Source organism: Pagrus major, chromosome 12, assembly GCF_040436345.1.
Source record: "Pagrus major chromosome 12, Pma_NU_1.0".
Classification (NCBI taxonomy): Eukaryota; Metazoa; Chordata; class Actinopteri; order Spariformes; family Sparidae; genus Pagrus; species Pagrus major.
In genome coordinates, this window is record NC_133226.1 from 24480110 (window position 1) to 24624288 (window position 144179).

At 41.6% G+C, this 144179-nt stretch overlaps 1 protein-coding gene across 3 annotated transcripts; it reads right to left on the reverse strand.

Annotated features, from left to right (window-relative positions):
- Positions 1 to 5911: 5911 nt before the first annotated feature.
- fibcd1b (fibrinogen C domain containing 1b) lies at positions 5912 to 120457 on the reverse strand. 3 transcript variants are annotated; one of them, XM_073477374.1, is made up of 8 exons: positions 119374 to 120457; positions 89593 to 89676; positions 83764 to 84243; positions 72248 to 72407; positions 64163 to 64299; positions 43600 to 43696; positions 10734 to 10913; positions 5912 to 7672 (listed from the first exon to the last, which is right to left on the reverse strand). In XM_073477374.1, exons 1-8 carry the CDS (start codon positions 119443 to 119445, stop codon positions 7407 to 7409), a joined length of 1476 nt encoding a protein of 491 aa, XP_073333475.1. In that variant the 5' UTR covers positions 119446 to 120457; the 3' UTR covers positions 5912 to 7406. The 3 variants fall into 3 exon arrangements, with proteins under 3 accessions (XP_073333475.1, XP_073333477.1, XP_073333476.1); XM_073477376.1 differs by lacking the exon at positions 89593 to 89676 and having other exon boundaries at positions 119838 to 120457; XM_073477375.1 differs by lacking the exon at positions 89593 to 89676.
- Positions 120458 to 144179: the final 23722 nt, after the last annotated feature.

Genomic DNA, 144179 nt, shown 5'->3' on the forward strand with positions numbered 1-144179 from the left:
ACCTATCATGACTCACACTCCTTCAAGGCAATTAGTAGATGCGCCATATTGGCCCGGCTTTTTGGCCATACACAGACACTCAGAATTTGATCAGTGACAGGTTGCATTGTGTTGCAGGATATCAAAACAGCACCAGGGGATCTCATGAAGGATGTCCAGCCTTTGGAATTATATGAGTTAAAGGAAAGGTTCACCAAATAATGAAAATTCTGTCATTATACTCACCCGTATGTAGATGGGAAGTCGGGTCAAGTAGTCCATAAAGAATTTTCTGGAGCTGCGAGGTAAAACAGCATTGCAGCATTCTCTTAAACAAATGAAGTAGATAGGGACTTGTTTTTAAAATGTGAGAAACAAAAGAAAAAAAGAAAAAACAAAACAGAAAATGGCTCCCAACACCTCGTCAAGCGTAATCCAATTCCTACGACGTTATTTACACCCTTTTTAAAGCCGAATCTTTCACTGCTGCTGCTAAGCTAAAAGTGTTAGCGCACACCCCATCTTACGTGGGTGCACATGGTAGGCTACATGTTGAGGGTGTAAATAATGCCTTTTCAAGTGAATGTGGGATCTCTGGGCTTCCAGGGACTTTGATCACGCCAGATGAGCTATGGAGCCATTTTATATTTTATTTTCTGTTGTTTTTTAATATTTTAAAACACGTTGCCGTCTACTTTAGTTCTTTAGGAAAGTGCTTCAACGCTGTTTTGCTGTGAATCTTCGGAAAACAACATTTCATCTGCCTCTCCATCAGCATGAAACTGAGTAGATGATGAAATGATTTTTCATTCTTGGGTGAACTGTCCCTTTAAACTGTTGCGGGATGTTAGATCTAACATGTTTAGAAATAAGGCTAAAGGGTACAGAAAGCACACAACCAAAATATAATGGAGCAATGGAGATAGTAAACAGAAAAGGCAATAAAATCAGTTGAGCAAGGCTAAAGATGAAACAGCTGTGAGATTATAGCATTTCATACATACCAGAACATTTCAGCTCTCCAGATGGGTGTGGGAAATAAATGGCATGTTTACATAACAAACTAATGGGAAACATATCAGTGCTGTGTCTACATTGTGACAGTTAAAAGTAATATTGTAGCACCATTGCAGAAAATGTAATGAAAATAAGCAGAAGTGTCTGTGAGAAACACAACTTAGCGAGAACTAATTATCAACATTTGAATATTTGCTCTAATCTCTTCTTGTCTCCATGGCCCAGTAGGTGTACTAATTATTTATACAATAATGTGACATCTAGTGAGTCTATTTACAAGTCCACATCACGCTCCCTATAGGGCTGCAGTGGTGGGGTATGAATGCGGCAAGTTTCATTGAGCCAAATGCTGCTGGGAATCCTGAAAGAATTGTTAGTTCAATTGATATCCAGCAGTTCATTGTATCCTTTATTTCGCTGGGTACCTGCTATTTGTCAGGAGCCCTGTTTTGAGCCAGAATTAGCAGGGGAGGGGAATAAATTGTTTATTACCTCAGAGGTGTGTTAGTGAAATCGTGGGAATAAAAAGAGCTCCTATTGTTCTTGAAAACACTGAAGTCCCAACAGGCTTTCTTGTTGATGTATTAGTGAAATTATGGAATAAAGACGCCTTATTTTGTTATTTCCATTGTAGATCATTGTTCGTAAAAGCTGTGGTCACTAATACTACATTTTTATACGAACATTATTGCATACATGTGTCTTTTTAAATGAATGAACCTGCTAATAACAGGCGAGCCAATTTTTTTCTCTGGTGTATCTAGACGTTGCAAATCTGCAGGCAACAGTAGAAAGCAGCGTGGAGGACAGTAGAAATGTTGTGGTGATTCCTTTTTTTTTATATCTTTGACTGTAGTCCCTCATTTAAACTCAGTGTTGACTGAACGATGTACAAGTGCTGCTTGGGCAGAGTTAGATCGAAACTACAATGCCCTGACTTTAACACGCTTCACAGCACGGCACCGGGAAAAAGGGGCTAAAATATGCGTCTGCACCCTGGTGTCATGTTTCCATCAATGCTGACTCACGTCTGAGCTGAAGAATACCTGTGACGCGTTAATGAATGCCGATTGTACCCTCTCCCATTGAAGACAAAAGCCAGATGTTAATAGGTGTTGCTGGGTTTTCGTCCAGTGTTGAAGGGGTATACAACACAGGTAGCACAATAGCCCTGACACAGGTTTAATGACCATTTTAAATTACAGCTCCAGTAATAAAGCTTCAGTAATCCCATATTTTAATTACTACGTGTAATGTTGGGGGGGCGGTCAGTTGTAATGAGGAACCCAAAGAGATTTGTCATGGGAATGCAGTTCTACTCAGCTCTGTATATGCAGCATGTCATAGGCTGCTGATAGTCTTGCTTGTGCCCAGGACGAGATCATCTCCAAAAGCCCCTCCAGCAAATTATTTTTAGGGTTGACACCAGAGCTGGTGTTCCCCCTCTGTCGGCAGCCCTGCAGCCTGTTCTCACTCCCAATGCATCAAATCCAGCAGGCTGGTCAGTGACACTGTAGTCACCTCTCTAGCATCACTTCTTGAAGCAGCCCTCTAGTAGAGTAGTTTATAGGGCAAGAAGAGTCTAAGGTGGGGTTGGTTGGGGTGGTTAGATGGGTCATACACCGGACTTTCCCTCCGGAGAGAAGGAGTTCACATCCCATTTATGACCAAAACAGACGCCAGATAAGAGGGGTATGTAAAGTTTCATAGTTTGAAGTTTAAGGCCGCTGACCAAGATGCCATATTCGACAGGTTGGGATGGAGAATTTGTTGAAATATGGCAGAACTATAGCATCTTGAGCTCAGTGTTTTGCTATTTGGCCCCACAACTTTAATATTTTTGTTTGTTTAGTCTCACTTCTCTCAGCAACCTTGTTTCCTGCAGCAGGGAGTATCAGCTTTCGGAAAAACAGCTCAGATAAACCCCTTTCGTCCGAATTAGTATGCCACCTGCCCATCAGACAAAGTTGGCAACAAGCTGGGAGCCAAAGAGCCATAGATGTTCCCAAAAGACTTTATGAAGACCAAAGCAGGATGAATAATTGAATAACACGACTACAAATGAATGCTATGTTACTTTACCAGAACACCATCAATGTATACGTTGTGTTTTAAGGTATGTCACCTTTCATCTTACTCCCATCTTTTAAGTGTATCTCCTGAGATTTGCTTTTATGCACACACTGATTATGGGAAAATCTTTGCATATTATACATACATAACATAAACATCACTTAGCAGATTGTCTTGTGGCACCTTGGACCGCCCTTGGAGGACCAAATACAGTCCACCCACGTCGCAGCACATAAGTAGGGCCAGGACACCTTATCTAGGGAAATTAAGATAGTACATGATTTTCAGAGAAAGCTAATTAAAAGCTAATTAATTTCCTCTGATATCTCAACTTACCTAATTATTATTATTATTATTTTTTTCAAATATATCAGCACTTTAGGTATGCAATGGCGCTTTATAATCTTGGTCTTGGGCGATAACCGCTTCACACGGTAGCACAGCTACGCAAAAATGGGCTATGACTCAGTTTTCAAGGAAAGACACATTGCTGCTGGGTTTATTTCTTTCAAAATGGCATTGTTGAAAAATTGGTCTGCGCCAGCAATATTTAGTTTGCCTCTCTTGTGTTGGGCATTGGCAGCATAAAACTTTGAGATGTTATCTCAAAACTTAAATAAAGCCAAAAATCCGGCCCTGATGCTTTTTTTCCACTCTGGGTCTGCTGAGGCTACGTTTCACACCCAGCTGCTAATTGTGGTTGATGTTCCAAGTCATTAAAATTGTTTTCTTTTGACGGATTCTACTAAATGTTAATTGCCTCTGTTTATTCAGTTTGATTAAACCAGAATTTCCAGATAAAAAAACCCACAAATGCCAACCACGCTGAACAAACCCCCACGCACTTCAGGGTGTTCCCCATTTATAAAATGTGAATGTTTATTAAATGTTGACAAGAACATTAAAACACAGTATCAAGATTCAGCAAAACAATCTATAGTACTTCACCAAAAATAAAAGAAATAAAGGAAAAACAGAGTTAGTTCTGCGCTGGGACTGAAAGGAATGGGAGGACTGGGGGCTGGGGGAGGGACAGGAGAGAGGCGGAAAGCAGAGCAATAAAGAGGCAGGGAGTCGGGAGCTGGAAGGAGAAGGAGAGGAGGATTTAGGAGCTGTGGAGTGAGGGGGAATTGGCAGCAGAGGCTAAGGCAATTAAGGAGGTACACAGTAAGAAAGATAGAAGGTTTGGGGACCTGGGGGATCGATCGGGAGGGTGCTGATGCACTGTAATGAGCGGGATAACTGGGAATGATTAGAGCCTCTGATTTCACTCTTTTATCATCTCTTTCCGACTGAGACTTAGCAAAGCTGCAGCAGAGAGAGTGACTACAAAGGCATTCACTCAACAAAAACACAAGAGGGGCATGGCAAATAATAGTCGCCTTTACATTTAAATAACAAGGGGGCAACATAGCATCAACATATACAGTGAGCACAACGTCGTGTCGAGGTGAATAAAGATTTTTGGGAGTGGGTTCTCGGAGGGGGTTTCAGGGTACGAGCGCAGTTCAACACAGTACCAGAAGGTGGTGTCCACTCTTATGGGTTCACAATCACAATAAGTAATAGTTCATTATAATTATGTAAATCTCTCTGTTATCAACACAAATAGCAGGAGGGGGGGAGGGGGAGGCGAGTTGTACATAAGCATCACATTACTTCAAAATTTTCCACAGAGAGACGCACTCAGCCTCCTGCTCTGTCGTCTGGCTCATGCACATGGGCATGTACAAACCGAAGCATGTGCATATATGTGTACACACAGAGACACTGTAGACGCACACATGTGCACACGCACTCATACACACACACACACACACACACACACACACACACACACACACATACATATGCATACGTTGTCACACGTAGTCCGACTCCTTCTCCGTCTTCGTTTCCAGCGTATTTCAAATGAGCTAAATCCTCCGCCGCTATCAGACCTTGAACTCTGTGCCACAATAACATCAGCAAAGTATTTGTAACGTGTGTCTGTGCTTTTGATGTCGAAGAGAGGTGGCAGCGGTCCACCAAGATTTGACGTCGTAGAGCTTTATGTACACAGCCGAGGCGCCGCAGAAACGCACACGCGGCGATAGGAGATCCCTTCAAAGCACCGGTGATGACAGAAAAACTCACAGCTGCTCCAGTGTCAGAGGTATTCAGCGCAACGTCGCTCGGTGCTACACGTTAAACTCACTGTCAGCCGGGGCGACACCTTTTCAGCAAACATTCATGACTGTCTCCCAGTGCCACGGGACTTTCCAAAATGTCAGAAAAATCACATATGTCCAGCATGGCAGCTAATGTGCCAAGAGGTTTTGAAGTCTCTCTCATATTGTGCCTCCGTAGAAAGATTTATATTTGTGCTGCAGATCTGAACGGACGTGTGCTTGAGGGGTAGTCACATTCCTCCTCCACCTGTGGGGGGGCCAGTCCGTCAGGTAGAGGAAGGGGAAAAAAGTTCTGTAAATACATCTCTTCTTTATTTTTTTAAACCAGTGGAGTTTGTAAGTCCATGTGCTTGAGTACTCTTTGTGTTTTAGCATAGTAAGAAAACGGCTTCACATGCTCTAAAAGTCATACACACTGTACAATAAAATCTACAGATATCTTTTAAAGCTCTTAGTACATCCAAAGAAACTCGATGAAACTGAAAAATAGTTGATTCACCGACTTAAAAAATAAAAGGAGAGACAGGAAAATCAGAATTGCACTATTTTCTGCCCACATGTTTCCTTTGTGTTTTTTCTTCATAACATTTTTTTTTTTTTGTATTTTTATGTCATTCTTTTTTTTTTGGTTGCTTTAGGCAATTTTGTTTTTGCCATAACACATTGCAGAACTCCTACTCAGAAGAAAAATACTGTGTTTGAGAGCGTCAAATCTTATTATACAGCGACTTTCTCTCTGTTTGCATGACAAGAGAAACTGTCACACAAACAAATCCCATAATTATCACCTGGAAAAGGAGAGAAAAATGACAAACCAGAGAGGTGGGAACTGGCATTGTTGACCAAAGATGTGAAATTTCCTCAACAGGTCCAAGAGAATAAGATCAACGAGACGGGTATTCCTTGATCAATCCGTGATCCCATTGGTCCCAAATACAGGCTTTGTAATTTTCATGTTAACTAGTTAGATGAAGAGAGTGAAGGTTTGCCAGCCATGCATCATGTTTAGTCTGTCTCTGCTAAACATTGTAGTCAGTTGAGATGCTCCACTGAACTCATGACAGGAAATTGATAGTGTTACAGAACTGTGTCTGTCTCTCTCTGTCGTACACACACACACACACACACACGCACATACGCACGTACACACACACACAAAGTGCTGGGTTACCATCTGTGAGTGCTGCATCAGTTGGCCAGTACTCAGCTGGCAGGCAGATCAGACAAAGTGCCCAATATGCTCCCTAATGGCCCAAGTCAGATGAATGAGATCCTCCGTTGTCTCTTCCTTTTTTCTCATTTCTCTTTCTTCATCTTTTTTGTTTTTTTTTGCACCTCCTCTTCTTCCACTTCCTCTCGCCGGTCTCGATTTCACTCTGCTCTCCCCTCGCTCTGACTAATTCAACTCTTGTCAAATTGTTTCCTCTTTCTCTCCGTCTCTGTCTCCAACTCATTATCTTAGGGCCCCGCACTTCCTTGCCACCACCCCGCTGGGTCTCATTCACACAGATCAGGGATGTAAATGTGACATAGTGTACCACTGCGCTGTCCCTTCTCACTGGGGATGCTCTGAACTGCCCTTGCAGAGGGGGACAGGGAGGATTTTGTATCTCCTGTTCATGGTTTGTTTTTCTCTGTCTATTATATTTGGAGCAACCCACTCCGTCCACAGATTATGCAGCAATGGGCAGCGAGACTGAACCACGATCTAAGTGCCATGTCAGCACAGATGGGAGGTCAGAGTTACATGTCAGGAGGAAATCACTGGTGTGTGATTCTGCAGGGGATGGTTGGACCACCATGTCAGACTGAGTAAAGCTAGCGCAGTGGGCTGTGAGGTTCGGAGCTCTGGTATGCTGTTTTTGTGAGCTGAATGATCAAAAATAAAGGGATGATGGTTCCACTATTTTTTTTTTTTTTTTAGAAAGAGACCGAGGGGAGGATAATGGAAGCCAGCATGATACTAGTAGCTGAGGGATGGAGGAAGAGGAGCAAAAAAAGGGGGGGGGACACCAGGAGGCAAACAGCAGTCAAGTAAACTCAAAGAGGTATGTTTTAGTGAATAAACAATATCAAGACAAGTAACTCCGCCTAGCTGTCAGAAGTTGTGGTTTTGTAATGTTTCAAAAAAATTCTTCTTTTTTTCTTCTCTCTCTTTTGTCCGTCTCATTTTTTCTCCGTGTCGCGGGTCGGTCGTATCTTCATCTCGGAAAACTTCAGGGAGTACTGCCAGCCAGTCCAGGAGGACCACTCGATGCCGTCGGCGTAGGAGGTGTGCTGACCGCGCAGGTACTGGCCATTAAGGTTGGAGGTGTGGCAGTTGCGGTACCACCAGGCACCGTGGTAGAAGGAGGCGCAGTTGTTCTCCGAGTGGTCGTTATCCCTGTCTTTGGTGGTGAACTTCATCCCGTTGTGCTTCAGCAGAGAATCACCTAATGAGGAAACAGTTAAATGTGTTAGTGCGTGTATGAAAAGTAAGATACAGATGTATGTTTTTTTTTTTAACTGGTATATTTGGCATTGGACGAATGCAAGAAGCTCTTATAAATAAGAGCAGCTGGGAGATTGAAGAAAAAAAGAGCTTTTTAAGCAGCAGCTACTTTCTGAGCAACAGATTATTGCATCTCTCCGTCTTTAACGGACATATTTTCGGATCTGACACCAGAAACCAGTAATTAGACATATCCACAAGTGATTGACTTCAAAATAGCATACGACTCTTCAATTAATCACTCTATAAACCGAGGAAGATGACAGAATAAAAATAAAGCTCCACAGTCCTCCAGAGTTTTGCTTCTCGTTATCGAAAGCAGGAGGTCAGACGGATTTTAAGCCAATTTATCAAAGGTTCTGTGTTGACCTTTTTATCTTCCTATTTTTAATAACACACCCCCAATTACCAGGAGGCCTGTCAGTTAATGGACAGAAATGTTGTTGGAGGAGATGTACTTAATGAACTTTCTCCAAATGTTGATTTTATTCCTTTTCGTAGCATCAGTGTTCAACTTTCAGGTATTTTAGTAACTGGTACTGCTTTCTTACAAGACCCGTCCTACTCTGCTTGTTCGTTTTCGCATGATGGAAGCCGTGACAGCTTTGTCATCCTGGTACAACATCCTGTTTTGCGATGGCTAAGTTTAACTGATAGGCGCCTTCTTCCAGTTGGAGAAATAAAAAAAATCTGGCCCTGGTAGTCATCCTGACAACAAGATGAAGGGAAATTGGTGGAGCCTGTGACCACAGCTGAGGGCTTGTTCTCTGATATCTTCTTGTGTCCACACCTGGTAGTCTGCTGGACAACCAGAGGGAGGGACAGAGGTCCACGATGAAATCACTTTTATTAGCTAGGTAATGTGCTATTTCCTAACTGTATGGGATATTTCGTTGATGGGTTGTGTCTTTGTTTTTCTTGCAGTTGGCAGATGCAACAGATTTTGAGATGTATTTTCTGCGGTAAACATACCAACCTCTTCGGAGATTAAGTATCTCTGGGCTAGGTAGGCAGAGTGGACAGGCCAGGTGTCCACTCTGCCTACCTTCCCCAGAGACACTGGCAACAAAGAGCAGCTCCATAGGATGAGTGAACTCACGAGGTGCAGCAAAAGACCTGGAAGGAGGCCAGAGAGGTTGGGTTGTTCACCTAGAAGACTACACAGTCTTAACCAGGGCTACACTATGAGTTAACACTTTGAGTCAAGCGGAGAGAATGTGACCAGTGAAGGCAAGCAATCAGTGGTGAATAGGCCTTCATAATAAAGCTTCCCTGCAACCTGTGATTATGAATATGACAATGCTATGAGACCACTGAAGGGATGCAGTGCAGGCAGGTTGCATCACCTAACTGCCCTTAGCCTATTCCCACCATTCAATTGCAGAGCTAAGTATCCACTCTCTACATAGAGATTTCTCTCAGGCATATGCTCTACATTGATAACTGCTTTGCAAGCCACTCCCAAAGAGACTTCGTCCTCTGAGATACTGTGGCAGACCTAACGTTTCAGCAAATGGATGTTCAAAGAGCTAATAATGTTCAATAAACTCCCTATACTTCCCGTCCTTTCCTTTCTTTTCGAAAGCTGGCTGCACACTGTGACCAGAAGTGGATACAAGGAAAAAAAAGCTGAGAGGGGAATGAAAGACCGCTCACCAGCCATCAGGTGATGGCTAACAGCTCGTCAGGGCATCAAACAGCCCTTAATTGCCCAGGATGTGGCCACCAAGCTCCTTACCCTCTCACTTTGTCCTACTCTGCTCTCCATTTTACATTACCATGGTAACCAGTCGGCGGAAAGATTATCTGACTGGCACGTCTGATAGTCACGTCATGTGCTGCTCGACATTGGGAGAAAAGAGAGAGTGGGGGGAAAAAAAGTGGTAAAAGAAACGGCTCAAAGGTGTGGACAATGGGATGATGTCCAGCAGCGGAGGTAGAAAAGAGGAAAAACACGAAACAAAACAGAAGCACTTAAAGGCTCATTTGCAAGGCGCTGGATGTCACCTTGGTGGCTGCGTGGCCGACAGCCTCCTCTGATGCCCATTAGGATCCAGCTGCTCCCAGCCCAAATGAGCACCTGTCAGCTGATCAGAAAGCAGCCACAGCAAGAGCATAATACTACCACTGGTACTAATAACAGTAGCACTGCCTAGATGGAAGCCGAGGTGAGACCACGAGCATCCTGAGAGAGTTTGAGTACCCTTAATTTGACCGACTCTGCAACAGGCAGATGGGTCTAAGGTCAGGCCATGCTGAGGACAAGCCAGGATGCATTACACGACTTTTTAGCAGACATCATATCAGGGGAAAAAGCTGCTACAACACAACACATTTTACCTTCCCATCTTTTTTTTTTTTTTTTTTTCCACTCCTCTGCTCCTCTGCCTCCTCTGTCCCTTGGACACCTCTACACTCATTTTTACTTACCTCTTCCTCACTTCTGTTACCCTTCTCTTGCACCTGTCCCCTTCATTTCCTCCCTCCACCCCAGTTTTCTTCAATCCCTTCCTCCTTACTTATCTCCCCTTGCTCCATCTCTCATATCTGTCCCCATTCTCTCCGTGTTCTCGGCGCAGCGCTCCCCAAAGGTTCTCTAAATTGCTTCTTCATTTCAACGGCAGGGTTTTTGTTTACGCTGCAGGTCAAGCAGTGCAATTAATTGGCAGTAATTTAATCAAGGTGACAGGTAGCTGGCTTGGATCTGATGGTTGGGGAGCAGAGGCACAGACACTTGCAGTCCCTTTCTCTCTCTCTGTGCAGCTGTCTGCATGGTTTAACAGTGCAGTGGACACACCCACTGCACTGTAAAAATAACATACTATTACTTTCACTAGAAGGCAGCACTGGAAGTTCGCTGGAGCTTTCACCCACTGCTGTAGCTTCTGTGCTCACAATTAGGTTAAACAACAAAAAAAAGAACATCCAGAAATAGTTGTATACTTATCACTGTACAAGCACAGGAAGTCGTGCAGAAAAAGTAGTTCACTCAGCATTTATACCTGCATTGCCAGAATAGTCTCCCACGGTCAAAGGGTATCCATCATCGTCAGGGTCGACTGAGAAGAGTCCTACTCCAAAGGTACCATACTGGGCGTATGCGGTGCTATTTTCAAAGTCCTCCAGGTCGATACGCAGCTCATAGTTCCCCTGGATGGACAGCGCATGGATCTGCTTCAGCCCTGCAGGGGAAAAGAGCGAGACAAAGACCAAAACAATCCATTACAGAGTGCTGCCGTTGTTCTCAGAACACTTTAAAGCTATTTCAGCAGTCTTTCAATGCCTTACATTTTCTGGAAATGAGATGTAATACATTTTTTTCCTTCCAAAACAAGATTAGAGTTTCTTTTCAGAAGTGCAACTGCTGCTCACAGAAAAGTTTCCCATGAAGACGGAGAGACAAACTGAATCTATTGAAAAATTGGCCCAATCCCAATACACCCCCTGCTCCTACCACCTAACCCTACAACACTGTTTTGCACGATCACGCCTAGGGGTAGGGTGTCCCAGTTCTTGTTGGGATAGCGGGGTATGGCAAAGTGTTTGGGCTATAATGCCCTCCAAACATCAGTTTTTCAGAGGCATGCACTCAAAACGGAGGGTTATGAGAACCAACTGGCATTTGGATGTATTATGATCCTTTTCTTTATAACGAGCATTAAACAGTCGCTACTAGTATGATGATGTCTTGGCAAAAAACGTGACAAGACAGAAACAGACAGAGCGGGAGACTCGAATGGTGATAGGCGTGTACTGACAAAGGCTTTGGTTCAGTTGGCTTTGCACAGAAATGACCGAGTAGAAATGTCCTTCAGAGGCATACTTTTGACTTGATACTTTGCCCCCTCTGTCTGCATGCAACATGAGGGTGTCAACAATGTCTAGCAGGTCCTAACGGTGCATTATTTGCTAAATCTCACAGGAATGATCTTATTCGGAAAAACTCTCATATATTGGCCCTGACTGTTAAAGATTATCAGTTTACCTGTAATTGCTTTTAAACTGTCTCTGACACGTTTGAGTACCCTATCAAAAGAAGGTTATATGTTTTGTTATTTGGTGTAAATTAAAAAAATGAATTCCTCAAGTAAAAATTGTGGATTATATCAGGGTCTAGCAGGGCTACACACTCTTATCACCGACTGTGAATGACTTTTTCCACTGACTGATTGCTTCTTTCAGACGAGACTGTATTTATACTCCGTTAAAGTCTCATCTAGACAGTGTTCCAACACTTACAACGATACTTGACTTGATTGAAAAGTTATCAAAGAATAAAATGTTACATTTACCACCAAAGTCATCCACATCTGTGACCTCCAGATACGGTATTTTGAAGTCAAGTGTGGTCTGTATTCAGATTAGTTATCCGTGTTCTGAATTGACTTAAGCTTCATTCAGAGCGCACGGATAGAAGATGAGTGTTTGAGCTCTCACCACAGTATTATTGTGATCGCTTGCTTCAGGTCAAGTCTACGCGGAGAGAAAAACAAAACTGCTCTCACTGGGTGTATTCACTAAAACAGGGAGACAAAGGCTCGATTGGCTAATTTGATATACTGCTGGGGGAGGCATTACGAGATTTAACATGAGTCATCATGAGTGCAACCACTCTTTCACAGGAATGGGTCGATTCGTGTGGTTGTACTAAAATTGTATAGGAAAAAAATGTGTTTAGTTTCCCATGTATAAATCCTTATTAACTTTTGATTTGGTGCACATGATTAAGTGCCAGGGCCCGGCTGATTAATGCCCACAAAATGGAAGAAGAACCCTTGAAGATACATGTTATTTTACAGTCACTGTATCTGAGATAGCATTAGTTGCTTAAGGAAATAACTCATTTTACGACGCATCCTCAGTGTAAAGATAAGATCATTTTCCTGTCAAAGTTTGTTTTATACATCCTCAATTGTGGGCTTGAAGTCATTACTAGAGATAAAACTCCCTCTGTAGACCACTTTATAAATGAGAGAAACATTTGCTGTTCCCATCAAACTGTCTCAGCTTTTTCAGATTCATCGGATGCCCCGAACTGATCTTTTAATTGTTCCTCAATCCTTTAGAGAGACTGTGTAAGACAGAAAGCGCCAGAAGGGAAAAAGGGTTTCTATCCCTTCTTCCTTGCCCCCTCCTGCGTTGGAGTGATGGTGCTACCCAGGGCAACTTTATCTCTCCTGGGTTGATCAAAGGTACGAGCATAATAGTGTGTCAGGCGGAGGGGAGCAGGAGGAACTCAACCTCAACTCCTTGAACGCAAAATTGAGGGCAGGAAGACAAACAAAAGTGAACTCAGCCTCAAGAATCTGTTATCAGCTTTCCCTCCACGCTTACAAATGCACTCCATACAGTTGCAGTGTTTATTCGACAACAAAATAAGCAGCGTTTGAAAAGCGTGCACTGATGGAGCAGCTTCAAGGGCTTTATGTTAAAGGAAGAGGGTTTGGATTTCGAGCATGTAGAGAAAGCTGGAGGCTGAAGTTGTCGATTTAAGGTTCGTTTCCGTGTCTCTACTGTAACTTGACTCAGAGCGAGCTTTGAAGCAGATGAACTGCAGGAAGGAAGGTGTTTTTTCATGAACTTGAACGCTGCCACTTTACCTCCTATGGCAATCATCACCTCTGCAAATGAAACCCATTCTCCGTTTTTAAAGCTTACAAACCTCAAACTGACTTTTGTCTAATTTGAATTCCGCCGCTGTCGAGAACTGCACTCTGAGAGCGCCTCGTCTGAAGTAGAGGGCTAATTTGATGACAAACACAGCTGAAAGAACCCATTATTATTCAGAGACAGAAGCTTGCAGTCTGGGCTGAGGCACTTAGTTTGGATTTAATCTAGCCCAATGGGAGGTTGATCCCGCTCTTTTCATTTTCACAGCGGATCAGCAAATTGGAGGTGGAGAATCAGTTATTAATACATTCATAGACAGGTAACTTCATGCCTGCCAGCTTCCTGTTAATTAAATACTTAAGTATATTTACAGGAAACCAACACAAACGGAGACGCACACAAAAACGCAACACATTTTTCGAATGCAGAAATAGTTTCCTTGTCACAGCCCCTTGGAGAAAAAGTATCAATCCACACAAACACCTAAGGGAGAGCTACCCCGGAGCGATCTGACAAACTTCAAAAGAAAAGACTTAGGATGTTTTCTCTTTCAGAAGAAAAAAAAAAATAATGAAAATAAAATACGCAGATGCAACACAACTCTATTTAAAGACTCTGCGGCTCGCAACTGTATTTACATAACTTTAATTCAGTCCCTAATTAAAGCCCCAGAGAATCTCAGCAAGACTTTAATTCAGAATAATTAAAGAGGAAGACAAGTGAAATAACAACAGAGACTTCTTTGGTTAAAATCTAAATGCTCAGGTGTAACTCCCTGTTAATTAAATGCTATTGTTAGGTTATTTCAAATGGGTTCTAATACAAGGGAGAATTTTGAGGTGTTTTGCTTCAGTATTAACATGCTGATTGCTCCGTTGGGGGGAGACTCTCCTCTCTTCTCACCGATTTTACCGTTTAAGGGGAAGCTTAGCAATGAGTCAAAAAACTTCTGTCCTCCTACGCCTTTTAGATGGGAATTAGGGTGTGCTTTCTTTATTCAGACCGCTTTTATTTCTGGGCCATGAGGCACATTGTGTTTCATCGCTGTTTGTTTTGTTTGTGCAGTCTACCTTGTTTTTAACTCTGCAGGACTGTAATAGGAACCAGGCGAAGCAGGCAACTGCCTGAGGAAGCCAGACCCTCGGGGGCCCCGAAAGCATCTTTGTGAAAGTCTTTGTGACAATAGCAGAAACAGTAAGGGCCAAGGAGGTGTCCTGTATTTGATTTTCTCCATTATTGAGGTCTTGTAGAGGGGCCCCGTGTCAAATACGTAATGCCATGATCTTTCAGTATTATTATTTCAAACACGGTACAACGACGCTGCAGATGAAAACATCATTTTTTCATATTTGTATGTGTCATAGGCCAGTACTGTACTGACATTTAAAAAAAAAAGTTTATTACCAGACTTTCCAGTGGTGAGGAGATTGAGGGTTTCAACATTTGTAAGTGTGACACCACTGGATATTTTTAAGAAGACCTCGGGACAATTTCCAGCCGTGTTTGTGGCAACGAAAACAATTATTTTAAGCCACAAAGGAAATATTTGCCTTAACCTAACCAGCCATTAGCTTTTCACAACATTATACAACATTATCCCAAATGTTTCCTACAATGTTTAAACCCAGAGAAAAGCATGACTTTAACTCAAGGTAACAGTGCGTTTCATAGAGTCAGAGAGAGAGGAAGGAAGACGACAAGTGAGACTAAACATAACGTGAACAAAACTTACAACATTATGTTGGTCATCACATCAGATAGATTTTTTTTTTGCGATAGTGGTTGTTTTACAATGAAGACAACAACTCCCATGATCCTATGCTCCTTATCTATTTGGGTTGGACTCAGAAGAGGCCCACGGCTCATCGCTGTCAGGCCCCCCTAGCATAAAGTGACTGCACATTTCTCAGTGCTATCCAACGCTTCAAATGACAAATCATGAATGGGTAGCTTCTATGAAACTTCTGTCTCTAGATAAATCCATATTACACAGGCAGCCCCCATACAAGCATAATTACTCAGTGTCATCTAAAAAGAAGATAAATAATAGTGGAAAAATCAGCATCTCATTTTGAACAATCAATGTGTTTACTGATAGGGAATCTCATTTGGAGTTTGCCTGATTAACAAACGCGTCGATGGGACAAAAAAATCTTTAAGCATTCTTCGGCATTAAATCATCCATGTCATTACAGTCCACTTTACAATGTCTGCCACGGTGACGACAGAGCTCAGGGCTGGGAGGCTAAAAACCTGCAGGGTTAAAGATAGCGCGTCCACTGAAAGCCAAATATTTAAAGCTAAAAATGGTCTTCATCGTGTTCATCGTATGAATATTAACACTTCAGGTGGCAGGAAGTCAAAGAGCGTGCTCTCTCCTGCACGTGAAAAGCAGGCCGATCTTAAATTTAGAGCACATTAATACACGCGGGAGCCGACTATTGGTCCTTTCAGCTTGTAAATCTGTGAAAAACCGAGGATAAAAGTGATATATATCTGCAATTACCTCATTAAACTAGGTCACGGTAATCCATAACTCATTTTCACAGCTCTGAGGTTTGTAGGAAAGAGGACAAATTTAGCTTGTTTAGAACATGAAGACGGTAATTTGTCATTTTTTATCTTTTATTCATTCTGAGGGCATGTTGCGTTTCTCTACAACTAAAGGGAAACAAAGCTCGAGCCTCTTGACATTGATTAAACTATCACCACCAGAGATTCCTGCTTCCTTAAATGTGATTTTACAGCTAATGAGACTGACATCAATGACTTGATTAAAAATGTAGAAGACCTCTTTGAGACGTCTCTGTGATGCTGCTAAAAGGCCCCAAATATTAATGATTTATTTGCTTTTATTTGAAAAGTATGTAGCGAGGAATGTATCGGATGCTTTTAGGGGATGGGTTATGGCCCATAGTGCTCACAATCTCAGCGTAGTGCAGCACCACGGGGCATGACGGAAAAGAATAAAAAACAGATCTCCAAACCCAACAGAGAAATGATTACACTTCTCTCTGCCGCTTGTGACATTTCTCGAAGTTAATTATTCATCATGCTTTTCTCCCTCTGTTGCTGGGGGGCAGCTCCTGAGACTGTTTCAGCCGAAAAAAAGGAGAAAAAGAGCAGCGCTTCTTCGTCTCCTCCTCCTCGCTTCCTTCCACCATAACTCAAGCCCTCCCTCGTTTTGTCTCTCTTTTCTCCCTCTTGCTTAATCTTCCTGTCAAACTGTTTTACTCTACGGAGATGGAGCGCGGGGAGGAGTTAGAAGCGGGGCGGTGGGGTATTTCCATACAGCTACCAGGACACCTTGATGTGCCCTTTGCCATCAGGAGCGACTGTAGACCGGTCTGCGGGCACGCGTCTGCAGAAAAGACTTGCTTGTCGTCCGCTCATAGGGGATAGGGAAAGGCTCGCTATCGTCAACTCTCCCCTTGTCATCAAAAGATAGGAGTGCGGCGAGAAAAACAGAGACAGGTGTGCGCTGAACTCTCTGGCTTGCCGCTCCCCCTGAGACAACGGTGACATTTGGTGGGACAGAAAACGAAAGAATTTTTAAGATTAACTGTCACACCTCTGACAGGTCCGCGCCTGTTTGCAAGTTTTGCAAATTCCCATTCAAGACATTCCATCTTGCCAAGAAACTGTGTGTTATTTATCCGAAAGAGGATGGTTCGATATGTAAGATATTTTTAAAAACCCTTTAGTGGGACTTTTGATGTCGGCTAACGAGAAGGGAAAGTTTCCATACATGTTTTTTCTTTGAAGTATAAGCCCCTCGATCCCCCTCATACAAACATAAAGAACTTGGAAAGCGCCAAATCCTTTAACCCCACCCACCCACTAGTCACTTTGAATGGGTTGAACGTTCACTATAGCTGCAGATAAAATGAGATATGGCCCGTTAAGGCTGCTAACATGTTTCCAAATTCTTTCATGCCTGTGGAGGATGAGAAAAAAAGATTGTGGGGGCTGCACTTTTCATTTGCTGGCTCGGTTGCACTCGAGCACACACGTGTACCCTACATTTGACTGAACAAATGCACAAAAGGCTGATTCCACTATATTCAAAAGCATTCAAGGCTGAATATCCTTTAGCTGAATGAACATTTCAGCGGTACTATTTGTTCAGCAGCAAACACACGGGGCCGTTCCCCAGGCTGAGTCTAACTTGGGAATAATGATCTCGGGAATGTTTGTTCACTTTGCCCACAGCGCCCTCATTACTGTTCTCAGGAGTCGCTTGCTTCATCTTTTGAAGATAGATACATTTTGCGATATATTATTAATACATATTGTTTCCTTTGAATCCTTACGGGTTTCTGTACAGACAAAAAGCTCCGCCGAACCGCGTATTTCAGACCCGCAGCATTCTCACTGAATTAAAACCAGCGACTTTAATGGGAGTCGTCTCGCAGTGCCGCAGATGGAGGTGGTTCAGCATGACTGCAGGTGTGAAAATGCGCCTCTGTAGATCTGATGAATGGCGTGTAGGATGACAGCATGAAGTGGGAATTATACGACTAATCTGTGACTCTTTCATTTTGCAACCCCACCAAACACAGAGGTGTTAATACTATAATCATGAAAAGCAGAGTGACATATCTGATTCAACTTCCAAGGCTCGGGCTTCTGTTCATTATTATTTCACGGTCAAGGGTCTTATTTTAAGTGGACAGTGTGTACAGAAAAAAGCTATATGGGATCACAAAGGCAGACGGCAACTGAAAGCAAAGCTGTTTTTTTGTGGCAGTCCAGTGGAGCTGTTAAGTGACAGAGAGAGAGAGAGAGAGAGACAGTCTGAGAGGGAAAGTTATTATGGTGGAGCTCTAATGTAAGGTATAATTAAATGTTAATCCACCACGAAACACGTGTCCTCTGTGCTTTAAAAGTCTCTTTCTCCATCAGGGACAGCTCTGACTGCAGTAAAATTGCGTGGCAGAAAGTATTCAGTTGTTTTTTTATCAGCTTGATGCAACAAAATACAATTTTTTAGCATTAAGTGAGGATAAAATGAATCAGAAGGGGTTTCTCAAGTGCTAGTGATCAGAACAAGGTGCTCCCTATTGTCTCAATGCTTTATAAGATTTAAGTCTGGTAAAATATGGTCAGAATACACTTCCAAACGACTCTGAACCCCCTGAACTAGGCTCAAGATAATTCAAAAACATATATACAAAAATTCACTCATTTTAAAAAAAATGTTTTACTTGGTAGCAAACAGTTGAATTATAGCCAATAAAAATAATGATAACTTATATGTTGACATAAAAATAATGATAACTTATATGTTGACATAAAAATAGCATATTACATGTGAAAATGTGGAATTCACATGTGAACGGGTAATTTTCAGGTGATTGTTTGTGCCGGGTTTTGCCATGTTGAAAAATGCCAATTATATATATTAATAAATATAATTAAGATGTAAAAAAATGACATCACATTTTCAGATTTCAAATTTTTTATGTCAAATTTGCACGTGAAAATATTCAGTTCGCATGTGAAATTGGGATTTCTGAAATTCCCATGTGACATCTTCATAAGGGAACAGGAATTACTTTTAACCATTCTCTCATTATACAGACATATTTCTTGAATGTATATAATCTATGTGTATATATTCAACTATACTACTGGAGAACGCACCATACAAAAACATTTTTATATTTCATGCTTTGAAATGTTTTTCTACAACAATACCTAAAAACATGTTTGAATCAAAAATGCCATTGACAAAGCCTTCAGTGTAGCATAGCAGAGGTGGAGGAAGCTAGTGGAGCCAACCCTTCAGATTCAAGCAGATTTTCCAAGGTTATTTTTACTGTAGGCAAGCTTTAATTAACTACAGCCTAATTATGTATCAGAGATTCATTTTTATTGCATATTGAGTATATAGTGCTATATATATATAGTGCTTTTTTAGCACTAACTATCATGAGTTTAATGTCAGCCCACCTGTCTTTTTCTTCAGTGGAGACTTTATGTGACATTGTTATAAAACACACACAGAATACAGGTGATTTAGTGTAGTAAAAGTAGGTAGTGTAACAGTAATTTGTGACATTGCACAACGCAGATTGCATTTGCAATCTGCTTGTTAAGACGCTTTAATGAGGAGACGCAGAAAAACAATATAGCGTAACATCACAGGGGTTAAGAGGTCTGCAGAGGAAACTTTCCAGGAGGAGACGCAGGTAAAAAAAAAAAAAAAGATGACGGTCACGTAAGAGTCGTTTTAATGAGAATTTGAGAAAAACCAACAATGGTTAGTTTATGAGGAGACTGTATGTTTTCAACACGCATGGAAGCCAATAAGTGAACTATTATTGTAATTATTGAGGATAAAAAACGTAAAAGATCATGAATGAACAGAGACGTTATGTCTGTCTTCTGCCCAGGGACTGCAGACAACTGTGCCCCTGTTGTCATGGCTCTGTCATTTTGGGTTCATTGTATGTGTGTTTTCTATATTTGTTTTCCGGTCTCGTGTTGTCTTTTGCAGTTTTTTCCAGTGTTCTGTTTTCCCTCTGGTTTTCTTCTGGTCCTCACCAGTCTGCTTTCTCTCCACACCTGCTCTGCATCTCCCCCTTTAGCCCTTCCAGTGTTTTTCCTGTTCATTTCCCTCACCTGTGTTTCTCCACCTCACTCCACCCGCACCCCATCCCCTCCTTAGTTTTATCAGTTCGTCCTGTGTTCGTCCCGTTTTCTTCTCCAGTGTGTGTCACCTATGTTGTTCGCCTGAGCTTTCTTCCAGTTGTCCTCAGGTGTCTCCCTGTGGTGTGGGTTTGGTTTTTTGCTCCTCGTGGTTTTCCTGGTTTTGTACTTTGCTTTTGGTTGACCTTTTTGTGTTGCTACTTGGTTGTTTTTTTTGATAACTGGTATTTTCTCATTTTCAGCTTATCATTAAAAGCTTGTTTTTTGTTCTCTATCCTGCCTCCGCTTGGTGTTTTTTGCATTTGGGTCCTCCACTATATTTCTGTAAAAAGTTTGGGAATCAGTGCTTTAAAGCAAAGGCATACATTACTATTTCTGTGGCTTTATGTCTGAACTCATCAGCTATGCAACTTTCAGTATAAAATTCAAGTCCTGAGAGATGTTGAGATTATTCTCAGTCAGTTGAAGGTCAGAGTTGATCATGTGGGCTGTGGCTAACCATGCACTTAGAGCAGCAGTGACTCTGTGGGTGTGTATCATCCAGAAGCTGCTGTCGCACCGGTCACAGCAGACCACTCCGTGTAATATTAAGGAACTACACAAACCAAAGTCGGTTACAGTACTGCCTAATTATTCAGAATCTATAAATGTGTTAATGTTACTTCCTTTGCTCTTTGCAACCCCACAAGGTGTCTACAACTGTTACACATCTCTGCTCTTTTAAACCTGAACTGCGCTCGACTTCCTCCTGTCGCCGAATCCCTGAAATCTCTCCACCAGCTGTCACTCTGCTCTCTGTTGCACCACGTCTCCCAGCGCTCATTTGAAATGAATGAAGTACCGGTGCTTTGTCTCCTGTTGCCGCTGCCAGTATGAGCTCACAGCGAGACACGCAGGAGGCGACAAGTTTGCTCATGTTGCTCATAATGTAGCTCGAACAATTTCATCCCGTGCTTGTATGGTTTAACTACTGCTAGTGAGCTCGATTTGGAGCTACTTCCACCTCATCCTCTTCATCCTCCCCTCTTGCATTTTTATATCATGACTGTTATTAATGAGCGTGCATATTATTTTAATAGATGGGGGACAGGCAGAGGTTGGTTTAACGAGCAAAAGGCAAAGCTAATTGGCAGGTCACGATGATGTATAGCAGCGGTGAGTCTTGATTAAAAATAATGTGAATGAATTTACCAAGTTGCGTTACTGCCGCAGTCCAACCAAACATGGCAATCAGGAACACACACATCCTCAAACATTGTCTGTCTTATACAAACCTGAAGAGATATATTTTTAATTAGAGATGTGTAATAATTATGTCACTTCATCATCAGCGCCATGTTTATTTCCTTCTCATCATCTCAGTGTTTCACCGGTAGGACCCACGTGGAATTTCCTCGTGTATTCAGGTCCTGTTATGATATATTATGCATAAAATATCGTCTTTGCTGTAAGAATAATTCATGCAGACATAATTGAGCACAGAGAAGGAAGTCAAAATGTCTGCTGTGACTATGCAGTTGACAGTGATTGCTGACGGTAATAATATAGCTTATGCAGTTTGGACTCACATGCTGACAAATGCTTGAAAATCAAGAGTGAGTGCCTTTGAAGGCGCAAATGCACAATCATAGGCCAGTCATGGATAAAAAAGACACTTTGTGTGTTTTCCAGTTGGAAATATGTAGTTGGTTGTTTCTAATGATAGTATTCAAAGCGACTGATTCTGAGAAGAGAAGATAAGTTGCTTAAGCAAACTGCTTGTTTTGTGATTGTGTTTGTATCTTAGAGTCTCTTTAAATGTGTTATATTAGCTTTGATTTCTCTGAGAGCTTCACTAGTGCACCTCATCATTAGTGTCATTTTTTGAGAGCATTTCGATGAAAAGCGTGTGCGGGGTAAGTGGGCTGGATGTCATCTTATTGGTCCACTCCAGATTCTCTACAAAAGCAGCCACACGCCAAAGTCAGAAATCCTCAAATACTGCTGCTATAGTCCCAGCCAAGCCATCTGGCTTGTTTATCCCACTCTAACCGGATTCCTTTGTTAGCGGTGAGAAAGGCGGGTAAAGCACAGGTGACACAACAAATTTAAATCTCTGAAGTCAAGCTGATTTCAATGTTGGCTAACCTTTCGTGAGATGAATCTCTCTGATGCTGGATAGCTCACAATGATGTCAGTATTAGATTTCAGGTTTGCTTTCAACCACATGCCTTTGTGAATCTAAATGCTTCCAAATGCCATCCACCGGTCAAAATAAAGGAGGGGATTTTGCTCAAGTGGCAGGATTAGAGTCATAAAATCATGAGAGAGACGAATGAGAGCCAACAACCCATCACATCGGATATCATCAGAAATTAACCTTCGGGGTGGAAAGACTGAGCCAAGTGTAGTGAAGGCAGATACAGAAGGGAGAGTGGAGGAGTGAAAGAGAGGAAGGTAGACAAATGCTGAGTGAGTTGGCAGGCCTGTAAGGCTGTAATTCAGAGAGAGGAATGCATTAATATTTAGAGGTGCTCTCAGGTAAAACAAAATGAGCAGAGCAGCCCCAGCCTGACGGGAAAGACTGGCAACAGGCAGGGCATTAGGTCCACTGGGTATGCAGGAGTCACACAGACTCAAAGCTTCAAGGGTTTAGAAGAAGAAACAGTAGAAGTAGGTGATATTTGCATCAGGAAATGTCAATTTAACAAACAACCGGCCACAGCGCAGACACATAGTTAAGGATCCACACACAAGAGGTCTTCAGTTGGCCAGAATTTGATCTGAAACAGACCCCCTGGAAACATAACCTGAACCCCGTGTGCATACTTATAGTAAAGGAAAACAGGAAGGGGGGAAAAAAAATCTGAAAGCAACCCAAGAACAGCCAGAACAAATCTGAAATAATTGGAGATATTCCAAAATATGGTAGATCAAAACAGCCCAAATTGAGAGAGAAATCCAACACTGGTAACAGCATGATGGGCCATTAATTAACAAGCTGATAAAAGTAGCAATACATGTCACCACTTCAAGCTATGCAGCGAACAGCTTGGCTCTACGGATGATAAATCGGTCCTCCACTTTGGACCAGACAAAAAAATATCCCTGAATGTTTTGCCATGAAATTTTGTACAGACATCAATGATCCAATGGTTCTTGGATTTTGCTCCATGAGGTTGAAATCTGTTTTTTTTAAGGGTGTGCAGGATTTAGGGGCAGAAATGGAATAGAATAATTTATAAATATGTTTTCATTAGTGAATATCACCTGAAACCAAGAATCATTGCGTGGCCGCTGCCTTAGAATGATCCGTTTTGTATCAACAGAAAGGGGAGGGGCCTCTTCCATGCATGGACCTACAGTGACTAGCGGATACAGCGTCAGTCCGAATGCATTGGCCATTATTTCAAATTGGCTTCAAAGCCTGGTGACCTTCTTGGGGGGCTACTTCCGTGGAGTCTGTGATGTTGCACCGCTATGTTTCTACAGCAGCCCAGAAGGGACAAACCTAGAGACGGCCTTTAATATTTTTAAGCAGCTAGGGAGGATGAAGGTTGTTACAATCTGCAACCACACGGTTAGATGCCACCAAGTCCTACACAATGAAAAATTATTTTAAAAAAAACTTGCTTCCCTCAGGATAAAGTGCAACAATTTGGGCAAAACCTCGGCTTGTCATCGAGCACTATCATCAACTCCAAAACGACCAAATAAGCTGCAAAACAAATCACTTCCTCATCAGCCTCAACTGCACATTGTGTGTTGTGCTAAGGCTAATTAAATGTTTGCATCCTCACATAATGAACTGGGTATGGTCCACGGTAATCACTCCCCGGTGCCACATAGCCAAAAAAAAGTTAAGATGCATAATCACTTCCTGTTTGACAGATTCTCATTCGACCCCTTGCATTGATTACGATGCACCGCATGAACATTAGCTGATAGTGAATCCACTCGGATCCACTCTGTACTAGACATATTCATACATGGACCAGAGATCCAAGGCATTGGAAATGGACCCGTCCTGAACCAGATTAGACTAAACAGAATTTGGTACTGGGTTGGGTCCTGGTAGACATCCAGAAACCTGCAAACCTGCATCTTTAATTAGTATTCTGCCTAAATATTTGTGCAACGTTGACAGGTTTTGAATTCTTTCCATTTCATATCAGCTTGCTTGTGATTGCATATAATAATGTAATTCATGTATTGTATGTCAAGTTTCTAGGAATAATAGCTGATTGCCGTCGCGCCTGCTAATGGGGATCCTTTACAAATAAACTGTTCACTTTTAATCTGCCTTGTTGGGGTTAAGTCCTTGAGGGGTAATGAGGTAAAAGTGTCAAATGCATCAAAAGGATTGCCGAGCAGCACATCTAACCGAGAGTGAGGGAGAGAGAGAGGATGTGCTGGATGAGAAGGAAAGACACTGACAGAGACGGAAAACAGGGGGAGGGAGCCGACATGAAGCAAAGCATGATGAGCACGGAGTAGAACACTGAGACTTTGATCATGGGCACATGACACCATTAAATCTGGGCGAGGGCAGTGCGATGGTCTCGCTGAGCCACCCCCCCCCCCCCCCTCCGATTCTGGGGTAATGAGGGGTTTCGAGAGAGGGAGAGTGTCCAAAGGGGCAACACATCTTCAGACCCTCCAGCGCTGTTTGACTGTAATGAGGTTGCAGAGAGTTCAGCGCAAATTAAGCACCGGGCATCATTAGAATTGTATGATTTTTTTTTTTTTCAAATGTCATGACACTTCTACTTCAAATATAAATATGGTCAACAGAAAGGTGGTTTTCTTTTTCTTCTGACTGTTCAGTCTACTGAAAGTATCCACAAATGCTGAGTGATGGAAAAAATGAGGCTGAAACAAAAACTTATTCTAAAACAGTGCTACAGGTTCACGAATGTTTTCCAAGACTGAGCTCAAGAATTGAAAAAGGAGAAAAAATTCCTAGCTGCTGAAAGAGGTGGCTACCCTCACAAACAGAGTAATGTAGCCCTGGAGTGTCAGACATATCTTTAATTCAGTGAGAGAAACCATGCTTTCACAGTCAGCTTTGCCTCACCCCTTATTTAGACTCTTATCCACAATGCAGGGAACGCCATCCCTCAAGAAATGTGCGCTTGCTTTAGTTCAGAGGAGGCGAGGCAGCGTTAGAAAATATGAATTGTTAAACTATACGTCGTCTGACCGGGCGTAAACAATGTGCTTAAAATGCGTTGTGTGTACTTTGTTTGAAAGCCCTTAAGAAAACTCAGAAAAAATCAATTATTACATGAAACAAAATACACGAGAGAGAGGCTGTGTCCCTGCCACTTTCATTAGGAGATCTGCTCAATCATTCTCAAATCAAATTTCACCTCTCATTCCTTTATGACAAGATTCTGCTCATAAATTTTTACAACTTCTGAGAAAACTCATCCCTCTTCTGAAAGACACTTTTCCGCAGCACGATTTCCAAACCAGACTTTGGTTCCAGCACAAGTAGAGAGGTGGAGGGAATATACCTGTAGGCTGGTGATGAGAGGCATCAAATAAAGTACCTGGGCCTTGTGGAGAGGGCTATGAATTGCTCTGGTCCTCATACATATCGAAATTACTGGCGGAATTGCTGCAAATTGCAGCTATCTCCACTCCAGCAGTGCAATCTAGTGCAGATGGAGTGTCTGCCAGGGTACGGCCACACCAATCAGAGACAGCATACCCTCCTGAAGGAAGCAAAGGCAGAGCTGGAGGCTGAGGCATCATTGTGTCAGCGTTGAGCCTGATTGGCAAGACCTCAGCTGGTTTGGCTGGCTGGCTGACTGGATCCCTGGACAGGCAGCATCAGTGTGTCGGACTGACTGAAGACGAAATCACGCTCTTGAATAATTGATTGGATATGAATGCACTATTGGAGGAGCTTTAACTGAAAACACTTACATGTGCTCTAAATAATAGATTGCAGGGGATTCAGGTCCTGGGAGATATTGTAGTTTATTTTTCTCTTTGTCATGCGGGATATGGTATCATATCGTATATTCCTGTATTTCCTGACAGCTGGGTTCCGCTCTCATAATCATCTCCCCTGGTATGTTTTGATTTGCACTTTAATCAACATATTAAGCGTGTACTGTATAATGCACAGGAACACATGTACTCACACTTGAAATGCCATACACTGTACTGTAGTAGTAAGAGTTTAATAAGGTGTCCTTGTAGATTACATTTCTCAAGTTTTTGCTCAGAGATGCAGCTAAAGCGGAAAAGAGTGCATACACTTGTGGTCACATACGAGATACACTCATGCATATTTGAAAATTTGTATTAAATATCCATCTGCATCTGTTTGCATTAGGATATGCAGAGACTATAGCACTGTGAAGTGTTTTGTACGTATGAATCATGAGAGACATCTCAGAGACATCATTAACTGCGGCTTTGCAGTTATAAAGTGCATAGTATTTTACCTTTTCAAGGATAAAGCTGTTTTTTTTCCAAGTATTAAGTGAATAGCCATGCAGGGACCAATGTAATACATAAGCTAAATAAAGTCCTTTTCATGTGGAGCCAATTATTATGGCAGCAAAAGCATGAAACACTGTCATACTGAGGAATAAAACATAGTGTTAGCAAACTGCTGTTGCTGTACTACCCCATGAAATGGTTTTCTGGATTATAATTATCAGTGGGCACGCTGGGGGGAGGAAATCTGCTGGGTAAAAAAGCAAACGGGCAGCATGAGCCACATGGGTACAGTGTGTGGGCAGGCGCTGACTGTAAAGAGCTGCACTAAAAAAACAATTGTTTTCCTGATGTCAGGGTCATCTCTAGGTGATGACAATAAGCACTGTTTTGCTTTAGTTCAATATTCTGTAATTCTGCAGCGAAAGGTTCTCCACATATGGAATCACGGCATTAATAAAATAAATGTATTATTCACAGTTGTGTTATAGGTACTGTGTTATTGTGGCAGGGAAACTAAACTGAATATAATATGGCACGTAAACAAGCTCAGTCACTTAAAAGCTAAAGCTATGTTCAAATTGCAAAGCCTTATTGCTCAATTCAGATTTATTGCTCTGATGTGTTTTGGTTTGTTTGGCTGCGCGCTGTCCTCAACTGACCGGCTTTCACAAAAGAACGACGACACGTCACACAACTTCACACGCAAGCAGGGTGTCGTGACAGGGACAAGACTGAAAAGAAAGAGCCACTTTCAAAATAAAGCTTGCTGACAAAGAGTTCACGTTATGAAATATTAACAGACTGTTGTTATAGTTGTGGAATGGTCACGGTTTGGTTAGGTTTAGGAAAACATCATATTTTATTGTAAATAACTATGTTCGGTCTGATAACTTAAGGTTCACGTAACGTAGGTGACAAAGTACATCAATCACATGATGTAAGTTACGTCATTTAGGTACGCTAACTTATTTGGGTAACGTAACTTAAGAACAAATCACTTGTGACATTTACTCACAAACAGGAACACAAACTCTGTTATCTGGAGGTAAAGTCCAGTGGCCCATCCAACCAACACCAACCAACCCTGGCGCAGACTTTTCTCAGTGAAGCTGGAGGAGTAGCTACAGCATCAAACTTAGAATCTTAGGCCAATGACCAGGCTGATATTTATGATGCGTTGCGAGTGAACAGGCTGTGCTAGCTGTCATTGAGTAGGACCAAATCACTTGAGATGGTTGGTGAACTAATCGCCTCCTCATCTCGACCTATTTGCATACATGCATGCTGAAACATGATGCACTTCATGCATACTTCACACCGAAACCCATTAAACCACCGAAATTCTACTTCACTCGAAACACTTGTGTTAAAAGAGCGCACTGATATGTTGTAGGATATATAAACTGACAAGTTGCTTCTGTAGTGGAGTCTGGGGATCTAACGTCACCTGATGTAAACAGCTCACAGGCTTTCGACATTAATATTTGCTTACACAAAAAAATAAAAGCATCACAAGGACGGGTTGCTGCTCTGCACAATAGACCAACAACAAATATAGATTGTGAGAATAATTTAAAATGTCCTGTAATTCTTAGATTATGGTTATGGGGGCTATTGTGAGAAGCAAGCAGAATGAAGAGTTTTGACAGCGATGTGACAGGAGTGTTTTAGAAACAATGGAAGCGACACATGTGGATGGATGGCGAGCACCTGGCGGAATAATGAGGCTATTTATTCCCTCTAACGGGAACAGAGAGAGTTCAGGGGGAGACTGTGTAGAGGTTTTGTGGAGAGTTTCTCTGAGCTGTGACCTTCCTGCAAGGTAGCAGCCTTTATTGACTCTACAGCAGTCTCAGAACAGCCTCTTATGCACAATGTGGCCGTGCATGTATATGAGCTTGTGCATACTCGGGCTCGGTTATGCATTTATGCATGTGCATGTGCATCCCGTACAATACTCCGATGCTGAAATATCCATTTATAGAGGATTGCAAAATATTATAAAAGGTAAAAGAAAAGTAGTCTACAACCAGGAGTAGTCTGTTATAAATTTGTTATGAATGAAAATATCAAATATAGCTTTCTTTAATTAATTTTTTAGGTTTAGCCCCGTCTTCACTCTATGCTTTAATTTATGCATCGCTTCCTTCTGAACAACCTATTGGATTTTTCTCCCCCTCTTGAACTGCTGATTCTTCCCTTCTCTTACTCCGGCTTGTTTGCTAACAAACCAAGGCTAAAGTCTCCCATCTGTTTGATTTTTAAAGCTATTTCAGCTACTTCATTTTTTATGCACTCATCATCTCTCTAATATTTCACCTGCCCTCTCTGTCCTACTGTCTCATGTCTCAATGTATAATGCATATTCACAAACTGTTTGGGCATGTTCAAGCTGTGCGGCTGAAAGCCTCGCCTTCAAATGAGGCAGAAGCATCACCTATCTATTAAAGACTGGAGTAATAAATCTCCCAGAGCACGATCGATCAACGCTCCATCCCCCCTCTCTTCACTAACCCGTGAGTGGTGAAAGGCGCTAACCCTTGACCTCGCCGCTGTCAGTGGTACTGCTGCCACGCTGGGAGAAGAAGCAGCAACACATGATTGGATTGTCTGGCAGATTTTCACAGATGAACCATTGACAGGGTCAAGGCACGTCTGCAGCAATTGGTTTAGCCGGGGGTTTTCACTCCGAGCCGGCATGCTCTCAGAGTAATCAGCGCTGTTGTCTATCACGGACGTTTCTGCAGGTTAGTGACGCAGTTCCATCGTGGACTTCAGGGCTACGCAAACTAATCGAGAAGAAGAGGAGGGAGGCTTATGAATAACCCCCCATGAGTGTGATCGAATGTTTATTCAATCCCTTGGTCCTTCCTTTTCCCCTCAACGCCGACCTTCTCCGGCTTATTTCAATTGCACAAAACTGTCCACGGACAAAATAATTGAAAAAAAAAAAAAAGTACACAAAGACAGGCAAAATGGGCTGTCATCCTCACAGGAATTGTGATGTTCTTTGATTTGTGCTCTCTTTTGTAGATACAGTCCTCTTTAGATTTTCTGCTGCGTGACAAGAATATAAATACAAGCCTCAGGATGCTGCATTGTGGTAGAGGCAAGCTGTGGAGGATAAATGTGTGTAAGGACGTGTTTATGCATGGCTCTGTGGGAAAGAAAGAGATTAGGAGGAAGGGAAACGATAAAAAAAACAAAAAAAAAACAGAAATAGTTGCATAAGGTAAACATGACGAGCGACTGTGTATGAAACGCGACATGTTTTTGTGACGTTTCTCAGATGGCTGGTGAGCAGCCCTGCCCTGTTTAGGAGACGAATGCCCTTCATAAGAGAGGATGTGGTTCGAGCAAACTGTTCCCAACAATGGCTGCTAAATCTCCACATTACGGCAAATCTCTCTGGCGGTCGTTCTTGTGGTTTCAACAACACGCGGCTGTAACCCTTTAATGCTTCCCCCTCTTCTGTTTTCTCAGGACATCAAACTACTCAACAGAATGAGCAATTCTGGCCGTATTTCATCACATCTGTTCCTCCAGTCCCATTGTATGTGTGCTCTGGTGATGTGTGCGGACTGTGTGTTCTCTCCAGAGCTGAGATGAATGCGCTCCCCCTGCTGCGTATGACTCCTCTGCTTCTCCTCAGCTCTGAGCAGTTGTACAGGCTGGGAGCTAATTGCCAGAGACTCTGTGCTGTTTCGCACTGATCTGAGAAACATGGGTAGGACTCCTGCCACAGAAACGAGATAAAGATACTTGAGGAACAGGATGCAAGATGAAAAGAAAGACAACAGACATGTTTGGCACTTACACAGTATACCTACTGATTTAGCATGTGTATTTATGTGGATGAGCGTGGGTGCCTTTGTTGCTGCATTTTTTTAAGGCATCGGTGTCGCTCCTTTTTTTTTCATTGCTTTAAAATTCTCTCAGTACACACTGTTTTCTCTCCTCAGTCTTTTCAGGCTGCCCTTTTTGATGTGAAGTGGCCCTCACTCGCTTAGGACTGACACAGACTGTCAAACGCCCCTCTCCAAATTATAGTTATCCCCCTGCCTGGCTCCCATCTGTACCCTCACTTTTGCATAAACACACACAAATACGCAAATGTCTGATTCTTAGCGGCTCACCCCCCTATAATCACACAAACTTACAATACTCAGGGCGGGCTAAGAGCTCAATTACAGCGCTCGCCGAATGCCCCACTTGTTAAAGGTGAGCGGTATGCAAAGCGGTTAAAGCTGCAATTTTCTGCAGAATTTTGTGCAATTCTTTTGACAGGCAGGAGAAAAGACTGTACGGGAGGGAAAGAAAAGGGTTTGCTCTCCTATTTCTTCCTCGGTGGCAGCTGTAAGTGTATCTTTAATGAGGCAGTGAGCCGAGGAATGTTAGATCACAACGAGACACTCGTCAGATGGAGGACAACTTCCAGGCAGAGCAGTGAAGACACATGGGTCTTATTACACTGTTCTCCCTCTCGCGCTGCTGGGGACCATCATACGAATATGATGATGTGACATGCTGTGGGCATCGTTGGTGAAAAAAAAAAAAAGAGTCAGTAAATACTTGAAGGGAAAAATGACGCTGTTCTGTGTTATTTGGTGGTGCTGGAATTAAAGTGAAAAAGCAGTTGCTGTTTCTATTGACACACCACCTTTCCTTTATTACATCAATATGCTAATGACCAAAACAAAAGCAGAAGTACCTGTATCGGTCAAGTGTGTGACATATAAGACATTTGACTCTGGTGTTAAGGGCCTCTTCAAGTGTATAACACAGTTACAAAACAAATGTAGAGAGCGATGACTGTAGGTAAAGATAGATGACTTGTCTCTATCCCGGAAATGGGCGCTGCCATCTTGCGTTGGTGATGTCATATGGAGCAAGAGTCTTTGCAGTAGTGATCAAGCAGTGGAGCTCAGAGCCCCTTGAGTAGAGAGAGTTACATCATCTCCATCTCCATTTTTTTCGGATCGTGGAGCCTCTCAATAGTTCCTGGAAGTTAGCTGCAAATTCTAGCAGCCCAGCTCTGTAAAGCAGTCCATCAACAAATCATGTATTATCTATGACCTGCCAGTCATCCTACTTCTGTCTCTCTGTAGTCATGCATTTAAATTGCAAGCTAAGAACTTCCTGGAACTATCCGAAGTCTCATCTGAAGAATCACGTGACGATCTGCATTTTGAACTGCTGTTGACTGGCTGCTGACTCACTCTACTCAAGGGCTCTGGTGTCAAGGTCCTGCCCATACACCAGCTCAACTCAGTCGTGAGCAGGGCTCAGCTGTCAGTGAAACCCAAACTTATCTGTCATGATGTTGGGATTCAGTTCCATTGTTTCCTGTTTTGATTTCGTCCTTATGTGTCATGTTGTGTTACCTCCTGTCTTGTCTCACTGTTCCTCCCCTGTGATTGTCCTGATTAGTTTCACCTGTTCCTGATTAGCTTCCTGTATATTTAGCCCACGTGTCTTCCCTCTTTGTGTCGGCTCGGTGTTTATTCCTTGTGATTCATCTGCGTTCCTGCCTGTGTTGCCCGCTCTTTTTCCGCTTTGTATTTGGTTTCGTTTTTGTATTTCTTTGGTTCTTGGTTTTTCCTTCTGCCTGTTTTCTTAGTTTTTGCCATCTGTTTTTGTTTCATCAGTTGTCTGACGGGGTTCACATTTGCCAAAAATGACAGAAAATGTATTTGACGTGTACTATTTTAGTAGTAGTAGTTTTTAGTTTGGCCTGTGTCCCATTTACTAACATGTAGCTGGCGGGATTTATGACCTATAGTGTACAATAGCCTCAGAGTAGAAAATCATCATACATCATACACAAGCCTACATACAATTTAATTGTCTACCTCTCATTCATCTAAAATGCATTCTTGATGCTGTAATATCTCAATAACAACACTTTCACTAACGTTGGTTGGAAACTACCAGGCCACACGGATGAAAGAACATGACAGCTCCAGGTGACTCGGTGCAGACAACTATTATACAGCCAAGCCGACATTATAGCATACAGTTAAAGTACACTGTGAATATAAGGTGCTGGCCTCGTTGGTAAATGTATATACAGGCAGTATGACAACAAAAGAGGTCTGAATATATCTTTAATGTGTATTCAGTAATGCGAGTTGTATTGGATGCAGTTGCTTTCAGCTGCAGAGTGAGTAGACCGTTATCTGCAGGGTGGATGGTATTGCACAACCATTGAGTAGATATTGTTTTGAGTCATCACGAGGCTGAGTTATCTGTTCATTACTGTAAAGTCACGCGGAAAGAAATTATTTTTTTGTGCCTGCTTGTTTTGGTGCAAACTGATCCAAATAAGAGGGCGGTAACAGGAACACAACCCAGTGATCATTATCACAGCATGAGAGAGGGATGAAAGTTCATATATGAAAATACCAGAGCCTCCAAATTATTGCAACATGTGAAGTTTCAGCTCAAGTGAACCGGCTGTTTGCCTTCTCGCTCTCCCTCTCTCTGTTTGTGTCTCGTCGTGCGGCTGGATATGTACATTTTGTTTACATATCAGTAACATTTTGCCAATCCCAAAGCCAAATGTGATGAAACAACAAACACTAGCACTGCTGCTCTTAAGTCTGACATCGCCACATCTGGTTTTGCATCCCTCTTGCTATTTGGAAAATGACAGAAACTGTCAGAGAAACAAGGACACGATCCATAATATTTTCATCAACTTTGAGTTCTCACCGCCTCGGGCTGAAGTTGTTTTTTGAAGAAATTTAATAAGGCTTATTTTCAGTTCACGTCTTCTACAGCTGGCTTATTAAACACTTGAGTAACCATATTAGCATTTCTGTTTTAGATTAAAACAATCCATAAGGGCTACATGTGTCTAATTTTCCCTGAGGGATGGGGCCAACAGATTTTCACCAGAATATGGTGTTGTGGGCGACAGTGATCAGACTCTGCACATGATAAGGCATAAGTGGCATCGCACATCTGCAGGAGTGGGTGGTGATAGTTGAAAGTCCTGTGGGTGCAGCCAGATGTGAAAGCGTAGTAGCAGTCCTGAAACAGACTTTTAATCTGAAGCACCTGCCAGAAGCGAGGAGATAAATAATTCGAGGTCAGGCTTAAAGGGGGTCCGCAACCCTGTTTGCTGAGTCAGGTGGTGTACAGGTCCTAGAGGGAAGGCAGGTTGGTGCCCGTGCTGTTTTCATAATTTCATCATCCCACTGAGCAATCCTCCCATTAAAAAGATGTTTAAAAAATGGCTATGGTCACTGTGAAGTTCAAACTGGTTCAAAAGCAGTGTTTCCCACACATATTGCTTACTTGGGCAGACCCATTTTAGCATTTTCTACTATTAATTTTTGAAAACCATCCGAGAGAACGACACATCCATGACTGATTAACTAGCGGACTCTTCCCCTCCTGTCTACTGTCAATCCCACATGCTCTGCAGAGAGAAAGAGAAGCTCTCTGGTATTACATCCATCCTGTAAACATAATGATAGTGATGCAACCACTCCGCTATCTAATGTAGGCCTATGAACAAGCTTGTAAGTGCACCTGGTTGTTGCGATGTCATTCGGTGCACGTGCTACAAAATAACGACCGGCACTTATTTGCACATTATAGAGAAAGGAAGATGTCTTTGTAGCAGCCAGAGTACAAGGGCTGAACAGTTTACCTTCTGACTGATGTACGCCTGCTCTACCTGTACTTCTAGAGCGTGAAGCCCATATTTTTTTCTTAAGCCTGGGCACTAGCACTGGCACCAAGCTGTGACACTTTAAGTACTTGTGCATGCACTTTACAGCATTAAGTACAACACATTACTTTACATTAATGTATAAACTGGTCCACTTTTGGGAGCTCACTGCCTATATACTTCCATATTCATGGAGTTTTTATATGAAACATTAAATGCATTGAATTTACACCTTCATGTAGACCACATTTCACCGACCAGTTCAATGTGACTTTGGAGACATATCTTCACACTAATCAATTTGGTCTTTCTTTCAACTTACAAACGAACAAATTATCAAAATTATTGCACAAATTTGCATTGTGAGACACAATGGGGCGAAAATATGTCTTAGACATTCAAAAACCAGCACAAAATCCCAGTTGGTGCTCACTGGGATCCTTTCTAGCCTGTTCTTTTCCTGCTATGTGGCCTATTAGGCGTGTACAAGCTCCTGTTCCAACTTCCTCAGCTGGCACAGGAAGTAGCTTACCTTTACACATAACTTAGTCTAAACCTGAAAATTCCCATTGTGGCCACAGTGTTGAGTATGGTGAAGGAGGTGCTATGGGGAGCTGAGTCTCAGAAAAGTCTGTTGTCCCCAGAGGTACAGTCATTTGTGTAGAAGGAAAGAGCAGTGAGCCGAATACACATCCCTGGGGAATTCCAGAGCAGAATACGAATTTCCACAGCCTCTCCTGTTGCATCCTATCTTTCAGTGAAATACTGTGTGTGAGTTGAGCAGAAAAGTTGCATACAGTGCAATAACTCTCCATTATAGATGTTGCAGAATAGAGTGCATAATGACTGCTTCATTAACCGATGTGAGTGCCCGTGAGGCAAGCAGCAGGGGGGTCCAGCAGGGGGCCTGTGAAGTGCTTTCGGTGGGCCACCACTATTTTTTTTTTTTTTAAAGAACTGTGAGATCACCGATGTGAAGGAAACTGGCCTGCAGTCATTGTCCCTGTCATGAAATATTTAGAGGATCAGTAACATTCTTCAGCATTTGTAGTAAGAGATATCCAAACACAAATTGAGTGATCTGCTTAAGATCTGTGTGAAGACGGGAGCCAGTTGGTCACCGCAGGCCTTCAGACAGAAGCGTGAGATGCCATCTGGTCCTGGGGCTTTCCCGGTATTTTGTCTCTGAGAGAGTCGCAAGACGTGCTCTTGTCTGATGCAGAGGAACAAGAGGTGGGATGAAGGGAGATCATTTGGACTTGTAGGTTGTGTAGTGAATGAGTTGAGGCCAGGAAGCTTTGAGTTTGTCAGTGTAGCTGTGGACCCCATGCCTGACTTTGGTCATAATTAGGGGTGTAAATACCAGTTTCATCACGATATGATACTGTATCAAGTGTTTGGAGAATGATGCGATATTTGCTGGTATCACCTGCCACGATGTGATTTCGTTTTGATTCAATTCAACGATACAAAATGCCCATTTAACACAATCGGTCACAGAAGAAGCTGCCACTCCTTTCTTTTCTGCATTTGGTCGACTTTCAGCCTGCATGGACATTTTTTGAAGCCTGCCATTGTGAGATTGCTAATATTGTTGTAGCGATAGCAAGTTATTGGACTGCTGAGTGAGATGCCCCGTTTGTCCGTTGACCCGTCTTTTCTCCAAAGTCCAAAATATTTCCACGCTGCTGAATTGAAATATCTTCCTTGTGTTGTTCGTGACTGCTAGTAATTACCTGCCTGGTGCTAACAATGTTTTGAATGTGTTGGGTAAGAGGACAAGGTGACAGAGACGTGATAGGGGAATTTAAAAATAAAGGCTTGTCTTTCGATCAATGTTTTCACTGATATGTATATATATATATATATATACATACATACATACATACATACATACATACATCCGGATCAGTGGATCGTCTGTTTTTGTTATGTATTTTGAATGAGAGCGCATGTTCTCCATCTGCGCTGACACCTCACTATGTTAGAGTATCAGTGAGCTCAGTCAGATGTTCACCACATGCTTTCTGGATTTTAGTTTTCATCTTTAAGTTGGAAGAAGATAAATGATCAGAGGGTTTAAAAGCTGCAGTAAGCATCCTTTAATACTCTGTGACAGTGTGTTTCTGCCCCCAGTGGGATACCCAATATACTGTCTGTATTTGTGCAGTTCATGGCTGGTGTTTGCTCTGTTAAAATCCCCCAGAATAATGAGAAGAGCGTCTGGGTGCTGTTGCTCCATACTGGTTATCTGGTTAGCCAAGCGCTGCAGCGTCTCCCTCACACAGGCTTGAGGCGGCATGTAAACACTGGCCAGAATAAAGGAGGAACACTCCTGTGGTGAATAAAACAGCTTACCGTAAATGAAAAGCGCTTGAAGGTGAGGGCAACACCGTGACATCGATACACCAACCTTCACTGATATAAAAGCAGATTCTGCCTCTCCTAATTTCCCTGATACACTCTGACACGTGGTTAGCTCCTTAAAGCAGAAAACCAGGCAGATATATAATGCACTGTCCGGGGTGGATTGTCCTCGCCAGTTTACGTGACTGACAGTGTAACAGAGATTGAGGAGTCCTCGTTGGTTTCTGTTCTGAAGAGTGAAAGTGTGTCGATTTAATTGCCCAGAGAGCAAAGATTCATTCGGTTTGCAGCGCTCGGAGTACTCGCATGTTTTCCCCATAGCTTCAGGGAACGACTGCTCATTAAACTTGAACATCCATAAAACTCCCTGCGTGTGAATTTCTCACACGTTTTCTCATAGCGCCAAAATGATATTAAGGGATAAGTTGCTTCTAAAATCCGATAATGTCTGTTATTCCTTTGCTTCGAAGGGGGAAAAAAAGGAAAAGAATCGATCTCAACCTCTAAGTTCGGAGTTTTACATTATTCGCATAATTCTTACACTTCACGTGACACAAAATGCGTATTGATCACGGAAAAAAGTTGACTGCAGTATTAAAAAAAGATATTTAAAAAAACTGAATGAAAATAAACGGATGACAGGAATCCAATCCAGCAGTTGGTATGATAACAAATGAATATTATTTCCCATTACTCTGAGCTACCACAAAACTAGAATCCATTTAGAGGTATTGATTAAGCTGTTAATGCTCCACTGATTAATAAAATTGAGTACTGCTCAAGAATGTTAAGCGTTTGTGTTTTTCTGCGTATAGACGAGGAAAACAAATCTATGACTGAGTGTGATAAGATGATACTTGTGATTTAAATGAATCAGCTGGACACACAGTCGATGTTGGAATGAGCGAGAGATATTTCACAACGTGCATTTTCAAGAGTTTATCTACAATTATACCGAGGTGGCAAAAGTACACACATTCTTTACTCAAGTAAAAGTAAGAAACTACAGGCTCTGAAATGTAATCAGAGTATAAAAGTAAAAAGTATCCCTCTGAAGGACATTTCTACCAGCCATTTTTGTGCAAAGCGATTGAGGCAGTTACGTCTTGATACGTCTGCTGTGCCTGATATGCACTGATAGGTTGAAACCAGCATATCTTTAACTAACTAGCTGTCTTGGATAGTTAGCTCAGTTAGCCATGCAGCTAGTGATTCAGACTGGGAGTTAGGGGACCGCAGGAATGTTAGTTATTTACGCCCATAGTGCAGCAGCTTTGGACCCGGGACGAGCCGGGGCTAGCTGGTTAGCATGATACATTTGGTAGGTAGCTCTGCAACATAATACGTAGACGTCATTATGTCATAACTGCTGTTTGTTCACATTCTTTTGATAATTTCATTTAATTTATATATTGTTTTCAACTAAAGTTCTTACATATTGCCCCTCTAAGTACAGCAACAAAGTGTTTGTACTTCGTAACTTCCCATCTCTGCAATTATACCTTCATACCCCTGACAATGTGAGCAAAAATGACAATTAAACCAACAGCTAAACTATGTGCCTTTAAAACACTTGAGCACATCTGCAGACACATTTCTTCTGAATGTCACCACTCTGATGATAGGTTTCACAAAAAATGTCACTGGAATCTGTCAACTTCAGACCGTAATTGCACAATGCGCAGTGGCATAACACTTTTGAATCTTGTTATAATATCTTGCTTGTACACAAGCACAAATTATAGCGGCAGCTTATCGAAACAAAGGCAGGAGAGAGGACATGAATATGACAATAGATAATTTGTCTATCCTTTTTCTGCAGGATTTAAGTGCTGCTTTCAACTCGAGAGAGACTGAGGTACGTAATTGTAATAGGCCATCTGGAAAACTAGGTTAGTCTCTTTGGGACGGCATTAAACTGTTTCAGGACCTATATTACAGGTAGACAAGTCTACATCAGCCTCGGCAGACCAGGTGTTGAATAGATTTGATGGCAACAAAGGAATTGCCTTGACCTAGTTTTATGCTCTTTATACATGCTCCTCCGGGAGAGATTATTCAGCAGTATGTTAGTTTTTTACAAATATACACACAACATCCCAAAAATGATATCTTTCTCTCATCATTAGGACGCAAATGATATTTGCCTATCTGCTGCTTGACAAAAACAATATCCAAATAACTGCAAATGAGGGAGGCATGATGTCCTTTCCATTTAAAGAGGAAGAGAAAAATAGGTCCCAAATTAAAAGACTCATGCTTTACATCAAAAGAAAGGTACCGACTGCATATAAACAGAATGTGAGGTTGCAGACCTAATCGTTATCCGTGACTCACTGTAAAAGTACACATCATTAAGCAATAACAACAGCCTGTCTTAACTCAAAGTGGTACACTACTGTAGCAGTTTTATAAATGACGGTATACTTAAAATGCAGTCCGACTAATTGACACCTAAGCTGCCAAACTGCCAAATGAAAGAGATAACCTCATTGATTTTTTTTCCAGAACTGGCCGCTTTTCATTTGCCTCACGCTTCTGGGACCACGTCTACTAGAATTTTTCTCACATGTGCATTTTTGTCATCCTGCAAATCTCTTAGGAACTATTCACTCTCAAAAGAATGCAGGATTTGCTAACTCTGTTCATGTATTATTCATCCTTATTCTTTTGCTGATCATTATTATCAGAATCATCCTAATGAAAGTTTAATAAACATAGAAAATATGCTGAATTAAATGTATCTGTTTATTTAGATGATGAGAAATGTACAGATCTTCAGAGTTAGCGGGTGGCATTAGTGAGCAATATTGGCCTGGCGTAGGTTGCTGCAGTGAATTTCTTTCTAGGCTGCAGGCGAGCATGGATCCATTTTTCATTTTTGCCCTGAGGGTAATCGATGATGGGGGTGACGAGACAACAGCACACCCTGAATGAGGAAGGGTACTCTGAAAGGTTCAAAGTAGCTTGCCGGCTCATTCAAATTCACTCTGCTAAGACCTGAGCTTTCCATATTCCCACCATGTTCCTACAGCGTACCATAGGGAGATCTAGCTGGCACTCTAACCACGTTTTTTATTATGGGCTGCTCTCTGTAATGGCCTCAGGTCAGCAAAGAGACCTAGATCTCCATTAATTCACATAAACTCTGCAAACGCTACAGTATATACAAGCAGTTCTATGTCTAGCAAGGGCACACAGTGTCGAAGGTGCTGGAGTGCCCAAAACCATGCAAGCCCAGCTAATATTATGGAATTACAGAGCAGCAGTCCCAAATGTTTCAAACCTATTTACATATTGTAAATGATTAAATACTGAAGCTGCCTCAAAGAGCTTTATGTTATGCCCACATTTCCACAAAACACAGATATGTTCAATGTCTCCATTTGGTACATATCATATCAATATTTCTACAATACATGTCATACGTCAAGTGACAGTTCAGATGACATCCATACAGGTAACTTTTACATTTGAAGGGTTAGGTGATGGCTAGTTAGTGAAACTGCCAAGCAGCAGAGCACCGTTCGAGACCATGAGACCAACATTCATTCCAGGGTGTTTTTCTGATGAGAAAACTAGATATTTTAGCATAAAAGATGATTTTTTAATACTAACCAGACCTTAAGCACGGCGCTGTCACAGCATACAATTGAAACATGGCAATCTTGCAATTGGGTTGATACAGTGATGTACTGTTTTCACAATGGATGTTTTTGGTGAAAAAATATTCAAAAAATCTCAATAACAAATTCACAAAGTGGGAGCTACATTAAAGTTATAGGTGCAGCTGTACCATTCATTACCTGCAGATGGCACGAGTGTTAAAAATTGCAGCATCTACTAAGGTACGTAGCTGTTTCCCAGCCTTGCACGCCTGACCAAAACAGGCTACACCCTTGGCTCAGCCATGCAAACACTCACTCGCTGCACCTGATTGGACGAACGTGACTCGTGGGCTGCTGCGCCGGGATTTCCAACCAGGCCAACACATCAGCTCGTTTGGAAACCTTGTCTTATATTACAAAAACAGCTCAGTGAAATTTGCGTCTGAAGACATTTTAGGCAATTTAACTCGACAATGTTTAGTTTTTATTTTTCAGAGGCGCTACATCGCGTCAGACATCACTGATTTGGATAAAGTAGCCGAATTCAACGTTATGCAAATGAAGAGCGGGCAACGCTGCACCCTGTATCTCGAAAGACAACGCACCGCTACCAGAATACACTGCACGGCTTTCTACATAGACAATGAATGGCAGTCGTGAAAACGACAGACCCTGTGGACACTCTCAGACGGATTAGTCTGCGAAGAAATGGTATATGTAGCACTTTAGCTTTGTTTGCATTTGTGAGTACATCTAGTTGAAAAATTCCTAAAAGGAAACAATTCCTCAGTTTGATTACAGTAATAACCACAGATGAGACACAAAATTATACAAATAATTTACCATGTGCCATCATTTATCTACAATATTTATTTTGCCAGCACGCTGAGCTGCACACGGATACTTAATAATGTCCACAGCATTTGCTCCTAAAGTGTATGTGTGTATATGTGTGCTTTTAATCTCAAGTGCTGATGGGAGAGTAGCTCAGCTGCGGTGTGGCACGTCCGTGACCTTGACCATGACCAAGTGTGTGTTTTCACAGAAATAACTTCTTCAGGCTCCACTTACTCTACCAGTTGGATCTCGAGCAGACTGTGAACGAGAGGTTTTAAAAGATACACAGACTCACCGTGCTGATAGCTCATTACCACTCTGCTGCTCAAGCCAAATTTCCTAAGGAAACATTTCTGCTAATGCATAGTGTTTTTGGGAATGGTGTTTTTGTATAAGCAGGCCAGATTTGGTGATTAGTAATGCAAGATTATGAAAGCGCTTATTATCCCAGTCGTTTCCCCATGGATGCTGATTGGGCAATGAACTTTCGTGTTTTAATGACAGGCTTTACGAAGTTTAGATTTGTTTTTTTCACATAAACTTTGTTTTATGTGATGAGTCATCACTGGTAGGCATCTGGACGGCGTCAGAGTGTTGTCACCATCACAGTTTCACTGCTTAGGGTTCATCAAGAATCACAGTGCAGTCGCAGTATGTACATCATGTGCTACGAGGGAGTGCGGTTGCCCTGAAGGGTCTGGGATCAGGACTGAAAGAGTGACTGCTTGAATGGCAGGTAATGGTTCAAAAGTGCAGCTTTTAAGCACAAGCCTGAGGTCCTGTTTTCAACAACAGTATTTAAAGTGCAGTTCACCTCGATATGTACACTGCAGATAACTGTGGTGACATGGTGGAATGAATGTTAAAAGCATGCTGTGCAAGATTTATCCCTGCTGTTGGCAAACACACCATTTAAAATTGGTCCATCCTCCTCGGCTCACTGGTGAAAACAGAGTGAGACAGAGCAGCAAGCGCGGTGGCAAGCTAGAGAGCGACTGAACGAAGCAGTGAATCAACGAAATAAAAAAACGTTCTGATGTTTCACGGGGGTTACTTTCTGAAGCACAAATAATGTGTCCACACCTGAGCACAACACTCCGGATTTTGTGTAAATACAGGCTTCATCCTGTCCGCTGTGTGCCTCTTCGCTCTGCCTGCATGTGTGTAACCCAGCCCCGCCCTCGGTCAAACAGACCTGCAGCTCTACATCTAGAACGGACCGAGAGCAAGACCGCTCGTTTTTATCTAGTCTGAACCTTTAGGTGGCGTTGTGTAGCTTCCAGCCAGTGACACAAAATCCTGCATAGTACACTTTCAAAAATAAGCGAAGAACGACATAGTATTGAGGCACGTCACCGGGGATGTTTGTGTATACACAGATTATAGTTGAGATTATGTAGCAATTAAAGACTGAGATCCCAGCGAGGTGTTGATTACGTCTGTGAAAACAGTGATTAGATGTCGACACGGAGCCAAATTCCTCAGCTGCAGTTGTTACGAGTGAAGTCACCTTTCCTGTATTCATCCTCCTATGTGTGTACTTTTGTGGTTGTCAATTTTCATATTTAACACCTGTAGTTAGAGACCTGCTTCCTGTTCTGTCTAATGCTCTTCTGCTACCTGAACAAATGTCAAACCAATTAAAAAAAGAAGCATAAAGGCCACTCTGTGATGGAAAGAACAAGCTGCCTACGTCTAAACGCTTCAGGCTTCATGGAGGTAAAAAAAATAGTACAATATATGAAATGAAAAGTGTTGATTAGTATGTACCGAATATGTCGTGGGTGACAACACTCTGCCACTCTGTTGACATGAGCATACGTCACCAGCTACACTAACTTTGAGCCACGAGAGTGACCACAATGAAGCTGAAGAGTACCCCACACCACCACCACCACCACCACCATGAAGAAATTATTTGGTACATTTAATGAGAAGTGGTGTGAAGGCGAGGGGATTTGGCTTTGATAAAGTTGATAATTTCACAGTTGATTTAATTCCTCGTTGGCATTCTTTTCCTGTCCAATTTGAGACGAGGCACGGAGTTATGTGTCACGCTGCCAGAAAGAAAAACACTGTTTTGGACACTGAAAAAAAACACACATTTCAAGCAGAAGGCGACGAATGAAAAAGCTTTAGGGTTAAAAAAAAAAAAAAAAAAAGAAAATTATACAGTATAATGTTGTGTTTGTCATGTGAAGATACAAAAATATTGTTGTCAAATTGCTGGTCTTTTGGCTCGTGTTGCGATTTTGTGGCGCCCAGCGGACAGCTCTCATAAAGTGCACTTCAGACATTTCTTTTAATTTGCTGCAGTATTCTTATGTCGCTTTCACTTAAGTGGCTTTCATTGTCACAGAACTATCGCTATTACTTGAAGGGCCACAGTCGTCTAATGTCTCTACTCTCATCGCCTTTCTCTTTATCTCGCTCCATCGCCATGACCAGCTTTTTCATTGTCTGCCAGTGAGTGTATTTCTTCTTTCTGCTGTGCTGCAGTTCACGTCATGGTGGCTATCATTATCTTGTTGATAGGATGAAACTACAGGTAGCTGACCAAAGTTGTGTAAATATCTACTTTCCAGGGTTTGGACTGCCATGGTGCACATGTGCATGAGTCACACATCACCAAACACGCACAAGCAGACACAGCCACAAACCCGAGGCACTTACCGAGCCAGTGTTCGCCGGTGATCTTGCCGAATCCCTCGCGGTAGGACTCCCATCCTCTGAAGAAGTTGACTGAGCCGTCCTCCCTGCGCTGGATCACCTACACATGCCAAGACAGCAAGACAAGGGGGTCAGGGTTCAGATGAGATTCATCTCACACAGCGTGTTTCATCCTCCTCCTGTGATGAGTCACCCTAAGTCCCACTCCTGGTCGCTGAGCTCATCTAAAACTAAACTAAATGAACTCATAAGCGCTCGCTCTTTCACAAATGAATAATGCAAACGCTCTTCCCACTAAAAAGGCAATTTGTCGGAGGCTAATAAAAGGAATCCATTAAATCTTGACTGACTTTGAATCAAATGGCCGTGGAATCTGCATCCTTAATTGAAATCGCAAAAAAAGAGAAGATATTCATAGAACAATAATCTTAAATACACAAAGAGAGATGAAATTCTGTACCGTGAGTCATGAAAGTCTATAAAGCTATGCTGTGTGAAGAAATGTTGTGGTAGGTATAGGTAGCAACCTTTTGGGTACCAAAAACAAAGGAAATATGAGCAAATAGCAAATATTTAGCTCAACTGTGTGCGTGCACATGTGTGATAGTGCAGAATCTGTATCACCCGATGAAAGACTTTATCCACTAAGAATGCTGAATACCATGTGTCAGGCTGAGGATGAAGGGAAATTGGAAATGTGCTCCTGAAGAGGAAATGCATGCAGATGGAAAATAGTCTAGGACTCGCTGTGTTAATGTTAAAATGACAAAGGAAATTCCATGAGACAGTTTTTATGTTCAGCACAACTAATCCCCTAACATACCATAAGGCACCAGATGGCACCAACAGCCATATTTGCTTTTAACATCAGACAAAGAACAAAAAATCCTGAGCAATGGCAAAATCTTCATCCTCGTCATTTTGATCCTCTTAATTGTCTTCATTGTGATCATCTTAATCATCATTACTGGATCATCATCACTTATCAACACCATCTAGGGACTGAAGGGATTTTATGCCCTATTCTCAAAGACGCTAGATTCCACATCTCCTCATTCAGAGCTCTGGGAATTCCTCCAACATAATTTCCAAAAGATTGATTTCCCCCCTTTTAATCTTGAGATATGACCATCTTCAAACATAGATTCTGTTGTCAGATTCGAGCCCCTTCCTCTGATCAGTTAAGACTTTTCCAGGAACCTGAACTGTCCCGCATTTCACTCTCTCTTTCTATCCAGAGCGTCCTGTGGTTTTCTCATTCAGTCTTCTGCATGAGGCTCATCCCTGGCCAGCCACTATATTCAAGTTACACAAGATAGGAGCTAAAACACCTCTAACGATAAGTCAATTATATATTACTCAGACTGTAAACTCTAGTCTGACCGACACTGAAGTTTTCGAGGCCAATAGCGATACGGATATCTTAAAATTTAATCAAATTGAATAAGATTTGTTCTTTTTCTATATATTGTGACTATGATACACACTGTTTCTAAACAGCCTCAAACCTAGTATGTACCTGTATGAAGATTAGGGATACATTATATATATTGAGAAGAGATATCCTGCATCCCTAAAAATATACTTAAATAATTGTCTAAAACAACTGGGCATCGTAGTTTTCAGCATCCCAACAGGAGTAGACAATGCATTTGTTGGGGACTAGTTTCAGCTGTGGATTAATACACATTTAGTCAATAATACACAGTCCCGCTGCCATGAAGACTCAGTAATTGATCATTGATCGGTTTTCAATAGCTTATCAAAAAGCAACATTATTGCCTTAAACAGCTGGGTATCGTACTTTTCATCAAACTTTACTCAAACAGCAGTAAATAGAGCATTTGTCTGGGACTAGTTTCAGCTGTGGATTAATACACGTTCGATGAGCAGGTTTGGTTTGGCTCGACCTCACATTCACGGTCCTGCTGTCGTAAATACTCAGTAAAGAGCTCTTGTTCATGGCAATGATGGAACATCCAAGGCACTGTTACACTGTAGCTCATTGGCGTGCTTCTAATTTTTTTGGACAAAAGGAGGTCAATGTCACAGAAAAATAAGATGTTTCCCTCTTTGGCTCAACAGCCCCTACTTGTAAGAAAGAAAAAATCCTCGTTGTGTCGGTCTTTTCATGGGATAATAAGAAAAACAGAGAATATCACCACACTTGTCCTTCAATCTGTTTACCCTATTACGGTCTCTTTATAGTGCAACAGAAACAAGCAATTCAAAAACAGATTCATCTGCATCTTTACCTCCCACCTGCATATTCTATAACCCTACAACCTTTTTTTTTTCCTAGCGAGCCCTGTACGGAGGTTATAGTGTGCAGAGTGCTGCATGAAGCCATCAATTAAACATAAACAAAACAACAGGATTTATACCAGCTGTTGCATAACACTCTCACAGGCTTCGCCCCAGTCACGGTGCATTAGACCATCAGTCCCAGTTATCTGTCACGATGTCAGTGATTATACAACTAACACGGAAACCTAACTCGACTCCTTATATTCAACTTGATTCAAAGCTAATTAATCTGACTTTTATTAACATGAGCAATAATTTAGTGTATTTCTGTTATACTTGCTACACTGCAGCAGGGTAACATCTTATTTTTTTTTTCTGTATCTGTCTAGCGGATGGGTATATATTATTGCTACAGATTTCATTATTAATGTGTTGTACACAGTGTACATAAATAATGTAATCAATCAGACATACACAGGGCTGAGCGCAGCTCATTTTCAAATTCCAAGTGTAATGCAACAGAGCAGCTTAATGCACAGAGAGTGGTGTCAACAGCACTGCAGTTCAGTTCATAAAAGGGTACTAATATATTGTACACTCATTGTCATGTGTCAGGATGGTGCTGGGTATAGAAATGTGGTGTTGACATTGTTTTTTTCCCCACTTATAGAATATAAGACTTAATACTCAACACATGGCACTGATTGTACTCAAGGGTATGACAGGTGAATTAGGATAGTTTAAATTTAATAAGATGTCAGAGATTATGTTAGTTAGATTGGGCTGGATTTTTTCTTCTTCTCTTTTTTGGTATTGGTACTGTGGAAGCAGTAATATGTGCATGGCATTAGAGACCAAGACAAATTTTCCCTACAGGGATGATAAAGTGCATCGTATCACATCGCATCGCATCGTATCGTATGTGGAGTCTGCTTTTTTAGTCTACAAACAAACCAACCAACAAACCAACCAACAAATCAACAAACCAACAAAGCAACAAACAAATAAACAAACCAACCAACCAACAAATGTATGTATATGTACAGTATATGTGCAGAATTGTATATGCCTGCAGCCTTTTCCATTTTATCGAGCCTTGACTCAGTGTACCATGCATCTTTACATTTTACACCATTGTATTCTTTAAGATTTTGTTGGTTGGACTTCATTGACCATTGGCAGACAACAGCACTGGTACATTTTTATCTATAAAGTGATACTAGTTAAACTTCTATCTCTGTAGCCTTCTCTGTCTGAGCTCTGCAAGTTACCAGCTGTGCTCCCCCAAGTGGTTTCCTCTCTAATGTACCCTGGGTTTTGACAAATTTAGGGAGAACTGCATTTTCAGACACCTTGGTCATGTAACAATTTGCAAAAAAGTTCTGAAATTAGACACATTAAAATTCACTGATGAATTTAAGAGTTTCATTAGGTATGTGGTGAAGGAGGGATGTTGTTGTTTTTTCCACAGGCCACTGTGTTTGAATACCTGTTGGCCTGTTTTATTGTGGATGACTGTATATCATGTTTTTATATGTAGCATTTTATTATGTTGTGCCTTTGATGGGGCTGCTACCTTGACAAGGTCTCTCTTGTAAAAGAGATCTTGATCTCAATGGGACCTCCTGTTAAAATAAAGGTGAAATAAATAAATAAAACAGACACAGGTAATAAGTTAAACTCAAAAAATATTATTATTATTATACCTATTCTCTTTATTAAACTGCAAAACACAACCGAACAACTTCTGTATCCAAGTTTCTCTTGATAGAAACAAAACGAAACCGACCAGCACTCACAAAAACACTCACCAAAACTGTCTCGGTCAGTCTTTCCACTGTTAAATATCTTACTCTGGTTAGATGAAATAAACCCTTAATTCACCAAGTTAGATGTGCGATGTGCTATTGGGTTAGCATGCTGACTGAGAGCCTGTTGCTGAGCAGCAGATCTCACTCATTCTTTGGAGGAAGGCCATGAAATTGTCAAAAATCAAATTACAGACATTACCCAGAAAAAGGCACCGGACTCTACCGCCAATATATTCATCCAACTGCCCAACCATGACATACATATTGTGACTTTTAGGCCCCTAAATGTATGTCTTAGAAAATGAACATATAAATAACCAAGCAATGAATAAACCTCTCTACAGTAGTAGAGAGTTTTAGTACCACTACAGCACACTGATCGACCTATGGTGACTCATCTCAGTGTAATGGCAACAACATCAGTGTCCTCTGTGTTTTCTCCGCGAGTGATTTTACATCGTTGTCTCACATTTAAACCACAAGCTTATAATACAAATGTAACCGTAAAACAACGATTCATAAATCATGTTTACCTCCATTAATTCTTCTCATTGTGATTTTAAATGATATAATATACGACTCGCAGGGGGCAATAAGCTCTTAATACGGCTATTACTGCAATGATGCCCTGATTAAACTAATGAAAAGACCTTGGGAAAAAAGGCTGAGGCATTTGACAGAGGAAACAATGCGCCGTCATCATGTTACTGATATGTCAGCAGGGCAGCCAAGGGCTGTGAGGGAGCCTGCCCCTGGTATTTTCTACTGATTGCCTGGGTTAACTGCTGAGAGTTACGTCAAAGATTTGTAGAAAATCTGTGGTAAAGGCGCTGCAGTAAAGCAAGGCTGCCTTGAATTCAGAACTGCAGGTTGATAAACACAACAGCATCCATGTTGCTAGATTGCCCTTGAAATAATGACCTTCCAGCCTCCTTATCTTGCTCCCTCCTGGCTCTCGTCCCTCCTCATCCCCACATCCAAATTAGCTGAAAAAGAGAAGACTGCAAATTGATAATGCTTTGTTAAAAATGAGGCTTTCCTTTTTTTTTTATCCATCGCTAATTGTTTTTTCCACTCTCCCCTGGCACTTACTGTATTAGAGGCATTTTGGACGCAAAGGAATTGTAAAAAAGTGCCCCCTCAACCCAATAAATCACAAGAAACCTAAGTAAAAAAAACGCTTTTCCTCCAGATAAATTTGCATCACAGAAATTCAAACAGATGTGTCAGACTACAGTCAGCCCTTTATGAAAAGATTTCCAACAATGATAACTTGAGCCACTAAGTTTTATTCAAATCAGCGATGGCATTTCAGAACAATGCATCGCTCCTTCTATCACAACTTTGAAACAGTCAAAGACAGTCTGGCTGCATACGTACTTGTAGATCCACCTGACATGAAGTGAAAGATGTCTGATAGACTTGAGAAAGAATAGAAGAAATTCAGCGAGCTCTCATTGTTCCCATTTACGCAGAATCCACTTTTTCAAATTTCGTTTTTAGTCTCCAATTATGTTGCTCCGGTAGGTCAGCAGACATCTTCGAAGCTGGCTTTCGTGCCTTTTAACTACCGTCTCACCCTAGAGATGCTCTGAGAAAAAAAAAAATAACCTGAGACACCACTGTACACCACCAGCACAACCTGCTACTGTGAGTCACTGCGGCAGTCAAAAAACTGGCCAGTGGTCACGCGGAGCAGCACTCCTACAGCAGCAGGTTAACCAGCAAGCAGTTCACTTCAGATTAAGGTTAACACTCTTGTCTTGCTGGTCCTGCCTCCTTCCATGTCTAGCATCCTTGTAAGACTGGAGAGCCTCTCTGAGGTTTAATTGCATGTTGACCCTGAAGGTCTGTGCTTGTGTGTGTGTGGGTGTGTGTGTGTGTGTGTGTGTGTGTTCCCTGGAGACCTGGAACTCACAGAGACTCATTTTCTCTCACTTTTCAAGGGGATAGGCAGTGGTCAAAATTGGGAGGACAGGGGAGGCATGGGATTTTGAGATTGGTCGACAATGTTGTTAGAGTGATAATATACGTGTGACTCATACACAAACGTCTGTCCATTGTTTGTCTGCACGTGAACATGTATGGAAAGACAAAAATGTCATAATCACAACTGTATAAGTATGTGAGTGTCAATATCAATGTCAAATGTTGTGGGTATCGTACAAAAGTTCTGTTGCTTCTGTCCCGCTTCATTACTGATATAATGTTTAGTGAACAACATGCAGAAAATTTCAGCCAAGAGGAAGATAAGCAGGCTGTAGTATCTCAGGGTTTCCCATAGACAAGTCGTTAGCCTCGGTAGCAAGTGTCTTTTGATGGGATTCGGCCAGGCCGGCAGCCAAGTGTCTTTTTTGATGGCCGCCCAACAGATGTTGCTGGTGAGTCGCCCCCACTCTAACTGTAGTTACAGTGGAGCGAGTTACTGTAGGCTGGGGACAACATGTTTATCTCCCAATTTAATACTGTCACAATATTTGGATGCTGATCCGATTCAGAATCTCAAATCAAAACATTCATTTTCGATTTTAATAAATAGAAAAGTATTCTGAGTGCCAAACCACTCACTGATATTATTCTCCCACTGAAACACAATATGAAACATAACAGGCAGATGAGATAAATGCCCCACAGGCGTTTTATTTTAAAAAGTTTACTGGGTTACGCATTATGAATTCTTTTTGAATAACAAAACAAAATGAGGGAGAGGAGAAATGCTCAGCTTTGTTATTATTAAACATCATGTCTACAGCAGTGGAGAGCAGCCTCTCTGCTACACTGTTAGCTTAGGGGAAAGCCTTCGCTGGCCGAGCCGCTAGACAGGTGGAGGCACCGGTGGACTCAAGCGGGCCCAGCACCCCGTGTTCAAGAAAATGCTGCAAAAGTGCCCTATTGGATGCCCGTATGGTAGATAAAAACATGATAAAGTGCCCTCTAGGGTGTCCTCCCAGTGGACAAAATGTGCTGAAGTGCCCTTCTCTTCACTATAAATATGTCACGACGGTGGTAACTTTTGATTCCATCATCATCACAGTCACAGAAAATGTGACTCCACGATTATTCTTGCTAAAATAATTGTGATAATCATCAAAACATACAAACAACTCGCACTAAAACTTGGAATCACAATCTCTTTTGTGGTGCAAGGCTGAGCCTTCAGCTGTGGTGACAGCTTCAGGGTTTTGAATGGAGATGCAGGCTCCCCCTCGTGGCAATTCAAAATAAAACAGAAACTCAACACTTTTTCAAGTCGCTAATGTGAGGATGTTCACGATTATCCGGATAACGGAAATTCACCACGATTAACTCATCCCGACTGTTTTTATCCGCTCATCCCTAATCCAATATTAACCAACATTTAAAAAATTAATGTTCACCTAATTCCTGATGTTTACACTAAGCAGGGGGTCGACTTACACTGGTAGAAACCCTGCTGTCTGGACTTAACTATCTGCTCTGACTCCTACATTATGGTTATCCAGACCTTTCCCCCCAACACTGGTTGGTAGCACAAAAACAACTTTGAGGACCACAAAAACATACCTTTCCAGATTCACTTCTAAGGACACACAGCCTGCATGTTTTTGTTCATAAATGTGCATGTCTTTACTGTTTTTCCACTGTGGCTCCAACTCTTGTGTTTTGTCGAGCCTGGGCCGCTGTATCACCTCACCTAACACTGCCACACACAGACACAAACACAGTTTCCACGGGGAGGCAGTGTAACATCCCAACTGACAAATCCTTACACACACACTGTCTGGCTGGAGGGCAGTTTCCTGACATCAAAGTTGTTTCTGTCAAGGTCAGAAGCTCACAGACTTGTTCTATTTGGGTGTGGGGCAGGTGATGTTCCAGCCGTACACACACACACACACACACACACACACACACACACACACACTGAGAGCTGCAGTTGTGACACAGCAGCCATTTTACCAAAGGATAAAGCAAGGTCTCCGTGTTTCACAGCATTAAGTACAGAACCATCCAAAAACTGACCTTCAAAATCAATTCTGAACACCAGCCTTTTCATATTAGTGTGCTGGCAGCAAACACATTCTAATAATAGCTAATGGAGCCCAGTGCTGTCACATGTATTGGGTCCTAAATGGTGTTTGAAAGAAGTTCATGGACTCCATCATATGATATTGACGACATAATGCATTATTATTCCATCTCTCTGGTTCAGTCTGTAATGTCACAGGCTGATTCTAAGAATCGGTAATGGAGGCTAATCAGGGCATATTTTAATGGGTATTTATTGGCAAAAAAAAAAAATCAGTATTCTGTACTGTGAGTTCTGTCATCTCAGTCTGCCCGGGCTAGTGCTGCTCTCCTTCCCCAGAGCCGGACTCGGTACAGCATCCATGTGTGTGTGAATATGAAAAATTATGCACTTGCGCCGGTGAGCGACTCAGACAGAGAGGTTGGCAAATCCCATTTTGGTCCCAAGTGAGACATCTTCTCTCTAGTGGATTGGTCACGTCAATTTCTGGAGGCGCATTCTTCCAGTTAAACTTTCATTCACATCTATAATTTAAGCTTGTAGGTTTATTATAGCAAGTTTTGAACCAGGCAGGGATGGGCATCGCTCAACACTTTTTTCCCCCGTGGTATCAAACACAGGAGCAAATATCAATATCTTTCTAGGTATTTTATCAAAGTTTGAAATCCCAGTGTTGTGACAAGACTATTTGCTACTGTTAAAACACTGCATATATGTGATGATAAATAATTGGTTTAGTTACACAACTTGTAGTTTTTTTTCTGTCTAAACATGACCAAGTAGTTACAGTGCCTAAACCTAACCAAGTAGTTTCAGTCACCATGTGGTTACCAATCCAGTACACCTGTTCCTGGTACACTGCAGCAGTCATGTTGTTTTGGGACTCACAGTCAATTGACCTATTCAGTCCTTTTGATTTGAGGATGTTTTGGTTATTTCAATGTGCCACATAAATATTTAATCAACATTTAATCAAATACAACTATCATAAAAGATTCAGTATCGGCACTTATGCAATAATCAAGGACTGGATCAGGATCAGGGCCAAAAAAAATGGATTAGGACATTCCTAGTATAATCACCATGGAATTGAATCAACATCTCTCTTGATACAATCTGGACAAAAATGCAGCATTTGAAACTTGCTATTGTACTGCATAGCAAAATATTTGTTTTTGTGTTCACCAGCTGTACAGCAAAATAAAGGATGATTCGGGGATGCTTGCTCTCACCCTGTAGCTGTTACAGTCTTTCTCTATATTGCAGTTTTTCCCTTGCAGCTTTAGGTAATTAATTCTTTATCCGCACAGTTCTACATGCTCCACAAAGCCTAAACAACCCATCACCTAGGAGCAACTTCATCAGGATTGCCTCTTCCATTTGTGCAGCAGCACACATTTACTGTATCATAAAGACAATATTGTCAATATGAGCGATTTGTTTAATTGCGGGAACGCACAGTATTTTGAGAGTTGTTTATGAGTTAGCAAAGAAATCAATGCAGAAGAAGCAGCGGCAACACCAGCAGTTACTAAATATACATATTCTCGCCTTCTTTTTTTAATCGCTCGGTTCAGCGGCCTCAATTTCTTCACCCAAATATGTCAGCTTAATTATAACGGGTAAACACTTTACTTGTTTTGGCTTTCTGACTATGTTCAAGAGATGCACCAAATTATCTCCAGTCATTAAAAATATGTGAATTTTAAGAACACATTAGATTATTTACTTATTGTTTTGTTTCTACCGTCTCCACTTTTAAATCAGAACGTCGCCAAGTTGTACGGCTAGATACTTCTCCTTCTCCTCACCATACTTTTCTGCACCAGCCCCTTGCATTGATGCATGAAAGCATAGTACAGCACAAAAGCAGACAGGGGCATACAGATGAAGGGAAGGGAGAGAGTGGCTGCTGTAACATGTTTTGTCAGAGTGTCTGTGTCAGCAGGGCGCCATAAACTAAGTATTGACAGTTAAAGTCTCTTGTACTCTACCTCTCCAGTCAAGGGAACCCTTTGACAGTTTTACAGAAAAGTGAGACCCCAAAAAATCTTTGCAGTAAAGAATCAGAAAAAAATCGCAAATGGAAATGCAAATGGTGAGTTTGAGTTGCAGCCACAGACGGACGTTGAAGTTAAGTAATTGTCCAAACAGTCTTAACGTGAAAATCTCCAATCGTTAATGACCATCTCACCCGACACTTGCAAAAAGGGCTATTGCATTGGCGTGATCACATTAAGCCCCCCTGTAATCTCTGCAGTAGATGGAGGCTACTTAACAAGCTGCCTTAAGCTCTTCAGCAGGATTTCTGTCAACTACCGGGAGCCCACAGCGTGCACAGACGGACACCCTGACTGACAGACCAGAACACAGGGAAGAATCAACACAAGCACTCCAAAGCTGATTGGGGGAGATTTACAATCGGGCCTGTGACTGGGTGGAAAATAGGAAACGTGCCAATGGCTTGTTAGCTCCTGGCATGTACACATGGTGCGCACACTATGTTTATATGTTTGGTGCTTTGGCAACAGATGTCACTTGGTACCACTGCTCTATCCTGACTAACTGAAGATAATTGGTAAAATCTCTGAGTGTGATTACGCACCAACACTGAACTGAGAAAATACAGAGATAAAGAAGAACACATATACAGTGTAGTCGAGGAAGCAATGAGCACAATACACTAATAAATGAATAAGCTCTGAGGCTAATAGAAATCAGCTCCAAAAGCTGCCTCACACCTCCTTTCATAGCTTTAAGACAGATCAAAACAGACTGGCAGAGGAATTGCGAACAATTTGATTACATTGTTAAGAATATTGATGATATGGTGACAAATTCAACACTGTCTGATGGAAGCGCTCATAAATCCACAGCAGTCTGCAGAATTGCTATCTTCAAAGAGGACTGCAAACATCTGTTGGTGAATGTTTTATAATCCTATCAGAAAGACAGATGTGCGCCGAACACAGCAGCAGCAAACAAGAACAGAAGACAAACAGAACACAATCATCCACAAACACTCGTCTCTCTCTCTCTTACACACACATGCAAACACAATTTCTGCATTTACATGTACATAGGAGAGATGATTATCCCTGGCTTTAAGCAGTAACCTCATTTTTAAACATACAAGAAACCTGGTTTTCTTTATCGAGTTAAGAGATTAAAAGAAACCGGGTTAACACAAAGATTTCTGCTCGGGGTTTTTCAAACATTTTTTTTTAATCTGTGCATGGGCACGATAAAGACCCGGTACAGGGACAGATAACAAGACTCTACAGGGGAAATTTCCCTTTTAAATCCCTGGTTAAAATCTGTATTCTTTAATTGAATTCATTTATTATTAACTATAAATTCCATAATTTATCTATGAATTCATTATGCATCTTTAAAATATGTACTTATTGACCGTTTTTGCAAGTCCCTTTTTAATTTGAACCATATCGATGGATTCATATTTCATTTGTAAATTATATTTATAATACATCATTTTATTGCAGATTCGAAATAAAAAACATGTATTACTTCATAATTTGTCTATTTATCTACGGATGAATAAATTAATTTCCAAACAAATCACACAGGGAATTTCACTGTTATTTCTCTTTTTCGCTGACAGTTGTTGTCCTCCATTGACAACAAGCTCATAATGACACAGCTCACATTCTGATGTTTAGCAGGTGTTATGTTCACCATGTTTATCAGCTTGTAAGCATGCTAACATTTGATAATTAGCACTTACCACAGAGTAGAGCTCAGTAATTTGGCAGATATTTGCTCATGGCGATCGTTTCAGTAGTTGGATTGTTGAGACATTAAATTCAGAATCACAAATGTCACCCTCATGGTGGCACTTGAGGAAAAAGTCAGCAACTCATGACAGTCTGTTGACAAAATTGGCTTGAGACCATGTATGATATTTGGAGCAAATTCACCCAGTAGATGTTGAGACTGAATAGACCTGCTGGTGGCGCTAGAGCAAAGCTGTCCAGTGGGGCCCGCCTGCCAAATACAGCTTGCCATTAAGTTTGATTTGGCCTGCCAAATGTTTAAAATATATACATATAAATCAACTAAAATGGATGATGAATAAAACATAAATAAAATGTGTTATGTTGTTTCATTTTTGTGAGATGAAAATGCTTTTTAAATCTCTGAATTTGTAGGAAGTCTGATTATAAATCATTTTTAATGATCTCAGCAGGGCTGGCAGGGAGACAGCTCACAAAAGAAGTCAGTCAATTAAGGGAACTGATCCTAGAACCAATTTTTCATCATAACAATGCAGTACAAAAGGTGCTTGCTTTTGGCCCATGGCCCGCCATTGATTTTTTTAGTTTTAGCCCTCCAAAGTAAAAAATGTGGGCACCACTACGCTAGAGGAACAGCCAGAAGACCGTCAACGTTGTTGGATGGATATCTTTACTAGACTTAATGGTAATTCATGGAATAGTTGCTGATCAAGGAGTTCAGTCAGGACCGAAGTGGTGCACCATCTGTGCTACATTGCCATCTCTGAAGCAATGCTGCTTGCATGGCTAAAACAATAAATCAAACACAGAAAATGTAAAGAATATGCTTCAGAAACATGGCAGGCATGTTTATTTTGCATTTAAATGAAGTGACCCAGACTGCTTTAGTTCTAACTACGAAAAACAAACAAATAGACATGCAGGTCCAAAAGTAGATAGGAAGAACCTAAGAGTCCTGTTTGTGTGGCTGAACATGTAACAGAGAGCAAACACACAGACACTGAATGTTCCTGACGCAGCTCTCACACAGCTGTCTGACCTTTCCTCACGTGCCATGCCCCAGCTAATGGCACAAAAGGACATATCTGACACTATGCTGGTAGACAGGTCATGCTCCCCTTCAGCAGCACAATAAACTGTCTCCTCAAGCCAGGTAATGAGGGGCGCAGAAAGGTGTCTGCATCTTTGTGCAGAAGACAGAAGAAGATGTGTGAATAAACCGACAGTCAAGCACGCTGAATCTAAAAAATTGCTTGTTTTTATCTCCTATTCTAATCTTACACTGACTCGTAAATGCTAGAAGGTTATGTGAACTTGATGCGGCGATGGATGGAGGATGTGGGATGGTCGGAGAGGGTGTGTGAGGGATGGGGGGGTGGTCGTTATGACGGTGTAAATGTGTACACATGTTTTAATATGTGATCGAGAGTTTGAAAAGAAGAAAAAAAAAATGCATTGAGAAAAGTCTGAATGTTCCCTGAAGTTGTTCACTGTCCCTGCCTTACAAAAGATTTACAACTGGAAAAAAAAAACCCATCTGTCCTGGATTTTCTTATTTTTTTCCAAACCAATTAACTAACAGAAATGAAATATTGAAAAGCCTGTGAGCCAGATAGAAATACAGAAAAGCCTATACCAGTACACTCTGAAACGCTCAAAAAGGCACTCCCAGCCTCTAAAATAGTGATACAACATGCGCACAATCGTACATTCAATCTCAAACTTTTACATTTCGGTTCTTAGCTGAATTGAATATTTGAGAGTGATTGCAGTACTTCTGATAAAAGCACCATTTGATAATGCAGCCCCACACTGCACTCTGATATATCTACTCTCATTCATTATTTAAGCCGTGGTCATTTTTAGTCCCGTCCTTTTAACAAATAAAATAGTAATAATAGAAGACGTTACCGTGAGCCGCCAGGCCGTATTTAAATGCCATTTGAAATCTCTTTTTGCTGAATGCCAGTGGACCACATGCACAGAGGATTACTCTATCTGAGTGAGGGGCTTGTGTGAATACATATTTCAGTGTGTGACTGCTTTAGCACACATTTACTGTATGTAGACATGCACGATTCTTTTGATTGTACTGTATATATGGTGTTACTGTCCTGCTGCTGAAGTGAGTAGGATGCGTGGTGTGTGTGTGTCTGTAGGTGTGTTTTGATGGGGGCTGGGGGCCTAGTAATGACAGCTCTTTTTCTTTTTATGCCCTTTCTGCTATCTTCCCTCCCACGTCTGTGGTCGAACAGTCTCCAGGGCGCGAGTTATGACAGTGGAGAAATACTGACCAATTTCCTCTGACAACCATCCACATCAACCTGAACTAATGTCTCTTCTCTGCTCTTCTCTTCTGTATTACTTGTTACTAACTCCCCCAGTATTTCTCACAAAATTGTTTCCTTCCATTTAAAATTTAAAAGGTTTGTTTACGAATCCTCTGCTGAACAGAGTGGTGAATACACTCGCTAATCCTAAAAATCTTTACCCGAACATGTTACTTCCTTTTAAGAGATATTGCTAAACTCACTGTTGTATCTCAACTGGAGCTAGAGTTTGGTCAGTCATGTCTTTGTATCCTCCTGACTGGATTGCTCTGATTCCCTTTTTCTACAAATGGTTTCAGAGTGCTGCTGCAGGGTTGTTGACCAGGCCGAGCCAGGATGACTCACTTAATGCTTACGTTACCTTCTTTACATTGGCCTCCCGTTTACTTTGTGATTCATTGTTCCGATGTATATAGACCTGTTTACATCTCTGACTTTTCCCATCCTGCGACAGCAGACCGGACCTTCATCGTCCCACTTTGGTTGGGGTTAGGCACCAAAACTGGTCTCCTGAGTGAAAGTCCCCGTGTTTATTTGACCCACCTGTCCAACACCTTCCAGGCTTTGTCGCTCTTTCTACTACTTCTCCTGACTTCCTCTTTTGCTGCTGTAACAATTACGAAAGTCACTAGAGGTTACTGCCTGACAAGAAACGCAGCTGCGGGTTGTAATAAGCTGCTTGCACAGTCGAACTATACGGTCTTTTTCCTCATGAAAGGCTCGTCCTGTTCAACCCCATATCACCGGGAGATCTCCTCGGTCTTCTCCCTCGCGTTCGACTAAAGAACTAAAATGATCATGCCTTTAAAGTGATGTCTCCAGCACTGAAGTGTTTTGTTTTTTTGCAGTCTCTGTCGACACCCTCAAAACGCAGCTGCAGACTGGTTTTCGTCTCGCCTGGTGCTGTCTAGTGTTTGTACTTCTGTGAGATTTTTAAGTTATGTTGTTGGTTATGTAACATTGTTTGTTTTGGCTGTTTTTAGTCTTTTTTTCTATGTTTTATTCTTGTGAAGAACTTCATGAAGTTAAGCTGCTACACTTAATAAACTTTACTTACTTATTTACCCACATGCTGTAAAGACATCAGGTTTAGATCTATCTGACACGGCAGAGTGTGGAACAGGATCACACATACAACCAGAGTCAGTGAACGTACTCACCAATGTCAAATAACACAGCATCTACCATTAGCTAGTGGTCATACCAAGAACGTAGCGGCTAAACACCTGTGCTCAGTGTAGTGCATTGAGAGATGGTTCAGCTGTAGTGACGACTGCATCCTCTGTCTACCTCAGCTCTACTCAAGATGCACAGCTGTGCCTAAATTTGAATTTCCCTGACTCCAACAGCTGACAAAATGACTGCAAGCTTCAAATCGATCAACATATTTTCCTACATGCTATGGTGTTTATTGTCTCCATGCAGCTTCATAAAGCAAACACATAGCAGATCTAGCACGCCTTCTGAGTCTATAATAAACATCTGGCACTTAGTAGCTATAGCTAGCAGAGGATAGCTATAGCTACAGATCGCTTTCCCTTGTTTGCTTTTTACTTTTGTATGGCTTCTTCACATAAAAAGGGAAAAATAGCGACATATATATGTGATCTATGAGTCATTATACCCTCGAGATGTTCTTCCCCATTTTCATGTGATTTTAGGGATGTTGGCAGCAACTCATATTATGCATTACAGACATACCCATACAGCCAAGAAAACCTGGGTTAGCATGCTATAGATGCTCATTATTGTAGATTTGTCGGCCTCTTCAGCAGCACATCAGGACTACTTAAACCATATATTTTCCTTTTATAGTCCCCCTTTCCTTTCTCTCTCTTCAAGAACATGACAGGCGTGGTACACGATGATGTCTGGGGGGGAAACAATCCTATCTTACTACTTAGAAAGCTACATATGAGGCAGCATATGCATTTATTTAGAGATATAAGAGAATTTGAGTCATTTATAGTGGATGATTGGGTGAAAAGGCCATAAAAGGGTGTTTTTATTCAGTTTTATATCATACACTGACTGGTTTTAAAAGAGCTAAACCTAATCGGACATTGTGACAACAGTGGATTTTGATACTGTAGACACATGAACATCCATCCTCCGAAAGGTCACCGTTGAATGATGCTACAGTTCTGCCGATCGACATCTAAATCCAAGTCCTATTCTCTTCCCGTCACGATTACTTAAAACAGCTGCATTATCCCCAGACTCCCCTGAGGGCTACCTTTTTTTTTACTGCAAATACAATAAAACAGAAGGATTTAATCGCAGGTCATATCGGTTTTAATGCATTTCAGAGTGTGGTGAAGGAAAATGAAAATTGCTATTCCCCCTATTGTGCTTTTTTATCTGCGTGTCTCACTTTCCCTCCCTCTCCCCTAGACGTCAGATTCTAATGTTTCCATCAGGCCCTCTCTTCTTCCTCTCTCCAGAGTCGCAGACTCTCTCCTCTCCTCTGTTCCCTCCCTCTTCCAAGCCAAGACGCTCATCTCTCAGTCTGTCTGCAGCACTCTCTGCGACGGCGCTACGGTGTGTCAAAGTATGCTAATGAGGTGGCAGCATATGGCTCATTCCTTATTTAAGCTCAGGCATCACAGACAGTAAGACACTCAGCTCACCGAGCATTCCCGTCTTCTCTACCTGCCCTTGTTGGAATCGTACCGCACGCTGATCTCTTAATGAGGCTCAAGCGTTATCACAATCAGCTCGACACACCAGGAAGGATAAGTAACTGCTGCATTATCACTTCAATCTGAGCTGCGATGTAAATCCGTTTATAGGACAGTATGCAGAGCCTCAACTTAACACCCGTGAATTGTGTGAGGAAGGACGGAAACTCACACCTACTAGCTATTTCTGCGTCGCCGCAAACACTTCTTATAATACAAACATTAATTGATGCGCACACACACACACGCACACACACACACACACACACACACACACACACACACACACACACACACACACACACACACACACACACACGCACAAGCACAAGCACAAGCACAAACACAAACACACACAGAAGCATCTCCCCACTGACAGGCCGGTATGCAGCTCTATTCCATCATGCTGTGCTAAGCACTCTGTCACCCTGACAGTCTCGTTTTATTTGATGATAAGAGGCTACGACCTTGCCTATCTCACGCAGTTAGTCACCGATTTAGAAGTGCACACACACACACACACACGCACAGTTCACTGTCGTGCCAATAAAACAGTGACTTGAGCTGAAGTTTTCCGTGCGTGTGTCTGAAGGGGAAGTGCAAAAAAAAGTGGGCTGAATGGGATAACAACACCATTTAGCTCGTATTAATATTAACCTTGGCAGTTGGCATTAATGGTTGTTTTAACAGTACAGTAGAAGTTACGGACAAACACATTTGCACATGCTTATCGCCAAGAATTGTGAGCAATGATGTTCACAGGTTTGAGGAATCATTTTTTACCACATGATTCAAAGATATTTTTTACACTTTTATTACATTTTCACACATTCAAGGACGGAAGTCTTACTATGTCCATCCTTCTGAAGTCTTTAAGATATTCATCAAAACGTTGTCAACGAGAGCATCACAGCCACAGGCTGAATGAAGATGGCAGATGTTGATTGTATAACTAAATGCAGTAGATGTATTTAGTCCTTTAAAGCACTCAGGGATGCTGGAAGTGAGTCACAGTCGGGGGTGCTGGGAGGACAGTCTATACAATGACATCGAAGTGAATGTGTGACAGTCATGTTTTTTGTATTCATTTGCATGTCCATGATAAATTATATATTATAGTTATAAACAATGACTGACAACATTTTGAAAACTTTTTTGGACTATAGCAGGCAGCAACATCCTTCGGGTCAAAGCGGCACAGTGCAACACAGTCATCAACGGCGATTAAGACGAAGAGGGAGTGAAATTCCCCAGACTCCCTTGTAAAATCACTCAATTTCGTGAGTTGTTGAGTCAGGAGACACTTAACAAACTTTGTGAAATGCTGACTGTGACAGATTCTAAATGATTTGGGCCTTCTTGTAAATTCGGCAATGTTATACAGTAAGTTCTCTCCTTGAGTATAAATGATCGTGTCGATTTTGTCCCAGTGATGTACATACACATACATGTCCCGAGCGGTTCTGTGCTAATCGATACATTGCAAGACAATCGTCTAATGATACATTATTATATCTGACTAACTGAAGAACACAAAATCCTACTAAAAGGGCAAACTGCAGGAATTATGTATCTATTCACTACATTGTGCTGTTAGTTTCCCTAAATTTCACATGAATTAAGATGAAATAATGTATAAAAAAGTGTCTTAGCCAAAAGGTTTAGAAGTTAACATGTTTAAAGAAAGGATACAACCATGCCTCAGTAAAATCTGTATAAATTCAATCAAGTTTACACCACGAGGAGTTCAAATGAGTGACTCTGGTAAGTCAGACTGGCAGGGAAGCGACACCATAAATAGTTGTATCCATATTTTGTCTCATCCCTACTCGAGACGCATAACGCCAGGTGTGAACTGACAGACCTGGAGCTTTTCTTCTTGTGATTTTCGGAGGACGCAGGCGTTTCATAGGAATGTATATGATGCTGATCTGTCTGTTTGTCACTGTTAGCAGAGACTCCAGTCTGCAGTGTAGCACATTCACTTCACTGAGTGACATTAGGCTCTGTGATCAAAGAAAGTTTTTACATCGTGTGAACACTTCTGTTCATATTCCAACTCTTTGTCTGTCATGCACGTCCACATTACTCTCTCTCTTCCACTCCTGCAAATCTGCATCAGACTTATTCATCGTTTTAGCCCGACTGCCTACATCCACGCTTTTCATGCAGCTTGCATCATTTTTGCATGAAGAAAACCAGAAATCATTTCCATAAGAGCTCATTGTATAGACTTTGCAAATCATTCCCTGAAGCCTTTTTTTTAAACATGAATCCAAACGCTTCACTAAAATGTGTCGCAACCTGTAAAAAAGTGAGCCGCGATGGATTCAAGTAGCTGAAATCTCAAACGGTAAGCGTCACAAGGCCTCAGTACTCTATTAAGAACCGCTCTGCTTTCCCTGAGGACTGCTGCAGAACAAAAGGAAATAAATGGCTCTTACCAATAAGATGCAGCGTTATCGTGTGAGTGTGCGATTATGTGAGTGCACTCACGGTAAAAAACACATCCAAACCACACTTCCAAATATAACTTCAAACGGCTCAGTGTCAATGTTTGTTCACCTCGCTGTCTCTCATTCCCAAAAGACAAAGCGCTTCCAGTATACAGTCTCACTTAAACTACTATGTTTACTTTAGCAGGGCCAGACAACTGACAGATGTTTGATCAAGGCAGAAAACACACACTTAGAGACACTGTAAGTATCTGTTTCCGTGTTAGAAGACAAAATCCTTCTCCAAAATATTATTATACAAAGACAACAATGCAAGGCTTACTAAATCAAACCATAAACAGGTCAGACAGTAACAACTATAAAAGTAAAAAGTTCTTTTTTTTTTATTGTTTGAAGCGTGACAACTTGGTTTCGCACGTAACAAATGGAAGCTGTATTTTTTATGAGGCCGGTGAGCGTTTTGCCTCGCCCGTACAGTGCTGTAAGTCATCCCATCTTTGTATCAGAAAAAAAGACATCTCCGCATCAGCACATATATTAGATTTACGATCAGCTGTCACGATAACAGCTTACACTTGGTTTTGAATCTCTACCCTTGTGATTATGGAGCCATTTACCTAGCCTGCTAAACAAAAAAAAAAAATGTCACCGTGATTCATTGGATTGCATTTCAGTGTTCTCGTGCCTCTCGGCTTTTGTTTTACTCCTTTTTGCTCGCCTTTTATTCATCTTTTCTCCCGTCGTTTCTACCTGTTGACACTCGTTTTGGATGTGACTAATTAATATTCTGCCTCTCTAAATGAAAAAAAAAAACACAACATAAAAAATAATGGACCGTCTTCAAACGGGTCCACGTGAAACTTAAGTGCTTTTAAGATCTCCCCGCTCCTCTCTGATAAAACTTTGATGAGACCTTTTCAGATTGATACACGAGGTTCCTGAGGCAGTACAACTGTAATCACAGCAGGCGTCCCAGAAAAACAGTGTTGAACCTCGTGTACTGGATGACTCTGATTTGAATGGAGCTGGTGAGAAAAAAAATCATGTTCAGTGAATCGCTCTCATTCCTGGGTCATTTAGTAAATAAAAGCAGTTTTGTAAAAAGCAGACGTAGTAAAAAGGGCCTTCGCTTCCCTTCAATTTCCCTCTTTTCATCTTGATTATAACCCAGCTGAGGAATGCAGCGACAGAGTTTGTGCTTCCAGTCGATGCGCGTGCAGCTTAAGAGCTTTGTCGACCGTAATAAGTGCATGTGTGTGCGTCTTCCTCTGACTCACCGTCCAGCCTCCTCCGTCTGTGGTCATATCGCAGTAGACCTGGAAGCCAGCAGGGTGGTGAACAGGAAACACGGAGTAGATGCCATCCTCTCGCTGACCGCTGGCGTACAGGTCACCGCAGTCACGGGGACGCGAGCCTAGGGAGAGGTGAAAGTAAGGGAGACATGAAATAAATTAGGTCCGCTATGGTTTTCATGGGGAGTGTTTGGAAGCGGTAAAGTCGAATCGGTGATAAAAAGAAGATGAGGAAAAAACATGAGATAACACACTGGAGGAGCATAGGTACAGTAAACACGAAGGCACAGTTGTATATGTGTGAAGTCATCCTGTCAGAGTGGAATCTGGAAGTGTTAGCTTACTCAGTTTTCTCAGCTATTTCCCCCCCGAAAGGCTGGCTCTAAACGAGGAGGCAGACAACGGCTGTGTTGCGAGTGGAAGGCACAAAAAAAAGATGGATGACGAGATGGATGGGCGGGTGATGGATGACACAGCGGGACAACAGAGTCTAAGTGCGGCAGAGATTAAAAAAAAAGAAGAAGAAGAAACTTGGGGAAAAAAAGTGGAATGCAAGTAGGTCGAAATGAAGACGGAAAAGCACAAGGGTGGAGCGCAGACGTGATGCCGCAGAGAGGAAGCAGATTTACAGCACGGAGACAGAGATTTGAGATAACACGAGCTGTAGGAAAATAGAGAAAACAAGACATATGGGTGTCAGAGGGGGAAGAAGTGTGGCTTAGTGATGAGACGCATACAGTGCATTTTAGTGGTAAAACACAGAGAAAAGAGACAGAAAGAGTGGCGAGCGTGTATAACAGACAGGCAGACAGACAGACAGGGAGAGAAATCGGGGAAAAGTTAGTGCCGGGGAAGAAGAGAGAGGCGGCTTGTAAGCTACAGCCGAGCGGAACAGTAGCACCCTTGTCTCTAACTGCGAAAAACCCGTCTTACACAAGGGATACAAAATCTATTCCCCAGGAAGCCGGAGAGGAGCTCTCTGATGAGGACAATGTCATAGATTATGCATGCCAGCCTACCACCGGGTCAAACTCCTGAATTTAAATCAGCCAGGAGAGTTCTTGAAAAGGCCATTCGAGATTTTCTTTTTTTTTTTTTACAGTCCCTACACCATACGAAAATGTTTGATCCCCACAAAGCTTTTCCAGTTTTCTTCGTGTAAGGCTCGGCTGCTAAGCTCCGACTTTCATCACCATCACACATAAATGGTAGAATTTCTCAGTTCTTCTTTTCATTACAGGAAAACCGACACTGTCGAGGTTCCACGGGACATTAAAAAAAGAGACCGTAGTCATTATTTAAGAATTCGGTTCTCTTTAACAAGGGCTTTCAAAGTTTTTCAGTTTAATGATCCCTTACAGCGGAGAGATTGTTCTTCCAAAGGACCTCCCGCCACGATCACACTAATACCTCCAGGTCCACTCTGGCTTTGCTCGCTTTACGACTTTGTTTGCACACAGTTTAACACAGATTCTTTAGTCCTTTAGGTGCTGATTCGCTTCACAATCCATAAATTTCCATTCCAGAGCTGAACGATGGTGTTATTCTAAGGAGATGGACAAAAAATGACATTCTTACAGCCACAGAAGGTCACGGTTCCCTGTTCCAGTGATGTATCGTGCATCATTTCTGTGACAGCCACTAATTCTGATTGTTATTTTAGAGCCTCAGTCCATCATCAGGGTTTCCTGCCTTCAGTTGTAACCTGATTACCACTCTCACCTGTGCACCTGTTTCCCAATCTCCCCATCAGCTCTCCAACATACACAATATATACCGGCCACTTTCCCACAGTTCCCTGCCAAATGTCTGTTGTGCATTGTTACCTCTTGTCGCATGCCCCATCTGTATCTGGATACATTGTATGGATCCAGGTTCCTTTGTATTTACAACTGGTGTTAAATAATCATTCTCAACTCTCCCCACATTTTGATCAGATCACAACATGCTAATGAGGTATACAGGGCTGGCGGACTTGTCAACAAACACGCCGCATGCCAAGAAAATGGAGGCAGTGCAGTGGATGGGCATCATTATGTTTTAAATCACTTTCTGCAGGGAACACTAGCTGCTGGTACTTCTTGTACCCCTTTACCCGGGCTCGGTTAAGATTGGCAGAGTTAAGCTTTTTTGAATTTGCTGAATTTAATGTTTTTCTTTTTCTTTCTTTCTGAAGAATGCAGCCACATTTTACAGACTGAACTCACATTTGGCTGTAATCGAGTCACAATCATCAGATGAGGTTCGGTCCATATACACCTTATCATCACATCTGTTTCTCCTTATCCAGAATAATATCAGGCAGATTGCAAGTCAATGGCGGGTTTAAACGGCTCCTGCTCCTGTTCGCATGTTTGGACTGACCAACTGTCGATAAACCCTGTTTTGAATAACAGAGACAAAAACTTTGTTTTAACTTTAAGCTGCTCTAAGTTTCTGGTATCCAATCAGGACAGAGAACTCCACTAAAGACAGTCCTGTCTGCTCGGGGGGAAGACGCCGAGAGCAGGATCCTCCTGTACTGGTACCAAAGAGAGCTGCCCTGAAAAAAAAAAAAAAGAAAGTAGCCGTGCAAATGCGGCGACTTAGAGAAGAGGGAGGGGATTGCTAACTGCAAGACGGACAGGAAGTTAGCTACAGTGACGACAGCGCGTACAGCAGCTTTGATTGCCTGAGTCCGTGCTGAAGTCCATGGGTTGCATGACTAATCCTTTGCATCGCCTATAGATAAGGCACATAATGACAGAGCATAATTGTATTGCCTAATCGTCCTGCTGGGGGACACTTAACACACTCTATTATTCTTTACTTTTCTTACTGTCGACAAATCCCATCAAAAGACCAAAGCCCAAAATGTGTCTGCTTCTAGCTTATTAAAGAGCTAAATATCTTGTGTCACAGCATGTTTGGTAAAATGAAAAGTAACATGAAACGTGACTCAAACTGGATTAAATATGTGTTATTAAATATTGAGAATTCATGGCAGCAGGATGTCTCGAAAGAATCCTACTGTTTACAGGATGAAGAATCACACACTAACACCTGTTGGCAGGGTCATTTAGTTTTGTTTTTTTACCCCCCACACATATTCTTTAGAGGAAACAGTGAGTTTTGAGTGATGTGTGGTTTGGTTAGGTGTGTGTTTGGGGCTGGATGGGACGTCTGAGGACAGTATCTCCTCCGAATCTCATCAGTTTGGCGGCGAAACCTTTAGTCACATAACCTCTTCAAAGTGAGTCACTCTGACATCTCAGTGGGGACTGCTCTCATTTAAATTCACCACGTCATCGCACATCCAGCCAACACTGATCATCTAGGGGGGAAAGCACAGTTTGTTTCCAACCCTACACGTTGTCCTGCATCGAACTGCTTTTCTCTGTAACACTACTACTACTATTCAGTTTTATACTATAAAACTGAATAATTAATGCGGCAGCAACGATAACGGTGATAAAGGAATCTACCAAATGTCGAGCCGATACTTGCGTTTGCATCCAAAACAGAAATGGACTTCCACTTGCCGCGGTGCAACAGTGCAACGAAGTCAGGATGTCCAAGAGCTGAGAGGAGCTACTTCTACAGTGGATTCTTTCCAACTCAGAAACCCTGCTGCTGTCAGAGCTGAGAGGGGCTTCGCTGCTGTCAGGTGTGGATTCATGTCACTTTGAGGATCTACTATTTCCTTATGGGAATCCAATGCAAACAGTACAGAGATGAATACTTCAAATATTCACAGGCACAGTGGGACAGCCAGGCAGTCAGAGATATTCATGGCTGTGCTTGATACTTAAACATGTATGCACACAGCTGCAGAGACATATTGACACCACCATCCCCTCTCCACCCCTAAATATTATAATCAGGCCATAAACACGTAATGTGAACGTGACATGAGATTCTAGGTGCTGTATCGTAGGCAACCGGTTTCAGTTTTTTGTAGATGCCTCACCTCTCATCCAAGAGGCTTCTTCAGTTCTAACTAACTGGAGGGGAGTTGCAGGCGATTATACTCTGTGTGGGAGTGTCCTTACAGAGTCGTTAGGGCCACTTGTGGGTCGTTGACCCAACCGGCCTTCATGTGGGTTGCTAGGGCTAGGTGAGCCCAGGTGTGGATGGTAAGTAGCTGGTTTTGAGCCCTCTGAAGGATCCTTGTGGCCCCGTGTCCTTTCACGGTGGAACCCAGGCGTAAGCTCTTAGGGAATTATCCTGTGTTGCCTGCGTCTCAAGTTAAAAGGCAGGTGGTTCCTGTAATCAGCCAGCTTTCTGGATGTTCTGTCATACTCCCCATACTTCCAATTGAAGGGCATTCCTCCCAAAACCCTAAGTGAAACACGTCCAGTTGCCTATGACCAGCTATATTGGATACAGCAGTCAGTAACTGGCACACTGACCTCTGTCAGAATAAAAACACATGTGTTAGTGATATATCATTGCAGGTATCATATCATCTTTCAGTCTGGTGATAGTTCAACTCATCAGACAGATATATCAGATATCTTAACAACAAAATGCTAATTGTAAGATCTGTGATTTCTTAACAGATCGCCAAAAGCACCGTAGCCCACACAAGAATTGCATCACAACAAAAACAAGGATATATTACATAATGAATATACATGGGCATTTACAGAAGACATCTTTTGTGATGAGCACTGATGCTTTTTGTTGTTTTCGTAGCTGTACTCTGGTTCAGTGCAGATGCCTTTGATGAAATGTCAAGGCTGTGCAACGCTCACTTGCCGCCGGCTACTTTGTTGTAGCTTGTCCTGACTGTAGCTCTTCGGAGCAGAAGGAGTAGAAACCTGCACAGAGCTACACTTCGAGGAGGATTAAGCAGAGTATATGAACATGTGGGCATAATCCTAAATGTGCAGGTCTGTTTTTCTTGTTTTTTTTATGTTACTCTATTTGTTTCTTCACATTTATAATCATATTATACACATCAGAGAACCAGCTCAGAGAATATGTGAAACACTGTCCATGGTGCTGAACTGTGTTTACTGGTTGGTCAACTAATCTGAATATTGCACACTTTTACCGACTCTTAGGTAGCCTGAGGGTCTGAACTGTATTTCAAGCGGTGATCATTAATAAATCAAACATTCCTTGGAACCTGAGCGTCATTTTCATTGCAAAATAGTTTTTAGAGCCCAATTGCTAATCAATTCCTTAAAGATTTATTTTAATTAATTAACTCCTGGATCCAAACTACAAACTGAGCCACAAAGGGGGATTAGGGTGTCATATCCTGCTCCCTTAGAGAGTGGAATGACATCAGGTCAGGTAGTTCAGCTGTGAGGACAGGAGTGGGTCGAACTGATGCCGTTTTATGGACATCTTAAAAAAATGCCAGTAAAGGAAAAGGCCTAGGGTTGAAGTGACAAGGCTGCACAGCCAGTGACTGCATTTCAGGATTTTGTCAGAAAACCACTGCATATTTTTGGCGAGATCTCGGGACATCTCCAGCTGGTTTGTGGCAACAAAAACGGGCATTTTAAGCAAAAACATGATGTTTTCCTAACCCTAACCAAGTGTTTTTTGTGCCTTACCAGAGCATAAGCACAACAGTGTGACAAGAGAAAAGTTTAAAATTGAATCTAAAGAAAAATAAAGTTGCAGCATAAAGAAACGTACATTTTGAACTTATCTGTGGTTTTGCAGAAAAACATACTTTTCCAACATTTCGTTCTGGCGATGGGGTTGCATTGCATTCAATGATAGAGAAAGTAAACAAGATATATTTATTCTCCTGCATTCTCACATCGATAAATTCAAGCCTTCAGTGTGAGCCTTATGTATATCCCACAGTCCAGCGTGCTGTCACTGAATCTGCTTTGTGCGACGGCTAATGAAAAGGTCTGCATTTTCAATTAACTCCCTATACCCAAAAAGATTATTCCCTCAATAATTCATGCGCATGTTTTATTTTCTTTAAAACTTTAAGATGCACACTGACTTTTGATTAGTTTTTCGTAAACACATTCTTTCTCTTGCTCATCTAGGTTGTAAAAAAAAAAAAAAAATCTCAACAATGAGCTGTAATCCCTGACAGACAGCTGACTGAACTGGACACCTGTTCCCAGGAGGCTCAGTGAGAAATAATGAGAACGGGAGCAGCGGAGGAGCTCCACAGCCACAGCGGGGTTGACGTAATCGCCATAACAACCTTGTGCCGGATGCTGACTTCACCATGTTTAACAGCAAAATAAAAAAAAAAACATAGAGCTCATACATAATTATCTCTTATTATGGACACTTTCACAGTGATTGTGCCTAATCAACATAATAACCCAAACACATGTATCGTCTTAAAACAAAAAAAACAACACCCTTGCAATAAATATCACCTTTTAATATTCATTCTGAGCAGTGATGTTGCATTGCATCATATTGTGAGGTGCTCTTGTAATTGCGTTTTTCTCCATATAGTGCACATACAGGGGGGAAATGCTATCCAGCTCATAAATTAACTAATGACTTCCTTAACAATGGGGAACAATATTGTTTCTGTCTGTGCCGCTGCTAACTATTAATACAGAGCCAGGAGACAGGAAATTAAAATAAAGCTTGAAGAAATTATTCCACTATTGAACTTTAATACCTACTGTGAGATAACAATTCTGCAAAGATCTAAGGGACAATGTCTCTATCAATTGATTTATAATTCATCGCCCACCCACAACTCTATTTCAAGTAGCTGTTTACTGATTGCTTCAGATAATCCAGTTACGGCAAGAAAAAGTCTGGAAGGTGTTTTTTTTTCCAGGCGTAAAACTGTGAGAAACAGACGACTGACCCACTGGTGCAAATGTTCAGCACCACGGACAGCGTCTCAGCTGGTCCTGTGAAAAGCATGCCTCTCCAAAATGTTCACTTTTGAAGAGAGTACAGCCCTGCTTTCAGCTTTTTGAGATCATTTAGTGGATGTTTGAATAGTTTATGTAGCTAGGAAGAGAGGAGTTAATATGTGTTTCTGATTGTAGTATGAGGTAGTGCGTCCACTCAGAGTTGCTGTAAGGCTGGAGTTGCTCACCAGCTCACCACTTCCCACCGTCACCCTGACAGCAACCTCCAACTGTCTTGTCGAGCCAAGAAAACTGTCTCCCACAACCAGAGAAAGGACCAGACGAGCTCTGGGCATACATCCCGGTGCTGATTTTGAATTATTGATGTAAAGGTTTGGCCGGTCTCATCTAACAGGTCTTTATTTGACTTTAGGTAGACTCTAGACACAATTATGTCTTTCTGTTTAAGAGTAAAAATATAACAATTGCGCAATATATAATATAGAATAGGAGCATTATAGGTTAAAAGGGTAAAGTCACACATAATCAAACCGTTATAAAGCCAATAAAAATCCCAGTTCCTTCGAGCAAAAGTAAAACCAAAAGCTTGGAAACCCTCCTCTACCCTCCGCCCTCGTGCTCGCAGATTTATGAACCAGCTACCACGCTATCAAGTTGTTGCCACTCGCACAAAAAACATGAACACTCCGTCTTACTCTGTAATTGTACTCTGTGTACGTGAGCGGCCTTCGCTCCGTGCTTCTTGGCTACCTATGCAAGGCATGTCCGACAGGGGAATGACATAGGGTATACCGCGGCTGGTTTAAAAGCCTTCCAATGGGTTGATGCCTCGGGCCTTTCTCTGCCTCTCAGCAACACAGCCCGGTGGACCTGCAAGTCATTTCTCATGTACAGTAAAAAAAAAAAAAAAAATCCACATCTCTACCAAGGCCACTGGATAATGTGGATGAGGTGTAGCCCAGGGAAACATACTGATATCACCAGGAAGAGGTCGGGTTGAATGAATATGTGGTAAGATGGATGACAGACAGACCACACTGGGATATAATTTTACAGACTAATGGAGTCGGGCTTACAGACTGTGGGATCACGACACTGTGCAGAATACAGTGGCAGAAGGTCAAACATATAGGTAGCCAGCGATGTATGAATTATATATACAGAGAAAGAAGGACTAACTGAATATCAGACGGACAAATCTACGAAGCAAAAGTACAGATTGGCCGGACAGGTAGACAGTCGAGCCACGCCTCATTTCTCTCACCGTTGGAGCAGCCCTTGAGACGGGCCCCTCTGACCGGTGCCCTCTGCAGGTCGGCCTTGACGCGAGCTTTCAGGCCCACGTTCTCCTTCTGCATGGCGTTGAGAGCGTCGCTCACCGAGTTCACGACCTTCACCATGTTGATCTGGCTGTCGGACAGCAGCTGCAACACACACAGAGGGAGAAGAGAATGCACATTTACATTTATGAGCAGCGTCATCATACCAAACATCAAGCTTTTTATACTTTAAATCACTTCTGACCATTTCTCAGAGTCAGTCAGAGGGTTTTTACAACCTCACGGACAGGCAGTGCTCTCCATTTATTTCACAACATTATAAAAAATGGCCTATCAGACACGTAAAACTTTATTTAAATTGATCCTATTTATGGCTGCCGTTTATTTGAGTGTAACGATTTAATATGTTTACAGTCTCTATTTAGTAGCTAGCATTGTCTTGAATTCACAGGAAGCAATGAATGCATGTACAGGACAGAATTTGCAAGGCAGAAGACGACAGAGGCATATATCGCTCGTCATTTTTTTGCATGAGTCATGTCAGGAAGTAACGTGAAAGAGCAGAATGACCTTTCCCAGAAGACATGAAAGAAATAAGGCAAACACATGAATTTCTTGTCTTCTTCAGCTGTATATCAAAGCACATTTGTTTTGTCCCCCCAGTGATAAATAGCCATATCACTTCAAACAGAAGTCTGGGAGTTATATTATAAAGTTCTTAGCGTTATCATCAGCAAGCACAGGTGTTCAAATCCAGCAGAACACAAACTTGAGGATTAAGACTTTAAGATAAGTAATCCAAAACATTTTTTTTTTGCCTTTGATTTTCTGTCAGAGTTACATCATATTTGCAAAGCAATGCGCCTGCAAGAAGGGACTAATTCTCCCCTTCAGACAGCACGAGGATGATCCAGCATTTGACATGTTGGAGCACTCAATCACAACTCCGGTTTTTAACCTTTAACCCTCGTAAACACTTGACCCCTTAGAGCAGAGTTACCCTTTAAGAGCCTCATACGTCATCAGCTCTCAAGCGTATATGTCAGGGGTACCCAAACCTTTTCCCTTCGAGGGCCAAAACTGAAAGTTAATGGTGGGCAACGAGCCAAAAGCAAACACCTTCTGTGTTTTATTGTTATTATGCAAAATGGTGCTAGAGTTCCAGGTCCCTTTAATTGATTGACTTCCTGCACAAAGATGAGAAAAGTTCTGAATAACAATAAGGGATGCACCACCAAAAAAAACCAGCATAAACATTATTTTATTACATTTTTTTATGAGAAACATCTGCCGGGCCAAAGTGAACCTTATGGTGGGCAACTTTGAGCAGCCCTGGCTTCTATAAACAGACATTTTCAATATGCTGTCTTCATCTGTGGTGATTGCTCTTGCTTCCTGGCATTATCACGATGTCATTTGTCATTTATCTGACGGAGATACAAAAGGATAGGCGCTCGCCATTCGTGCACAACTTCACGCAACCAATCAAGTCATCAAATAGGTTTGCCTGGCCACTGGAGAGATTTGTAGGCTAACGTTAGCAACCCGTGCTCCTCCCCTGGTGTCATAGGCCATCAAAGGGGGGCGGGGAACGCAACATGTAAATACGTCAAAATGTGGGACTGTCATGCACAAATCAGCAAAAACAATGTAACATTAGCTAGCTAGTCATTTAGCTATCGAGCCATCAGCAGACTAGTAGCGATTGTTTTATGCTTATTGTGCAGAAGAGGATCATAACACGTTGAAACAGAAACACATCGCCCTGCACCTCTATCACAATAAGAACCGGGACGCCTGACCCATTAGAGTGAACATGCAAACTGGAGGGGTCAGGCTAAGTCAGGGTAGAGTCTTTAAAAATGTTTCACAATGTCCGTGTCTTTTTATTCCATGCTAGTGGCTTGTGGGTGCAGTGCTTTTCTCAGCAGCCAACTCACAATACAAGAGCATCCTTGAACACATCTGCAAGGACAGTTAACACAGTAGGCTCGACTGTATGACCATGTGATGACAATGTGACTTTGAAAATATAAGTTAAGGGCGGGGGGGTGGAGGTTGAGCATAAAATTAAAACCGAGGGCTAAAAGCAATGTATTTGGTATTCTTCGGAAATTGTACTAATGTATCTCAGTTTGTAGTTAATGGGCTGAAACATACAGTGCGTAACCGCTGGTACAGTGTAGACCTTTAGGGACCTTTAGAAACACACAGGTGCAAAGAGACCACACGGTACCCTATCCCATAATGCACTCTGGCCAGTGCTGTGAAACACGAAGAGCCCTGTGGGAAGGCTGGTGATGAATGTGTGTGCTAGGACCAGCAGAGAGCAGGGTAACCTCTCTGATCTGCTGTGGTCACTTCCTTACCTGCAGCCCTTTGTGTGCTGTACATGGTAGAAAGGTCGTTTTCACATACCGGCCTACTTAGCCGACGCCTATGCACAGCCAGGTGTTGGGCCCCATATGTATACAATTGCTACACTTTTGCAGGTATGAGAAATATTCATGCTCCTCTTATTCCCTTTCTTTCATCCTCCTCCATCCTCTTTTTATCCCTATACACACTCACAAAACACACACATGACCTGCAGCGCTCCAAGACGTATATAAGGGGGTTCAGAGTTTTCTATCAAAGGTATGTCTTTGCAGCTATATTCAGGTGTTAAAACTGCATTAGGTAGAACCCCCAGTGGCCTTTCCCTGGCCTCAATAACTATGCAACACACCTCTGAGGCACAGCGAGCTGCAATGCAATCACATTACACGGGCACTGGGGCTTTAACCCACACACACAGAGACAGAAACAACACATTTATGTACATGCCCACATGCAAGTACAAAGACAACCATACGCACACGCGTCCACACGCTCCAGAAGTGACCCACTGTGCTGAGCAGATAGAGCAAAGAAAACTGGGTTTTCTGCTTTGTGAGTGTGTTATTGTTCAAGAAGACAGTTTTTTCGTGTATGTGTGGAGGGGTGAGGCAGAGGTTTTGGTGTTTTTCATAGGGAAGACTTTTTATCTTTAAGTTTCCCTCTGACTGTGTTGCATCTCGTGTGTAAATTTGTCTTTCAGTGTTGTAATTTCATCAAAGTACACACTATATATTTGTCACTGTGTGTGTGTTGTGTGTGTGTGTGTGTTTGTTCAGAGGGAAAGACAAAAGCAGAGGAGTCTTAATTCCAAGCTTTGACTGACACATCAATTAGGATCATGGTGTAATTAGCTCTCATTAGGCAGCCTTAACACAAGGAGCCATGTTTTAGTGAGACAAGCTTTAAACACAAGCAAGGGCGGATTTTTCATTCCACTGAAAGGAGGGACAACAAACAGAAAGATTTCACCAGAGCAGCTCCTAAAGGGGACACTGAAGGTACATAAAGAAGAAATGCTGATGACTACCACTAAACTATACTGGATAACTGTAAGGTCAGTAACTTATCGGTTGTTCCAGCATGTTTAAAGATGCAGTCTACCAATATTGTGGCCGCGTTGACTCCCAAGAAGGAAGGAAGTGACCTCTTGGATGCCCCTACGGTAGATGAAACATGATAAGATGCCCTCTTGGTTGCCTTTCCAGTGGACAAATAGTGGACCGGTGCCACCCTGCATACATGTGGTGCCCCTTTTTTCCCCCTGCCCCTCAAACATCCTGAGTCCGCCACTGGGTCAGCCACATCCACCAAAATGAAATGAAAGGGGTTAGATTAAATCAAAAATATGGTTTAATGTTCTGACGTGTCTAAACTTAACTGCACTGAATATGACACACAACAAAGGTTGTGCTTTTGTTGGCCTTCATCTGATGTCCAGCACGAGGTAGAGCTATGCTCCCCTGCGGGGGTAAAGTCACAGGGCAGAGAGGAGTTGCCAGGCTGGAACTGGCGAGTTTAAAAAAAGTCACTCAGTCACCATCTGCTTAATACGACATCTTCACCTCGCAGACAGCGGCTGTCCAGTCAACTGGAGCCTGGAGGAGCTAATGGGAGAAGTGAGAGGAGCCGTCGAGAATTCGGGCTCTCTTTACCCCTGACTGGTGAAGCCCTCGCAAGTTTGAAAGTGATTTAAACCCTTAGGCACATTTGTACTATTCGAGGACTTCACTTATAAGAAGGGCAGTTCAAAGCCCTTATTTCTGATCTTGTTTTATTTGATTGGAAACGCTTTTAACTATACTGTAATTCCATCTGTTTACTACTCTTGTATTTATTTATTCTATTCTTCTTTACACTACGTACCTTTTTATTTCCCTAATTGCATTTACTCAAAAGTATGTTTATCTTGTATCTTAACTTTTAGCTCATGTCGTGGTTTTTGTAGAGGCCATTAGAAATGAGGGTACATCCTCATTGGGGTTTTTTGAATCTTGACTGGTAAACAGACTATAATGTTGTTTATGCTAAATGATGAGGTCTACTTCACTGAAATGGTACCGTGTCACTCGATTTCCTGTTTCTCAGTCAAAATGTAAATATTGTTGAATTACTTCTCCAGTTTGGCTCAGAGGCGTCCTACTAGAAATGAAACAATTAGCCGATATATTAATTAGTACATCAACAGATAATTAATCTACTTTTCACAATAGATTTATTGTTTCAGTCCTCTTCAAGCAAAGTTATCTTTGTTATGGTGCCAGAATGAACAGTTTTCTCTGTGACAAAACAAATAAATGCATCACCCTCGTGTAGACGACATTTCAAAGACCAAACGATTCATCAATTAACTGAAAACAATGACTTACAGATTAAGCGGTGATGAAAGCAATCATTTCTTGAGGCCCTGCGTCCTACACTGTGGCAGATCTCAGAAATAAAACCTGCCAGTTGCCAGGTTGGAAAAAATAAATTCATCAAGTTGATCCCAGAAGTCCGCAGGGTACGGTCACACTGACTGTTAACCTCAACCTCTGTTATTGTGTTGCAGCCGTTTAGCTCCCAGCCACCTCTCTGCTCAGATCTTCACATCCTGCATTTTGGGAGAACTCCACATTTATTTTCACCTTTTGGCAGCTGTGATACAGACTCACATCATCATCCGACTGGACCTCGAGAGTAACTGGGTGGCTAATTGTTTTCCCTGCGTGTTGTTTCCTCCGACGTCGACAGGCTGCAGCTGAATCTGACTTTTTTAAAACCCAGAGAGTAAACTCTTCTCGATCGATACATACTTGACTTGAATCTTGTAGTGCCTCACTTACTGTATCCCCTCTGATTAAACAGTCAGAGATCCTCGATATATAAGAGGCCTCTGAAGCAAAGAAACAATGAATAAAAGATTACCCAGATGAGTGACAGAACCTTCACACACACACAGGGAGTGTTTTTCTTAGAAAAATCAGACTCATCTCATACAGAGCGTCTCTGATCTTTGACCAGGCTTTTGATTCAGTCCACGTGTGGTTTAGTGCGTGGAGGGAGTCCAGCTGTGCAATTAAAGCACAACTGGAATTAAATAACTGGCACATACTGGCCATATGTCTCTTTTGAGTGATGGTCCCTTATTAATTATATATTTCATTTTGTGTAATTGTGCCACTTGATATTACACATTTTACTTCCATAATATATATTTTTATTAAAGGGTCTCTGAGTAACATTGACCTGTGGACGATTTGTTTAAGTGGTTTCATGCTGCTGGGTTCAGGAATTCTTTGTGAAGTGCGTCGTCTCAGTCCCTGTCTCCACCCCGCTAACAGAGAGCAACAGTAGCTAACATCAGTTTAGAAACAGTCCACAAAGACAAACAACCAACTTTCAGCTCAACACAGAAGTTCCAACGAGCCCCTTTAAACAAAAACAATATCCATTTCTTTCATTTATTCTGCAGTTTTGAAGTCATCTCAGAAGTTTGTATTGTAAGTAAATGGCTTATTGTTATTTTATATTTCTGTAATTAGAAGATAACATGTTTTTTGGCTATTTTTAAGTGCCTTTGTACTCTACACACAATGCAGAACAATGCAAATGTAAAGCATTGTTCTGCATTGTTTCAGTGGTTTGGACTCTCCATAACACTGTTATTCTTTATTCCTTTGAATTTGTGAGCTGGATCTTTTGAAGCTATTAATTAAATTAAGTCCCCATATTTTATGTGACTTTTATCATTATCCATCCTTATTGAAGTTATTTGTATCCTCTCCCCAGCTGAAATGCTACGGCAGGCACTCTTGCTAGTTCTACTCGTTCAAGTCCTCGGAGGGCTTTTTGTCAACCAGAATGAACATCTTGAGGCAATACGGTTTTCTATTCCTCACAAGCAGAGGTTCGGCCATAGATCCTTTCACAGAGGTTGTGCATGTCACTCCGTCCAAAGCATTAATATTCCACAGGCACATAATTCATTTTAAAGTGTGACCTGTGGTTCAAGGAAATCAGTAAGTCACGCTCCTCCTCGCAGCCTTTTTGTCGTCAGACATTGTGGAAAACTCAAGTCAGCTGAATATGCGAAACTATGTTTTGGACTTCTGCTATGGGGAATTGAGCCCTTCCTTCATTTTTTTTTATGCTGAAGGGGCATGTGTGTACAGGTCATAAAACCTGCATGCACACCCCAGATAGGGGGCTTTATACATGGTTGAATAAGAGCTACTTGTAATGTAATTCATACCACTGTCAAAGGTCTGCACTTGTTACCATGAAAAAGTTAAACTGAGACAGTGACCTGAGAGCCACTGAGGAGACTGTACCAAAATGTGATGTGGAGGTACAGTACATTGGATTGTGTGTTGAATTTACATAAACTGTGAACTTGGCTCGTGTCCCTTTCTATAAATACAGCCACACTTTTATTTCACTGTCAACAAATGGCAAAAGAAAACAGTACAATTAATTTTAAATAGACTTTGACATGCAGCTATGTCAGTGAGGCAAATGCAAATGTCAGGAATTTATTGCTTTGTAAGGTGGTGACAGACTAGTCAAACAAAAACGCAGACATTATTAGTTATCTAGAGGTGGTTTGGTGGGTTGCTTTTGCCTGTGTAGGTGTAAATTGCTTTACTGACCATATTAAATCTGGCTCGTACAAAATCAAAGCACGGAGACGGCAATAACGAACGTATCAGGAGTAAGAAGGAGGGCGGACATCAGAGAATCAGCAGGGGGAAAACAGCATGTACAGCCAGAAAAGTTTCATATCTAACACAGTTGATGATAGTTGGAACAGTGGCAAGATGAAACCAAGATGGTATTTGGTGAGTTTTATCTCGTTTCTGATGAGTTTAAATGAAGCGTTTTTTCGAGAGTGCTACAGCGACTGTTTCTGGTCAAAAAACAAAAAGGATTTTACACTTTAACAAAAAGGTCTATCCTTTCAATAATGTTTTCAGACACTTCAAATAACAATCTCAGCGTGTAAGTGGTGAAAGCGAGCATTTTAGTGGATGTGTTTTGACAGGCACAGTTGCCCCCAAAGGATTACATTGCAGCCTTTGTGGCCCGTGTTGCTGCTGCCAACTGAGGCCATCCACTAGAACGATTCAAAAACATTTTGTACATTTGGTCCTTTACACACACACACACACAGTTAGTTAAAATAGGGCTCAGGTTGAAAAAAAAAAAAAAAATATATATATATATATATATATATATATATCAGGTTATATTGGTACAGTCCTCAGTCCCTTGCGGTTGTGATCTAAAAATGAATCTGAGAAGATGAAGAGCAGAGACCACAAGGGTTCGATGCTTGTGCCTCTAATATTCAGGACTAACTTAAGGATGAGGAAAGACACTGACATAGTGATCAGACATATGATTTGTCATAATGGATTAAAAATATCAAATATTCCAGTTTACAGTCGCTAATTTAATCAGTATTTATTAGCAATGTTTGATTTTTTTGTCTTTGGTGCACGGAATAGCTCAGGAGATGGACTTGCAAGAAAACAGAAATTGACAATCAACTCTGCTGTATCATGGGAAAAAAAGTCATCATATGAGAGTTTTGATTCAGAGCGAACACTGACAACTTGCTGCACCTTGTCCATCCCTCTGAAACCTAACCATCAGATAAATGTGTTGTTATATTCATATTTTACTTTTCCCCATCCGTCTGATTCATTTGAATGCAAATGTGTGTGCTTTGGTCTACTTTTTCTTTTTGAGGCGGCAAGCAGCGACTGTGAAAAATGAATATGTCAGCTTGTGAAAAATCAAACACATTGGTCCTAAACCCACTGCAATCAGATTCTCCCGCTTATCTCCTCAGGGGCATTTTGAAAGGTTTCTCTCTATATGGCAGGGTGAAACTGTTCTTCGGGGGGCTGCGGTGCACACTGAGCCATTACTAACACTGGCATAGTCAGCTCTGTGTCATCGTATAAATCAGAAGTCCTGGCCACAGGTGGCCCATAGATCACACAGTCACACCATGGTGTCAGGCTGAAACAGCGGATGTGCACACCACATGCCTTGCCTCCGAAGAGGAAATCAATCACCAGGAGTATCTGGGCTGCCAGCACCACCTCCACTTAGCCTCAGTGCCCACTGCCCTATGCTGGTCCATCTGATAATGCTGTGTTGGTGTTCCTACAACATACTTAATGTTGTTCCAGGACTATCATTGAAGCTGATCGATCATGCTGGTGTGATGTCATAGCTTTGCAACTTATGTTGGTGTTGTTTCAGGATCATCATTTCTCATTGGAAAGCAAGTCCATCCTTTAAGCATGCTGTCATGGCTTCACTGGTTGAGTAACTGACTCACACCCAGGAGACTGGGATTCGTTTAGGCAACAAAAATACTTGGTCAGGTTTAGGCAACAAAAATACTTGGTTAGCTAAAGGAAAACATGGTCTAGGTTAAAATATATCTTTTCACAACGGTGTAACAATGGATAACTTCTTCTATGTGGGTAATTTGCTGGTCTTTTTCCCCCGAGTCGCAAAGCTTTGCAAACATGAGCTGCAATGCTGGTCAAAGCTGGAGCAACATTAATTAGGATGATACAGGAACAACACCGACACCACGATATCAGATCATCCACCCTATGCCACGTATACACCACACTGATAGCATTAAAAGGTCCTACTTTCTGCTTCTGCCGAGCTACCATTAAGCATCCATGGTCTACGGTACGCACGGAGGCAGTGGCACATCCAGTGAGTTTTTGAGTGATCGCTTAACAATGTTGAACCCTGAGCTAAAGAGGTCTGGCTTAAAGAAAGGACTGGCAGAAGCAGAATGCATTCAGTAGTTTGAGCTGTATGGCTGGCAGCTATGAAATCTATTTACTGCAGAATGGAGAGCCTGAGCCTGATGGGCCAAAATTAAAAGAGCATGTAGTGTGAAGATTTTCCACGCACATTTAGGAAATGTATTGTCAATAAATCAATGTGGACAGTGCGAAACTAAAGGGGGTCTAATTATGTTTCCATCTAAAGCGGAGTCTGTCTTACACATCTCTGGAAACATTATGTTATCTTATTGAATTGACGTGCAAGTTGCTCTGTTTCTTCAAACATGATAGGCATTTCTTCCCCTGTGACCCAGTCTAGAAACACTAGACTGAGGGAGTTATACACAGTGGAACATGAACCATATTTTCACTTTAATCTAGCCGTTACTGGGCTCGCACAGTCTAAAGAGAAATTAGTATGCTCCAGTTGGCATTGGCTCAGTGAATGATGGTGTTTTGATTTTACAGTCGGGAAAAAGGAAGGGGCTAAATAAGACCAACCGGCAGAAAAGCCTCAAGTCAATCAATGAGCTGTCACACGTCTTAAGGTGGTTTCACAATCAATACATATCGATAGGTGTTCCACAATCCAGTCCTCAAGCACCTCTGTACAGTACTTAAAGCCATGACTTCAGGAGTGAGTCTTGCATACTGGATTGAGTTCATCTGCTTTTACTGTTCAGATAATCACCCTTATGTTCAGTCATATAAAACCAAAGAAACAAACTAACAAAACACATTTTGCTCGTTTTTCATTACAAAATATCAAGTTAGAACAACTTGTTGTATATAAATGTATCTTTCTCAGCATCTAAACCTAGTAACCAAGCAGTGGCGGAAAGGAACAAAGTATATCTACTCAAAAATTGTACTTAAGTATAATTATATCTAGTATATGTATATATTTTACCTAAGTCTTTACATTATACACTACTACATTCAACTGATAGCTATAGTAACTAGATACAGTGACGATCTACTGTATGTTTTACATACAAAATATATTTTTACAGTTCATCAATACGATGCATTTTAGATTATTACAGATGTATTGTTATAGATTAAGATACACAACACTAATAAAAAGGTACATGTAGCTAAAATAAGCCTAATTTTCACCACAAACAAAATAAACATAACATAAACATAATAATAAATGTATAATTTAATGCTACTCTGGCAGGGGTCGTTCTGCTGCCTAACCAGTACCTGTTACAGCAACATTATGTCACTTTTTTACCTTAAAATATCAGCTTCAGAATCATGTTGATGGTACAACGTCTTGTAACAGGGTGAATGGTGTCTCTGTCACTTGTTCCTGCACTATGTAACTTCAGTGAGAGGGCAGGATCACAGCGTTAAATACATGTTTACTTGAGGATACAAGTGTTTAACACAAATTGATATGATGTAATGATTTTTGTTTGTAGTTAGCACCTACATTATGTCTGACAAATTGTTACACACCTGGGATTTGTGTTTATCATCACACAAAATGCCAATTTCTACATAATGTTGCTTTAAGTACATTTTGCTGTTAATACTTCTCTGCTCATACTTAAGATTTTGAACACAGGAGTTTTACTTGTAGTGTTTTTACAGTGAGGTATTGCTTATTCTATTTGTTAACACCATTCATTCAGTAGCTGTGTGCCAGGTGATTCACATGCAGTAAAATGCAAATTTACCACGTTTAATGTATTAGAGAAAAAAAATATCGTAATTATTTTTTCCTTTGATGATCAACATATTTTTGCTTTTGGCTCATAGTCTGTATTTAATATTATTGTCTTTGTATGCTGTGTATCAGGACATGGAAGAATGTTCAAACGTTGTTGGTTTACAGTTCTTAACTGCTGTATTAGTAAGATTTATGTCACCATACTGGTGAATTAAATTTATTCCATATTAGGAAGTTGCATTCAGGAGTGTCGGCCTGGAGGGAACAGTGGAACTGAGGATATTAGAATAAACAGACGTTGATTTCAGCGGGGGCCAATAGAAAATACCTACTGTATGCACAGGTCCCACAAGTCTGTGCAATACCCCTGGTTGTATTTTCATGCTAATGATTGCATGATGCAATTTCATGCCGTTACATGTAAAAAGAAATATTTTATGGCAGTCATAGCAACTGTTGAAGACATCAAACAAGCCATAAGGAAAGATATAGCCGGAATTTCATCTTTGTTGTGTTATACTGTGCCTTAATTACCACTCTGACCTGGGTTGTGTGTTGTCTATGACCTTACAATACCATTGCGTGTCTACCGTGTCATACAGTGTGTGTATGTGTGTGTTTGTTGGTTGTGTCTCACCTGTATGAGGCGCCCCTGCTCTGTCTGCAGCGTGTTGAGGTCTTGCCCCAGGCTGCCCTGCCCCCTGCGTAGGGATTCATAGTCCATTTTCAGTTGTCCCGCGTGGGCTGACAGCTTGGCCACCTCCTCAGCCAGACTGACGAGAAGAGCCCGGTCCTGGCCTTTCACTGACTTCAGGTCAGAGTCATGGTCGGTTAGCGAGTGCAGCAGTGATGTCTGCACGCCCTCCAGGCGCAAAAAATTACTGTTGTAGTCGGGACAGTTGGGGTCGATGAAGATGTTGATGCGAGAACCGTCGCCTCTCTCAACGGTGACCAGGGCATTCGCTTCATCCTGATTGGTAGAGATGTGGGGAAGGCCATCGGACATGGGTGGGGCCTGGTAGTGATTCATAAAAAGGATGGTGCCAGTTACAGTGACAGCTAGCAATACAGCGACGAAGAGCAGGATAGTGCAAAGAAGGTAGCTGCAGCTCATCCTCTGTGAGTAGGAAGAAAGGAGGGAAGGGAGGGAGGAAATGAGGAAAGAAGGAAGAGACAAAGTAGATGTTAGGAGTCACAGTACCTCGAACAAAAACAATTTCAGCAAAACACCTGCCTTATTCAAAAAGAAATGACTTTCATCCATCACTGGGGATATTTTGAATGCCAGATGCTCAGTACTCAGCGATGTAGCCAGATTCCCATCTGTCAAAATGTAGTTTTTAATGATTTATGGCGCAACATAATGCAGATTCCTTCAACTGCCAGTTCTCTTGAAGATCACAGTTCTCCAAAACTAAGAAAAGACCAGACAATTCCTGTCCGAACACCCCGGTATCTCATCAGAGCAGTGATGGCGCAGAGGGAGGATGCCAGCCGGAGACACTTCTGGGAAAAACACTCGGTCAAGGCACCGATGTTCTGTCTTTCCATTTCTGAGGCAGGAAGGAAAACAATAAAAAAGCTGGAACAATGGTCGCCAGGAAGAGAAAGTAAAACAAAACTCAATAGAAATGTAAATGAATGAGTAGAGAGTCATATCCTCTTAGTGGAAAAAGGGCAGACCTCTACCAGTAACATAGTCTCCATTAACTAGACTATAAAAGGCCTGTATGATGGCCCTTTATGATCCCGACTCCATTTTTCCACTCAGGTCAAGAGAACTAGCGATGGATAAGAGACAGCAATATGGGCCACCTATGCATGATTAACAATGCCTAGCTCCCCCATATCTTCCTCCAAATGAATCAGCAACTGATCTCTTACTGATTTTTTTTTTTTTTTTATTCCGACACCGGAGGACGTTATCTTGGCGAGAATATGTGGGCAGGTGTGTGCGAGCGGTCTGTTTGTATGTATGCGGACGTGCGAGTGAGTGGAAGCTCATTAATATGTAAATTGGCTGTGCGAGCACAGTGAAGCACACTAATAGACAGCTAATGGTCGGCTTTACGAGGGAGGTTTATGATTCCTTTAATGTGAAGAAAATCAATTGTGTTGTCCAGGAAGTACTCTGTGTTTACCCGTAGTCTGCAGGTAGAGGACATAAAACAAAAAGTTGTAACTCCCTCGACAACTTGTCCATCTGTGGGCCGAAATGTGATATCTGTGAACAACAAGAGTGTATAAAGCTCACATCATGTTCGTTTGTTGATACGGAAGGATCCTATTTGATATCTGAGGAAGATTTCTGATATGGGCCCATTTTGTAGCCCTCATCGGTCCAATCATAAGCCCAAGTAAATGCACACAAAAGGAGTTCATCTGGGGCCTGAGGATAGATTTCTCACATGAGCCCCATTTGTACCCCCCTGGCTTCATTTACAACCCACATGGACAGACACATATGGGGCCTGGAGCCAGTGAACAGATTTTGCTGAGTCTGGGTAGTCCCTGCTGGATGCCTATGTGTCTTCGCTTCAAGATTTTAGGGGTGATGTAGACAAAAAAAATGAGAAATTGGTGAATAAGACGCTGAATCAATTTGGTAGATTACTGAGCAATTTACACAAAAGCACAGGAATGCATCATTCCTACTCTGGAAGGGAACAAAACCATTTCTGAGCAGGTGATTGGAAAGTGACTACTTTTATGAGAAGAAGATTCTTTATTATCACTTTACTTCAGCCAAGGAGATTTAGTTTTCATCCGTGTCCGTTTGTTTGTTGGTTGCCTGGTTCGTTGGTTTGTCGGCAGGATTACACAAAAACTACTGAACAGGTTTCCATTAAACTCGGATGGGGGATGTTTCTCGGCCCAGAACAGACCCTGCTAACTTTTGGTGGGGATCCGGATACAGGGATGGATCCAGGAAATGTTCTGTCTTTAACACTGCGAGATAGGACGTTTTTCAATATTTCCATTCATGTCTTGATGAAAAAAACAGGCATGTTGGGCCTTGGTGGATGTATGTGCTCTACCTATCCATTCTAGTTGTTTCTAAGGAAGCCTAAGTGGCAAACTAAGTGCTTTTACATCTCCCAGCTTTAACTATGGAGGTTATCCGGCTATCAGGCTGTCGCCTCTTGAAGCACGAAGTGGTATCAGAAAGCATGCTAACTAAAATGCTGGCCATATCTAACAAAATGCCCCTTCAATAACAGTGAGTCAAGTAACTTCAGTCTAAGTATAAATTACCATTTATTCACGAGGGTTATAATAACGTGTTACCGTATGCACGCAGGCACAGGGGCACTGTCAACTTTACTTGAGACTCTGGCATGTATGGAGGCAAACTGCCTCCGGGCCCTGTTTGTCTAAATGGGTTAGAAGTTATCTCCACATGTATGCTCCCACTCGCATTCAATATATATATATAGACACACAAACATATACAGCACAGAGACAACTCAACGTACACTAATGTCACTTTAAATTCCAACGCATATGCACATGCATGCACACATACGCATAATTTGCACAGAGCCACTTGCAACGGACAGGCAAAGCCCATGCACATATAGCATGTGAGGAAATCGCAGCATTGCTTTGACAGAACGCTCCTGCTTCTTCGTGTTTTTTCAGCCAAATACATCATCACAGGAAAGAGCTCTGGGGGGAGTACTGCTGCACGTAGCATTTTTTTGTCTCCTTGCTCTAACTCAACATGTAGACCCTGACTCTGCTGTGAAATCTGTCAGTGTTTTGAGCTTGTTTTCAGTTTTTTCCCCCCATGTGTTTTTGAGTGCAGGTGCAGCTGAGAGTGATTGTGACTCTCGGCTGTGCGTGTGCGGATGTGCATGTCGCGGGATATGCATGTCGCGGGATATGCGCTGTACATAATGTGTATAATGGCCTCACGCTGCAAAATGGCTGCAATGTAACATCGGAACAGTTTCACTGAGCTCTATTGCCAGCGGGGCAAAGACATCAGGGGGAGCCATCACGGTCGCTGTACTAAATATTCATTGCTAGCATACTGATTGTTAACTTAACGTGGAGGAGATATACGACAGCCCCGGTTGTGCTGACAGCGACACACGCTCACACAAGGCTGACAGACGTCTACTGTACACACTGAGGAATACACACACTCAGCAGCAGTGCATTTATGTAATGAAACTTTTCCAAGGTACATGGTAACAGCTACATTATGATGTCCCCAGATGTTCACCTTCAAAGCCATAAAGTACAAAGTCGTTTCTGATATTTTAAAGGTGCAGATTTGGACCATTTACTCATCCCAAACTGAAGGTAGTAAGGTTGCACATTGATCACCAGGGTGGTGCAGGGTGAAAAAGAATGCAGCAAATGCTTATACTGTTGATTTATGTACATTTACAGTCACAAAACTGTACTTTAAGGTACAAATTGTTGAAATATGAAAGTTGACTTGCAACAAAAGCACCATAATGTACAAATGTCCTGGCCCAGCTGCAAGATGTGTACAACTCTTCTCTATTTCTATCAGGTCGGACTGACATAAAGTCAGAGAGACTGAACGGAAGAAAAAGTCAGCATGACAGTGAGGAGCGAAGGTTTTTGCTGCTGCCTTATTTGTTTTTTTTTTTCAAATGGTCAATAAAAATAAAACACAGCTGCAGCCCCGCTTCGTGTCCTGACTGAAAACGAGATCTCTCAACTCAGCTCAAGAGTTGTAGTGGGGTAATGACACTGTGAGCAGCCTCTTAACACAGTTTTTTCGCAAATGAGTCTCTCACTCTCGCAGCAGGAGCCCACTCTGTAATTAGTGGCTGACTTTCAGATCCTCTCCTGTCTCTACTCATGTCACACCACTGGATTTGAGAGGAGGACGGGGGGATTCTGATGGGTGATAGAAAAAAGGAGAGGCAGAGAAATGAGAGAGAATTCCTCTCTATGAAAATGATGTTGTCCTCCCACGCCGAAGCATTGGCAGACAGCTCTTGGACGAAAGGCTTTGTCTGCTCATTAGATAAGCAGGAAACCAGCAGGAGTCTTGCAACCTCTTTCTCCATCCCTCACTTCCTGTCTCTCTCCTTCTCAAACACAAAAATATATATACATACATATGCTGTGGCTGATGTGAACACAGGAGGAATTTTATATTGATGCTACCCGACTAACACACAGGGGGAGGCAGCAACATCTGTAAATGCTTAACTGGCACACTTACGCATTGCGAGAATAACGCACAGTTTTAAATGGAGGTATTTCCACACACCCATTCATTCACCTGCACCTCGAATAACACTTTCTCATCAGTATTCAAAACGTCGCCCTCTTCCCAAATTCTTCCGTGCAATCAAGCTCCTTTTCCTGGTGCAGCCGTGATCAAGGCGCTCAGTTCAAAGAATCTGCAGGGCCTAATCCCGTCTAATTCTTGTGTGTCTGGGTACTCGAGCTGAGGTTGTGCCATCCCGGCTGCTCTGTGGCAAAAATGTGATGTGTAATATGCAATAATCCTTAACACTGCCATCACTACCAAAGCAGCAGGAACACTGATTGTGATGAGAAATGTCGTCAATGGTGCCTAGTCCTCGCGGCATGTGAGCATGTTACTGTGCTGCTGTTTTGACTGGAAGAATGGTGGAGGAGTATACTGTATATACAAAAGGATATATATATATATATATATATATATATATATATATATATATATATATATATATATATATATATATATATATATATATATATATATATAGGGCTCCGGGATGTGACTATTTTGGTCACACTTGGGCCAAAAAACCCTGTCAAGTGCGACTAAACATTTTCTTTGGTCGCGCCTGATATTCAGCAGGTACTCAAATCAAAATGTATTCTTTGGGTGCACCTTGTGTACGTGCAGGTGCACCCAAATGAAAAATTTAGTCAATTAATTGATTAGATGTTTTACAGAAAATCTTTTTTTAATTAATTATTGGTCATTTTTTAAAGCAAAAATGCCCCAAAGTCACAGGTTCCAGCTTCAAAAATGTCAACATTCGCTTCTTGCTTTTAGTTTTCTATTGAATTTAATTGAATTTCGAACAAACAGGCTATTTGAAGATGTTACCTTGGGCTCTGGAAAAAAAAAGTGATGGACATTTTTTTTAAACTATTTTCTGTCATTTGGAGGACAAATAATCAGATTAATTGACAATGAAAATAATTGTTAGTTGCAGCCCTACTCTAATGAGGAAGTGGTTGGCTACAAATGCTGAATAAGCTGATGAACAGTGTTTTCAATCAGACACAAAGACACAATCAAAGTAATAATGCAATATCTTTTTTCCCAAAATAAACTGTTTTTTTTTGTTTAAACAGTACAATGCATTAATCACAATGAAGGCATTATGATATAACCCACGAAACAAAAGCATGTGTCGGTGCTCGCATGCATTTGCCCGTGCGTTATACAGAACGTTTGTGGTGACTGGGGCCTTACCTTGGCCGGCGTCTCCCTGGCAGTTTCTGAGTCTGACCAGCGATGTTTGAGCTGGGAGGAGCTGGGCACACACTCACAGAACGTCTGCATGGGACAAACAGACAGGGCCACCAGTGTTGGCGTTTGTTCAAGTCACATGTGCAGTCAAGCATGCAAGCACATGCGTACAAACACACACACACACACACACACAGACACACACACACACAGGCATGCATGCACAAATATATACAGAGACAAAGGTTTTGGATCTGAAATCATACTGGGCGAAAGTGTTGGGAGCTGCTCATTTCTCATTTTTCAAAACCAGACTTTCATATCTTATATAAAATTATTGTTTAGAGATGTATGGTGCCGGTGCTGATAAACTACAGCCACCTACACACATAACTGCACACTGACAAAGACAGATCTGAACAGACAGCTGTACATCTCAAAGGTATCACTGAATTCAATAGTTTATGACAGGCTCAATAAGTCTTCCCAGATGCTGCAGCATCCTCGGTGCACAGAGTTTCCTCCTACTCCAGATAAAATGAAAAAAAATGTTTAAAAAAAAATTTGCATTTCACTGACGGTGAGTGTGTATGGCACACATGTAGAAAAAAGCATTCAGATAGGTGAGTGTGGGTGCTTGTATAGACTAATCTGATTGTGTTTGTATAGACTATCTGAACATTATGTGCTTCAGTGTATGTGCTTCTTTGTGCCTCTATGTGAATGCGTCTGGGTGTAGCTGTAGCTGCTGCACTGATAAAAGCGGAGTAATTATGAAAGTGGGGGGCTTTCTAACTGCTCCAGGAGAGCACGTCGTTCCGTGACCTTAAACACCACCGCTCCCACTGTGGAATTACTCAATTAGCCTGGGACGACAACACCGACGACAACACAAAGGCTCGCACACGTGGGCACACACGCCGCGCCTATACTTAAGAACAGATGCAGAGAACATTAGCAGCTAATGTATCAGACTCTATTCTCTATCCGAGAGTGGTGTGTTGTACTCTAAGCCCATATGTGAAATTATGTGAGACTAATTTATTAACCTATTTATAGGTCTTCTGACATTTTATGTTTTAATACCGTCAGCAGCAGTGTAATCAAATTAATAATTTAAAGCTGCTTTAATCCATTTCTAAACACTAGGGGGCAGAAAAACACACAACTGGCTCACTTTGGTGGAGACTAACGTTGGTTTGACTGATGTTTTTGCAAACTATTAGCTACTTCTACATCCAGCAGAAACAAATTACATTTTGCATTAATTTGGTGTCATGTTCATGAAGTGTAAGTTCAATATTCACTCTTCTTTTGGGAAACTATTAGCTGCTAATTGCTCAGCTATCTTCACCAATTAGCCACTTTTCTCTAACTGCCATTTGGTGCCGGCAGGTAGAATAAATGTATGTGATATTACATGAGACTAAAAATCCTATCTACAAGTGTTATGCCATTTTATGTTTTAATATCATTAGCAGCAGTTTAAAGATACTTTAAAGCTGCATTCATCAATTTCTTACCACTAGGGGGCAGAAAAACACACAACTAGCTCACTCAACATTGACTGATGTTTTAGCAAACAATTGGCTACTTCTGTTTTCAGCAGACATAGACAAACTTATCACTGCTTTTCGAATCATGAAAAGAAGAAGTGTTAGTTCAATATTCACTATTTTTGCCTCTGTTTTTGGGAAAATATGAGCTGGTAATTGCTCGCTATCTTCACCCATTAGCCAGTTTTCTCTGACTGCCATTTGGTGCTGACAGGTAGAATAAAATGAGTTTATCAGAGCTTTTTTTTTTTTTTTAAATGTGGAAACAGCTGCCCACAGGGGGCTAATGAGAGCAGCTCAGTCGCAGCAACACAGTAACTGCGTGGGCTTTCACAAAAAAATACAATTTTTAAAGAGCCTTTAAAAGCTCCTTGGAGCTGTAGAGTTGTGTGGTAATTTTCTCTGATTTCAGCAGGTACGAGCGACCCCCTTTTCTCATTGGAGTCATTAGATTCAATGTGAAATTCAAATATTGAATATCACACAGGTTTAAAAGTAATTCAGGCACATATGTGTCGATGCGCACCAGTGTGCCAGCGTGCCGTTGCGTAGCGGCGGTTGTGTGTGTTTTTGTCAGGTGTTGGTGAGTTCGTATTGCTGTGTATGCAGCTCACACAGTCATTGTTATGATGGCTGACCAATAGTTCACCCCTTTGCTCTAAGCATTCTCTTCCAATGTGTAAGACAGTGAGAGAGGATGAAAAGAAAAAAAAAAAAAAAGGCGGCGAGGGAGAGAAAAGTAAAGGGGCGGTGGGGCTGGGAAAGAGATGGAGGGAGATTTGGGAGAGGTGTGCTGAATTCTAATGAGCAGCCTTAGGGTCAGCGATAGAAATCTATGTCTGTTCTGCCTAAAACATTGCAGCTGTCTGCGCTCGCCGTACACAGAGGAGCACAGAGCTACCATTACTAAATAAACACAGACTCCACAGTGATGCGGCTAAACAAACTAACAAGTCAGCTACACAGGAAAGTAAACTGGAATGAATTTGTACTTTGAAAAACCCACGAATACAAATAGGTGCACGCTTTTTTTTTTTCAGGTTCGCAGGTGTGCGTGCGTGTGTGTGTGTGCACCGATACAGATATGGACACAAAGGGTACGCTCCGGCTTTGTTGCAAAGAGGCCCAAGAGGTAGAAGAACATACAGACACTCACATATGAACACACAGAACAAAGGTTGTGTGCTGCAGCTGCAACCCACTCAGATCTCTGACACAGTCTTCCCATTACACAGAGCAGCACGTATCAGAGCTTTAGTTTGCTCATCCCCCCGCCTGCTAATGCTCAGATCGGGGTTCGTTTCTGCCTGCGCACCCACACCCACACCCACACACACACACACACACACAGACTAACGGTGACATGCCAATATCTGTGCGGCTTCTTGTTGGCAGTGGTCCCGGTGCGGGCATGACTGCTTGGCAGTGTTTGTCTAGTCCTAATCTGACTCCACAAGCTCCACCGGCGGAGAGGATTTACACTTAATAGAATATTTGGGCTTTTTTTATTGGTTGGACCTTACACGCAGAATCCTATCTGATGAGCCACGTCTTAGAAGACAGGAAGGGCTCAGACTTAGCCAGGGCGTGCGACTGGATGTGTACGTGGGCTCTTTTTGAATGAGTGCACCTACGTCTTTGCGCCGAGTGCATGCGAGGACATCGTAAGTCCTCAAGGCAAGAAATCCCAGCGCTATCTAGTACTATTTGGATTGTCGGAATGTGTTGTTCTTGGAATATATTCGCTCACTTAGCCGAACACCTTGACGTGTGTGTGTGTGTGTGTCCGTCTGTCTGAGTGTGTGTGACAGGGACTTTAGCAAGGTGTGTTAAACCTAGTGCTCACTAAGCTGATGGAGTGGAAGAGGCTTTGCATATATTCACTTGTGGGCTTACTGATCATTTAACAGGACTTGCAGACTGCTAAATGAACGGACTAAGACTGACAGGATGAAGAAAAAGGGAGTGAAAATGGGAGAGCGGGAAACAGAAAAAAAAGCAAGAAGGACATTGTGTCACAGTTTGCGAATGAAATTAAACAGCCCAGTGTTACATTTAAAAGATTATCTTGTTAGGTGCATGTAGACATAAGCTGCTAGGATTGAGAGAAGGGTTAACAGTGAGTGAATGAGTGACTGAATGAATGAACTAACAAAGCTGCGACATCCTGACAGAATAAGAGCCGAGGATTTCCCGCCTGCCATCGGAAATTAAGAAGCCATTCAGAAAAGTGATGAATGAACATCTTTAAACTCACAAGTCACTGGGGGCTTATCTTACCCTGACACTGCTTTAAGATTACTTAACACAGACATGTTAATGCTGACTTATTGAGGTGCTTTTCTTAATTAAGAAAACAAAGCATTTTGTTTGTTCTGCTGAAAATCTCCTTTGAAAAGCATTTACATAAGAGAGTACTCAACAGCTCCAATCAAAGACGACATAGCAAAAAAAAACTGGACATTTAAAAAGTGAGTCTCGATGTAAATGTTTGAATTTGACAATTAAAGTCTTGAAGAATGTTTCTGCTACATTATTCATGAACTAATGAGCCTATATATAATGACTAAACTAATGATGCATTCACAATAAAAAGTAAATCCTTACTTGTAAGTTGAGTTGGACGATGTGCTTGAGGGGAGAAAAAAAACAGTAACTACTGTGAACTGAGCTAATCAAGAACCGATGATGAGATGTGCTATTAGGGAATCATAGTCAAAATATAAGATAATAAGAAATGGATCATTAACACAACACTGTTCTCAAGTAACCTCATCGTTATCTACAATATAGTCCTCAACTCAGAGTAAGTGATGGGCTAGCTAACTTATCTTCTATTTACTGATTAGCAGTTGGTCCGCAATGTGTTTCCTTTTCTTGATAATTACTCACTTTTGTGTAACTTATTGGTAAGTTTCATAACCCTTTAAGTTACAGGCTGTTAATTATGTAGTAATGTGAAGGAACTGCTTAGAAATAACAACAGTTAAATCAGTATAATGGGGGCAAATCACACAAAAGGCCAATTTCTACATAATGTTGCTTTAAGCTTACATTACACTTTGGCAGCTACTGAGTATTTAACATTTGCATCGTAAAGACAGGCTGTTGGCAGTTATTACCAGTGTGTGTTGTCTCATCTTTTAAAAGGTCCCTGGACGAAATATAACATTTTCCCAAAACTAAATGATGTTTTGTGTATGGATGGTACCTACCTTGTCTATATTTAGTACTGTATATGGAAAATATTTAGATATTTCATCTAAATGGGTTGCCAGGCAGGGTACACAGGCCACTGGAAAGTTATTACAGCAGTTTTTATTACCAAGCTCGTCATTTATGTTGAAATTACCCAAGAAACACTGAGCACTAAACTTTACAGGCAGTGGAAAGGTAAGCGTGGGTTAAAGGGTTAACTAGGGTGACCCTTAAAATATGAGAACACACAGCTTGGTATTATCTTTGAACAGGGGTACAAATGCTAAATACTCAGCAGCTACCAAAGTATTATGTTAGCTTAATTCCCAAGTAATTAGTGACCAAACTGAAACTGGGTTCTGGTGTGTCTGTTTCCCTCCTGTGTTCTCGTGTCCCTGCGCTCCTCCCCGGCCTGATTTTCCCTCCACACTTGTCTTGCATCTGTCTCATTAGTCTCCTCCCTGTTCCCAGTGTTTTTGCAAGCCTATACTCCTTCCCTGCTCTCTGCTGTCCCCTGCTCATTACCCTCACCTGTGTCTCTTCACCTGCACCCCTTCCCCTCGTCAGTTTAGTTTGTATTTAAGTGCAGTCTTAAGCTCGGTCTTTAGTCGAGTCATCTGTTGCGTTTCCCTGTTCCTGCCGTTGATCCTGAAATAAACCTGCATTTAGATCCACCTTCTCTGCTTCAGTGTGACACTCACACACACTGCAAAACAGCATTTGTATGGTTACGTGTGGAGTTTGAGTGGCTGATGACATCCCAGGTTTATACCCTGAGCCTCATAATTGTGGTCACTGTTCTGCCATTTGCTTATGATCACAACATTTTCCTGACATTTACCAAAAAAAGCAAAAAACTTAACATATGAACACAATTTGCAGTAGATGTGGGGTTTCTGCATTCAGCTGATGAAATGCAGGACTATGCATTCTGGACAAAACAATAATATAACCTTCACCACCTTCTTCATCAAACAAAATGGGATTCTGACAAAAAATGATAGCAAACAGAAGAATGTTGCATGGACTGCTGAATATGATGAGAGCAGTGTTTACTTTGCCAGCGTCTATATTCTGTTCTGCAGACCGCAGAGATTTGGGTCGGGATATTTTGGAGGACACATCCATTGTGGATGTGAAGGACAGTATGGCAGCATTTGCCAACTTCAAAAGGGACAATTCCCTCCACAGCTGATGGCTGGTGACAGTGCTGGGCACTTTTTTGGGGGGATAACTTGGCTACTGGCACATAAATAATTGTTATACAGGCTACCAGGAGAGACACTGCTTTGATTTGGGAACAATAATACATACATGAGACATCCTATAATGGCAGATCCATCACTAGTCTATTTTTTACGCCCTCTGTTCAATTTCCATTGTTACTTCTGAGTGATGTGGAATGGCTGGAGTGTTTTTATGAGACTGTTTTCTCAGTTTCTACAATCAGAGGATTGCTGATTGGTTACATCTACTCAGAGAAACAGGTGTGAAATAAATATTCTTTCAATACACCTTATGAAGACAGAAAACAAACACATCTAAACACGGCGCAATTAGAGCAGGCAATTAAGAGACTTAATTGGAAGGCATGAAGTGAGCTAATGCTGAAAGGGGACCTGTGCTGCTAATTTGCAGCTCTATATATTTATTTTGGGACTTCACTTTGCGCTTTGCCCCTCAGTTCATCCTGTCTTAAAATAAGCTGTTTAGATCCTGTCACTTTCCCAAAAAGCCCCCTTTCTACTGCTTGGACAAAATTCCAGTAGCCTGCAGATGGGCAGCACTTAGCACTTGTCAGGCCCCCCAGGACGAACGGCAGGCTCTGAAGCCAATATTCGTTGTGGCCAAACCGTGTAATTACATCGTCACGTGATGCACTGTGGCCCAAAAAGAGTTTTTCCCATAAGTTAACATTGTGAAAGACGCGTTTGTAAACCAGTGTCACAGCTTTTGACACAGAATTTGAGCCATTCTGTCCAATAAAATCTGCAAAGTCTAGAAGAGCTGCACAATTAAATTGTGTTATCCGCATTCAAGTTAGCCGGGCGCTAAACAGGAAGTAAGCCGGCTCGGTCGGCAGAAGTCTCCAGTGCACACGCTCTACGGGCTGCACAATGCGGAAGCTATGCGGAAGACAGTCGAGTCATTTTGGCTTCTTACTAATTAGTACCAATTACTTTTGCATACCTTTGAGCCTACCTCATTATTGCAAACATGAGCCACTTCTAATAGAGAAACTAAGTGGATGGGCACGTCATTGTAAACCTGAGTCGCATTTAATATCAACATCTGACATTGTAACAGTATATTCATAAATAAGTGCATAAAAGGTCCCTTTCACTAATGTTTTAAATGCAGGGTTCTCTATTTATATCATATAATCTAAAATCCAAGAAGCTTTACAGAGGAAGTGGCACAGTATTTAAAAGGTTCAGCTGGAAAAACATTTCTGTTTTGATTCATTTTCCTTTTTTCCTTTCTTCTATTCTGCATTCAGGGGTAAACAAATCAAATGTGGGTTCATTCAATTTAAGAATGGCTTTTATATGTCTCTGCAAATCTGCTCTTCACTCGTACTATGACCTCGGCTCCATTATGTGGCTCAATGAAAAAACCTTATGGACTCCCAAACTTCAACCTCCCTTTTGTGGCATATCTATATAGAAATCTGATTGTCTTCGGTGAGCAGATGTGTCCTCGAATGCAACATAAACTGTGTAAATATCACAAAACACAATCACCTGCATCAGCGAAAAAAACAGATGCATGCAAACGCTGAGAGAAAAATGCTCTTCACCTTCAAAAAAAAGAGACAGCATGCAGAGAAAGAAGAGGGAGGAGAGGCCTGCGGGAGACCAGGGAGATGAGTTCAATCCTAAGAGACAAATCACCCGCTCTACCCTCCACTGCTTGTCCTTGGAGCTCATGCTGCAATCGGCCACACACAGGGAGCGAGTCTGTCACCCACTGTCCCTGAGGCGCGCACACACACTGGAATGCAGAAAGCACATCACGGCAGCCGCTATTATAAAGCACACAATCACCGTGAGGTCAGAACGGCTGGTGTGTGAGCGCGAAGTGAAACGGCAAGATTGAAAGAGGGCTTTCAATTTTCGCATGGGGTGTTACGGCATTTATTGCCACCCTTCTTCTCTCAGGACACAGATGATCTGTGACTGCTCTGGCTCGTGCCTCCTTATCTGCTAATGTTCATTCATTAGAGCACGAGATGTGGCAGGGCTCCAAACATGGAGACATTTAAAAAAAGCTCAAGGAGCCCACCATCTACTTCATCTCGTTAAAGTGATTGTGTCCACTTTATTTTCATTATCTGATTTTCTTTTCCATCCTCAGCCATCTAAAAATGGAGGATCTCTCTTCCTATTTCCTGTCCTGAAGACCATTTTTGTCGTTTTTCCTCGTCTTAATGGAGATCTTGAGCTAAGTCACAAACTATTGCATGACCTCATACGGCCCATCGAGACACTGACTGTAAAATTAGGCCATACAAATAAACTTGACTTGTCTCGACTTGAAATTAAACTTTCATGTGCAAGATGCAGACTATTTAAGGAGGATTTCAGTCTGACTGCAGAAACTTCCACACTGCTCAGACACACCAGCGCGCACACACACACAAACACACACATCAGGCAGAAATGTTCTCTAATGGGGGTTTATAAATGCAAAAGCAGCACTTCTGTGACAGTAAAAAAACATTCTTATTGCTCTGCGTGGGTCCTCGAGAACCAAATGGACACCTGGCTAATGCTGCCGCTGCATCACACACAAACAAAAAGATATCTCTGCTAAAGGAACACACTCATTGTGGCATGAAATAGCAGGGAGGTAATTATGATGCTATTCGCTTTACTGTTTGTCAGGATTAATCAAAATGATTCTCGTCAAGGATGCCTCACATTCCAACTTCACAGGCTTGCATCTCTTTCTGCCTCCTCACCGGTCCCTACTTCAATTTCTTCCCTTTTGAAATTGTGGGCCACTTACAGTCCTGATTGCAGTTGCAAGCGCAGTTAAGTGCACCGGCACAATCACGCAGGCACGGCAACCACACATACCTAAGACGCTGGAAACACATTCAGCGCACCTTTATGCGGCGCACGCACACACGCAAAGACATGCCATTAAAAGACAAGATGGATCTCCGCCCTGCAGCCTTGCTATTTTAATAGCGGTGTGATAAGAAGAAAGACACTTCTTCTAACAGGCAGAAATGAAGAGCTGCCTTTCCTTAATGTATACATTTGCATACATCACTACCTGCAAAACCATACAGATGCTCATAAATAATACATGCGTGTTATGGATACCGGTGCCTACACGTCATGGAACACCTACCTTGCAGAATGACTTATGGTTGTAGCTCAAGTAGCACATCAGGTGGCCTTATGTGTACATGTGTGTGTGTGTCTATCTGCCTGTCCATCTATCTCTGCGTGTGCATGTCTGTGTTTGTACGCAGGAGGTACCCTACATCTTGCCAGTTTGACCTTGGCAGAGAGATCAGATTTTGATGCTGATGGTGCGAGATAAATGTGGTGTTTGCTCCTTTTACTCACACTGCTTCTGAGTATGTGTGCGCCAAAAAAATGCAAGTATTTGTGTCAGTGTGTGTGTGCACGTGCGTGGCGCTGCGTGACCAAAGGATGTGTCGGTTGAGTGCTATCGGGTGGTAAGTGCCGCGTGTTCTCCCTCTCCCCGAGGGGAGGTCGTGCTGCAGTGGATATTGGTCTTTTAAGGTCATGGGTTCCTATATGATCTCAACTTTCCCATCATACACCCGACTTGTGGTTTTCACAAACAAGCAGAATAGTTCCCTTAACCTACAGAGTGCAGTATCTCACCTCTCTATGCTTTCTAGGCTGAGAAAATATGAAGCAAAGAAACAGAAAAATAAATCTGTGCTCACTCCCAGTAGACTCCAACAAGGTCCTGTTTATTAAGCTCAATGAGAAGCAGTTTTTTTCCATCCGAAAACCTGGTTTTATATCATTAAAAAGTGAATGTGACAGTATTGTTTCTGACTGGACTCTAGTTAGCGTTTACAAAGCATACCCTGCATGCCAACAGTGTTGTGCTACTTCTGGAAGTGGCACTCCTCGTAAATACAAAAGCAATTTTCTCAAAAAGGGCCTTCACCGTAATGGAAGCATTCTAAATTTCAGCGCTAAATAACCCTTCAGAAAGCAAATGGTCAATGAGCGCAGTGCATGCTGTAGAACGGGGGCCTCTCGACGCAGAGTGTGGGGGGTTCGATCGCTGCCTCTTTTTCAAGAGGGGGAATCAGCAACACGGAAATGTTTATCAACTTGTGGAACTTGTTCAACAATGAGATCGTTTCAGCCTCGGTGTGAGTTAGTGTTGGCTTTAAAATCATGAAAAAGGGGGCAGATAGATGTAAAAAGACAACAATTATTATTATTTGCCAAATAAATAAAGAATGCAGACAGGAGTATCATGGGTGCACATGATACCAGGGCTTAATTTGTGCAGGATCTGAGGTTAAAGGGTCATTTATTTATAGTTTCACAATGCCAGGGTTGCAAAAATGAAACTGGGTTTGAGTTTAGTGTGGAGGATGAATTGAGGAGTCTCACAGCTTGAGGGAAGCAGCCACTCTCCATAGTCTCGTGGTATGACAGCAGATACTTCTGTATCTTTTGCCAGATGGAGGCAGGATGAACAGACTGTGGCCGGTTATCTTTGCGTGTCTGTTTTAGTTGCAGACATCTCCCTTCACTGATGTCACTGATGACAGGACCGGCAGTCCCAAGGCTGTAAATAATTTTGTGTGTTATGTAATGTATGTTTATATCTAGTCTGTCATTCTTTTAATTTTTTTCTTGTATTTATTTTCTAATTTTTGAAAATGCGTGTTTGCCTATTTTGGATGCCTTTTCATAAAGAGAGACAGACAAAGAGAAAGAGGGGCGGCTGTAGCTCAGGAGGTCGGGCGAGGTCGCTGGCTCAACTCCCTGGCTCCCCCCAGCTGCATGTCAAAGTGTCCTTGAGTAAGACACTGAACCCCGAATTGTTCCTGATGAGCAGCTGGCACCTTGCATGGCAGCCTCTGCCATCAGTGTATGAATGTGTGTGTGAATGGGTGAATGTGACAAGTGTTGTAAAGCGCTTGGAGCGATCAGACGACTGGAAAAGCACAATAGTCACACTGCCACTGTCACCGCAATGAATAAGTAAATAAAAGGTAGCTGCAAGCACCTATGCACTACCTTCCACGTCATTAGGAAAGCAAATAGAGAGCTAATGTTGAAATGAGTGTGAAATTAAGTACCCAGAGTCACATTACATCCATGTTTTGTATAGAGTGAGTTTTACAGTCTTTTCTATGATTTCCATTGTGCAAAAACTGAGAATAAACTGATGATAAAGTGTTAGCTCAAAAATCGTATTTGAAGAAACTCAGTTAAGCTTATCTAAGGCACATCTAATTAATGTACCTGCCAAATTTAGTGTCACGCTGACCTGTGCTTCATGAGATGATTGTTCTCTTCATTTTTTATGCAGCTGCTCAGAAACTGGTGATTTAATGAGTTCAGCTTGTTCAGTTACACGCAAGCTTCACTTTCCCTTCAACGTCGCATGCAACTGTGTTATCCAGTGTCGTTCCATTAATCAGAAATTATGCAGCAATTTAATTCTTGATACAGAAAAAAAAAAACATCTAACATTTCAGCGGAATGGGAGATTTGAAAAGTGGCTACGATTAATGAAGGCAGACTTAATGGAGTCCAAATTGTAACCTTGCATAAAGCACCGTACTTTACTGCTATTGTCCAAGTAAGAAAAGACCTGTGACAGCTTCGGCTGGTAAAATACAAGAGAAGTTGTCTAAAGAGGGAGATGTAAAAATGAAGGTACGCTTTATTCTGAAAAGCTAAGATCTTAAGTCAACAGTCTGAATCCTGGGGATTCAGAAGACGGCAAATATGAGAGCAGAAGCGGTGGTTTGCTCTCTGGCTGTTTATAAAAAGGAACTGCCACAACTGTCATTTTTTTCCCCGTGAATGCAGCAAGGCGATGTCAAAAAAAAAAAAAAAGCAATCCAAATGAACATTGTGAAGAAGGCGGGGACTTAATCAAAACAGAGTGACTGCATAAACAGATCAGCTGAGTGTGGCTAGCCGGTGCTAAACATCACTCACCGTGTGGAGGTAACAGACAAGCTATTCACTGTGTGCACCCGACTGGAACTGCACAATAACTCAAACTTACTTCACGTCTAACTTCCAGCAGCAGTGTGTAGGCAATAACTTATGCATATATTCTCTAATTGTTCAGCAAAACAACGAAACAAAATGAGTCTTAATGCGAGCTCCTATAGAGATTACACAATAAGAGATCCAAGATGTTTTGATTTGTTTACAGAGTTGAGCAAAGCTGCAAATGGGGAAATCATTGTGCTATCAAAGTTTCCGCAAAGCACAAAACTGCATTAAATTCATTTGGACTAATCAACAAATGTTCCCAAAGATGCCTTCTAATCCCTACACTATACCCCGATTCTATATGAGTCACAAAGCAACAGTCGGTGATGTTGGTAAACATGTTTGTGTGGCGGAGGCCCACTCTGAAAATGTAGAAACTTTAAAAAGGAATACACACAAGAACTTAATTAATGCCGTCCTTTTGCTGACAATTCCTCTGGAGTTACAAGATTAAAACCACTTCATTAGTGTCTCGAGAGACAACAGGCGAGAGATGAGAAAGGCAGAGCTCGGGGAGAGGAGAACGGCGAGTCAGAGAAGAGTGAGCTTTGTTAGTGTTCGAAAGAGACACTTTCAAGGCAGTAATTATGACGCAGAAAGAATGTAATTATTTTCCCAGAATGCCAGAGGGCTCTGAGTGTCTCCTAATAGTGATGGGTGACAATCTAATAGACCATAGATGTAAGTAGTGCATGGGGCTTAATTGGTGTTTAAGCGTAAGTAGCTTGTCTGAACACATCCAGGCTCTCTCCTAAAACGTGTCGGCGGTGCCTCCACCCTGTGATCCTGCCTGGCATGATGTGACAGATTTGATCAGAGGGAAACCGCGTCACCGTGCATCTCACGCGATATGACAGCTCGCAGTAATAAGCCCGAGGTATCGCGAGTAGTTTTAAAAACCGGCTAAGCTGTCACGTTTCGCACTTCCCCAGGGACCCTTGGACCGGTTCTTACCAAAATCCAAGGTTAGAAGCGGAGACGCGCTCTGAATAGAGATTGCCACGGGTGACGTGAGGATGTTCTTTAGCAGACTGCACCACGTGTCTACGCTTTGACAATGAGAAGAAAAGTATGAGGTGTTTAAGGTCCCCTCCATACAGCTGTTACATAAAAGAATCTATAATGTGCGTCTGAGCCTAATCCAATATCCTATGTATTACCAGCTGAAAAATGGCGATCCTCTTGATTTTTATTTGGATCTGCATCAAGTTGTACTCACTCATAAATACCAACTACCTAAATATGACTTAATACCTGAAAAAATGTACGAAATTGACGAAAAACAGGAAAAAAAAAAACTTTAAAAAGTGAGAATGATTTCCTGGAAACATTTTGTTGAATTAATGGGGTCTATTCTGGGCCGAGACCCGTCCTCCATCCAAGTTTTAGGGGGAATCCGTTTAGCGGTTTTTGTGTAATCCTGTTGACAAACCAACCAACCAAGAAACAGGACATGGGTGGAAACATAACCTCCTTGGCGAAGGCAATGAAAATGCATCTATATTTCATTTCACAAGTCCATTCTACACAGAACTCAACCATTCAGCTGTAGGGACAAGAAGCAAATCCTATTTTTGACTGTAGGAAAACAGTAGATGGAAATAATTCACAGCTGATTTATTTGAGATTTTCCAGCTGGATAACATTTCCAAATTAATTAACAGGGATTTTAAGAGAGATTATTTTTGCAATTTCTGCTTCAGAGGATGGTAAAACAGCGTGGAGAGGTATCTCACTCCAAATGACTTTTCTCACATGGGCCAAAGTGAGGGAATAAATGATCCACTATAATGGATAAACCACTTTGCACCTTGTTGCTGCTTTTCCCTGGGTACTAGTGTGAACACGGCTTCATAGGAAATGAAGCATTCTCTGTAAAACTCCTGCGGGAGAGCTGCAGTGATGAGTTAAACCGTCTGGACTCCTAATGGAAGGCTTGGTCTGGAGAACAAACCACAAAAGTTTTTTTCTTTTTCCTTTCCTCCTCCACGCCTGTGTCAGCTCACATTTGTGCACTCTCCTCACACAGTCATTTCCTTTCCCTTGCTACTCAGCCAAAAAGTCGATTCTGGGGAGCTTAGTATTCTGATTGAAATCATAAATCCATTTTATTCATTTCCAGATTTTCATTTTGTGAGATCTATTATTGAAGAAAAAAAAAAAAGGCTATTGAAAGCTCACAACGCACAGTGTGCAGTGACATTTAGAGGAAGTCGGTGCAACAAAGTGATGCGGCTGGTAGCATCGGATCTCTTAAGACTATCTGCTTTCGGTTTATGTGTGCGGCTGCGGCTCGTGTGACAGATGCGCTAAGCAAAGCTGAACTTTATTCTAATAAACGGCGCAGGGGGTTATGTTCGCCACCACCCCCAATACTCTGATCAGCGTTTGACCCGCGACCCGGCTCACAGCCAACTTCTAATTGTGACAAGGCACATATGGCAGATAATTATTCTGAATAATCTGTTGCCATGGCGACTGCTGACCCTGACGGCCACCGACGCACCATCTCCGTGTCCAGATCTGTGGTTGGAAGTCAGTTTTTTGCCTCTTTGCCCTCTGAAAATGCTGCGGATTAGAGATGTACATTATCACTTTAATCTCCTCTTTAACCCCTTCAATCAGCCTCTCAGCCCCCGCATCTGAGAGGGGCCAGAGGCACTCAGCTGAGCTGCATATGGTCGCGGACAGACGTATGTTTTACCACTCGTGTGTTTTTATGAAAGCCTAATATAAACATAACATTTCATTCTCTCAGTGGTGCCGTCCTATCTCGGTAATCCACTTCAATCCTCATCCCCATCGGCCCCTATGGTGTCTCTAAGTGTATGCCTGTGATATAAATACACCGAGCTACTACTGAGCTTTTATACTTACTCTTCCCCCCTCCCTCCCTCCTCTCACAGACATATCCTCCAAAAAAGGATAAACAAGCCTCTCACTCTTGAGATGTATAAAACAGAAAAGCAAAAATTACCGTTGAGGCGTCCCTTAGCGGAGCCTAAGCGCATGAAAAATTAAATTGCACTGAGTTGTAAATGAGCGGCAAGATAATTTGTTTGATAAAAGTTAAGATTGAAAGTCACTCAAATCAGTGACAACAGTCAAGAAGTCATTACAAAATGCATTAGGTGCAAATCACCACTTTAATATGGTAATAATTTAGTTTGGAAAACAGCAGACATTTTTTAAAACGATCCCTCATTTTAACACTGATGTTCATGAATCAGTCGAGTCCAAATTTGAAGTAGACTGTGGCATGAAAGTGGCTCACATGCTTTATAAAAAATGAATAATATCAACAAACAATATCAGAAAGTTAACAATGAAAAACACCAGAGAGCTGTATTTCTCTTTATGTTTGTCAGGTTGAGTTTACGTACAGCTTCTGGTGGGAAGCTACGCAACCACGATCTCCGTGACCCCTGACCCCTTCCCGCTACGGGGCTGACAGCAGCTGTCATGCCGCGCACACTGGAAAAAACCACAGCGCGCAGCAAACCCATCGAAAATATAAAAGCACCTTATCATCATTTTCTCTGGCCGGCTGGATCATGACCGACAGCGTGCTGACCCCGAGGTGAACGACGTCATCCAACCAAAATAAAGGGCAGCGCGGGGCGATCCCTCCTCTTTCCTCGCTCCTCCCCCCTTCACCTGTCATCTCCAAAAATCCGTCACCGTCCCGTCAACCTCCTCTCTACATACACTCCCCTTGATCACCCTTCACCGCCATGCTTAAAGGCTTTCTCTCTTCATCTTCAAGCGCAAGTTCGATAAATCAATGCGAGCTGATGGAATGTAGGAATACTGTGAGTCTGATTGATTTCTTATGTTAGCACATTATAGACGGATGTGAGAAGCCTGCAAGACTAAATTCCTCAAATGAGAGAGGCTGAGAGAGAGAGAGAGAGACATGCGGGGATGGATTAAAGACACTTTAAAGAAAGACACTGTATGAACCAAAACAAAGCTGAAGAGCATTTTTCAAGATTTGCCAGTGATTATGTGACAATTACTGTGTCTGTCTTCTGACAAATTCAATGATGAAAAGTAATAAGTGAGGCTAACTGAGACAGCCCAGTGTAATATTTCTCAAACTTTTTTTCTCTGAGAGCCACTTCTCTGAAAATATCTCTGTTTTTTTTCCCCGTCTAATAGGTTTTCTCACACTCTCTGTAGACTATCCCCCATCTCCTGCAAACTTCATCAATAAGTCATCGCATCTGTAAGGAAGATTGTGCTAAAGGTGGCAGACAAATAGCCGAGACTGTGCTGTGCTGACAGCCTCTATAAGGGCTTTCAACAATACCAGACTTATAGTGGAACTGCGAGTACCTGATATCTGACCTCGCCCGAAAATTGGCATTTAAAGATCCCCTCCATGTGTGTATTAAGACATACGTCCATACAACTTCTCTAATGTGCCTGACATGGTTTTTGCAGGGGGTAAAAAACTTGTAATTACCACGTTAAAATCCTTACAATGGCACCTATTCCTTCTGCCTCATTAAAAAAATAATTTAAGAATATGCGAGTTTAAATGCCGGACACGAGACGTCTCTTACTTCACTGCAAAGTCAATTTTCAGTGTATGTTCACTGGAGTCCTCAAGTTTCCACATCACACTTGTATATGCTGAATATTGGGGTTAGGGTTTTGTGATGTCACAAATCATGCTAATAGGCCCCGCCTCTTAAAACCAGATTTTCAACGAGCACAGAGAAACTTTCCACTTTCAGCAACGAATGTGAAATTAGCCTTCGGACGCCAAACTGTGCTCTTACATCATTCTACACAGCGAAGCTCAAAGGCTCAACTGTTAGAAACACAATTTTTGACTGAAGGAGGACTTTAAGATTTTCAGCTGAGAGTAAAGATGACAGAGAAGACAGTGTTGTTTCTCGGTGTGCATCCACAGAATTTTTACATAATCTCTCACCAGCCAAGAAACATCTGAAAAACATAAGAATGCACAGATGGAGGACAAATAATGTCTCTGGTTACAACAGCATGAATGAATACCAGCAACAAATGGGGGAGTGGAATAATAGCATAGACTGCTCTGATTTAATAATCTACCCATGATAGAAGTGAAATTAAATATACAATGATATCCATACATTATGACTAATTCAATCTGTAATACTGTCATGCTTCTGTTAACCTTTCCAACCCTCAAATGCCTGGAACAAAACTAAAATCACTGTATCCTCCAAACCCATTTATAATGTCCATTCTTTATGCGTATTTATACTCCACTGTGCAGTATATTGAAATTTGACAAGTCCACTTCCAGTATTGCATATTAATGTTTCATATACTGTGTTTAAAGAGCCCATCTCTGCCCAAGATTTAATGAAACGGGTACATTTTCCAGACCTCTCCTCATCTGGTCTGATGGTTTGAACAAGCTTGTCTAAAACTGCTATGAGTCAACAGAATATACGGAAACCTGACAGGCTGTACCTCGGTTTCGATAAATAATAGAGACACTTCACTTGACCTTGCTTTCATTTTTCTTTCCCTTAAGATACAACGTAAGCCTGGAGAGCACAGACTTTAGACGGGATGTTTGCCGTTATTATTGACAGCGGGATACAAAAGAGAGTCGGCCAGCTTGTCTTCTGTTATTGGTCATTTTATTTTTCGAAAAAGGAGATTTAAGCTTCTGTTTTGGACCATTCAGTCGTATTGTGAAGCTCCAATTGCAGCGCCTGACTATACCGCCGACAATAGGTCAAGTGACTGAACCCTGCAATGTTTGGGCGATATGTTGGCCGGGGCTTTGGATACAATAACAGGAACGACCGCAATCGAATACAACAGCAGCACTGATTCCCAAAAAAAACACCCACGCCGTCTGACACGATCTCCACATAACAGTAACGTTAAAAGCCTAGCTGTTGTCAATAATTAATAGGTGTATTTAATTGAATAATACTGAACAAGTGGTCATTATGTTTACTGCCTGCATCAACTTAGAGCTGAGTCAGACCAAATGTCAGCAGATATAATTATGCTGGCATTTCACTAACCTCTCAACTGCCCAATTAAATGTCTTTGTACATTTAATACTCACATTATTTGCACTCCTTTATTAGCCATGCTAGCGCCATGAGTCACTTCTCGCGCCATCATGAGGTCAACAGTTTTTTTTTGTCCAGTATTTTGGTTTATGCCCAATACCAATTAGCAAATGTTAGCATTCTCATAAACCTATCTTAGACGGTGAATAAAGAAAACATTATACCTACTAAACATCAGCATGTTAGCATTGTCATTAGCCCATTAGACATCCTGCATCACTGCTGTAAAGAAGACCCACCATTTTTATAACACTGAACCAAACAATGCTGGCACGATGGCGCCCCATTGTGTGAATTTGGATAGCATGCCATCGTTCCAGAAGCAAAAGAGTTGACACGTATCACAAAGCACATGTGACAGCGTGTTTCCCATCTAACAGTTTCAGCTCTGTTCCCTTCTCAGTCGCTCAAAGGCAGAACAACGATGAACCTTGAGCCTCACAGAGCCGCCAGTGTGGCTGTAGACTCTACAGTGTGTCTGAGATTACAGAGGTATAGGCTCCTTTGCCAGAGTAACTGAAACTGCTGCTCTTTGCTAGTTATCCTTGTCTGTAGCCCTCTTAGTTGAATGACTCTGCCTGGACAGGATGGGCCAGGGCTAGCTGATTAGCATGCTAACTTCAGTAGACATCTCAGCAACACATTTCAATGTTTCTTCACAGTTTGCTGACGATGTTAGTTCATTTTTTAACGTTTTAAACCGGAAATCTGGTCATATCTTTGAACGTGTTCCTTTTTTTCTGTGATTGCTATTTCTGTAATGTACTACATTAACTGAAGAATATGTGCAGGAGTGTGGTTTATGTGTCTGCTTGCACAGAGGAGTCCGTAGGCGTGAGTGTTTGTTTCTCTGAGGAATATGTCCTGTTCTCCATGCTGCCAAGTTCCACAACATCAGCAGAAACTACTGGTCTGCAGCACTCTCCATTACCATATCCAATCTCATTCAGACTTAGGTCTTGCCGAGAGGTGCAGAATTTCACCACAGGAAACAAGACAAACCGAATATAGTAAATATGAGTTTGTCTACAGTTTGTCTATAGGAGTGGGTCAGGAAACTGCCCTGAAACGGGATGCAAGCTGAAACATGCGGAAAACATAATGTTTTCCTTTTCCCCACTAATGAAAAACACGAGCCAGATGGCGTATGACAGAGCCACTTCCAGCAGTTTTGATAAGTCTGATTTTTTTTTTTCTTTTAATGGGCCAAGAACAATGAAATGTTTCGTCATGAAGATATAATAAATCCAGCTCTGTGAGCTGGGGAGGGGATTTTTTTTTTCCCCCCAACATCAATCAATCTCCTACATTTTTTGATTGATTTAATGTTTGAATAATTTAAAGAGAGGATTTTGGAATAACAACACGCCATGGGAGTGAGTCCTACAATTCCTCATTTATTCAAATGTGCCACTTTCCCCCAGCACATCTGAATAATGGCACACAGTGTGCCAGATTGAATTTTTGATGATGAATAAATAATGGATGTTGGTGGATAAGTCTGTTAATATATTAGCCATGAGTTTGTCATAACTGTTTAATAGGATAGCTGCAATAAATACATCTCTGCATCTCTTTGTGCCTCCCCCTCTGTCTGTCTAGTTCTGAATAAATTTTATGCATCACTTCATTTTTTATCGCTCTCCTAAAACCATCCTCGCTCCTAATGCTTTTCTCATCCTCCTATCAGTCACATAACCTCTTTCATGACGTTTTTTCTCCCCACTCTGCTTATGACAGATGTGAAGACAAATACAATTTTTTGATTCAGTTGAGTGAACATGTTGTCATCCTTCAGCGGGAACTATTTCTGAAATTTGCAGATGATACTGAAGACACGCTGACCACAAGATATGGTTCGTGGTCGGTATTATCCTCATGGCATACAATTTTGATGAAGGGGAATTGTATTTGGTTTTTAGTGCAGGATGTGGTCAATTCAAAATGTCATGTTTGGCTCGTAAAAAACAGCAGAGCCCAACCGATATGTCAGCTGGCCGATATTATCAGCCGGTAATGGCCTGTCACAGACGCAGTGGCGGACTCGGGATGTTTGAGGGGCAGGACGAGAAAGGGCACCAGCTGTGGTGGCCACTGGAAGGGCACCCATTTGAGGGATCATTGCAAAAAAATGTGTTGTAACGCTTGAATTGACGGAAAAGCATCAGCCCCAAAGTCAAATATCTATTTAAAAGCAAAGAACCTGTCCCTGAACCAAAAATATATGTCCGTGATAATGACGCCATCATCAAGGTTAATCTGACACATTCAGTTAACGTGGAACTGGATAACGAGGCGATCTTTAATTTTTTTTTTGAAAAATACTACTTAATAGTGACAACAAGGACCGCTCTGCCGTCATTTTTCTAGTCAATTAATGTTGCTATTAACCTTGAGACACCTGATGGGCGCCTGGCCCATAATGACGCTATTATGTTGTCAACGTTAGCTTAAGCAAGTCATTAGCAGGTAAATATATGAAGTCGGTTTGCCGAGGAAATGACTCCATTTGGCTCGGAGGAGAACCAATAATGTGATTTTTGGAGAGTACCAAGTATGAGAGCAGAGTTAGAGAGCAATGTAGCTCAATCACAGGCGCGCTGGCAGTTTAACACCAAGATAAAAAGACCCTCTGTACACTAGCAGTGGAACAGATGCCACACTCCAACATCACTATTTTAACAATGAGCTCTGGTTAGCCGCTAGGCATCCTCTGTGTTCCAGCAGTTTTCATTATGATTGTGTGTTTAAGTGGATTATGTCGAGTTAAAACTGCATTCTCATCCTCCTCCCTTCTGTCCTGTAATGTTCTCTTACTCCAGATTCCAGTGGTCAGAGTAGATTGATTGCTTGATTAAACTTCTCCATTAATCATAAATTATTCACTGGATTTTCAGAGTCTAATTAATTCCCTTATTATTTACTGTTCAGTCTGCAGTCTAAGACCGACGCGTAACCCATCACAAACGTGGGGGGAACCGCGCTCACGTGCGTACGTGATTTGTTGTGCTCGGATGCATGAGCGTTCGCGTGCTTGATTAATGACGCGCGACGGCGTGGGAGGGAGGAGAAAAAAAAGAACAAGTCCATTCATTGTCGGAAGTATGAACCCTTAAAAGCAGTCTCTGTTTGATCAAGACTTGAACGTCACACGAGCTGAGCTCTTTAACTCTTAGATTGAAATCGCCAGGAGGAAATTGGACACTCCTCACTGCAAATATGGAGATGGAGCCCAATCTGTCAGCGGAATGGGCCTAGCGAGTTGTCCATCAAGATGACTGAACTCTGTAACACACGCACGCCCTGTGTCTCTCTCATCCCTCACTCCACCACTCTGCCTCATTTGCAGCCCACTCTCTTCTCTCCATCTGCACACCTCTCATCTGCCTCTCACAGGTGATTTCCAATGCATTTTTAATGATGATTTAGCAGGGAAGGATATGATAAACTGCAGAATGGCTATATTACAGTCTTTCCAGAGTAAAATAGTGGAGGGGACTCACACGTTTATCTTTCCTTTAGTTTGTTTCAGTTTCACGTTCATGGCTTTTTCTTTTTAAACAGGCGCACAGACACACGTGCACACACACTCAAACATGCACAAGGGGCTGAATCCTGCAGATGGAAATCTAATGCCTAAGTCTGCCTAGTCTCCCTCTCTCCCTCGCTCTCCCTCACACTTATAGCTCCTCTGCTGTGAAACCCTGCCCATCAGGTCAGCTTGCTGACACATCTGTCAATACACTCTCTAGGAGGTAGAGTATAACCTTGCCCTGTCGCACCTTTACTAATGTTTCCTACTCAGCTGTACTTTCTTCGCATCCATACAAAGGCAGGAAAAGAATACAAGAGGAGCTATCTGCATCATGCTCACCCACACACAGTGTGAATACCGTCATTGTAAGTACGTGTGAGCAAATACGCATACGCACACACACGCTAAAGCATGTGCAGTGCACAAAATCAACACAATTAGCAAGAATCACGAATCAATTACGTACAATTACTTTCTATTACAGCTGTTGTGTTGGATGTGAGTGAGCCCTCGGTGATGCTTTGGGGCTTCCGCGATGAGCCTGGTAACTGAGCCAAGAGTCGACTGTGGAGAGAAGGCTGTGCGATGTGTGGTATATCTGATAACATTTCTTTGTTTGCGGTATGTGGGATTTTGAGCAGCTGGAATATATCTGCGTCATCTCGCAAAAGGTACATGTGCCCCCAGCCAGCCCGCTGCCTGCTCAACACTCATCTAGGACCGACTGTGATTCATACTTTCCAACCCTCCTGTGTCCTTTCTACTCTACTCCGGGTTACTCTTTTGTTTCTCTGCTCTGGCTCTCTCTCTGTTTTATATTCTTCTGCTTGCATTTACTCCTGTTTTCATTCTTGCTCCCAGTCCTTTTCTCTTATTCTCTCAAGGCCTCCTGGCCACCTTGCAGCATCAGAAACCTGATATTGAAATGTCCCGTCCCTCTGTGTCATCAACAGATATAGAAAGGGCGAAAAAGAGAAAAAGACATAGCAGAGCGTGAGGGTCAGATAACAAAGGCGGATGGAGGATGAGCGAGGCCGAAGGCACACGGGACAGCTGCTGTCATTTAAAACCTTCAGACTAGTAAAGCCCTCCGGTTTCTCGTGGCATGCACGTTACACAAAATGGCCCCATCTGTCTGCTGCAAAAAAAACCTAAACAAAATAACATGGAGATCCATTAAGGTACTAAATCACTTTCAATGTAAAAAGCACTCTTCACTTATGTAACGACTTGACAGTAATGGCTCGTTACCACTTTGATCCACCAACACACGCACTCCTCTCACACATTCATACCTTCATTCTAACAATAGGCCCACACTCCTGCCAAACCACTTAGGTTTTTGATCCCACAATTCATCCGCACTAAAGCGATGAGCTTCAAGCTTATATATCATATAGATGTGTCCAAAGCTAAAAAAGAAGAAAATGATGTAATGATAAAAAAAGATCAAAAGAAAAAAGCATGTGTGTGAGAACAGGGCTGCTGTAAGATAAAAAAAAAACATTGTGAAACATTAAGGCTTTGAAAGTCATTATCGTGCATGCCAATACAAAGGCGGCGTTGCTATGAAGAGCACTACCAAAGTGAAATCAATGACACTGAGGGATTGTTTTTCTTGATAAATTGAATAACTCTCCCTCTAGTGCAACCCCCATAGTCTTGTTTAAAAAGAAACAATGGGATGGATAGAAAGCACACGAGCACACAAGCACAGTATCCACAGACCCACACAAATGTCTTTTAACTGTCTCTTTATACACCGTGCATCGCATACTGTAGCCAACACAAAGACCGACATGGCCCAATTAGATCAATCTCTCTTCTGAGAGAGTTGACGTCTCTCAACAGTGATTTATGGATGTGCAAATAAAACAAAGACAATACGTGCACACACATGTGCCTTGTTAAACGCTCGCATTACAGCCGAACCATCTCACAGTGCAAATCTTCGTGTGAAAAGTTGACATCTGGAGCGAGGACGGCACCTACGCACAAAACTAACCGTGGGAAAAGGTACAATAGTTATCTGACAAACCGTTTTGAAAACTTTTGTTGGCGGGTGTTTCCTTGATGCCACCCCAGAGCGGGTCGGGGGGGAGACAGCAGCTGAGGTTGTTAGAGTTGCTCCGCTGCCATAGCAGGACCCCCCACAGGGAAATCACAGGCCCAGTGAACCAGAGAAGTCTGTGTGCTTTGCTCTGCTCCAGTCCACACTGCCTCCTATACCTCAAGCCAACTCAGCAGGTTCATTAGTCTGACAAGGGTACCCGCAAGAAACCAGCCAGCTCACATCTCACAGTGCATAGCTACAGTCAAACAGTACAAAGCTGGGCTGCACCTAACAAATATTATTTTTCTACTACTGATTGATCTGCTCATTATTTCATGATTAATCAATCAATCAATCATTAAGTCTATAAAATGTCAAAAAACGGTCTTCATTTTTTATGATAAAGGGCAAAGAAAAGCAGCAAATTCCTCACATTTAAAGGGTAACTCCACCAATTTTACACATGAAAGTGTGCTTACAGGTCTTGGGCAGCGCTGCTGCATATGTGAAACAAATAGTATAAAGCCTTTTTGTGGCTCCAAAGGAAGCTGCATGTAATCTGACAAATTGTGAGTGATGTCACTCAGTGGCAAAGGTTCATTGTGGGTAATGTAGGCACCAGATTTTTCAAAGGAAGAGGACCAGGTGGAAAAAAAAGGTGATTAGGTTTGATCATTTCTTTGTAAACTGTCCATAATGAGTCCTACAGTGTTACAGGGGTGCAAGGCTAGCAGGCTACCACAAGCAGCTTCCTCTGGAGCCACAAAAGACTTTATACTACTACTTTCTCATATAAACTATAGTACTTCCCAGAACCTGTAAACACACTTTAATATGTAAAATTGGTGGAGTTACCCTTTAAATAGCTGGGGCGAGCTAATGTTGGATATTTTTGCTTGGGAAATGATTGGAATTATCAATTTCATTAGATCTATCGCTGTTATAATGTGAATGAAAAGTCATTTCACATGTTAGCGGTACCTACCAGTCAGAAGCCTGTCTCACAAACATAATATAGAGTGTGGAGATACAAGACTGAAAAAGCATACACTTACTGTTTTATCTTATCATTAAAATACCTTAATAGGGCTGAAGAATTCCTCAAATTTACAATCTGAAAGGTTGTAAATTTCAAGTGGCAAGAGGTGACATCTTATTTATAATTTACATAACAGAGTCTAAACAAACAAACAAACAAGCTGCTGCCAGTGAAAGTTTAATCTGGCAGCTGTTGGTTTCATCTGCCATAATGACAACTGCAAATTGACTCAGTTATAGTTAATTAACGTTAATTCCTCGAGTTGGCGAAACAACAAAAAAGAAAATCTTGGATGTTGTCTGGTTAAGATGCTCGCACTTGGCGTGCGTATGTCTGCAAAAAACCTGGCCAAAGACGGTTTTAAGGAAAGCAAAATACCAGCGTGGAAAAAAAATGTGGCCTGTGGGTATTTACTGTTCATAAAATAAACCCAACACAACCACTGGGCCTGAATCTGTGTGTACTGAGTCCAAAAACACTCACAATCACAACTTACCAGCTGTCTGTCATTACTATAATAAGTGGCCAACTACACAGCTGGAACAAATAAATATTAAACAACTTTGAACATCATAATTAGTCTCCATTTGACTGATTTGATTGAGTAATGTCATGTATACTGTAATGAAAAAGATGCAAGTTTACATTTCTGACTTTTTTTTTTTTTTTTAAAGGAAATCATCAACAGACACCTCCATTATGGTACAATCATGTCTACTCACCCCCATGTCGATGGAAAGTCTGCAATCCCCGATTTGAAAAGACATTATTTACACCCTCTACTCACAGACAAGCTCGTGCACCCACTTCAGACGGGGTATGCGCCGACGCTTTTAGCTTAGCAGCTTTAGTAAAGATTTCCACTTAGGAAAGAGTGTAAATAGTGTCTTTTCATATCAATTTTGGATCTCAGGGTTTCCAAAGACCTGGATTTTGCTGGACAAGCTGCATGGAGCCATCTTTTCTTAACGTTTTAAAACAAGTCCCCATCTACTTCAGTTGTTTAGGAGAATGCTGCAGTGCTGTTGTGTTGTGAAGCTCCAGAAATGTTTTGTGCAATGCGAAACTTCAGCTGACTTTGCACTGGCATGAGGAGTAGATAATGACTAATAATAATTTTCATTTTTGGGTGAACTTTCCTTTAATGTATAGGCCTGAACTAATATACTAATATTTAAGTTGCGATTGCAATATTCATCAGAAAAAACACTATTTTCCACAAATTGTATGTATAAAGACGTGTACATGAATAATGGTGAAACCGTTCTAGGTTGTACCTGGTGCACCATAACCACATGTGGGGGGGTATTAAAGTGAGTTAGTGCAGACTGATAAATCCTGGCAGAGGATGTTTGTGTGTCTGTGTCACGGCTGTCATGCAACCCTGATATAATTTCTGAGTTGGGTCGCCGCAGAGTGTGATTTTGATAGATGTGGTCCTACAGTGTGTGTGTGTGTGTGTGTGTGTGTGTGTGTGTGTGTGTGTGTGTGTGTGTGTGTGTGTGTGTGTGTGTGTGTGTGTGTGTGTGTGTGTGTGTGTGTGTGCGTGCGTGCGTGCTGTCAAGCCAAACCTTCCTCCTTTTTACAGCTTTGTGTCTGATGTGTTGGAGAAACATAAACATGCTAACCTATGGTTGGGTGATATGATGACTTATTGATGTGACGTTCTGACTTTGATGTGTTTGTGTTGCTTCATGGTTCAAAAGTAAAGCTTGGGCTATTAAAAAACGCCAACAAATTACTTGCAAAATATATATATGCCTCTTTAGTGCGTATATACTGTATATATATATATATATATATATATATATATATATATATATATATATATATATATATATATATATATATATATATATATAGTGTCTGTGTGTTTGTGTATCTCTAGTGTGGGAGCTGAGCCAGCCACAGCTGCATGTTATGGCTGCTCCACACATACACAAACAGTCCTTTCTGTGCTTTCGGAAAGTTTGGAGTTCTCAGAGAGTTATTGATTACCCCGAGCAGGCAACCCCGCTGGGTCTATCTGACTTCTCAGCTGTACTTTGGTGTATGTGTGCATGAGTGGGCCATGTTTGGTAATAAGGAGAAAACAGACATGACACACATACTGTAAAATATGGTATGTCGGCGTGCACAGATCACATTTAAAGGATAACTGAAACAATTTTACACATCAGAGTGTGTTTACAGGTCTAGAGGAGTGCTATTGCATATGTGGAAAAAGTAGTATGAAGCATTTTGTGGCTCCAGAGGAAGCTGCATGTAATCTGATAAATTGCCTCCAGTGATGTCACTCAGTGGCTAGGTTGCATTGTGGGTAATAGAGGCATTAGGTTTTGAAAAGGAAGAAGAACGCTGCTGTATTGACTGTGATCATTTCTTTTTGAACCTACCATAATGAGTTCATAAATAAATCATGTCGCCTACATTACCCATAATGCAATTTAACAGCTTAGACATCACTGGAGGCAATTTATCAGATTACAAGCAGCTTCCCTGGAGACACAAATTATACTTCATACTACTTTCTTTCCAGTAGTACTCCAAAAACTTGTAAACACACTTTAATGTGTAAAATTACTGGAGTTGCCCTTTAAGATATCAAATTGAGACAGAAGACAAGTAGCTCATACTCAGTTCACAGCTGATTTAAGAAAGATGCCACAGCTATGGATAAAAGGAAATCTATAAGAAATCTGGCACTCATTCAAAAAAAGAAAAACAAATCAATATTGGTGCTTTTATCTCAACATTACAACCCTTGTTTATTGTGTTTCTTGTGTGGAATTACATTTTTTCCCCAAGCGAAGAAGCAAAAAAATAACAAGCGAGAACTTTAACAAATGTTTTACACCCTTAATTTTCTCACATTACTGTGGTGAGAAGCTGCAGCCTTGACTCTGCTCAGGTTGTGGTTTCTTTTCATTACTTTTGAATGGAACTTGCACTGATGTAACCACTCATTATGCTCCAACTGCTGGTAGCCATTTTGTTTCTTTGAAATGTCTCATGTTTTTATATGCAGGAGTAAAGAGCATCTCTGGCCACGTAGCCTCAGTCTCCGTCGCCTATTATCCGGTGAATTAGATTTCAAGGCTGATTGTAAGCTGCACTTGAAGCTCCGCTTTACTCTAACTCGCCTCCATCTGTTACAAAAGGGCACGGGTGACAGCACACCTACAGCCACAAATCAAATATGCAGACTCACCAAGACAAATACCGGGGCCGTGTTTTGTAATATCAAAACAAACGCGAGACCACAAGAGATCTCTATTAACCGATCCCTCCCCACTGGGTCTGAAATGACTGTGTCAATAGCACAAGGCTGGAGATAAAGGTCTGGTGTTACTGCTCAAGATTACACAGAGAGACAGGCTGACACGCAGGGAGAGAGGGAGTATTTATGTGTGTCTGTGTGTGATAGCAAAAATAACAAGTGTAGGAGAAGGAGACAGATAGATGTGGGGAGGAGAGGGACAGATAGCGACATTAGCCATACCCATTTCTCACAGCCTCTCATCTCATCCAGCATCCCCCCCCCGATGCTGTCTGATCCGGAGTGAGTGCTGGGGTTATGGGACATATTTTTGCCTTTTCATCCTCTCGGCTTACCACTCAGCATATCAGAGCCTCATTTAGTGATCCAGATTTTTTCATCAAGGACACAGAAATGCAAAAGAATCTAAATTAATCAGTTTTCTCGCACGGATTCTGTTTTTTTTTCCTTCTGTCAGATTTAATGATCCGAGACAGAGATTGGGGGGGTATTACAAGACACACAATCATCGGATTAAAACCCAGGGGAGAGACATTTGCTATTCGCATGACCTTTAAGTGGATATAATAGAGGCAAAGCAGCTTGCAGGCAGCAGGCTGAACGATGGCCGGGTCCCTCTGAGGCGTTGATCAGCTCCACCTCAGAAGTAGAGAGGTCACATGAAAAATCAGCCAACTGTAATGTATGATAAACTCATCACAGCCTTCCATTCATAGGTGCTAATGTAAGCAGACCTTAGAGAGGGCTCCAGGTCAGAGTGCCAGCATGTGAGTGATTCAGACATGAGGGGTGAAAATCACAAGACAGGAAGCTGCATATTGCCTGGCACCTGTCAGGCTTTGGAAATAAGAAGAGATGTGCCAGTTGCCTCCTATCTGCAGCCCACATGCTTTGGCCGAAGAACAAACAAACGCATGCATGTTTGTGTGAGCAACTTCCTGTACACATCCCCTGCTGCAACACTGTCTTCTCATAGCAGGTAAATGGATTTAGACAGCAATTAAAAAAAGTGCCCAAAATAAACACTCCTGATAGCCTTTACTTTTTCTTCTGTGTCTCAACATTTTGCAGTGGCTCTGGGGAAGTTTTCTACAACAGCACCCCTTCATTATTTCTCACTGTGTCGCATAATAACTAAAATCCACCCTTACAGGCAAGAGGACACCAAAAAGGTAAATCTTTCCAAAGGCGCCAAGCTCTCTTCAGTGCCCCCGAAATCCGATTCCCGTTGTTCCAGGGGGAGCTCCTCTCCCTCACGGGCTGTCAATAACCCTCTACTGACCTTGTGAAAACACACTGACTATTCCCCAAAGTGAGCTTGTCTGGCTGCAACACACCGCACGTCCGCTCCTGTCTCAGTTCATCCGAGTGCATGGAGGGGGAGAGGGGGGTAGTGGAGGATGCGTTGTGTGCCACGTTTCAGCACTCGGAACAGACATGCAATTCAAGTGGATTTATATAGGAAAGGAGATTTGGGAAGATTTCAGCTGAGATGCGCAAACAGAACTATCCGCCTATTCACACATGAATCTGCTGTTTTTACCACTTAGCATCCCAAGTAGTCTAACTAACACACTGAAAGCCTTGTGACAAACAGAAGGAGACATGAGGATTGTGTGATTTGCGGGTGTGTTGAAGTGTCAGTAGTCGGGGAGAGGGGTTGAGCAGCTACCGTCTCCTCGCAAGCCTCATCGCCAAACTCGGCGTGGTAACACTGCGCCAAGCAGATGCACCACTCCTCCTGAACCACACAGCGCAACTGTAAGGTTTCGAGTGAAACATACCTGGTTTTTGTGCCGAGTCCCATCTTCGAGTTCAGAAGAGCTGTTCATGATTCCCCATCGGTCATTTACCATCCTACGGAGAATCTGCGCATAGATCCGCCTGTTCGTTCCAGGCGACAGAGAATAAAAAAGATGCTCTCTCTTTTTTTTTTTTATGAAGTCTTTACATGTGATGTTAGCCTACTCCATGGGAAAATGGGGTATTGGACGTAAAGAAAAAAGAAAAGAAAAACAGAAGGAGGCACAACTACTTCTGCGGCTCGGCAACCGCACACACCGCACAAATTACGCACCGAAATTCCCTCCCGAGAGTCCGCTGATTGTCTGACCGTTATTCCAACTAAAAAGAATAAAAAATAAAAATAAAAAAAAGGAGTGTGCACAGGCTCCAGGGATTGTAACTTGACTCACAATCGCATCACAATCATGTAGGATTTAACAAAAAACAACCAAAAAATACCCACAATATGATTCCGAAAGCACCGGGCGCAGTCCGATTACTCCAGGAAAAAAAAGGAAACGACAAAATCTTCTTTGGCTCAGATTGCAAAGTGAAACCTGACCATTAAGTCCATCCACTCCGGTTTCCAGGATACTTTGAGACGCCGGCTTAGCCCACACTGTGTCCAGTTATGACTGAGCAGGTGAAGACGGGATGGGGATAGGGTGGCAGAGCGGCCACGGTCCTTCTAGTCGCTACTTATTCGGCGAGAAGACTCCGAGACCGAGCCCAGGGAACAGATAGAGACTCCTTTATTCGCGCCGGGCTGATCGGGCTGGTGTCTCACAGAGATGCCTTTGACAACACGGCTACGGGGAGATATGCGTGCTCCGCTTGCGTGCCGCACGGGGCGCTCCGTGCCTCCGACTGTCAATCACCGCGTCCCTTCGTTACGCGCGGCGCGCTCCGAGGCAACGTTCCTTCCCTGTGCCGCCCTGCCCTCGACTGCTGCGCCGCTGCCAGCCCGCCTGCTACTTCACTTCCACCGCACCGTGGACCCTCCTTTTCCACTGCAACCCAAGATTGTACACTACAAACTGTGTAATGGGTTCATGTAACATAATCCTCGGACCGGATTGCTGATAAAATCCTGCAGATCTACTAAAAGTTGTCGTGCCGTGGACACCTGACTCTGTTTAGCAATTATCTCAGTGTTAATGACTGGGTGTGACATCACCTGGCACTTCTAATTGACGTGACAGCCTTTAGAAGTGCAGCTGCTTTTTGTGGGAGTTTTAAGTGGAGAGGAACCTCAGTATAGCAGAGAAAAGATGAAACAGAATATTAAACTAAACTCATTTATTTCCCAGAAATCAGATTTGAAACCACGAGAGCCCTTCCCCAGATTCACATAAGTTTATCCGAGGCCAGGCTCGAGATAATTGGAGATGTCTGGATGTATATAACACAAGGTCGAGACTGAATGTGCAAGGACATGGTGACATATACATTAAACATCTATTAAATATAAAGCTGCACCCGAGCAAGGCTCCGAGCACAGTAGGACTCTGCTTTAGACTGAAAATAATGAACACACCAGGTGAAAACAGGCCTCTGTCTCATTGTAAAACATTGATTATTAAGGGGATTATCACAGGGAACTTGACTAACTCAGCTGGGTTAATATAAGAGCTCATGTTTGAACTCCATGTGTAAATTAACAGGTTCCTACAGAAATCAATTCCCACCTGGACAGGTTTCAGTGTGCTCAGTTCCTGTGACAGGCAGCTCAGCAGACCCCCCAACCCCCTCTCTTGTACACAGAGTCATTACTGTCAATAATGTGGCCCACACAAGTGGTCATGTTTTTGCTCAGTCAAGGTAGTTTGATAGACAAATGATTAGAGGCCTAATCATTGGTGCAGGGACCGAGGCACGAGTTATTACTCATCCCTGTGATGAACCTGCACTCACAAGAGGGAGGAGGGATGGGGTTTAATGCAAAATAGGGTCACTGCTGCACAATGTGCGCCGTCAGCAGGTCTGACATCCACCCGCGGATTGAGGGTATGCTGTTAAAGGAATAGTTTTTTAATGGATGACAGCCCATCTAAGAGCAAGGACTGCTAATGAAATGTTTTGACATGTGATGTTGAGCATTCTGTTTGTTTGTATCTCTTAGTTTGCAAATAAAGACTGAATTAATCAATGGACTTTGGTACAGAATTACAACCAGCATGCAGGATCCAAGTGTTACCAAACAGATTTTTAAATGTATACCCGCCTTAATTATGTGTTCTTTAAAGTCCCTGAAAACTTGGTTTCAGATCTTTGTCTCCATAACATTAAATATTAAAGACTAATTGTGCAACAATCACAGTTAAAGTTTAGAAGAAAAACATCCTTGCCTACTTATTTTTTAAAGGGGACCTGTGGAACTTCTGTTCTGAGCCAGGAGCCGGTCGTTAGTTTATGTCAGTGGACTCCGTTTGTGAACTTAACATTAGCTATTGCTGCTCTCTTAGTGGAGTGGAGAGAGGCACTGGGATGAGGCACTCGAGAACATTACATCCTTTGGACTGTCATTGAAAATCCAACCCGAGTCCTTCACAAAGAAATCAACAGTCCAGCAGCATTAAATAACTTAAACAAATCGTCCACAGGCTTGTATAGACAACCAAGTGAGACGTGGTATGACTCAATTTTCATGTCATGTGACAACTCGCCAATAAAAAGTGATTAATCCATGGAGCACCTTAAAGGTTTAACACATGATTATTATTATTGATTAAGCAAATGTTCTTCATCAGGAACTTGAGTGTGCGATCTGATCAGATGTGACTGCCAGTGGCAACAGAAGTGAACAACCCTGACTCATCACATCTTGATTCAAATATTGCTTTAGCCTATTGTTGTGAGTAATCATTTAACATGCCACACATTCCTTTGATAAAAGGCATCATAGGTCGATTCAGGGAATCGGTTTTCTGAACTGAGAAAAGAAGAAGTCAATCGAAGAATAACAATAAGTACTGGAGAAGGCAAAGAAAAGAAATGCTTCCAGTTTTTCATGCAATACAGCTCATAATCTATAGTCAGACCTTTTTGACTTACATACACCACATACAGTATATATGTTTATAATCATATTAATCATAATTTTCATAATGTATAATATATTCTAAATGATTACAAATGATTATATTCTATATGTAATATGCAATGTTCGGTTAGACTTTCAGAATAAAGGTAGCTGACAATCAGTTCGCATATTATGACATATTATGACTTTTCCACTGTTACTAATGTTGTCAGACAGTTGCAGTTTGGTTAGGTTTAGGCACAAAATCTACTTGGATAGGTTTAGGCAATAAACTACTTAGGTTTCAGCACCAAAAATACTTGGTTAGGTTTAGGCACCAAAATACTTGGTTAGGCTTATGCACAAAATCTACTTGGATAGGTTTAGGCACCAAAATACTTGGTTAGGGTAGGCACTAAAATACTTGGTCAGGTTTAGGAAAAGATCATACTTAAGATATTTATGGTCGGTTTTATGTATTGAGACGAAACTACCTTACTCACATAAAGTGACGTCATTTACATACGTTAACTTACTTACGTAAGATAATTTACAAACAAATCTTCACTCTTGGTCACAAACGGGACACAAACTCCTGTCTTTGGAGGGAAAGTCCACTGTCCGCCGACTCTGACTTTCTCACTCCTTATAATACTGCACTATAGGGGTGCTTGAAGACGCTAGAGGGGGATAACTTAAGCATATAACAGTACATAGTAAAGTACATAGTTTCTATGTTAGACATAATATATAGGCCACATTTTTCAATTTAACAGTCACATTGTCCACATATCTGTTTTTCATTCACATTGTTGTATTTTCGCCTCTCTAATCTGTATAAATATGATCGCTCAGCGCTCTTGAAAACATCAAGACCACATTCAGGAAATCCACATATCTTGGTAAATTGAAATGTTTACTAGCTCACCAATTTCAGCGATTTATGTTTGCATAAATTACATATATATACATTTGAAATGATGGTACATGAATTCCTTTGTAGGAATTCATACACATGTCGAAATGAGTATGTCATAAATCATATGTAAAAAAAACAAAACATATTGACTTGTGCTTACTGGAACAAAAAGCAGTTAACACTAAATGTCTTTTTACACCCTGAGGTCGTGGTTCCTATTTGATGAAAAAAGACAAATTTGCAAACATTGCACATTTGCTGACAAACTGCCGGCATATTCAATTTGGTCTTCATCCTTCCGGGCTTTTGACAAAATATTGTAATAATATAGCAATTTCCTTTGAAATGAATAAGCCATGGCTTTAATATCAAAGGGGAAGGTGTAATGGAGGACTGCAAAATATGTAGCTGGACAAACCTTCGACCCTTGGTGACACCAGATGATGGTCAGGTCTTTGTCTGATAATGTGTGTGTGTGTGATCATGTGAGTGCTCAGTTCTGGCTCCATCTTTGAATGTCACTGAAACCTGATCAGCCAGAGACATTCAGAGAAAAAGGAGAGGTCTCCGAGGATGAGCTGCTTATCTCTACAATTAGCGCAAACAATACAGCCCCTTATTGGCTTTGCTGTTTTATGTGTCCCGATATCCAAACGAGCATGTGTTTTTGTATTTTTGTGTGACGTTTTTGCACATGGTTCAATGTTGCTTTCTGAGATTTTTTTTTTTTTTTCCTCCCTTGGCTGTGTTGGTTTGAATTTTCACGCATGGAGTGGCAGCAGGACAAATGCACAGAACTGTGAAGAACCAACAGGGTGAACTGCCCTTCCCAAAATGCCAAGCCTATAATTTGCAAAATGAAAGAGAAAGGAATAAAAGGAAGGAAGAAAATAAGGAGGAAAGAAAAAAAAAACGTGTTTGAGGGAAGGATTGTAATGGAAACATGAACAACAGTACCGAATGGCAATGAGTTGGATTGTCAGAGAGGCTTAGCGAACAAGTATAGAAAATAAGCAGCTGTTCAGGTGTTTTGGGAGCATTCCACCGCTTTCCCAGTCTTGTTTGAAAGAAGAAGGATATATTTACTAAAACCAATAATGTTGATGAGGTAAAACATTAAATATAGTCTTTATGCTGTGATGAGCAAAACAGGTACTTTAAGCCAAAACACCATCTTTTCCAGACCAGAGTACACAGCTTTGAGATGAAAATTGAAAATTGAACACAAAGAAACGTAAAGCTGCAACATAAGTTTCCACATATCACTGGTTTTGCAGAAACGTACATTTCCGACATTTACTCTGGTAATTCGGTTGGTGTTCTTTGATGGCAGTCGTCTATTTCAGCTGGATAATGAACCCTGTCACACTGCAAAAAAATGCTCAGGAATGGTTCGTAAAACATGACAAAGAGTTCAAGGTACTGGCTTGGCCTTCATTTTTCACAGATCTCAATCCGATTGAGCATCTGAAGGACGTGCTCGAACAACAAGTCCGATCCATGGAGTCCAGGAAGGATCTGCTGCTATCGTTTTGGTGTCAGATACAGGACACCTTCAGAGGTCTTGTGTCTTACCATGCCTTGACGGGTTAGACTTGTTTTGGCAGCACAAGAGGGACATAGTTCACCTTAATAGACAGGTCATTGATTGTTGTATTTGCACATACACTGCACGAGCAAATTCACTGTACAGTGGCACACATGCACAAAAGGTACATCTACACACCCAAACAACCACCGAATAACGGTAAACGTAATCAAAGTGTCAGTCCCAATACTCTCATCAAAGAATTCAGTGGAAAATCAATAGGGGACACAAACAGAGGCAGTGCAGACTGAGGGAGAACTCTCTGGTGTTATTAATGTATAATGATGGTCTTTCTCAAGAATCTCCAGAGGAGGGGTAAAGCGCTCGCACCTCTGAAGTGCAAAGTCAAAGGCAGTGTTGCATCTCTCCCTGGCTGCTCTGTTAATTCCCTAACTTAGCCCGAGGTTAGCCATAGGTGTGGGACATGATTGAGGTTACTGATACATCGGATTCTTTGCACAGCTCTTCGCTCTGCCCTCTCCCTTTTTTCACTTACAATAATATAAACCCTGTGGGGCAAAGCTATTTCATCAAACAGTGCACACATAGGCACACTTGCAAACACACACTCTGGAGAACCGAGGGTCCAGAGAGTGCTCAGAGTCTGGTGGCAGATAGAGGTGACATTTACTAACAGGGGGAATTAGACTTAAATCTGGAGGATGGGATTACATAAGTGATTGTAATGACTATGAGCATGCCTTCTTCTGTCTTCATTACTGTCTCCAAGCTACTAGGTATGATTGTGCTCTTTATCAGTGATAGTTTATAGTATTTATGGGAGGGAATAGATTCTGGGCTCTGCTGCCGTCATCCCCTCAGTTTAAATTTTCTTCAGTGAGTCAGGTGTTCCTTTGTTTCCTTTGCAACTTCGATCCGTGTTTCCAATCCGGTAGCTGCTGTTATATGACTCACGTACGCCAAGTTTTGACGTCTTTGTCTCTCTGGAGCTCCATTTGCCTATTGGCTCACCATCAGGGTGTCTACGTGAGCCGCCGAGTTGTATTTGCTGAATGGTTTGTAATTATCCGCAGGCCTCCCTTGGGCAATGCTCCCGGGCACCTCTGCAAGCATATACTGCTCCACCCACCAATGAACCCTTTCTTCTGGAGCTACAAGAGCAGCAGGGGGATGAAGAACATCATAAAATAAGTGCAAGTAAAGGATAAGAGGCTTATTAAAACGTGCAAGCAGGAGGAAGCAAGCCCTCTGTGGACTGTTCACATACAACCTCATCTTACTCTGTAATCAAAACTCACCTCCTTTTTTATGTATTTCCTTTTGCTTCGTCAATCTCTCCTCCTTTTCAATTTATTGCACTGCCTGGCATCAAACAAGCTTACCTACCAGTACCAAGCGAGTATGTGATCCTATTGCCGTCTCAAGGAACGTAAGGTCTTTATTATTGTATTACATGTAGGGCTGAACTCCCACAGTGCCTCAATCTGTACCTCTTTGGGGGATTGGGAATTAAGTAGGCAGGGGGGGTAATCCAAAAATACTTGTTCTTGGAATGTCTTATAATTGCATTAAGACTCTTTACCCCCTACTGGGACATTCCCACTGTATACCTGTAGTGGAGCTCAACCCTGAATGTCATTTATTTAATTTCCATTAAATCAGTCTTCGGTTCCAAACCATGTGTTCGGCTTTTCCCCCTCATTGTGCTGTCAGAATTTATTAATATGGAAAGCTTTGAAAACAAGTCTCATTCTTCCATGGTTTAGTCACAACTTTTGCTAAGGCTTATTTTTGATGTTGTTTATTAAAGATAAGTTGTCTAAAATAGTCCAGCTAACCCTAACCCTCAACATTTTCCATCACAAAAGTGCCTCTTGGTGGCAATGGCAGCCATTTAACTTTCCGCTATAGCTGAATTATGTATTTTGAATTGTATCACCTCAATCAAATCATAAACTGTTCAGGCGAATAGTTGATGATGAATTAAGTGACACTGGTAGGAAAACTTGTGACCATCTTGCAATGGGATCGCACCAGCAAGATGGAAACCAATGTTTCACCTCAAATTTGGCACATATCACCTGACCTTGCAAAGGTCATCTAACACTGCAGTTTCTTTCAGTAACTTGCATATTTTCGGTTCAGACCTATTACATTAGTATGCAATGTGAGTCTTATCTTTTTGTCTGTTGTGTGTGCTTTGGCTTGTGACACAAATCTTCAAGATATACAATGCATTCCTTGTTGTCAGGCAACCCAATAACACTTCAGTGATCTTTACATTAGTGCGCAACACCAGCAGCGGTCAATGACTACACATTCTTTGCACCTGTGGACCATATAGATTTTATTCTATGAGGGAAAGCCAATCCTACCCCCCTCCCCCATAATCAGCCTGCAAATCACGGAGGAGAAAGCAATGTGTACATAATTGGCGACTACAACATGCAATCTGTGTTTGAAAATTTGTCATCATTTTCTTGGAATGTTACATGACTGCACTGTGACCCCCTGAGCTCTGGAAAAGGATCAGTCGGAGTGTATGTGAGAGAAAGAGAGTCTCTCCTGTGATGCTGTGCGGTAATGTGTGTGAAAATACCAAAGACGGGAGATGAAATTCGGCCCGTGCACTTTCAGGTGTAACCAAAGAGACGGAACCACGAAGAATGAAAATGATATATAATAATCATAATATCACAGTCGTGCTGCTTGAAACATTGCAGCCATTGGAGTTGATGGCAGATAGGCCAGGACGTCACGTTAACCCACTGAATCCATTCCTGGCTGAGAGCAGGAAGGTGAAAAGGTAGCTTGAAAGAAGAGGGATGTGTAGGTTGAGTGGCCATGGATGAAAGAGACTCCAACTCTTTCATCTTTGTGTCTAGAAAAGGAAGTGAAGAAAAATCAATCACCGAAACAAATACAGTAAATTACTGAGCTTGGGAGCAGGCCAAAGGTGACAGGATCTGCTCTCCAAAAACCATTAGCTGCCCCAGGTATATTTGGCCCTCTGTCTTGAATCTTCATCTAACAACAAAGCCAACAAATAGATAAATAGTTTGAATAATTGATACTTCGATAAACAGACTGGAAGTTAAACCCCGCTACCACTCAGTCAGTAACCACTTTACAAATCTGGAGCGACTAATTTGCACTAGCTCGATACCTTATGTTTGGGTAGTACACAATGGTGCCAAGATGCAATCAAGAATATTCTCGTACCAAACACATCCGCAAAATGTTCACTTTCAATTTATCTCTATAAATATCTGCAGATGGCAACTGAAGTGTGGTTAGGGCATTTGGGTTTTGGGAAACCATTTAGTTAGGAAAGGAACATGAAGAAAAATTCAGCACAGTACTTTCTTTATGGAGGAAGTACATAAAAAATATTGCTCTGTTTATTGAACAAAACGTGACCTTTCATGCATGGGCCTCCATCCATCTCATGAAAACAACATAGACAAAGCATATACAAAGATACTTAAATGGGCCAAGCAGAGAAGCTTTGTGTTGGAGTGAAAAAGACTTCCACAGAGATACTTGAGGAAATGGTAGCACAGCAAACAACAGTTAGACAGTAAACACTCAAGGTAGTCAACAACCGCTATTCAAGAAAGAAAGGATGGATACAAACATGAAATGTTACAATGCGATACAGCAAAAACTCAAATAACAAAAGTGAACCCCACTCTTAAACTGAATGAACTCATGAAACGTATTCAACTCAACAGAATGACTAGACCAATGTTTTGACCATTCCCTCTTTCTCAAGATATCATAAGGTATTCGGACTTTGGCCAGTTATGATGTTCTATATGACTGATTTATATAAACATTTAGACAGAGCACATTTGTACAAAAAAAGCAATGAAAAACATCAACATTTCAAATTAAGGCTGTTCGGTTGCTGCTGCTCCTAAGCAATGAACATGCAAAACCACAGTGAAGATACTGGAATTCATCTCTGGCTATGTGCCAGCTCTTGGCAGTCTTCCAATTAACGCTTTACTTTGGGTTAATGCAATGTCATGCCCCTGTGATATCCTGCAATTGAGGATTCTTGTTGCACTGACTAAACCAATAAACACATTTCTTTGTGCAACATAAAAAGAAACACGCCTCACTTTATATTAGTTTATGTAGTTTAGAAGTAATGACGTTCATTTAGTGAACCCTGTTTTAAATTGAAATCTTCTGCGGATCTTCATGTTTTGACGTGTAAGCACATGTCATTAATGTAAAATCAGGTTAGCAAATTGACATCATGGCCACTGCTTCCTTTTTTTGCTAAAGGCTGGTGAAACCAGCATTTAAGGTGATGAAAGTTTGTGGTAAAATAAATTGGATTTGGAAATGGAATTGCTGTAATAAGAGGTTTGCAGGGGCAATATCAAACCATCTTGAAGCGCTGCCTTAAGGGATAGAGAGCCAGAGAGTCCAAAAAGGAGAGGCTATTGTAGCTTACCACCACGGTATTGGTTGAATTGCATCATCCTTTATCATTTAACCTCCTCTGTCAGAAAGTTAACTGCTCCACAATAGGGACATAGTTTTCACACAGTCATGAGACTGGCGTTATTTTCCCATTAGCAAAAAAGTCACATGTTTACAGTTAACTGTTCATTAGCAAGCAGTTGGCAAACCTTGCTAGCTTTAAGAGATTGTTTTCCCTCTTCAATAGAGCTCTGACTGAAATGTTGTTTTGTCCTAAAAAACAAAATGGCCCCATGCTGGACTGACTAATGCTTGCATTCAACCCAGTATCACACCAAACCGTGTAACAGACCCACCAGTCCACCGTGTCACTACTGCATTAGGCCTCGCCTACCCACAGCAGCAGATTTCACTGTGCATCTTTCTGATAAGACCTTAAAAACAAACAGGAGATCAGGGTCACAGTCCATTATCTGCTTTGTCTTTTTTCCACAATGATTTGTACATGGCTCTCACCACATCAGCTGCCCACCAGGTTCCTAGGCTGTACTCAGAATCCTGCCTAGCTTTGACGCTGTACTGCAGAGTCATCTGAGGCACTCTGCAGAAGACATGATGACTCCTGGTTGTATTTGAAGTCTACAGTGTACAGTTCGAACATGAAAGGAGACAGGACTGTTCCCTGTGGGGCTGCAGAGCTACTTAACAGCTGTTCAGGCACACAGTTCCCCAGCTGCAGAATCCAGGATCTGTTCGGTAGTCAGGTATTATTACCCAACCTATGGGGTTAAGTCTGCTGTAATGAAAACTGAATAATAGCAATAAGCTTCAGGAGGAAAGTGAGTCAAAATTTCCATGAAGCAAGATGTGTTTATTCAGAGCTTCCTCAATAAGTTGCACATTCTATAATGTGTCTTCACAACAAGAGTGGTCCATCAGCGCAGATGAAAAGATAAGTGAATAGCCCTCAACCGCAGAGAAAAGGCTGTTGACAGGACTGAAATAAGATGAATGTAATATGGATGTGCTTTCTGTAAATTCACTTACAGTAACAATATTGTGGCCTCTGTTATATAATCATTTTACCCAAATGCTTTAATGTTTCTTCCAAATGAGTGAAAACATGTCAACAGATGACACCAAGAAAAGGGAAGATGAAAAAAAAGGAGAACATGGAGAAGAAGAAGAAAAAAGTCCATTCTAAATATAGAGGTGATTAGGATGCTCAGGGAAGATAAAAGATGCACTTCAAGTATCAAGAGCAGATGGGGGCCTCTCATAAACTGTCATTTGCGGCGCTCATTTTATCACAGGTAAAGTTACAAACAGCTCTGTCCCCTTGTTAAATGCTTTCTCAGAGGGACAGAATGAGCACACGCTGTCTGTCTAGTATCATCTATATTGTACTTTCTGACAGTGCAAATGATGTGATTTTTTTTTTTTGCCTTCTCATGAGACTTAATGAAAACAAAATGGGATCTCGCCAGTCACAGACATAAGCCAAAGAAGATCGGATGACAGCTGTACTCAGAAAACCACAATATCCATAGCGATTGCTTTTGCTTGATCAGTCAGCCCTCTCCTTCCGTGCACCAAAGGAGTAGTGTAGTGCACTGTCATTGTAGGCTACATTGCTAGCTGGGAAGATGTCTGATATATGTCGGATAGCAGTAAGTTACTAATATTACCATTTGTACTTTTTTTGAATTTTCATGAACTGAAGGGGAGTGATCAGATTGTTCTGTACTGCTGCAAACAATTTTTAGTTTGGAGTCATTGTCAGCCATATTCTGAATTAATCTAGGGATATACTGTATGTTTCTTATTAAAGCAACATTATGTAGAATTGGCATTTTGAACAATTTGGCACCAGTAATTTCAACTTTTAGCTCTGTTTTGGTCACCACCAGCTCCTGGAGGAAATATCTGGTTCTTTAGCTGCTAAACACAGCACTACTACTTCACAAGCTAGCCATTAAATGGAACGATGCCTGTGAGCCAGTTCAGGCAGGCAACTCGAGCTGCACCGCTATACACATGCAACATACCCCACTCTCCACAATAATCTAGCAAAAACACCCTCCCAATCCGATGGTCGATTTGACCTGCAAAAATGTCCCAACTATCCCTCTGCCTGTCAATGCATCTGCTGCCGTGCATCAGTACTGCTGCATGTTCTTTCAGCACCGCCACCGTCCCAGCATCCACCTGCAGGCTGTGACTGGGAGGTTCAAAATGTCTTGCTCATCACTCCGCAAAATCTATGTAAACATATCAGCGGGGAGTGATGAGGTCGGAGCCTGGATGCCAAACTCTAACCATGTTTTGCTGCTATAGTAAATATTTCAAATGTGAGTTGTCTGACAGGACTTTGACCATAAAGCATAAAATGGGTTCTGAAAATGTTTTCACTGAAAAAACAGCTGCCTGTTGCCTTGAGATTACATATGGATAATCAGGGATAGACAGAAAACTTTAATCATCGTGTCTGCAAATTAACTTGAGGTAAACAGAATGCCAAACTATATCCTGCTGTTCTCTCACTTTGTATACACTTCCTTCCACAGTGGGAGAGACAGGTAAATGAGTGCAGGGGCCGATGGGCTACTGCTGACAAGGCTGTTGCACAGCCAAGTCTCTATAATGTACTGTCAATCTGACAAGTGGTGAAGTGAAATTAAATAACATAAAAAAAACAACCTCCAGGAAACAAGTCTTCATGGGCAGCCAAGTAGCTGAAGACTCTGACTGCGGAATAATAAAACAGCAATTATCCAATTTCTACACTCACCTGACTACATTTAAATCAACCAAATGGGTGACTGAAGACATCTAAACATTTTGAAACCGTTCAGTCATTTCAGCACTGGTTTTGTTCACTCGAAGAGAAAAATATCTATTGAGAATATACAGCACTTGAGTGACCGGACAGTGGACCCCTACCAAAACAGAGACTACACACTAATTATCTCCATAACGATTCAAAAAATAACTTGGCAGTTTCTACCAGCAGGCTGCAGTCCACCAAATGAGATATCAGGTTGCAGGGAATCAACAATGAGACCAAATGAGCAATCAAACTGCGTTTTTACTGTTGTGAAGCCCCAAAGCCAATTAATATGTCATTTGAACGTTAATTAGCTATACAATGAAAGTAATTGCATTTCAATGTATAACAGTTTAAGACATAAAACAAGACTAATCTATCTTGTGTAAGTTTTCTGGGGGAAAAACTTTTTTTTACAAGACATGGTTTCATGTCTAACAGTACCACTTAGTAGTAAGGGGTTTTCAACGTTTAGGATACTTGGGGGAATACAGAAATCCTGTAACGCTAAAAACCTCAATTGCCTCTGGCTGCTGCTTTGCCTTCTACATTGAGGAAGTGACAGTCCCCAGGCCAAAAGTGGGGTGGTTAGCAATGACAAGCATCACAGTACAGGGGAACTGGCAATTACAAAATGGAGAGAAAACTGTGGAAAAGCACAAAACCAATGGTCATTGGCCATTTTAGGCAACAGCTTTGGATGAGAACTTTTTCTTTATAGGTCACATGAGACAGCCTGCTCTCACTCCCAACATGTCAAATTTAGCAGCCTGATCGGTGGCCCTATACTTAAATGTTTGATGCTGTAGTTACCCCTCTGGCTACCTCTGGCCCCTCGCAGTTGTATAAAGAACAAGAAAAGTCTTTGTCAGGGGTGGTTGGATGGGTCATACACAGGACTTTCCCTCTGAAGACCAGGGATTGTTTCCCCTTTGTGGTCAAGATTGGTTTGTTATGGTAGCAGTTAGTAGTTATGGTATGTATGTAAAAATCTCACTATTTACTTACATTATGACATACTTACCTCATGTTATTTGATGTGAATTATGTCACATACCGAGCGTAGTTATTTTAACCCATAATATTATTTTTTCCTAAACATAACCAAGTAGATTTGGTGCCTAAACATAACCAAGTAGATTTGGTGCCTAAACCTAACCAAGTAGATTTGGTGCCTAAACATAACCAAGTAGATTTGGTGCCTAAACATAACCAAGTAGATTTGGTGCCTAAACATTACCAAGTAGATTTGGTGCCTAAACATAACCAAGTAGATTTGGTGCCTAAACCTAACCAAGTAGATTTGGTGCCTAAACATAACCAAGTAGATTTGGTGCCTAAACATTACCAAGTAGATTTGGTGCCTAAACATAACCAAGTAGATTTGGTGCCTAAACCTAACCAAGTAGATTTGGTGCCTAAACATTACCAAGTAGATTTGGTGCCTAAACATTACCAAGTAGATTTGGTGCCTAAACATTACCAAGTAGATTTGGTGCCTAAACATTACCAAGTAGATTTGGTGCTGAAACCTATCCAAGTTAATTTGGTGCCTAAACATAACCAAGTAGATTTGGTGCCTAAACTTATCCAAGTAGATGTGGTGCCTAAACATAACCAAGTTATTTTGGTGCCTAAACATAACCAAGTAGATTTGGTGCTGAAACCTATCCAAGTTAATTTGGTGCCTAAACATTACCAAGTAGATTTGGTGCCTAAACATTACCAAGTAGATTTGGTGCTGAAACCTATCCAAGTTAATTTGGTGCCTAAACATAACCAAGTAGATTTGGTGCCTAAACTTATCCAAGTAGATGTGGTGCCTAAACATAACCAAGTTATTTTGGTGCCTAAACATAACCAAGTAGATTTGGTGCTGAAACCTATCCAAGTTAATTTGGTGCCTAAACATTACCAAGTAGATTTGGTGCCTAAACATTACCAAGTAGATTTGGTGCTGAAACCTATCCAAGTTAATTTGGTGCCTAAACATAACCAAGTAGATTTGGTGCCTAAACTTATCCAAGTAGATGTGGTGCCTAAACATAACCAAGTTATTTTGGTGCCTAAACATAACCAAGTAGATTTGGTGCTGAAACCTATCCAAGTTAATTTGGTGTCTAAACATAACCAAGTTTTTTGGTGCCTAAACATTACCAAGTAGATTTGGTGCCATTTGATGGTGTTAATAACAGTCTAAAAGTCATAATATGTCATAATTTGTGAACTTTTTTGTCAGCAAGCTTTATTTATTATTCATATTATAAATTACAAATGCAAAGCTGACGCTAGAGCGGTAGGTAAAGCATCATAGCTTGAAGCTTAAGGCCACTGACCAAGCTGCTGTATTTGATGAGCTGGGAGAAAGAATGTGTTGGAAAAGATATTACTGAACCTGGCTTGCCTTTTTGTCAAAATAATCTTCCTCTACATCAAAATTCATGAGAAAGATGAAAAAAACAATGCAAGATGTGAATGATAATAATAATTTGTAACAGGATTACCAAAATATCAAACATTAGACATCACAACTTTATCTCTCAGTAATAGTTTATTTGATTGCTATGAATGTCCCCTGTGATTTATTATCATTATCAATGCAGAGGATTAGTTCTTTCATCAGTGTATAAGCATGCTTCTACCTAATTCCAGTTGGCGGCAGGGCTGCCTCATTATTCCAAACTAATTTGTATTAATTCCGACTTGCAGCAGTAGTCCATCCCCTGTCACTCAATTGAGAGCTTTTTTCACGAGTACAGCAGGAGCATGAGTGCTGATGAGTCAAAGTGATTCTGTCAGTACACAATTAGGGACCTATTTCATGACCAGATATCATTTTCATTATTTTAAAAGGATAGACCTATTACCTAGCTGAGTCCTCCAACTGAAAATATGCAATATTTTATGAAAGAGATGGCGAAACATAATGAGATTAATGCTCGCTCCAGGAAAGAGCAAAAAATGGAACTGGCAATTATATAGATAAAAACAAGAAAGGGATGTGGGGGGAACACATCTGATGAGCTTTGTTTTGCTAGATCTAATGATGTCCAATCAGAGAGGCTGTTGCATCTCAATTAAACGCTTGCCAAAATAGTTTAAAGTCAAAACACACTAACTGTAAAAGGCAAGGTCAAAGCATATGGTCAATCTTGTGAAAGAGCTCACAGACTGTTATTTTAGCCGCTTTTCTTTGAATACATCAAAACAGATTAGTCCATATAGCCTGTAAACACTTCTTAGTGATTAGAAATGTCTGATGTATTGCAGTGTCCCAATTGAATTATCAAGTAGCCTCATAAAAGTATGCAAAAAAAAAAGTAATTTATTGAAAGTCCACTTACATTATTCCAAATTGGATCGTACAGTGAAGAATCTTTGGGAATCCTTCTTCAGGGACAAAACAAAGAACGCCTACCTAAACGAAGATTTAATTAGAAATTCATGCTGCTGCAGTTTAATGTGGGACGGTTACTTTGTAAGCAATCTACCCACCAATTTAATTGCACTAAAACACATTTGAGGAAAAGTTAATGGACATGTTTGAAATGTAAGTGAATATAACAAAGAAAAAAAAGAAAAAGAAAAATACACCCACGTCTAGACTATTTTTGCACAGCGAACCATCAAGGCCTGAATCACATCATCAAATCAAACGTGCAAGAAAAACAAGCAGAAAACAATCTAGCACCCAGACAAACAGTCCAGTAAATAAAATAGTCTGACGCACGGAATGAGCAGCCTTGGGATGGTGAAAATCAATTAAGTCGGGGGGTCCGTTGAGTGTTTGGGAGGGAGTGTCTGCTGTTCCTTCCTGATAAGAACATTTCTGTGCTTGATTTGGTTATGCCAAGAGAAGATTATCGCCTGGCAGGAGCAGCAGTAGGCCTTACTCATTAAGTGGTGGGTTATTGCCAGTCCTCAACACCAGAGCCAAGGTTTTAGTACATTGTAATGGGGGCTGGGTAAACACTCAAACACACTGGGAATCTTGGCCTGCGTCAGTTTTGTAAAAACTAAATTGCCTGTTTCATCAAGGATTGGTTATTAACCTTGATCCTATTTTAATGGCGGGTGGGGGGGTTCATCAGATGTGCAGTGCTGAGACATGCGGTGACGCTGCAGTGAAGGTATGGAGTTAACAAAAGGATGAAAAGAGGCATGTGTTTATCCTTTAAAAGAATGAGACACGGGTCATTACATTGGCTTCCCTGCTGCTGTTCGCTATTGTTCCCTTTTAAATGATTTGTGGGATTTGGGGATTTTTTTATCTATTTTTTTTTTTTTTTTCAGCAGGGTTTGTTTGAACCAGCAGAGAATCCGTGGATGAATCGCACCGCCGAACAAGCTGTCCATTTGTGGTTCAAGATGATAATTGGTCTCACATGAGGTAACAGTAGCTTAGTGATACTTTTCTGTCAATTATATCATTTCATGTTAACACAATTTGGCCTTAGTGTGCTGTAAAAAAAAATATACTCTGTGGGGCACAGCGAGGAAAGACTAGCTGTGAAACAGACAACATGTCCTCATAGCTAAACGACAGAATAGTTTAATTGCCAGTGACTCCCACAGCGACACATACGACCATTACAGAGTGCCGCCGACAGGCGTTGTACCACAGCTTTTATCACGTTGTGAAAATGCTGCTGTTAGGCACCAAAACTACTTGGTTAGGTTAAGAAAAAGGTTTAGGAATCGCTGATTTATTACATTAGACAGAATCACCAACTTGAAATGCTTTACAATTATATGTAATACTTTAATATAAACAACTTAAACTACACATTATGTTTATGTTGAAGTTCCTCTTAACTTTATATGTAATAACTGAACCAACACATGAGGTTTGTGTGTAGCTCAAGTTGACTCAGGTATTTAATTTATTCCTGTTGAATTCTTATTTTATTCCTTATTTCCTCTACATGACAGATAACTGTGAAATGTGACACTTGATAATGAAAAAAATAAATAGAAAATCTACATTTTAATACTTAAATGTTTTTTCAGTGTATAGGTCATACTAAGCCGATCGCACAGGCGACCTATATAGTCGTTTTTCTCTTGAGGATGGGCTGTAAACTTTGGTGAAAATCTGACAACTAAGGCTCAACTCAAAACCCTCAATATAATCAAGTTATTGTACAAGCAACAGCTTAGACTACAGTCTCTTCCTGAAAGTATTATTGTTAGAAAGGTTTCAATAATGACACGAGTGCAGCACCCCAGATCCCTGAAATGAAAAACCCTGTCCTGTGCAATTGGTGGTGTGTGTGCGGCACTGTGCTGAGCCACGGGGACCCAGAGTAAATATAACCTGACAGTGTACGGAAAAAAAGGGAAAGAAAAGGTTCTTTTGATCCCTTATTCATCTCTCCCCTGTCACTGATAACGCTGCCGGGGTTGGACGATGGAAGGATGATTTTCCCCCCGAGGAGAGCGAGAGGCTACACTACAGTGTCACAACACAGACTTGGAGAGACAGACGCACAGGGGTGGGGGGGTGGCGGATGAAATCGAAGAATAATGCTAACTGTGAGCGATTATAAAAGCATTTTCTTGCTGGAAATGGAGGGCAAAGAGGATGAACCATCTTCCCTGTTGAATGGAGCGTTCCTCACGCTGCATGTATGCGTGGGGGCCTCTGCAGTGTTTGTTCTCTTCCTTCCTCTGACTGAGGCATATCAAATAAATATTCTGAAACTGGAAATTTGACAGTAATGCTTTCGGTTTTTTTTTGTTCGTTCTTCTTATGTGCCCCAATGGTGCTGAATGCATTGGAGTATTTAATGTGCAAACAGCTTTCAGTAAATGAAAATTGGAAGAAGTGAGAGTGTGTGTGTGTGTGTGTGTGTGTGTGTGTGTGTGTGTGTGTGTGTGTGTGTGTGTGTGTGTGTGTGTGCGTGAGTGTGTGTGTTAAGAGAGAGAGAAAAAAAAAAGACAGAAGGAGAGAAAAAAGGGAGGAGTGGAGAGACACTGCTGTTCATTCAAGCATAATTCCATTACAGTTGGTGGCTGCTGTGAAGAGGAACCATTAGAGGTGTAATCGGGATGGATGGATGAGGATGCGGACGGAGACGATGAACAAGGGGAGATATACAGCTGATGCAATGGGATTGAACCATAGCCCATGACCCAGTGGGGAAGGACTATGAGGGAATGTAATGACACCTGTCAGTGCAGGTAATAATGATGTCACTGGCTCGCTGCCTTCTCTCTTTCCCATCTCTCTTTTTTGTCTCCGCCATTTGGGTTCCCCTCCTCAGAGCTGATGAACATTTCCCTTAAGTATAATCATTATTAGCGTAAAGGTACTAAAAGCATGCTCATTATCTGTGGTGGAAGGAGCATTTAGAAACATTTACTTAAGTTAAAGTAGCAATAAAGCAATGCAAGAGACTCCATTACAAGTTAATGTTCTGCAATCAAAATATTACTTGGGTAAAAGTGCAAAAATATCTGTAAGAATGTAGTTAAAGTTTAGATTTTAAAGTAATGCATAGTTTAGTTTTCTATGTCTCATATTGAAGTAGCATTGTACAGTTGCATTGGACAAGAACAATCTGCAAAACCCCCAATTTTATAAATCAAATTCTGTTTAGATTTCAGTAAAACTTTTATTAAAGCAAGTGAAACAAATCAATCAGCTTATAATTTAAATCATCTTCTCTAAAAAGAATATAAATGAGTGTCTATTTCAGAAACAATTATCTGAAATGGAAATATTAACAATTAAACATGATTTTTAAAAAACACAAAACCAAACTGATTTGCATTAAAAAAAGGTGCTCCTTCGGCACTGTCGATGAATTTAAGGTATTAATTACAGCCTGAAATGAGTTTTCTGTTCGTGATCCATCAGGTTTTAGTAAGTAACTATTGCTTGTTAGATAAATGCTGTGGAGTTGAAAGTACAATATTAGCATAACAATGGAAATACTCAGGTATAGTCCAAGTTCCTCTGAATCATATTTAAGTAGAAAAAGTAAATATTATTGTTGACATTAAACCACAACAGTGTTAGAATATTAGATTATCTTAACTAAGGCATCAACATGTGAGCATCATTTTAATGTTGCAGCCAGAGGTGGAGGTATACTGATCTGTAAAGTCACTACAGCTTTATGAGTGAAAAGCACAATTTCTGTGACAAAAGTGTAATATGGAGCACAAGCTGCATAAAATGGGAACACTCAAGAAGTAAAAGTGCATGCAACTAAACTTAACTGTACTTGAAGGGATGCTCTGTCATGGTCCTGTCGTTTCAGTTTCAGTGTGTTCCATGTGTTTTTTCGTGTTTTTTAGTGTCTTTTGCTCTGTTTCTGCGTCTAATGTTTTCCCAATCATTTCCCTCACCTGTGTTTCCCCACCTCTCTCCACCTGCACCTCACCCCCTCGTTAGTTTAGTTTGTATTTGAGTCCAGTCTTTAGTTCGAGTCATCTGTTGTGTTTTCCTCTTCCTGATGTTCTGTTGTGTTTGCCTGTTCCTTGTGTTTTGCTGGTATCCTGAATAAAACCCTTCTCTGCCTCATCGTGACATACTGCAGTGATTTAGTGTCGCATTACGATAATGTTTAGGGACCTAGAAAAGACAAAATCACTCCAGTGGAAGCAGAGATATCCCGATATATAAAGTATCATTATGTAACTCTTTTTACTTTAAAGGTTTAAAGTCAGAAAAAGTTGATTTTTGAGTCCCAACTCATCAAAAACTGATGTTTTGGGATGGCAGCCGTCCTACAATCCAAAAGCATCACTTTTTGACGAGTTGGGAATGAGACTCAAAAATCAACGTTTCTTACAAATAGCACCTGTAAGATAGCTGCAGCAAAATTATTTTGATGGTGCAGTGTCTTAAAGTAGAGTAAATGTTGCCACTCCACCGCCATCACTTGTTTTCAAGACACAACGTTGTTATGATGTATGAGTTTTGTTAGTTGTTAGCACCTACATTACATCTGACAAATTGTTACAGACCTGAGATGTGTATTTAAAACAGTGGTGTTGCACTCAGAATGCCAATTTTGTCAAGACTGAAAATAAATAATATAACAGCAGTGATATATTTAGTGGAAAAAAGTTTTATTTCACAGATTTCATACATATTAGATAGCAGGTTATTGAATTAAAAACGCATGTTATGTTAAATTAATATACTTTCAGTGAGACACCGAGTAGTCTGCTTCAAAAAGGAGCTGTTTTAATGACAGCTTCAATCTATCCAGACAAAGCGTAAAACACCTAGAACAAAATCCTCTCTGTAAATATTTAGCTGTACAGCCTATAGACCATCTCCTGAACATGTGGAAAGCCCTTGACTTTCCCTAACATTGCGGAGAGGGTAAAGCGAGATGAGGTATGTTAAAAGCAATCAATCCACACTCTGTAGACCCCTTGGGTTCCACGCCTGTGCTCTATTTTCTTCCCCAGACATGGTGCTGAATTTAAACTAAAGACGGGGTTATTTGCTGCCCTATTTCAGCAAAGAAGTGGAGCTGCTCAGTAGCCCACTGTGCTTCTAGGAAGCCAACACGTAGTCCTGGTCAAGTCAGGCATTGTATTCATGATGAAAATTATACGTTACACTCATCTTGCCCAGGGAATGACTGCATCATCGGCATAATGGCTCAGATGGAAAATGGTCTTGCCTTTTCAGGCAATATAAAGAGTTGGCCGCATGAGGTCCGAGTGGATGACTACAGCTGGAAAAATGAAATATAGTTTCAGTTATTAGCCAACATTTCTTTGCTTTTAAAAGGTGATTGGGACAAAGTTGGTCATTTGGAGAAGTGGTGGGGACCTATGGCTTTTTTGTTAACAAACAAGGTTTATGTTTTGTATTCAGTGTAATGTCTTTAAACAGATTTCTGCATATGAGCTTTCTCGCTTCCATTTGTAGTCCGTCTGTAGTCTGAGTGGTATTGACCCAACACGTTTAAGCAGGCTTTGGCTGAATGCGGGTCAACTGTCCGTGTGGAACGCAAAAGAGGCACAATGCATCGGCTGAAATCCAATCTTGGACTCCATTAGCTATCGTCTGACGATGATTCAGAAGCGTTCAGCTCCAGCTTGATGCTTGCATCTCAAGTTGCTAATCCAAGTGTAAGTGATGACCGGAGCATGAAACTGGAGGTCCACGTCCGGGTATCCGCAAGCTGGGTGTCCTGACAAATATCTGTAAAACACTAAAATGTCTGACATTAGACATTCACTAATAATAATTGTAATACTACACTTGTTTTCAGCTCTTACACGTTTATCATTATAATCTACCCCGATTTAGTAATTTAACATTCATTTGAATGCATGTGTATCAATCTGTGTGCCGCTGTCAGGGCTGTTGCAGGAGGATGAGTCATAGGCTAGTGTCATATGCTGTGACGTTTGCAGCTCTTTCTGACAGAGCCTGGCAGGTTAACTGTTAGCTGTCATGCTAAAAGAAAATGTCTCTTTTCTAAAGAGGTCAATGAGTCTCTCTCCTTGCAGTGAAAATGCTGCCTTCATTGCGTCCATGGTGTTGAAAGATGTACTTGGTATTAAAATATCTGTCCTCCATCCTGTTGAGGACACCCATGGTGCCTATGTAAGCATATACATGTGCATGCACATGAACATGCAGTACACTTAAGGGTTTGAAAATATGGTCAGCCTACCCAAAAGGCAAAATTGTTGTCAGACAATAGCCAGTGGGTTCTGAGATTGCATTCAGCGTGAAATACATTTTTTTTTTTACTTCCCTTTTACTTGCTGGCAGTCTTCTTCTTCATTGCCTTTGCTGTCAGATTGCTGTGTTTCTTGGCATCTTCACGCCACCTGTAGATCAGCTGAAAAGTGTGAAACTGTTGGCAGGAATGTGCATCACATCGCCCGCGTGCTCATGAACAAACAACAACACAAACCAAACACAATCAAAAACAGGCTGCCTTTGAAATCAAGATATAGCTGAGGGAAGGGGACCAAAATACATGATTAATGCTGCATTCACATGCATTCTGGCAGACGGACAACATGTAATTATCCCAGCATGTATGTAGCTATAAAAGGGACCGTTCTCAATATTCTATTGCAAACTTCAAATTAATCGCATGTTGCAGGAAATTTTTGTTTTGGAGGGAATTTAACATTGATTTCCAACATGGATTGTGAAAGAAGAGCTGAAAACAACTAAATAATTAGCTTCTCGTTGTTAAGATCACATGTTGTCTCCTTGTGTGAGGAACATACGTAACATCCTGTTGTAAATGTCCTGGTAGATGGCAAAAAAGTTTAAATATTTTAATTTTGTACAGGAATGCTGTTTACTTTACTTTTGCTTGATTCTCTGCTGGCCTCCCTTAATTTTACCAACCTGCTCTCGCCCAGTTATATTATATCTAATTTGCCATCTACCGTCTGCCTCATTCCCTGTGAATGCAACATAAGGTCTGGAAAAGCTCTTGGCCCGGCGTCCTGTATGAAAGTCAGACAAGCTGAACCTCGACCCGCGCACTCCCTGTTGCATTGGCACAAAGCGTTGGCATTGCGCGTAAAATGACTTGTAAAATGGACCAACATGGACATAACTCCTCGGGGGCACCGGGCCCCGGCTTACAGACAGGACAAATACAGATGAAAGCGAAGGTGCTTCAAATATAGCTGCTCACGCTGTGACTGGTTCATGTGAGGATCTCTGTCCAGTGACTGTCCACAAAGCTTCAGCTGGGGGTACACAAGCATCGATACCAGATGACTCATTCTCTCGGCTGGCGGCAGAGCCCTGAACAAAGTGGTAGTTGGGTAGTGGGTAGAGTTACTTGGTGCTGTTTTTCCACCACAGACTGACTCATTTGGCTGTAATCCACTGCTCCAGGGCAGCTGTCTTATCTTCATAGATTGATGAGTTCTACACACATCTAATCACATTTGCAAAGAACTACTGTCTGAGAGTGAACAGAGAGTTTGGAATAAACACACACACACACATACACACATTAATGAGGATACCTAGTTGAATGTATATAATGAACAAATGGGGACCAGCTGGACCATGCAGCATTAGCACACAGAAACACTGTATGTTGAGTCACCACATGCTTTATGATGATAAATAGGATGCGAGGTAAAAAGGATTCGGCCTCTCGCTTGATAGCAGGATGAAAGAAAACACCAGACTGTGTTGTCTAATGTCATGACATATTAATGATACGCTAATGCACATTCTTAAGCTGCAGTAATTACACAGTCTAGAGTGTAGTGGAAAAAAAAATCTATTATTTGATTTGATGCCAAATAGAGTAAATATTCATGAATTCTGACAAATAGCTAATGCTGGGATTCATCTTTAACAACACAGCCCTCATGAAAAGAAAGGGCTGATGAGAAATACTGGTTAATAAAGCTTCACTCAGTGTGAAGATGTATCGCCCGAACGCAGACTATTGTTGGACCGTGAAACATTATGATTCAGTATTGAAGCACATTTATAGACCAGCCACTTGAGATAAAAAAGTTCTTCTTTTATTGGGACTTAAAGTAAAAAAAAAAAAAAATGGTGGTAGAAACAACCTTTCATATTCTTCTGCTTAATGTTACCAGCCAGACACTTTATATTCAAGACTGGAAAAAAAGACAAAGACAGACACATAATAACGATTTGCAGAAACTAAAACAGTTGGAGTGGAGTGTTTTGGCGACATGCTAAGCATATAATTTAACAGTTTGGTTCCACTGCAAGAGACGCCAAACACAGTCTCACTACACAGCTTGTACAGCTGTTAAGAGTTTCTTATTCAAGCCTCCTGGCAAACACAAGCTCGCTCTCCATGTATACAACTCGTTTTAGATGTTTTTATTGATCTTAAAATGCATCATATTTTTGTTAAACCTATCCTTCAAATCACTACCTTGTTAAGCTGGTGTCTCACATTGAATAATAATCCACTCTTATCTACAGACATTTTTTTTCTTTTTTTAAATAAGAATTTCTGTGCTCAATCTTGTAGTAGCAGTGATGCAAAGTGGACTTTTGCTGCTGAAATTCTCACAGTATGTCAGCTTAATTTGCTCTTCTGA

What these genes read in the sequence shown, in the direction of transcription:
- fibcd1b (XM_073477374.1), bottom strand. Translation starts at nt 119,445, where the DNA reads ATGGTAAATGACCGATGGGGAATCATGAACAGCTCTTCTGAACTCGAA. An exon ending in CCAGGGAGACGCCGGCCAAG is followed by an intron (nt 84,244 to 89,592) that starts GTAAGGCCCCAG and finishes TCCTACTCACAG; the next exon opens with AGGATGAGCTGCAGCTACCT. An exon ending in TCTCAAGGGCTGCTCCAACG is followed by an intron (nt 64,300 to 72,247) that starts GTGAGAGAAATG and finishes ACCTCTCCCTAG; the next exon opens with GCTCGCGTCCCCGTGACTGC.